The sequence below is a fragment of the Labrus mixtus genome, chromosome 4 (genome assembly GCF_963584025.1).
Source record: "Labrus mixtus chromosome 4, fLabMix1.1, whole genome shotgun sequence".
NCBI classification, from domain to species: domain Eukaryota; kingdom Metazoa; phylum Chordata; class Actinopteri; order Labriformes; family Labridae; genus Labrus; species Labrus mixtus.
In genome coordinates, this window is record NC_083615.1 from 11,532,004 (window position 1) to 11,676,182 (window position 144,179).

At 40.4% G+C, this 144,179-nt stretch overlaps 1 protein-coding gene and 1 long non-coding RNA gene across 3 annotated transcripts in view; both read left to right on the plus strand.

The window, feature by feature from the left end:
• The window catches only part of LOC132972802 (uncharacterized), a 6,550-nt gene extending 4,053 nt beyond the window's left edge, over positions 1-2,497 (plus strand). The window contains exon 2 of the long non-coding RNA XR_009672942.1: positions 2,208-2,497. This is a non-coding gene — a long non-coding RNA (uncharacterized LOC132972802). The remainder of the gene's footprint in view (positions 1-2,207) is intronic.
• A 44,351-nt stretch (positions 2,498-46,848) lies between these two features.
• On the plus strand, positions 46,849-79,333 carry wnt7bb (wingless-type MMTV integration site family, member 7Bb). 2 transcript variants are annotated; one of them, XM_061035853.1, is made up of 4 exons: positions 46,849-47,478; positions 55,452-55,678; positions 74,212-74,483; positions 77,679-79,333. In XM_061035853.1, the coding sequence occupies exons 1-4, from the start codon at positions 47,408-47,410 to the stop codon at positions 78,156-78,158; spliced, it is 1,050 nt and encodes a 349-aa protein (XP_060891836.1). In that variant the 5' UTR covers positions 46,849-47,407; the 3' UTR covers positions 78,159-79,333. The 2 variants fall into 2 exon arrangements, with proteins under 2 accessions (XP_060891836.1, XP_060891835.1); XM_061035852.1 differs by lacking the exon at positions 46,849-47,478 and adding an exon at positions 49,494-49,990.
• The last annotated feature ends 64,846 nt before the right edge of the window (positions 79,334-144,179 follow it).

Consider the following 144,179-nt stretch of genomic DNA (forward strand, 5'->3'; position numbering starts at 1 on the left):
TCTATTACACCCGAGACCTTTGAGGGCACTCCCCATCGAGCAGGGAACAAAGGCCATGACCCCTGGGTCAAAAGCGTTACACGGTAGGCCAAGCGGGCCCATTGACTGCTCCGCTGCTGTTTGCTTTAAGAAGGTAAAGATTACTAACACATTAACTAACGGCGATTAGGGGGTTATCCCTCATGGGACTGAGGTCCCAGGGCAGCACATCACGTCTTATTAACACAAGCTGACCTCTGACCCCAGCAGTCACCTCAGGCAGCCGACTGTGACCAACACTTTCTGCTCGCTGTTTCACACACTCGAGAGAGGGGAGACTATCGGAGCAAGGTGCAGCACGGCTGAAAAAAAAAAAAAGGTTTTCTCTGAATAAAAAAAAAGAAAAAGAAATGAAGAACCAATATTATCAGTGCACAGGAGGTGATGCAGCTATTAGCAGTCTGTGCACCGTGTGTGTAATACTTCTGATTAGTATCCTTTCATGATTAAGTACATTTGATTAAAATTAATAAATTTTTCGGCCTCTGACTTTGAAGCACATGTTCTACCTCGGTTCATGAAATGGAAGCGTGTGTTACATTCACATCACAAAATGGCGGACACGAGACATGCGCAGAAACGGCGTTCAAGACGAACGAATGATGAAAAACAGGAAAGGGACGATTTCTTCACAAACTCATTCTGCCTAACTGTCCAACAGTCACTTGAGCTTCTGCAGAGAAGTGAAATGTAAGATGTGATCATTTGTGCTTGTCTCGCTTGAATAAAAACACCGGGAGGATATTAAATTATTTTAAACAGAAGAGTTATCACCAGAGGGTTTTTTTTTTTTGAAAGGTCGGGTTCATTTTGTGTAAGGCCGATTCATTTACAATGTTTGTCCAAAGTTTTCTTCACGTGTTAAACTTTTTTAAAGTAACACATTAAAGTATCAAATGAATTCTTAACCCAAAAAATAAATGTATTAAATAACGAATAAATTGGGATTATTAAAAAAATAAAATACCTCTTATTTTGAAAAGCCATTAATAATCCGATAAAGAAAACAAACTGCTCTTTCACGTTTTTCTTTATTTATAGGCAGGTTAAAAAAACCTGATTAAAGCCACTGTGAATAAAAAACAATAACGAGTATATAACGGAGATTAAATATGCAAAATGTGAGTTTTTGAATTTAATTAATAACTGCAAAATTATTTGTATTTATTTTGTCACTTAAGCAAAATAAAATACATAATGTATAAATACCATTCATACTTTAAAAACAAATACGTAGAAACCGATGTTTTTGACACTTATGTGTTTAATAATGTAGGAAATGTTTTTTGCTAAATGTAGAAATCTCTTTCGTTCTCATTATATTTGATCATTTTTACTTTCTACAGAAAAATCCATCACAGCCCTCACTGCACATACATGCACACTTCTATTAAGGCTTCATTTTTCATGGATAAACTGTAAATCTGTGGAGAAATGTGGAAATTAAAGTTCACAAAAGGGAGATGATTTTGACTTTGTAAAATTCTCTGTGACTCCGATGCTAAAGAAAACTATTATTTATCAGAGGAAACTGAATGAACACACACTCCTTTTTGAAGTTAAACTTCTCAGTAATTGACATGTTTGCATCTATAATTAACGCAGCATAATTTAGATTTCTCTTTACATTTAATAAAAGTTCCATGAAGACTAATCATAGATCCTAAATCAAAGTAATATTATTATTTAGTAATATTATAATTGAAGTTTTTTTTAAAACTCTTTATACATCAAGTTCCTCTCCCACTGTGGCATATTTCAAACCCATGAATGGCTATAAAATGCATGAATTATTTTATCTGTTGAGTTTTAAAAAAAATCAGAATTTAGTCTTATTAACTTTCCCTGAATTTTCTTTTTTAAAATATGTCTTGCTTTAAACTTTTTCATCGAAATCCCCAAAGCAGAGCACTCATTTCTCCATGTGTCAAACGCCCTTCAGTTTGCTTCTGATCTGCCTCCTTCACATAACAAACCAGAAACACAAAATCACAAGTAAAGCAGAACGTTGCTGTGTTTGTGATGATTTTAAAGGCATATTCTAAAGTAACTACACTTTAAGAAACGTCATGCACACTCCTTCGATTCATGTGAAGAAAAAAAAAAAAACAGACATACAAAGAGTTTCTTTTAGCAGCATTGCACTCACCTCGCTGTCTCTCTTGCAGATTTGTAAAGAAGAAGAGGAGGAAAAGAGCAGGAGGAGAGTTTCTCCTGGGATCAGACTGGAAATTATGGACCTATTTGATATCAGAGCTCCGAGTGGACAACCTATCCAAAGAGGGACGCGCCCTAACTGTAACTAACAACTACTTCTGGCAGCCCTTCAACAGCCAAACATATTGTGCTCCATGAGAGCAGCTTTCTGCATGGCAGCATCGACCTGGAGCAACTCAGGAAAGAAACACAGAATGAGGATTATAATGCTAATAAGAATAAATAAATATACATAAATACATGTCTTTTTGATGAGAGCTTAACTGACCCCTTAATGATTTTACTGATGAAACCTCTAACATGGTGATGACGATGCAGACTAGAAAAATCACAATGATAAAAAAAAAAGTGTCTCCTTACAGTTCAAAAAGGTTTTTTTTTTACATTTAAAATATTTTCAGATTTTACAAAAATTAGAACACACACTTTAAGCAGTCCTGTGAGGTCACAAGACCAAAGTTAAACCATTAAATACTGACATATCCTTCCTTTAATTAATTTAATAAATTCATGACAAAACCTACTCAGAAGCTCAGAGCTTCTCTAAGAGTTCCTATTTCTTTAATTTAAGTTCTCACAGGATACATTTATAAAACTAGTTTTATTTCAGCAACATAAATAATGTGTACCAAGTGTAGCTCACTAAACTCGACTGTTAAAAAAACTAAACGATCCAACGTTCTCAGTTAAAAGAGCACCAGAACAATTTCTCAAAGTCAATGCTGCGTATTAACGAAATAAGTCCGTCGACCAGGCTGCATACCTGAACTCACTTTCTGCACTTTTACCCCCGAGGCCTGCTAAAAGCTACTCCAAACAGCCTCGGCCATTTTGTTTTATTCTTCCTCCTCGCACTAAGCCAGGAGCATGCAGGCCTGGCATTTCAGGGGCCACGTCACATCGCCTGTTTCTGCACTGCAGGGCTGCAAGGTGTCCAACAGCTGAGTAATACACACACTGTGACACGCTGCCTTAACAAACACTCTGTGTGAGTGTGTGTGTTGCATTATTATCTCACAGACACTCTCTTTAGCCTCGTTCACTGATGGAAACAGCAAAAAAAAACATGCAGCTAATACACTTGATGTGTCTCATTAAACACACCTAAACGTTTCTCAGCTTCAGAGCCTTCAGTCCGAGATCCATTCACACTTTTCCTCTCCTCTGATTTACACGGTGAAGTTAGCTCAGACACAAAACACACAGACACACATTTCAAGATCAAGATTCTGACTTTCTGCACTGCAAAAAAAAATCTGTAGTCTCTTTTTTTTTAAAAAGAAAAGAAAACAGCACTGATATTCATTAGGAACTGACGAGGGTGAAAACACTGATTCGACTGATTCTTACAGATTATAATTGATGTGCAAAATGCTTTAAACAGAAGAGTATTTATCTATGTGCTAATAAAGCCACACTTTACAGGACAGCTGCATAAACATGTTTTATTACTCCATGGGCTGTTTCTGCTAATTTTTTAAATCCCAGACAAGACATGCTTCAAATGTTGGAGACAAAAAATACTTTGCCAACAGTGCACAACTTGTCGAATTATATTCATTTATTTGTCTTGCATGATGTGGCTGTTCATATTTTAAAGGTATTCACAGTAATGGTTATCTGAGGATTTAAGAGACACACTACCCTGTCGTAGAGTATATAGAGTTTTTTCCCCCCTGCTTTTTTCATCAAATAAATGGCTGCTGTCCTTCAAGGGGGCAAATCAGTTCATTCAGAGACAAAAACGTTTCAGTAAATCTGAATCTTTAGGGCACACGTGCATTGTAATGCATTCTTTTGTTTATAACTGTTGGTCAGTGTGTTTCGTTCTGAGGGGTCTTACAGCTCATTTTATGTCCTTGCAGGATACTACCACACATGTCGGGTATTCAGAGAATGAATATCGAAATGAATGGCATAAATATTTAATTTGTCTTTTTCCTCCTTATGAAATGTGCAAAGCTTTTCTTTTGAAAGGTCACCTGAGTTGCATTTCATGTGTTGTATGTGAATAAGGTTTATTATATTCAAACGTGCACTTAACCCTGACCCCATCACAAAAACACACCCACACCCATGGTTTGACGCAGCCCCCCCCCCCCCCCCCCCCTCCCCCATTCCCCTACTTCTCATTTTTGCAATTACTCACTTCAATAGCGCAACATATTTTTCTAACCGTGCAATACATATTTTTCATCGAATACATTATTTTAATTTTTTTCTGGTGCAAGTCATGTGCAATATGCATGATCTGCTGTGAAATATTTTTTGTTCTTTACCGTTCAATACACATTGCTCCTCTTTAACTTGGATGCATGGTGCTGATGCCTATATGATGGGCACTGTAAGGGGAAACATTTCTAACTTAGTTGTACAATTCTATAATGACAGTGAGGTTTTTCTACTGCTGCTTAAACTTTATCTTTCATCAATAATAATGTCCCTGTGTTTAAATTGTATACACTACTAATGCTAAACTGTGCTGGGTTGTAATCGTTCTCTGGAGTGCCATCCTGATCGTCGTCATCACCATCAGCTGAAAGGTGTGGACAATGTGCAGGAGACTGAGACATGATGACCCCTGACCCCTCACACCGGCACAGAGAGGCGGAGGGTCATGCAGAGGACATGTTGGTGGAGGGAGAAGTCGATCTTCTCCTTTCCGTTCTGACACAGGACTGTGTACAGCAACAGCTAGATGAGCAGGAGGGCTTTCCAAAATCCACACTCGTTTGGCTGCAAGCAAGACATCAGGGCCGTGTGTGTGTCAAAGGAAACGCTGAGGAAAGAGTTTTTTTTTTTTTTTTGTGGCAGCACCCATGCACTTGACAGTGTGTGTTAGTCCACCTCTGTGTCTCTGCTGCGTCCCCACCCTGAGTCAATATCCCTCCACACAAATATCTGTCATGTTTAGTAGCCAAAATGGCACGCAGCCCATTTGTTGGAGGATTCTACCTCGTCTCATCGTGATATGGTTCTCACGTGTCTAGTCAATTTTTTGTCATTACATCTGCACATTAGAAGTACCTCAAGCTCTGCAGAGCAGCGCAGGGCCGGGGGGTTAAAAGGCGCGAGGCACTGAAATGAGAGGGAGAGAAAAGCATCAGCTCTCAGGCTGCTGTCAATTGAGCCTGAGCCTCTGTAATGTGAGGGTGGTGGGGGGGGGGTCGTCAGGGTGGAGGTTAACCTGGCACAGAACCAACCACTAATGCCCCTTAAATGTCAGAGACTGCAGAAAGGAAGGGAGACAGCAAAAAACGAGAGCACATTCATATTTCAGTATGGCAGATGCTATTATGCGTTGCCGCCTCACACTGAGTGCACATGAGGACACCGGCAGAGAGAAAAAGACATGCAGACGTGCAAAACGGGAAATGAAAGAGAACAGGAAAAAAAGACTCTGCAGTGGTGATGGAGGCAGCTCCATCTGATGGTTGTCTTTATTCAACAAAGTTCAGAGTGGATCTCTCTCTCTCTCTCTCTCTCTCTCTCTCTCTCTCTCTCTGCAGACGAAAATCTGACGGGTGGGGGTCGTGGGGATGGGGTTGAGTCTGGTGTTGGGGGTGGGGTTGGTTGGACTGCTGGAGAGAGTGATCTTTTTTTCCAGTGGGGTGAAAGGCGGACGGTCATGTGTGCAGAGCTCATGACAAAAGGCCCTTTTATGTGCAGCGTATGCAGATAGAGGAGGCTCCTTTGTGCACAGATGGAGATCCCATGCCTGGGTCTGCCTGCGGCGGAGAGAGGGAAGGGAGGGAGGGAGCGAGGGAGGGAGGGAGGAAGGGAGGGAGGAGAGGGGGAGAAGAGTGTTGGTGAAGGGAAGGGAGGGGAGGGGTGTCTCTGGCACTGAGTGCCATCACTGTGTCTGGTGGGGGGAGGGGGCACAGAAAAGGAGAACCAAGCCGTCCTGGACCTGCCAGGTTCATCCATTAGGGAGGAGGGGCCACGAGGCTTGTTAAGAGGATACACAGACTGGTAACCCCACAGTGCGATCACAGAGAGAGCCCCATCTACTGTCTAACAAGTGGATCAGAGTCAAATATTATGTTGTACATAGTTTTTTCTTTGTTCATATTTTGTTTAGTGTTTTTTATTCTACTTGAGTTCTCTGACAGTAAGAGTACTTTTGTTACATAGATTTCTGTTTTTCATTTTATTTATATGTTCATTGTTTTGTACCAGAACATGAAGACAAATACCTTGAATGTGTAAACCTACTTGGCAATAAACCGACTTCTGATTCTGATATTTACCAGAATTCTCTGCTGTTGTTTGTAACACCTTGTGGTGCCTCAGTCAGCAGTTTTTACAAACAAGAACTGGATTATAAAAAGGTAAAAACCCTTTCACCTACTTTTTGATGCCAACCTTTACCTCCTCCTAAGAGCTTAAACATGAAAATATAAGCGACGAATACGCTCAAGATGGAACTGAAGACGAGCTACAGAGACATTAGTTCAGCTGTGTGCACTCTATGAGGCGAAAATAACCTGAATACAATCAGGTTTAAATCTGTATCCTGTGTATGTTCAGTTTATGTAAATTACATCAAATCTGGGTTTTAAAAAAATCTAGATAAAACCATTATCCTGGTTTTAAGAAACGAGGATATCTTAGATGCACTCAACTAGACATCAGAATGATCTGAACCCCAGAAATGACAGTAATCATTTAAACAAGTGTATTATTAACCAGATTCTTCAAATCAGAATGAAACTCAAAACTGGGAAACTGTTCATATATGTCCATATTAAAACAGTCATAGATAAATCTATCGATGTGGACTACACTATTACTTCTGATGTTATTTTGCCTGTTATCTATCAATCTCTGGATAACACTTTTGGCTTCATTTTGAAAGTATCGACGTTATGATGGTGCCACCTCTCCTGTCAGAGGCGAGGTGACTCCCACTGACATCCCGTCTGCTGAGGAGACGTCACATCCTGTCATGGCCTCCTCCCACTGACATCGGGACATCTCCAATGTCCACTCCTGCCAGAGCACAGAGCGATACGACCCCTTTCACCAGGAGACAGATGGAGCCCCCCCCCACACACACACACACACTGACAGTCAGGTAAACCCCTGAACGTGAGGCTGGAGCTGCTCGTACACTGATCTGAGACTTGTAAGCACTTAAATGAATGAAACCGGAAGTCTTTGGAGGTGTAGAGTTTTCTTACAGAGATCTGTCTGGGGATGCATTAACGAGATTATAATATCCTTTCTAGCAATAGCGAGGGTATGAACTGATTCTTTCTCAATTGCTGCCTTCATATGCTCTAGTTTATGGGTTTTGACATCGGAATTCAAGTCAAAGGTGATCAAGGATAAACATATGAGATCACCTTAGACCAGTAAAAGAAGCTACAAGTCTTGACCTTTACAAAGAAGATGTAAACTACAATAATTAAAAAAAAAAAAGTTAGTTACCGTATATGCTCTGGTATTAAAATGTATGTGGGATCAACATATTCATTTAATGACTAATAGATTTAGCAGATTTATTTTACATTCAAAATAAACACTTCTAGTCTAGTCTGAATCTATCACAATGATTACATTTATTTTATATAAGCTAGCATTGCTTTCTCTCACTTAACGTGCACATTTCACTGACTGGATGGACGCCTTAGTGCGTGCTTTCACGCCATTTTGATGCAGTCAGATGAAGCTCAAGATAGCTTTTAGCTTCCCTCAGGTTAATCGGTGCCACTTTTTGGATTCAGGAGGGACATGCTGCAAACATGAGTATTGTGGAAAATATGAAAATCAGCAGATAGACAAAGAAACTGTGAGTTATTGCTTATATACACTCTTTATCATGATCACATATTTTTCTCCTATCAGACAGGCTTAAAAAAACACCTGTAAAACTTACAGAATATACCTGTTATTCATGTCAGGGAAAAGCCATTTTGTTAAATCAGATTGTAGCTTGATAACCAGGGACTGGACTTGGATGTGTATTTCCTGACTCAAAGATAACTCTGTGTCATTTCTCTCTCTCTTTCTTCTAACACACAAACAAGAGAGCAACAAGGTAGGTTAAGGATCCTTTAAGTGATGGTTGTTGTTGTTTTTTTGTTTTATCTCTGCATTGTTGTGTTTTGCCGCCTTTGGCCGGACTGCATTCTGCCAACCAGGAAAGAAAAACGGACACTGACCCTTGCTCTATCTCAGCCCCTGTAGCTGCCCGAGATGCTAACAAATGTATTTCTGCTCCTCGTCAACATACAGGAAGGAAGAGAGAAAGATCGAGAGATATGGAAACATGCTCGTCTATCATAGAAATGAACCCAAAAGGGCTTAAAATTTTAAAATAATGAAGAAATAGGAGCACTTCTTTTCAATAAAGTTGTACCTTGTTGCAGAATCAGTTCTCTGATATCTTTAATTAAACTATCTTCTTTCTGAAATCTCTTGACTTAAGTGCATAGTTGATTTAACACGTTTAAATCTGGTCTTGGCTCTATTTGGTCGAAGACTTCAAACGTCAGTGTCTCATCATTTTGAGAACAGAGACAGAGATTGGGGAGACCCAGACAAAGACGAGAGGATGATGAAGATGACGATGAAGACGAAAACCCTCTTTAGCATGTTCCATATCCACCTCTCAATTTCTAAATTTACCTGGAAAATTTTCGAGACTAGAACAAATGCAAATAATGCTGACCTGCTTGCAAAAAAATACAAAAAAAAAGTCCTGAAGGTTTTGAGGCGAACTCACTCTCACGATGGTGTGGTGCCCGGAGCGGTGTGAATATACGGTCTGGACTCTGAATGGCATGATGAGTGAGAGCCAAGCAGGACGCTGTGAAGTGAAGCCTCAGGACCCTCCAGGCTGCCTGCTGCTGTTCAGCTGAGCCTCTGCTGCTTCCACAGCACAACACTGACCAGCAGCGCTGCAGAGCTCTGCCATGGTAACACTGCACTACAAACCTCAGTGTTAGTGCAAGACATCCATTCTAAATGGATATATTCATATCAGAAATAAATAGTACTTAAAATGTGAACATAAAGAACTAATATAAGAGAGGTTTATGACCCCTTACAATCTGAATGGAGTGAATAGAGTGTAGTTGTAACGTAAGAACTTATTTTATAACAAGGCACTGTGCAAGTGTCCGTGCTGGACGAATTAAGAATTAAGTCACTTTCAGGACTTAAACAATTGATCAAACGAACCGAATATTAATTACAAAGCAGGTCTTTAAACTATAAATGTTTAATTTTTCCTCATATGTGCAGCAAATATGACTCGTATTAGAGCTTTAATGCAACAGTGGAAGTCAAACACGTATCTTTAGCTCTTTTCCAAAAGCAAAGCATTGATACTTCTCCTGCTCACTCATTGGAGGGAAAGTAAAAAGACAGGGAATTGTAATGCGTCGAAGAGGTTTTTTTTTAGGTTTCACCAAATATTCATAGTTGGATCTCTTTCTCTATATTCGATCAAGGCACCTGTTGCCCTTTCCCTATATATATTTTTTTATTCTCTTAGCAACCAGATATTTTCAGCTGCATCACATAACAAGGATTCAATTGGATTATCTTGGAAGAAAAATCCTCAAATCAAACAATTTAAGTATCGGTTGTAGCAAAGGTGTTGTGAAATATCTAAATGTCTTGCTAGTATTTTAAATGTTGTAGTCTTTTTGTATGATTGTACCTTTTTATACCTTATGTCCTCTGGGTTATGTTTAATACAAGACATTGAAGGCTTTTAGATTAAAAAATATTAAATATTTCTGTGACTCTAATCTCATAAAGTCAAATGTATTAAAAACTCTAGTAATAAAGCTCTAAGTATTTTTTATTACTTAATTTTTTGATAAGTCAGCAATTTTTATTTATAAAAATATTATTTATATATATATATATATATATATATATATATATATATATATACTGTATATGTCAAAGAAACGAATCATGACATACAATCAGTTAAAGCTTTTCCAAAAATCTAAATCTTGCTATAACTAAATTCAGTGCGGATGTACAGTAGGTTCAAGGTTCTCTTCACTGTACAGTCTCATTCCCTGTCTGTGCCTGAAGAATGTCTCTATCTCTTTAAGAGCCGGCTGAGCCTGCAGCTGCGAGAGCTCTCTGATTTGCAGCTCTTCCTATTTCTACATTCATTTTCAGCCCGTGCAAAGATTTTTCAGAGCCGCTCTCTGGACATTTGCAGGCGCTTTCACCAGCAGTCAAACTTCCCAGCATGCCTTGTGCCGGGCTGGCTTTGTTCAAAAAGTTAACTGTGAAGTTGCTCTCCTTCCTCAACAGAGGACACAAACCCTGCTTCAAGTTCACACAAGACTAATCTACTGTCAGAAAAGTTTGGTTTTTGCATGCAAACTGTATTTACAGCTTTTAATGTTGTGCTGTCTTTCATTAAACTAATATTGAATATTCGTTCAGGAATCTCTTACAACTTTTGATGCATGGCTGTAATTTGAAATCTGTGGCTCAGAAAACCCCACAGTTTTCCAAATAGTGGTTATAACTGACATATTATGATGTTTTATATCAATGTCTGCTTTCATCATTTCTCCAAATATTCAAATTCAACCACTGGAATAAAAAGTCCTGTCTTTAGTCAGAGTCCCCTCAGTCCACTTTCTCTCACAGATGCATCATCAAAGCTACTTAATAACCCCAAAATGGGACTGATTTTTTTTTATGATGCGCAACTAAATTACATTTAATCCAAACACCATGGAGACAGCTCCAATTCACAAAGTGGATATTACATCTCCACTGGCAATGACATGCAAGGGACAGTATGAGCTGCCTGCAGCATCTGGTGGACACCTGTACGACTGCAAATCACTGGAGTGAATAAGAGAGGCCTTTGTGATTCTGCTAAGACACCAAAAACCTGGGCCAGAGTGTACTGACCCTCAGTGCTCCAGCGGGCTCCAAAGCCTTCAGCACGCCAGCAGTGTGTGGTGTTTAACTTCAGCGTTTGATCATTAAATCAAGGGCAACATAAATAACAATGATCAGTCAGGGGGAAGGCAATAAAAAAATCAACACCAATCTGGTCAGCCGGACACGACCAGGTTCACTGGGTGGGCAGCAAATCATGTTCTGCCAACATTTTCAGTTGTTCCCAAGATCACTGACGTGGAAGGAATACGTCCGGTGCACTTTGTTTTTTAATCTTTTCCAAGTAGGTAGGGCACGATGTGAAACTTCTTGGAATCCTCTAAAAAGGGAGAAAGATTCAGAACTGCTTCTGTGTATTACTCAGGTCTCAGTCAACCCCTCACTAATTTGCACACAGTTTCTCACACCTGTACAGTTCAAGCGTTGTTACACAGCAGATTAGCAATATTAAACCTATAGAAAGAGTGGACCTGAATACATTAACAGTTTGTAGATATAATGCAGTCAACAGAATATCTCTATACAACGTTGAATGTATATTAATAATTTTTAGACTCATGGCAAGTTTGTTTGTTTTTGCCTGTATTTGTATTATATGATAAAAAAAATAGCTTGGTTATTTTGTCCTCAAAGATGATAAAATGGTTCTCAAACACACTCCACAAAACCTGGTATGGATTGCATGACTATGATATCTTACAGATGTTCAGGTCACTGTGTTCACCGTACCGTATACTGTGTACATAAATTACTCAAAATGTTTCAGGCTTTTTTTTTTTTTCATTCAATGACCTGCCGGGTAAACAGAAAGAAAAACATTTTCAGTATGATAAAGAAAATTTAAAAGTTATGTCTGATGACAAAATCTTTGCCCTTAAGGACACAAAATGGTCCGACATGTGTTTCAGCTCAACCACTTCAGATCAGAATCCAGTGCGCGCTGTGAGCTTGTTCATTTATGGGAGCTAATCACTACAAGTGAACCGGATCACAAAGGGACAGTCACTGACACCAGAGCAATTACGTTGTACAGGTCTAATCCCTTACACAGCACTTAGGACAGTTTTTAAAGGCCACCGGGGCACACTGCAGAGCTCCCCAAACTGTTAGGGTGCAGTTTGGTCCATTTTACAGCCACCGGGGCACAGGCCTGATTGTTAAGACCAGGGAAAGAAATCCCTGGAGTCAGGCCACTAAACCTGCTCTATCCCTGTAACCATGGCAGCAGACAGGTACTGTCTGGGTCACAGGGCAAACATGGCTGGGCTTCAGCACTGGCCTCCGGTTAATAAGAAATAGCCTGGTGTGAACACTAACACGCATGTGCAGGCAAATGCACATGTGCATCCGCATAAATGTGAATGCATGCTCATAAACCAATACACACATGATAACACACACACACACATGCTCGGGCGAAATTTGCCAGCTGACCCAAAAACCGGTACAACCAGAGCAGTCCTGGGTTCAGTTAATGAACAGTTTCAATGGAAATTCAAGGAGCTAAAGCAGCATTAACACATGCTAAGCACAGTAACAAAATAAGATACAAAGTGGAAAAAAATCCCAAATTTTAAGACATCAAGAAATAAGTCATCTAGATAGTTACACGTCACCAGAAAAGATGAGGAAGGTGGTGTTAACTTTGACCCACCACTCACGGTATGAACTTCAAATATACTACTGTGTTTAAGGTTACAGGTCGGGCAAATGTAGTGATTTTTTGGGGCACTTTAGCTTCTGTCAAACAGCCTATACTAAGATTAGCAAAGTACTTGCTAAATAGTTTTTTATGATACAATAGGAGTGGAGTAAATTCCTAGCTAACAGTAATGCTAGAAGATTGAATAGTTATTTTTTTATTAGCTACTGTTAGATGACAACTAATGTTAGCATTTAGCCACTGTCGCTAAAATGCCATTAAGGTGATTTCTGAATGCCTTAATAACTATTTGACAGATATACATGATATGGAAAGAGAAATTACTAGCTAGTGGATTTTCCAGGGTAAGGGTCATCTGAATGTTTGATTTTTGTTTTAACCCATTTTAACCCTTCCTAGCTAATATTTTCACAAGCTAGATTTTTATCTGAATGCTAGCATTACCGTATAAAGGTGTTACACATCACATTAGGAAAGGGGGAGATTCCTGTCTTAACAGCAATGTTAGCAAGAAAGAGGTGGAATGCTAACATTAACTGTTGCTAATCGTAGCTGAAGGGATTTCAAACGTGTTGTTTTTCCACAATATATGGCCTGATGTTTCTCTACTTTTTCAATATCTATTGTCTTTTCAGTTGCCCTTCAATTGTTAAGTGACAATAAATCCGCTTCCCTACCTTTGTATGATTTATAAACCTGTTACATAGCAGTCAAACATCAAACAGCATTTGGCCACGATGTGAATGTAGTAAATTGGTTATTACTTTACTTCCCAATCAGTTTAGTCATAAAATACACATTTTAAAAAATGGAAAATTTTAGAGAAGACATGCTGCTTTCCAAGGCCCCAAACCCCTTCCATTTGAAATAAAGGTAATAAATAATTATGAACCGGGTACAAGCAGGTTTCCAGTTTGATATTTCCTCTTTCCAAAATGCCTTAACATTTGTCTGGTCTGTCTTGCACTTTGGAAAGAAACACATGATCTACCCTGGCCTTTTCTCCATTTACCAGCTCTCCCTCTCTCTTTTTAGTTGCTATGAGACACTCCAGCTGAAGCCAAGGCTTCCACAATTCATTACCAAAGGAACAAAAGCCAAAGCATTGGACAAAGCAGGGCAGACCAACTCAAACCAGCTCCCACTTAACACACACATCACACCTCTGAGTAGTCTGCTGACATACAAATGGCCAATTCAGGACCTCTCTTTTTTTATTTATTGTTTACAATGCGTGTGGGATAGATGAAGAAAACGATCAGGATTCCCAGTAAGAAGTCAACAGGTCGATGATTTGCAACATATAGATTATGTCGATATTCTTCACAAGACATGGAACATGTCGGGATCAAAACATCAAAAATTTGTTTGAGGGATTTCAGATTTTTAAGTATTTCTATTTGAGAGTAAAAGTAATTTTCAATGTGTCTTTTATGCTGTAACCCACTGCTTTTTTAAGGATTTGGTGCCATAGACTAATAGGCTACAATGCACCATCACTGCAACATCACCTGTCTCCAGCTTTCCACCAGCTCTGCCTCGCCAAATCATGAAACATCTCTTTTTGCTCCAACCAATCAGATCTAACTATTGCTGTTCTCATGCAAAGAAAGAAAAGGGAAGGCCAATGGGAAATGGCCCTCCTCCTTCCCTTCATATCCTACACACACACGACAATCACCGTCTGAGAAATGCCAAAGGACGGGCAATCAGTCATTGTAATTAGGCTGGCTGCCATTACCCAGCCTTCATAATTCAGGCTGGAGCTGGAGGACATAGGTAGTCAGAGCCCAGCTGCCGGCTGCCACGGCCCACCCCTGGCTCACCCAAACCTCAACACAGGCCACTCCCTCGCCCCCTCTCTGCACCCTCTGATGGGGGGGGTTTGACTGCAAAATTAAAAACTCCCCCTCATCTCCCTCCCTCCCTCCTTGTCTACATCCCAAAGCCGCTCCCACTCACACTTTCTTTTCACCGTTTCTTTCACTGCAGTTTTATTCTCAAAACTGCATCAGTGCGAAAACAGATCCCTTGTGTTGAGAAAATGGCTTTTAAAAAAAAAAGAGTAAGAGTCTTAATCGAAACATATAAAACACGTCCATAAAAAGAGGGCTAGTGTCGTTTTCCCTGTGGAGTATTATTTGAAGGTGTAAAGGCAGCAGACGTTATTGTCCACGCTGTCTCTATGTGAAGGGAACGCTGAATTTACAGTACAGACATGGCTCGCTCTTTTCTCTCTGGAATTCACAGCTAAACAGGAAGCTGTGGAAGTATTCTGCCGAGGTTCATTTTATTTGCTTAAAGGCCGCGGCGTAGTCATGAACTGGCTTTGCCTGTTGTATAGGACCTGAAGTTTCTTGGCAGTGTAATGAAGAGCTGCAAGTTCAGCCAAAATAGACAATAAAGCAGAATGAAGAAACATGCCAAATTGCCGGGGCAATTCGGTCCAGAGGCTCATTTTTCCAAAATGATTCACACTGGAAAGAAAAGCATTTCCCTGTCCTCAGATGAACTTAGTGCGCTCTCTGTCAGCTTTTACAAGGAAGCGATAGGGGGAGGGAGGAAATCGCATGCACACTCAATCACACACACACACACACACACAAGTGCGAGCGTGCACACGTACACATTACCACAAAGCCATCAGTGCAGATTCTTTGCTCACTGTGGAATTAGGTCATGCACATAAAAGCCCCAAACACAGACACACATATAAACACGCACTACTTTACAAAGACATTTTCAAAGTCACAGGGGAAAACCACATACAAGGAACCTTTGCGAGAAAAACCCAGAAAACAGTCACTCAGGGTAAGTGCCATGTACTGTACATGTACTGTACTTTGTAGTTTACACTCACAGTTTGTGCCGTAACGAACAGCATGCACTCAGATCTCAGCAGCAACAGCATCAGCACAGTTAAGGAATGAAGGAGGACTAAAGGCACGTTTTGCATCAGTCAGCAGTGTCCAGAGGCTGCTTTATTTGCTTGTCTTGCTCAGCTGGCTGACACTGTTCACCTGTTAATGCGCCCCACTGCAGGGTGACAGTCAACAGTCTGCTGCAGTGCAGCAAGAACAAGAAGCACATACATTATCGCATCAAGCCGGCCTTTGAAAAACAGATGTGAAGATATTCTGATACTAATTTTCTTCCTTAGTTAATAAGCTCGATATTGGCCGATGTGAGCCAAACTGATGTTCATTAAAATATATTTTTATTTTTCAAAAACACTGGTTACTCACATTGTGCTAGCTTTCACTAACGTTACATTTTCTTAAAGCACCACACTGTTGAAATACGTTCTCCTTTGCGGCTCTGACTCAGGCAGTTATATTATTTGAAGAAGATGAAAAAAGGTTGAATTGTTTTGGTGGCTTATAATTCGTGGTACTTGATCTGTGCACTGAGTACTCGTCAATAGAAAATAAAGCGTTTTAGGCTATATCAGACACATTTCCCATACTGGTATCTGTTCTGGAACAATGTTAATAACCGAATACACTGAATAAAATAAGAACAGCAGAGTCCTCACGTCGATAAAAGTGTCAAAAGAATACATTCCCTACACAACCAAAAAAAACAAAACAAAAACATTGAGAAATAATGCTCCCTGTCTCTGCATGTCAGCATAACATGATATCTGCATCTTGTGGTGGAGGGGTGCAGCTCACTTTGTAAATATCCACTCATTAAGTCTCACAGTTCAAATTATATCTTGCTCTAAGCAAACATGAAGCATTAGGTAACAGAGAGAAGATAAAAGCCTTCTGTATGATTTGGCCGGGAGCTTAAGTGCACTCATAACTTTGTTTCTTCTAATGACAGCAAACATTTGTGCCGCAGTTTTGCAACCCCAAAAAAAATTAAAATGTGACAATGTAATGCAAGATCAAAAGTGAAAAATAAAGAGGTCGATGCATGTACAGTAATAATTCGGAATCAAAGGTTCTGCTTGACTAATTTAGTTAATCTTTTTTAAAAGAGAGTTTCTAGTATTTTGTTTCAGGACTTTTTTTTATATAACAACTCTAAGTAAAGAATAAAACGTATTTCTCCTTTGGAAACAGCAAGAAGGACCGCTAAACTGTTGGGCTGAAAAAGAGTGACTCCATTTGAGGCCGCCGACCCCCATGGACGAAGAAGAGAATAAGCAAAGCTACATTAAAAACAGGATTGTCAGTGTAATTATGGTCAGTTCAAATGTGCATTTTGAGATGTACAGCAGCATACATTTGGAGTTTGACTTCCAGTTCTGCTTATAATGAAAACGACTGACAAAACTTTTCCTCAACTGACTTTAAATCGATAAACATAAAGAGATGCTGCCGTGCTTAAAATGAAAGAGTTGTTTGTGTTCTGTGCAGTGTGGCTGGGCACAGGGGTCAGCAGCAGGTCATTACATTAGATTGAGTTCAGTGCTGGGGGATTACAGCCACACACAAAAAACAAACATCTAAAATGTTCAATGTAGAACCATTCAAGCTGCAGAGATGAAATGCATTTGATATTTTAACTCCACTACTTCTGAATGTGTTTTTTGACCCCATGACATCTTGTAAATATACAAGCTGTTATAATTTTACCACAGGAGACGCTGCATCTTGAGTGTTATTTAGACGGGAATTAAAAAGCAATTTCAGTGCGCATGGTGAAATACTTTGACAATATCACCTTGATGTTTTATGTTTTTAATAACAACTTTCTAAATGCTATTCGTCTAACGGTAGACTTGACCTGAATATTTCATTTGGGAGATTTTGTTTTTATTTCTCTGATGCTAAAATTTCAGAGGGAGTTGTAAACTTTAAAAAAAAATGCTCCTGTGATCCATGTCTTCATGCTGCGTAATCATTTTTGCATACTGAAACGTTGGACTGAAATGTCCTCGACACAGCAGCCCCCTCATCATAGGGTCACAAAAAAACATGTGCATATATGTTCTGTTGAAAAACAGAAATCAGACAGCAGGAATATCATTTACTCTGTGTCTCAATTCTGTAATGTTTGCTCCAAACTGCTGCATATAACCTGAACTGAACCTGAACACTGTTTGAGTCTGACAGGGTTAACCAAAACTAGACCTTATCTTTGTTTTTACTCTTCTCATGACAGTGACCCTGAATGACATCTGACAAAGAGTGACACTGGAGACAGATACAGGACATAAACTAAAACGAGAAGAACCACAACAGGACAAAACTCCACAGGCACCACTGTTTGATCTAGAAAATAAAACTACAACTGTAAAATCCAAAGTAAGTGTTATTATTATAAAGATGTTGCCATTAAATATGATCATTTGACTTTTTTTTAGGAGTATAACAAAAGCTTTCATTGGAAGTAGCCTAACTATGACAACAGAAATAACTACAATACATACAGGCAAAGTCGATATACAGGGTAGGCTACTGCAAGTCCAGCAAAAATAAGCAAATATAAGGCTCTACAATTTTCTCTAGAATAACCCAAATATTGTGTAAAAACGGTCCAATAAAATCTATGTGAAGCTCGCGGGGGATAAAAGTCCCAACATGTTAAAGCATATGTGGACAAAGAAAAGTTTGCTGAGGACTCACCATAATAAAACAACCATGTGCTCGGTGTCTGTCAGCTGAAAGTCTCCTCCTCGCGCGTCCTCGCAGCAACAGGCATGTGTTGATTTAAACCGCGAGAAAAAGACGACATATCCCGGTGTCCTCTCCGGCTGCAGCTGCTGCAGTGTTTGGGTGCTTTCAGGTCAGAGCAAGAGGAGGTCAGTTTAAGGACTTTGCGTGTCATGTCCGCGCTTAATTTAATTCTAAATAGCCTCGAAAGTGATCCTCTGTCGAGTTGTAATCTACGAGGTGGTCTGACTGCTACTGTCGTGAGGACGGGATTATACACAATCCGCAGAAAGCTTCTCATCTGGCTCATCTGCGGGCAGGCAGGCAGGCTGTCCCCAAGTGTGTGCCCGCGCGGCTGCATGGCGTATCTGACTCACTTAGCTAGGAGCTAAAGCTATTATAACAGCCAACAAGGTTTGTGGAGAAACTGAATCTTTGCTCGGCCCCATGTCGTTTTTTTTTATTTTTTTATAACTGTTTCGTTAGAGGTACAGGTCATGCAGTGCACGAGGGCTGCTGGAAAAACCATGACTGCAGGTTTTCCATTCATATCATGGACTTGTGATGCCCTCATGTCTGCAGGGCCAATGAAAGTTAATATTTACTGCTTGAGCACTGATCAATAACTAACATCTGCTCCAGACAGTGAGGGACTGATCTACAGTAAATGTGACCTCATAAAAGAATTTTCCAGAATAATTATTAGCATGAAGTCAGTTTCCTTTCCTGTTACGGTAAAATACAAATAAATAACCTCTAGTGTAAGAAGACTGAATACATTTATTTCACCTTCATGTTGATGAGTACATCATATCTTAATACAGGCTTTAGATGATAAATGATTAGACTTCAAATGGGGTTTAAGAAATGGAAATTTAGAAGTGAGTCTTCATGCAAAATTACCAGATGAACCACAACGCCTGTGATAAAGGCAAACTATTACAACAGATGCTCCCCCACCCTGAGATCTGAGATCAATGCTGTCTTTTTTTTTATTAACAAGAGTAAGGAAATGGAATAATAAATATAAAAAAAAACACCAAATATTATCTTTAAATCCTTTTATTTTCTTTGTAAAATCTGTAGTCCACAGGTTTGATGACCTACTTTGTTAGATATTTTGCAGGGAGAACACTTTTTAAATCTGTATTTTATGATTCATATACCAGAACACACTGGAAGAAATCCAAAGAAAGTTTTGGGTTTCTTTTCCATCAAATTTGATAAGCATCCAAAGTTTTTCCTCAAGAATTGTTTCGGAGTACACTTCCCTGGTTGTAACTATGTCAAACAGCAGACATCCTCTGCGCTGTGTGCACTTGAGCAAGTCAAGTCTCTCACTCTGCCATCTCGCAGACATCCTGAGTGGCCTCGGGGATGTTTTAATGGTGACTTGAGCTATCACTCAGAATAACTCTTTCTGTATCTTAACTTGCACCTGTTGCATGAAGTGCTCTAAAATACCAGACCTGACAGACACTAAACACACTCGGCGCTTACTTTTCACCCTGAGAACACAAACGACTTCTACCCAGCAACATGTTTTCCTCTAAAGCCCGACCTCTCAGGCCTCCTGATAGCCTCTATTAATACGAGCCCACCTTTCACATTAATGTGACTCATGGTTCTGTGAAACCTCATTGGTATTTATGATCATTTTGATCTGCGTGCGCTGCGGTGGCACAAGCAATGCAACCCTGCTGACCCCCCTGCTGCATGGAGACAAGGGTAATAAGATTAGCCGTGCATGTGTGTGAGTGTCGTTTGTGACGTGTCCTCTCCAGATTGTGCGTGCTTGGCTCTCAGGCTCTGCAGTTCAAGTGACTAAATCACTGCAGTTAGGAGATTGAGGATTACTGGGAGGGGTGAACGGGTTCATGAAGCGACGAGTTCAGAAAAAGAGTTTGGCTCCACGTGCTTGTGCCAGAGGAAATGACACGGATGTGTGACTGTTTCCAGTACAAACTTTCTTATTCTCTTAATGATATTAAGAGTAAGTTCTATTTGAATGAAGTGGTACCAATGTTTTGACTTGTATGCCATGTCTTAACTCCAAGTGATACTGGCAGATTTGCTTCCTTTGCTGGTTGTATAAATTTGTAAATTGTGTCTGAAGTATCCATATGAACCACTGATGACTTTGTTTTGATGTTTGTCTAATCTGTTTATTCTTCTGTAGGATTTCCTGGAAAGGCAGATAAAGGACATACACTTGTCTCTGTCAGTGAAGTTTGAGGAAATGGATAAAGAAATAAAGCCAGATACAAATGCCAGCAGAGCCAATTTGTCATGAGCAGTGGGCTGTTTCAACCACTCACTCAAAATGCAATGCATTCTGGACTATTGGAGCTTTTCAAGACTGGTCTTCTCTATAGTATGAATCAGATGGCAGTATGAAAATGGTAGCTGGTTTAGAAAAAAAGTCTCTTATCCTTAAATAATGCAAAACTTAAATGAAGTCTTCTTTTCAATAGTTGAAAACTCTGGTGACAAAATGTATGATCCAAACTGAGAAATAATTAGTTGGTAAGTCAAAGAAAAGTACTCTAAAAATGTTTAAGATATTTAATTACTGTTCAAACAAAAAGGAAACATCAATTCTACTTCCTGCTTCTCAATTGGGAATGTTTTAATTTTTTTCTGAACTCATGGATAATTCACTTTATATCTCTTTGCTTTGGAGAGTCGATTTCAAAATAAAAGCCAATTTGCAGATTATAGAAGAGACATTTCAGAATTAAATGTCAGTTTTTAGACAATTTATATAAATCATTTTTCAAGGATATCATCTAAGACCTAAAACAATAAAATGCCTTCACTATGCTTCTAAAAATGAAATGTTTCACATCTGATCTTCTGTTATTTTTTTTTATCTTACTATAATCGGTTTGAAAATCACTGTTGTCCACTTAAACTACGCCAATCATCCGACAATGAACTATTTTAAATCCAGTGTTGTTTTAAAGTTGGACAAACGTTATTGATCTCTTGAAACTATCTGAACTTTGATCTCAGGAGGTGGTCAGGCCTGTAAGTTTTTGTGTTTACTGCAGTTTTGAGGGAACACGTATACTACCCACTGACTCTGGCTCCACACAGAAAGTCTTAAAAAGCACCACAAGGTTTCGCCCTCTGTACACCCACCCGTCTGGTTCGCTGTAGACACAGATGCAGAGACAAAGACACAACTGTGATTCTGTACGTCTAATCCAATCACTTCAGTCTACTTTTGATGTTGTCGTTTTCTTTTTCTCAGCCTCAATACTTTAGTTACATGTTGAACACTGGATGCGAGTTGTATGACCAGATATAACTTGCTTTGTTTCCTCTATGTTCTACACAGACATTTCATACGGCATCTTATTGGCATAGAAAGATAAAGAAGTCAAAAGTCCACAGAATGCAACTTAGAAATCATTGGATGGTTTTGTGTTTGGGTAAGTAGGACCCCGTGCCTCATATCATGTTCTAATGTTTTTAAGCACTTGTAAATGCAGATACATTTGGTCATTTTATGTCCTTATTTCTCCTACTTGCATGAATATGTATTTTTTATTCAGGAGTAAAGAATCCAACATTCATACATTTGATGTATTATTTGTTTTGTGCACACAACAACATGCCAAACATACACATCTTCCCTGACTTTGAAATAAAGGGGAGTTTGTTCGCCACAGTACTGCTGCTCTTGCCTCCTCCAGTCACAAGATTAAATGCTCCATTTTTATTTTTGATTCAAAGTCACTCTACTTTTTTGTGTGGCTGAACATGAATGCACAGATCTTTACGCTGTTTCTATACTTTTCCCCCCACACAATGACTCTCTTATGCTGCTCGATCAGGAGTCCAGACACAAAATGCTTGCAAATGCAAAAACCACTTGATATTTAGATTAAGGATTACGACTTACTTGTCTCATTGCCTCTCCTAGAATTCAATGGAGGTTTCCCGTCATCCATAGGCATGTGAAATCCTGCTTTGCCGTACAGCGTCGAGGTCGCCTCTGACTGTGCTCAGATGTTTTGCTTGAATGCTCCTTGACCTCAGACTGTCTGGAGGCTCTATGCGCACTAAGCCATGCTTATTTGTAAACAGAATGCTTTGCTGAAGCTCTCCACGCTCGCCCTCCTGCCTCTGAATAAGGCACCTTTGCACAAAGAGACCATTCTCACTCCCATTTCTATACTTTATATTTGTATTAGAGGCCTCCATTTGCTTTGGATTCAGAGAATGGGACTTTTTGTTTAAAGCATGCTTTAATCAGTAAATTAGGCATGAGTATGTGAGTGAATGACTTGAAGGTGAAGCTTGATCTCTGTAGTCTTAAATAGTGCCCAGACCACCAACTACACTGACAATACACCTCTTTAAATGCTGCATGAAATCAAACAAGATTATAAACCAAAACTGGCACAGGACCTGAAACTCTTGGCTGCCGCTAACTTTCTCACATTTCTCCCTTGTGCTAGCCTGTTAACTTTCCAAGCTACCTCCTCAAGAAAACATGTTCATTAAATTCCCAGCAGGGGTCCCTACGTGGGCTTCACCCTGTCATTGACAGATGCATGAATGACTCAATATGCGTCTGGATTTGGAACCTGCCAGAGCTTAAGAAAGAGCCTGGGAGACAATAGCAACAGAGGCAAAGCTGCACAGCCTTCAGTCCAAACAAAATCTCATTGTTCCTGTTTTTCACAGTTAAGGGGGGGGGGGGGGGTTAGGCCTTACCCTCGCCCACCTCCCCTCAACTCCAAAAAGACTCCCAGAACCTCAGTCCGCTGTCCCACCTCAGTCTCTGTGATCCAGCAGCTCTGAGTGCTGTTAGTGGGGCCAGTAATTAACCAGGGTTGCCTCTCAGTTTCTGCAGCTCCGTGGGGGGAGTCCCTTCATGAAATGCACTCCTCGTCCTGGGTCCAGACGGCAGTTGATGAGGGATTATCTGCTGGCAGAGGCACGGCATTCTCCCCACCGTAATCTTCAATTAGTTCAGTTCGCGCTGATGTGTTCGGTGGACCTGCCTCCGCCTTTCCCAAGACTTCCCAACATATGACATTTTGTTTTGTTTTAGAAAGTGTCAGGTTCATAGAAAGTTTTGTGCATGGTGCGCCTGGAGCTTGGCGGCGGCTATTCACGTCTTAACACTTGAGTTACTTGGCCGGCGGGACAGGTAACTCAAGTGTACAACCGAGGTTCTTGAATGTCAGCCACAGTTGACTTCTCTCAATTGCAGGCTTGAGTTGTTGCTGGGAGGGTTAAGCTCCATTATAACACAAGCTAACACTGAAGAGCCATCATGTGACCAGGACCCCAACGTAAAGCAGAAGGGGCCTTGTCCTGACGGGGTTCCTCTGGGATAACAATCTGCTAACTATACATTGTCCCGCTTTATAGGGTGTGGCCCCACTACAAATTTCCAAGACCCATACTGACGCACTGTCCAGCTCCACCAAGCGCTGCCTCTAACTTGTGTCTGTGGAGTCTTTCTCAATAATAACTTCAGACTTCTAATGTACTTCCATAGCCTTTCCATCACAAGCATAAATATACTGTTGACCCAGACTCGGTTACATCTGCAAATATCGGATGAAAATCTTGTTAGCTGTGACAGTATCAATGACAGTTATGGTCAGGGGAATTTTAGAACTGTTGCCTTGAAGTAGACAAAAATGAAACACTATAGACAGAAAAAAGTCAGAAAGAACCCCAACTTGAATATCTAATCAAGAACAATAAAGAACAGGCGCATGGAAAAGTCATAACCAGTCGACTAATCTCAGCTAATACGACTCACATTACCTTGAAGGGGCTACCTTAGACTCTCTGAGGTTAAACCTTCTAACAGGCATGATTTACAGTCATCATCAACAGTTCCTTTATGTCTTGGCTCATTAACAATCTGAATAACAGGATTCAGAGGTTGTGTATCGGGTTGCAAAAAAGACAATTACTTTCAGTGAAAGTTTTTCCAAAAGCTCAGGTTGTAGTTTTTCAGCCACTTTATGAAATACAACACTTATGTGAATACCTATTGCAGCCCCTTCAAGCTGTTCAAATACATTGGTATTACACCCTCAAAAGCCACGCACCTCACTTACATGCATGAGCACCGTTGCTCCAGAAGCGGACCTCAGCTCATCACTTACATTGAGTAGAAACTACGTCGTCTCATGTCTCATTCTGCGGTAAGTAAACATTTAACTTTATCATAATTCATGTAAAAAAAAAAACTAAAAAAACATGTCTATGTTACTACTCACACTGGGAGACAGGGAGGTGTGATTGGTTTATCAGATTGGAACCTCGAGGCAGACATTGGTCAACGTTTTTACAGGCTTACAACTGCTACAGATGACGGATTTTCTTTGTTTCTTTTTCAGAGCACATGAATTATTCATTTCTGTCAGGACCTAAAGACAATTTCGACCAAAATCTTAAAAAGTCCATCTGGAAAAAATACCAACCCTTCCTTTAAGAGCATACAGTATGGGCAAAATCTGTTACAGCTAGACTCTGTATTAAGAGCATATGATTACAATGGCAACATCAGTTACAGCTGCAATGTATTCATTGAATTTAGTTGTACTTATAAGTAATAGCAGTATCTCCCTAATAATCCGATTGTTATATTATCATTCATGCGAGTAGATTTTATTGAGAGTATACTGAAAAGCCATCATCTCTAAAACCTTTCCATCTGAATTATTTATCTTTCATCAAGAATCAAAAGTTTCTGTGGGCTTGAATGTCAAAGAGAAACTGGGTCTGTATTAAATGAACTGCAGTGTTTTGAGAGGAACACAATATTCTGCTGAACCAGTTCTCCCTGCTTTAACATTTCACAAGCTTATGTTTGAAAAAAAGTATTGGCTCTGATACTGTACGTCACTTAAAACGGTCCACTGCCAACAGACTGTTCAACAGTGAGGAGATATGATGACGGGGATTTATAACTCACCCTTGTCAGTTTGAAGGTTACTCGTTCCACTCATCAAACAGCAAAGTGACAGGCAGATAGGTTGGACAAGGAGAGTGTGAAATGAATATCTCAGCAACGTCAGCTCTCTCTCTCTCTCTCTCTCTCTCCTGTTGGCCAGCTTGTTTTTCGTGGGAAGTCACCAACAAAATGTCCGAGCAACCCTGGGAAACATTTCACATGTGAAAATACAAATCTCCAGTCTGACAGTCATTGGCAGTCATTGTTTTCACTGCATGAAAACAATGACTTAGGCCTTTAATATCATTGGTCAAGTTTACCATGATTCTTATTTCAATATTCCAACATGTTGAATTATTAACACTGACAGAGATTTTACAGACCTTAACACATGTTTCTTTCTGGCAAGGCTTTACTGAAATGGAACTTACCTTTTCATATTTTTTACACAAACAGAATTCAGTTTGATAGAATTACTCTGCTGTGAATCAATGAGCAAATACTTTTATTCTGTGGGTAAGTCTTCTCCTATCTATCTAATATCATATGAGACTGTAATCTTGCGTTATTGTTTTCCTCTATGCTAAGTATATGCTACCCAAATATTTGTGCTTTAAGGTTTTTTTTGTGTTTTTTGTGCCTTCAAAAATTAGAGTTGCAGATTCATACATTTTAGGCAGCCCTCTTAAAGTTGACAATTCAAACAATCAGTCGAGAAGACACCACATCTGCTCACAGTTTCTTAATCTGCATTTCTTTCTTGCTACATGTAAGGGCAACAGCATGGCAGAGTGTAAACTTCACAAACAGAGACCTGAAGTTACCTTTTGGTGTCACTTGCCGTCACTCCGACTATAGACTATAACAACCATGGCATTATGGTGGGACTTTATGATCCTGGGCCCACTAGCTTGTGCAGCTGGCCGACCCTAAATGATTGGAGAAGAAAATATACTTTCTTTACTCATACTTTATTCATTCATATTTGATATTTAAATGCAATATAACCCCTTAAATATTTTTTGCTATATATCGTGTAAAAGTCTTGACTAATTAAATTAGGCCACCTAACGCTACCTCACTATATAGCGCCTTTATGCTGGCATGTACTTCATGTTACTTTGCCCAGCAGCCGATGGATCAATGAGGGATGAAGGGTTCAGAGAGAGGGCTACATGTGAAGGACAGGAACTCAACTTTCACCCAGGTAAAAGAGTGTTTGTCTAACTTTCCTTCATGACTGCCACTGCTTCTGGTGTGAGAGTCCCTTCTACTTTCATAACTGTAAAAACATTTTCCTACAGAGTCTAGAACAAACAGAAAAGAACAAAAATCAGTCGAATCTGGAGGCTTTCAGTTGTTTCAGATGGGACGGAGTGACAAGAGGGTCAAGAACCTACTCTTATAGATTTATATAATTTACAAAGAACCAACATTAATCCACCATGAGCACATGGCAGTATTTAGCAATTTTACAGTGGCAAGGAAAAACGGCCTTTTTACAGGCAGAAACCTCAAGCAGAACCAGACTCATGTGGCTGTTGCTAACATTAGCTCACTAGCCAAATACGTTCCTTCATCAGGTAAAATAATATAGTAAAAATGAGATTGTATGCCCTTAAACGCTAATAAAATAGTAAACTGGACATTTTTACGATTAGTTGACAGCCAGCATTAATGGTTAAAACATGAGACTTGCGTGGGCTGGGGTATTTGGTACAGTGCTGAGCCATGACAAAAATGAAAGGAGTAGCTGAAGCTCCACAAAGAACATCCAAAAAAGTTCCCTCAAATATTTCTTCAACTATAAGTATTCTTGATAGTGCGCTGACAGTGAGGACTGGTGTTTGTGCGAGTATTAAAAACGAGTGGCGGGCACCGGCTGGCCAAGCTTTCCACGCGATCCATGTGCATAGGCTGTTGTTCTCCAAGAGGGCAGCCTGGGATTGACACTGACCCTCAGCTCCTGGAGCTCTCCCTCCCTGGTTTCTTATTCTATCCACTGTCTGGTCTGAGGAAAAGCATTCAAATTTAAGATTAAACTAATCCCCAAAATATTTATTAAAAATATTTCAATACAAAAAGAAGCAAAAGGAAATTAAAAAAAAAAAGAAAATGTACTGCTATGCTGATACAGATAAACAGCTTTCAGAGCATACCCTCCAAGTATTTTCAAATTAAATTCACAGCTTTTTTCTTAATACAAAAGGCACCATCTTATCTCAGGTAACAAACCCACTGAAACGTCAGTTTTGTCCTGACAAGTTCAAAACAAATACAGCGCAGCTCTTTACCATCTTTACAAACCGGTGCTTTAGTCTAAAGTGCACAGCAGGTCGTGTTACATTATAATAGAAGGTAGAAGGAAAACAAATGCAGAACACCCATAAGGTGAGTCACATTCATGTGGCAAAGGGTCATGTCAGGTAAAGTTATCACGTGGATTTCCACTGGCACTACATGGCTCTTCATCCTATTATTGAATTGAAAAGATTGTCCCATATGCTCTGTTTTGCAAGAAAGTCAGCCTGACACTGACACGAGTTCAGTTCAGTTCAGTTCTGTGACACAAACAAGACATGAGACTCCTTGGTGTACCTGTGACCTGTTCCTGAGGACAAGTCAGAGAGGATGCTGCCAAGTGTTTTTGTGGAGTGTGTGTATGTGGGTCTTGTTTGTTTTCCCTGGGAGCGCAGTGATAGGCTTAGATAGGCTGGCAGACGTGCCTTAACAAGATGTGGGGCAGGCCTTTGATAACACACTCAGATGAGTTGTGTATTTTTGGTCATGGGACTGCATGGACTCATTCACCCCAGCCAGTGCAAATGAAAAACATTTGGCTGCAGATTCAAATACCAAAATAAAGCAGGAAATTTGTTTTGTTGCTTTATTCATATGAATGACGCATGAATAACACGAGGGCTCAAGCACATATTCTGTACATTTTTGCATTCTCTATTATGGGCATATATTTCCCTTGGAGGCATGTTTGCATGTTTTAGAGCACTATTGCCATTTTTGCATGTGGCATCTAATGTTTGCCTCATGTGACCTGGCCCTGTTGTTTGTCTCAGCGTTACCACATCTGATCCCTGCCAGCGCTTCTTGGGTTGTCTCCACTCGAGGGTTTTCTCCCTCCAGCTGACCCAGAGGTATCTTTGCAGTTTCAGACCGTCTGTTGGGCCTTCCCCACAGCTCTGCTGCGGTTCTCTTACTCAACACAGCATGTGTTATTCATCACCGGTTGTCATGAGCTGTCAGAACCAGCCATGACAAATACTGCCTTTTTGTTTATGAAACGATCATCTTGGGCCCAAATTTCAAACCACCATTATCTTCCACGGTTGACTGCTCTGCACTTGTGAAAATCTGTTATGTGGGCATGCGGTGCCGTAAATCAAGGGTAGGAGGACGTTTAATTTGCAAAAACAATGAAATACAACATTCTTTACTACATGCAAAGAATCAGGGCGTTACATTTGTTCAGGAAATGTCCTTCTCTCTTGAAATGAAATTCCAAGTACTGCTTTTTTTCACCTTCATTACATTGCAAAAATCAGACTCATTCTGTCTTTAAATGATGCCGCAAAACTCATCTTTGCATTTACAAGCTCTAACAATAGGGAATGGCAGTAATTGAGCCTATTAATTTTTCTGCCAATATGTTTGATTCTGCTCGAGATTTCTGGCTCTTTAAAGCAACGTTGTGTTTGCTCTTTACTAAATTAAGTTTGGACTTCTGTAAACAATATTTCTACAGTAAAGTCTCGACATGCTCTTAATGTAAAGTGTCATTAGATAACATGCTGGGATCAGAGCAAAATGAATTGAACTTCATTGACGCCAGTGCAGAGGTGTAAAGAGTACTGATATATCCTACTCAAGTAGAAGTACTGTTACTTGATTGAAATTGTACTCAAGTAAAAGTACAAGTAAGTCATACATGAAATACTCAAGTACAAGTAAAAAGTAGCTCAATTAAATAGTACTCAAAGTAAAAGTTACTAGTTACTTTCACCCCCCACGTTGATTTTTGGTAATAAATCTTGCCACGGTTCCCTTGCATACAGTAAACAACTTAAAAAGGAAGAGACGAAATCTTGCACAACTGGAACTTAATTTATTTTCCACAAAGGCATCTGTATAAAATAAAAGGGTTTGTCAAAATGTACAATTCTTTTTTAAATAAAATAACACCAATGAATTCAATTCAAAATAAAAAAATTCTCAGGCTCTAAGTATAGCTAAATTTATGAACTCTAAAACAGTGCCATGCCAAATGTGCCATGTGGGTAACAACATAATAGGTAGAAACACCAACCTGAACCGAAGAAGTGGCTAGGCGTTAATCAGAAATGGCACGACTAAGAACATATGGATTATATTTATACTGTCCCTTGTGTTGTTCAATGTGCCTTCATAAACCGCTGACCTGAAATCAGTACTGTGGTTTAAGGTACCTTTTTGACAATAACAAACTCTTACAACAACTCACTGATGAACATTCTGTCTCATCTTCCAATACTTTTATATCATTTTTAACCTGAGCAAGGACAGTCCACAGGAAGCTTTGGATTTTTAGTGCTGAAGATAATGTTATATAAAAATAAAAACTGTACATAAAATTGAAAACTGTACAAAACTTGAAAACAATACAAAATAAAGTGCAGAATCAATAAATCAAGAAATCATCTACTCATTTGTCATTTATCTAAATAAATCTGCAGCATCTTCACTTCTCTCTAAACCTGGCGGCCAGTGCGCATAAAAAAGCTAAAAAAATAAGTAAAGGAGAGGCATATATTTAATGGTCAGACATAAGGATTCATCACAAAACGTTCCCCCTGACAGGCAGTGATCTTAAAGAACTTAAAGCATGAACTCATCAACACTGATCACTGCACAAGACTTTACTGTATATCTCTTACACCCGTCACTACTGCCAGAGATGACAAACATGTATTGTCCTTCTCCAGGGCCTGAACAATCACTTCCTTTGTGGAGGGAGGCTCGAAGTTCAGGCAAGGTCGAGTCGAGGATTTTCTTTTGGTACGGGAGGACTGTAAAACAAGGCACATACGGCAATGTGTGGAAGGGAAAACTAATTCACCAAAAACGCTATTTATAATATAAAAGAAGAATATTCAATTCTGCTTATATTAGCACTTCAAGCATCTTTTCCTATAAAAACCCTTTATCAGCAGTTCAAATCAAGTTGCATACATGTGTATTTCTTTTTTTATTTTGGATCAAGAATGCTCACACGTCTGGTAAAGCTCTTCCTAGGTCACAAAGCCTTCCTGAAGATATTTCTGCTGCATGGAGACAATATTATCCCTCTCTGCATCAGTCCTTTTTTCCCTAACCCCTCCTCTTTCTCCACACAGGCTGAATCAGCACGCTCGGCCTCCCGGTACCGCTTTGCTATGGCATCACCACAAATTTGCTTTGGTGATCCGGTCCATGCATCATTGACAGAGAGCGGTCTCCTCCAATGACAGAGCCAGAAGGAGCCGAGGGGGCGGGAAATACGTTTGAAATAGTAAGAAATAAACCAATGAGAGAAAAAAAGTTTTCCTGAAGTGAGATTTAAGGGGAAACAGGCATAATAAATCAAAGAGAGCTCATGGAGCTTCTCTGTAATGTTGTTTTGGCTCATGTTCTCATTTTGACATTTAAAAGACATCTGTATTCACTTATTGGTGTATAAAGACCACAGCGTATTTGTCATGATGAAATACATGTCGAAAGAGTAAAATCTAACGCTGCGTGATAACTAAACACGAAGAAAAGGAAGGAGATCAGTGCAAAATTGGCACATGTAAATATTACTCGCTGACTTTGTACATGACCCATATGATTAGAAAGAAACTTAGGGCTCACACGTGCAGCAAATGGAGAAGTCGAGCAGTTTATTGCTGTGGGCTCTGCTCTGTTCGAAGGTGAAAATTGGTCTGGACGCAGCAAAGATTGATTGTATACGGGCAGGAAATGTGCTGCACACTCAGTCAGTCTAATTTACTGGGTCACTGCAGCTTGATTTTTTATCTTTCTGCAAATCTTTGGAGCATTTTAGGGAAAGATAATCAAATTAGTAACAGTATATTTTATGGTAGTTTGCGTGAGGATGCCTGCTGACCAAGGCTGACAGTTTCTGACAATTGAAAAAAACTGATTAAGAGATCCTGAGTAAACTTTGTCAAGAAGAGATTAGAAAATTAATATAGGGAAAGCAAATGTTCCACTATGTATAGGGACATTTGCAGTTTCCTTCATCTTTGGTAGTATTTTTGTTCATTTGGACTCAATTTCCATTTGCAATGAATGGAATGAATGGTAGTCATCAGCATATGAGTTAACATTTTTAAACATTGTGACTTTGGCCTAGTCCACATGTAGGCGGGTATTTTTTTAAACTGAGGGTTTCCTCCTCACACACTCAGTTCTGAAAAACATCTTTGTCCACATAGAAACAAAAACACTCTGTTATGGCTGTCCTGAGCATTCCAAGTCAACAACGAACATTTTCTCTGCAATGGTCATTTATTTTCAAGGTTGTCCCACCAACCTTACATTGGCGGCGGGCAGGGTTTGTGTCATCAGAGTGTTGTATGAAGCAGCAGTGACCTCCATAGTCCATCTAGGTGCCTCTGCTTGTCAACATATTGCGAGAGCATCTGTGTATGTATGTGTAAGCATGTAAATAGTCCAGTTAGCAATGTTAACACCAGCACTAGTTTCGTTAAGTCTACTATTGCACTAATCTCATGTTAACAAAAGTGACAGGGTCGCATGATGACATCAAACAGAGGAGAAACCGGCACACAGTGTGACATTACAAGCCCAGAACTCAGTTTTCCCAATATTACAACTGACTGGGTTGCACTTCTCTACCAAAATGTCTTCAAAGCAACTCTTTTAAAACTGATTTTCTGACATACTTTTGCAGATCACATTGGGTGAGTTAAATAATAAAATTAACTTTGGCCTGAGAAAATTTGTTTCAACTGAAACAAAACTTTTTAATACTGGTTTTAGAAACCATTACATAACCAGTTCCCATGAACATGGAAAAGGGCAAAATACTTCACTAAAAAAGCTGGGCTTGGTATCTTTAAGCAAAATCTGTTAAACAGGAATAAATTTACATTTGAAGGAACTACTTTCAGCTGCAGATTCATCTGTGTGAAACATTTTCACATGGGATGAAGTCAGTTGCGGTGTGGAATAAGAAGTACCAGACTTTTGCTTCACACATTACTTGTAAAAGAAAAAAACTCTTTGTAAGTTTTCAATGGAATTGTTGACAATGAAATCAAAGAATAAAATGTAGCATCACAATACGTATCCTTTTACAATGGACTGAAGAATTCTGACATAGAAGTAAACTCTCTTTGGGGCTACAGGTGGAGTTGCTCCAAAGCAAAGTCCTCAAAGTTGATTTTAATGGACTGTAGTGGCAAAAAGACTGTGGTCATACTGGGGAGGCCCCTTATGTTATGCTGGATTTTGATGAAAAAATGCTGCTCTGGAAGCAAGGTTTAAAACGTTTTCTCCACACAACCCTGGACATGAGTGACATTTCCTCACAGGGGAATAATCACATCGCTCAGTGCATCAGTGATTATTATTCAGCTTGTGTAAGTGGCATACACCTCTATGTATTCCAGACTTTTACTTTCACTCCGCACACTATGAGAGGAGACAGTTTTGATGATTAATTCCGGTCCAGATCAGCCTCTGATTGTGCAATTAAACAGAGTATTTACATACGATTGATGTTCAAGTGCTTTGTGTTACATGCTCAAACAGACCTCGGCCACTGTAATGCACTTTGACTCGGAGCGGCGGGCACAACGTCTATCTTTGATCAGGCTCTTTTTGAATCTTAATAGGGGTACTGTTACTGTACAGTGATACGCCTGGTGGGACCGGGAGCGTGGGGTGTCTGAGCCAGACACTGTTTCAATCACACGGCAGGGCTGGAATTGGAGGAGATGTGTTCCTCTGAATCTAGAAAGTGGTGTGCAATCAAGAGTCAAGAGCCCCACACACCCCCTCCTCCTCCTTTACACTCTGACTTACACACATACACACAACCCAGTCAGCAATCCAACCCAGTGTAGTGTTGGCTGTAGTCAGGAAGTGCTAATGAAGTTATTAATGATATTCATGTGTGCAGTGGCGTGCAAGCAGAGCCTGGGCCTCCATTAGCCAGCTGGTAGATCTGTCTCAGCTTTAGTCCATGGTGATTAATAAAGTGGGGAAGAAAAGAAAGAGAGACTTTCATTCTGGTTTTTCAAGTAAAAACCAGCAGAGAGATACTACAGATGAAGCAGGAAAAGCCCTGTAAGAGGAATGCTTCTTATGAATTAGAGCTTCGAGTCTCCTCACACATATTTTTAATCGTGGTGAATTGCTTTGTGAGAGGTTTTTATTATTTCATGCAGTTTGGTTGGCCGTAGGATTTTTGAATAGTAAATATCTTGGCAGTCAAACTTTTTAAATGTATTTAGGATTCTGTGATTACACCATGTGCATCTTATCTCCGAAAACGTTTCGTCGCCACAGTGATCATTTTTAACCCTGAGTCGCTCCTGTAAAAGATGGCAGCAATTAAGATGGCGGTGGGTCTGGGGAGGACAGGCAGACCCCAGCTCCACGCCGGCCGGATCCACTACCAGGGGCTGCTGAAAGTAACCACCTCCCTCACACTGCTGCCTCAATGCTTGTGCAACAACTCCCTCTGCTGGGTGTCCATGTTTGTCAGATTCAAGCACCACCTCTGTTTAATCAGACTTCTGAACCGTTTTATGGGTATAAAGAGCTGGTCCATGATCACTTTCTCTTTTAGCTGCTTTCCTCTCCTGTTTTCTGCATTTGTCTGTCTTAGAGTCGAAGTCTATGTTTAAGATTTGACATCACAATAAAGCTTTTAACTAAACTTTTTTTTTAATGCAAATTTCTTCGATGGTCAAATAAGAGAGACAGAAAATTGATGCCACACTCATTGTGTAGCATTTTGTTCTGCATACTTTGTCTCCATCTACTGGGAGGACTCAGCTGTCACTTTGATTTACTTAGTATATTCAGATGGCATTTAAGGCATCAAAATGTTGATATTGAAAAGTAGGAGGGCACAAACTATTGAAGACTTTGATCACTTTAGGTTTTGCTCAATCATGTTGGCAGTATTCATGAATATTGCACTCAGACGCACATTTCATGTCAAACAAAAAAAGTGATCTGTGTATGACTGCTGCTGTTCCCACAGGAAGGTAGAGTCCTGTATAAATCACTGCACCAAACACACGTTTCTTTGAACAGACGGTTTCAGACAAATCACACATAGATAATAACACACTGGGCCGATCCTTTGACATATTACTCTGATTTATCATACCACACACAGGCGGGCAAAGATCCCTACAGACATCATCATTAGAATGGATTCCTGATGACAGCGGTCAAGTTGGAGTATCATACAGGAGTGCCAGGATCCAACCACCCCTTTACCACCAATATATCCCTCAATATATCTAACCGCTTGGTTATGAATGATTTATCTGTCCGCCTGTGTGCGGCGCCAGCACGGTGCACGTTTGGGAGTCATTATTCTGTTCAGGCCAAGTGATGATAAAGGAAAGACAAATTTATTGCCCTCATGCACCATTGGTAGAAAAAGAGGGAATTACATTGTCTACATTTGCTATGTGCCACTTTCTGACTTTTCTGTATGTCTCCTCCAGCAAGCGTTTGCTACGAATTCCACTAGATTCCAGTAAGTGGTGTCAGACAGCTTTCCTGGGCTTAACGGGAAATCTGTCTTTGGGGTGCAAGATTATAACCTCTGTAAACCGCTGGTCAATGGAAAAGTCCTAATCCACTCAAAAAGGCCAACCACTCCTGAGTGTAATATTGGCTACAGAAGATACGGAGGTGGCCGATTTGACCAAAAACAAATAAATTCTGTGAAGAATAAAATAAATAGTCAGAAGAACAGCATGTGGGGAACGGAAGAATATTACGGTTGCTGTTTTCTTACAGTCACTTTTGGTTATGTTACGACTTCATTCGGAGACCAGAAAATGCTGAAGATGTGGGTTTTCTGTGTCCCCTCTGAGAAGCTTAAATCACTGCAAACTCCTTGACACCGAAGCATTCACACAAGAACATTAGCTTGTTACAAATTACAATTACAGAGTCAAGCGAACATCTTCCACATAAATGTCTTTTATAAGAAGATTCCCACTTACAGCAGCCTCTCATCAAAGCCAATAATGACTTTTACTCCCGCACTTGGCCGAAATTTTACAAGACAGTCCAAACAAAGGATATGTCTTTGAATCCTCAGAGAGAATGCATGCAGTAAAAAAAAGTGTTGCACCGCAGCAAAATAAAACCAAATGTTAGCCCTTTCATGTCTTTGCAGTTTTGGTTTATGACCGGGTTTACGCTTCAACTGAAAATATCATTGACATGCTGGTGGAGGATGAGGTAATGGCTCTTCTTCTGTGTCCGCCAGCCGTTGTTGTCAACTTTACCCAAAGTTCTGACACCAAACAGAGGGAGGAACAGATGAGGTTATGAAGAAGACAAGCAGAGGAAGAAGAAGAAGAAGAATAAGGAGGAACCTGAGAAGCTACAGTCCGAGAGCAATGGGTCAGTCAAATGCCCTTTCACCTCTGCCTTCTAACAACCCAGAATGCTCTCTGTTTGGCCTTCTAGTTGTGCTGATCCTGCCAGCAGGGAGCTCTCGGTTAGGCGGCTCTAGCTGTCACTCTTCTTTTCTCCAAGGAAATGTCTTCTTCCTCTTTGCGCTGAGGGGAAGCTCGAGGGCAGACACCCAGACCGACAGACAGACAGAGAAACCGCAGGCAACCCAAGCAGCGCTCGCCCTGGAGTTGAAATAGCAGTCACTTCTCACAGGAAGTCATTGCTCACTGGGATGCTTCACCGCTCAGACACAACAAAGTGGGCTTTTACAGACCCAAATGCACAGGGAGGAGAGTGCGGGGTTAACCGGAGGCCAGGAGCAGGATGAGAGTTGAAATAGAGTGTGTGTGTGTTTACTGTGCATGCTAATTGTGTGGGATTCATGTCCTTAAAACAGCCTTGAAAGAGTGTTCATTCACCATTTTCAGAAGGCTGCACTTTTTGTTTGACGTCATGCTCACGGAAGCTAAAATGCGGATAGCACGCTATAGGCTACTGCTGTATTCCAGGTTGTAAGTCGTATAAACTTAAGGATAGCCAAAAATCATTATAATTACACAGCTTCCTGATGTATGTAAAAAAAAAAGTAGAATTGTGTGAACACATCAGGCAATATTTAAAGTATAAACCATCCTTGACAACCTGTTAGCTACCATTAAATAACAGCTAACGTAAACATTCAACAACTGTCTAGCTAACGTTATGTTAAATAGAATTATCTATACTTCCTGCTTTATCATGTTCCACTACCAAACACTGACATAAGGCTGCAACCTTTTCCTAGCTACAAATATCAAACCAAAAGGCGCTCAAGTCCACTTGTCTGTTTCCAGGCTTACTAAGCTAGCTAGGCGCTGAATGCTAACATTAGCTGTAGCCTGCATGACTGTAGCTTTCAGACATGATCAAATATGTTGTTTCAACTTGGAATACCCTGTTTCTCCTTCATATATTATCTTTTCAGTTGCTGAGTGAAACGGTAATTTTTCCAAAGCACCTTAAATATATGCAGCTTACAACCAGGAAGGCAGCAATATGATATGATAGCAACATTTGAGCTTCCCACCCTGAGCGTGAAATCTGAGGAAAACGACAGCTTTATGAATGTGTTCAATAAGGAGCTCATTTCTGTTCTGAAAAAAGGTCAACATGAGTCCATGCAGTCTGGTTTCCCTTTGCAACCTGTGTTGTTATTTAAACTGATATGCTGTCTGTGTCTTTTCAGCAACGTCACCACCAAACACCTTGTACTTTTATTGTTCTTGACAGTTTAAGCTAGTCTGACTTCAACCCAGAACAATTTCAGTCCTTCTAGCATTTCCTTTTCTCTGTCTGCCTTCGTATCCACTGTCCGACCTCTAAGCCCTACAAGAACCTCCCGGACCCAATTTAGATGTCAGATTACTGTTGTGGAGTCAAACAGGCAAACAAGCAGTGTGTGGCTGTGTAATGGATCCATCCAAACATTCCTTTGTGTACATGAGGCCCCTGCGAGGTTCAGTGTGTGGCTGACACAAACAAAGAGAACCTGTGTTTTATGCCAGGCCCAACCTGAGGCTGAGAGAAGCTCAGGACTCTCTGAACCTACCTGAGGCCGTCGGTCCAGCCCAGAGACTCCACACAGACACACAAACACAGATTACAAATTCAGAATGTGCTCACAATCTCAGGAAGCAGTAACTATCATTCATTTGCTCTGAGTTTGTGACACTTGTGTTATATATAGGGGTATTTAGTTGGTTTATCCTAATTACCAGATGAATCATAGAAACTATGACGTTTTTTTAACTAGATTTTGCCCTGTGAGAATTTTTTTTAACAATGAAAAGATGCAAATAAAAGGATGCCAACAGGACTGGGGATTAACCTGTATTCTCTCCTCATTGTAAAACTGGATAATAAGCCTGGAAACAGACAAGTGGACTTAAGTGCCTTTTGATTTGCTACTTAATATTTATCTTGTAGGCCCTGCATTATTTTCATGGGTGAGATACTAAAAAAGATAGTTAGCATTTCAGTTTGTACCTACAGTAAGTTAGTCAAATAAAGCATCCCTCTTTACTTTAATAAACTGGCTTCTAAGAAACCTTTATTTCTTCAACTCCTACACAGTGCACAATTCTTTCAAAGTTTGGGATGATAAAATGCTACTTTTACCTGCACTGTAGATGGAAATACAAGTCAGTATATAATTGATTAGCGTGACCTCTCAAAGTTTTCTTACTGTAACGTTAAGTCACTTGTGGACAGAAGCTTTAATGCCATTGATGCCACTGATGATGATGAGGAATTGAGGACTTTGTTGATGTTGATTAAAATATTGGTGATGATGCTATTGTTGTGAAAGCTGTTGAAGCTGTTGATGATGATGGGCCTGTTGGCACCTGTGCCACTATATGTCTGATTTGAAGCTGTTTTGCAGCACTTACTCCTGTTGTTTCTTCCCGTCTGGATCCTTTACTTACTTGCACTGCTTTCACTATCCAATAAGCCCATTTATAGCAGACATTTACAAAAAATGCAGCGCGCAATACAGCAACCACGGCCATAACTGATGTCGCTAATATACAAAATTATATTATACAAAAGGGTTTTTAGCTCATTATCTTCTTCAGTTGAAATAAAGTTGGTCTCATGATTTCATTAGGATTAAAATCTCTCTGACACAACACCTGTTATCACTAACGCTTGATATCTTAGTGATAGATTCCACCTGCTGAGGAAGACTGAGAAATTGTTAAAAGCTTAGGAAGTGGTACTTGAGTATGAGTCAAATTGACCAACGTCTTGTCAGTCCTCATTAGTACTGTTTTTCTCTTGGTTTTGTAGCATTAGTGACAGTTACTTCATCCCTGCAAAAAAAAACGTTTTTAAGGAGAAAGTCACCATTTCTTCAGCTGTGTTGTGTAACTGTAAAGGTTGCAAGAAAATAACAAAATGTACCAGCTACTTCATGTGTTTGAAACCTTCAGGGAGAAATATAATCATTGCATAACCCAAAAAACTTGGAAGCGCCACAATATGATGTGAAGGATGATTGGTCGGGCTAATTGCTCCCTTATATCAACAGCGAATCTAGCTTGAATATCAGCTGTACTGAAAAAGGCTGCATTGTAAGAAAATAGTTTTTATACCGCAGTGTATCAGCCCGGTGTTATTAGGCCTCACCATACAGCTGCCAAACCATCAGAGAGCAGGAGTGAACGCCACAGATGGCCTTTACATATTACATACTCAGTGATTGATGTCAGGATGGTATATGAAAAGATACTGTGACAGTGCCAAAACAGGAAAACCGCGTTCTTATATCCAAACATATCAGACCATTGGTATAGAAACCTCAATCTGCCAAACGCAATGCTGAAGATAAACAGCACAGCTGGATGGAGGGGAATGGCAAATGCAGAGGCCGAGTGGATCGAGGGTAGAAAAACACTTTTGAAAAATCTCAGACATGAAGCTGATGCAACCATGCATAGCATTTTATGCTGGGAAATTAGCAGAATAACACGTGTGAAAAATTCAAAACCTCTCATTAAAGCTGATCTGTATTGGGGCCAACAAGGGCAAACACATCTCAACAGGCCCAAAATATGCTCATCAGGAGAAACTGCAAAAATCAGAAACACACACAAAAGCCCAAAACAAATACAACAGTTAAAACATGTTCTGAATGACAAAACATGCTATAAAACCCCAACGAAATACTTTGACAGAAGATTCTTTGCAAACATTGGAAACTAGTAGCAACTGGGGAAAAATATGCAAATGCAGCATCTTTATGTTGGTATATTTTTTGCATCACATATTTATTTGCACTGCATTCACTGTAAGATATTTTTTGGGGTGCTTTTTCCAACATGTTGAGGCATGTTTCTCCTCATAGAGCTAGTCTGGGCTGTTGCAGAGTGTTTGCCCTTGTTGAACATCGTATTTGTGACTTTAAAAAAATAAAAAATAAATGTAAAGCTTGATGTAATGTATGACGGATAGATCTTTTTTTAAAGACCCTTCTTTCTTTTAGAAAGAGTCTAGAGTTCGTTGTCTCTTATTAACCTCTCTATGACTAAGCAAAAAGTTTAACTTTGTGTACCAACCTCTTCCCAAAAGTGGATTTGTCTTTGTGACCACAATTGTTACAGAAATGAAACATTGCCCAACTATAATCTCTGTGACCCTCATAGGAATGCTAAAAGAATATATCAATTTGCCATGGCAAAATGTATCAGGTGCATATCTGACATTCTACTTGATTTCTCAATGAACTTGTCCTCTGTTGTCTCAGTGCGACCTGAGGACAAACCTTCCTGTTTTGTGTGTGTGCGTGTGTGTGTGTCTTCACAAAAGCGAGCGTCAGAGTGTTGCTCGAGTGGCTAGGGGACGGAAACGCGCGTTGTTTGAGCTGGGTGCAGTGCAAACACAGACAGTGCACAGGTCAATGTGAGAGACAGAGTGGAGAACCAACGAGCCGCTCGCACTGCAAACACTCCCAGCTGTTCAGAGAGCGGTCTGCATGCACGTTGGTGTGTGTGTGCGCACGTCTGTGCACTTGTGGCTGTCCATAGCTGCGGCCACATACAAATATGGTGGCCACACCTTGAGTCAATGCTCTCTGTTTAACTTTCACAGGTATGTAAACTCCCAACGCCAAAGCACGCATTTGATGTGTCCGCAAAGTTTACCCAAAATGGAGAGCAAAGTTAATGCCTAATTCGGTTTTGCAATGTTTTCTCATTCATATTCCTGCCTATTGAGGCAAAAAAGCTCCCAACATTCACTAACAGAGCTCAGCCAATGAGGTCAGTGATGCAAGTTGGTTATTTAAAGAACCATAGGCCTTGTTGGAGGGCTAAGAGCACTCAAAATGTCATAAAATTAACCTCAAACTTACTGTTTTATGTCATTTATGCTTTATTAATGCTCCTTTTAAATAGCCTTTTTGAAAACAAAACAGCAATTATCCAGTTGAATTGTTGCTCCTGGACAAAAGGAACATTCATGATATTAGTATTTCAGACGAAATCTCATCCAAAGTGCCAAACTGACGTGGACTCTGTGTGTTCTCAGACCTTTTCCTCATATCCTCGGGCTTATTAGAGGCCAGCAGAGAGTCTTGCTTGTGTTCGCTCCACTGCACACGAGGTCCGGGGCCTTTGCTGCAGACACAAGCCATATGTCTGTCAGATTTTATTGTGAATGTAAATGCCTTGGTCTCAGAGCGAGGAGACTGAATGTGGTTTGTGCATTTCTTTATTGTAACATCAGTCTTTTTTGTTGTTTGTTTTCTGGTGATGAAATTCATTGTTCATTGTTTGCTCTTAGCTTCGCAAACTTGGCTGTATCCACAAGGAGTAAAAAAAAACAACAACAGCACCATTAAAACGCACCCTAAAACAGAAAATTTACACATACATCCTTATCCATGATATCCCTTCCTTATTCCAGCTCACAAGCCGTTTGGAAACTGATGCTTGATTTCAATTCAAGCCTCTGCATACAAATCATTTCTGAAGAACTGGCAGGCCAGTCACATAGTCATGCATGTGCAGCATGGTACATCATGCTATGTCATAAGTGTGCATTAGCAGGGTGCTGGTGGTGCACTGGTTAGTGCACGCGCCCCATGTACTGAGGCTATAGTCCTCCAAGTTGGCGGCCCAGGTTGGAATCTGACCTGTGGCTCCTTTCCCACATGTCATGCCCCCCCCCCCCCGATTTCCGACTCTATCTGATGTCCTATCTCTACAATAAAAGGAACAAAAAGCCTAAAATAAATCTAAAATTAAAAAAATAAAGTGTGTATTAGCTTGTGTTTGGCATATTCAAGTCTGGCTGTGGGTAAAAACCAGACTCAATTATGATTTCTGGAGGTAATAATATAACTTCCTTTTGTGTCCCTCAACCCCGCTCTACACTGAATATTTGACCTAGGGAAATCATCAGAACATAAATCTTGAAAAAGAAAATCTGGCAAATTGGCAGAATACGAATATTGTCTACTGTATAGGCAAATATTAGTGTGTACTGGATGTGTGTCTGTGTGAAACTAAGTGTTTGAACTGAAGACATGAAGTAGAAAATAACTGTTATGTCTTTTTTTTTTTGTTTAAATGAGCTGATGGTGGCAATGATTTCTTTTCTAGCAGGATTTATTCTTGATACTGAGCATTTATTATGTTACGTCTGTGGAAATAAACAGACCCAACTACAGTCACATATAGTCACGGGCCAGCTCTAGACACATGGCACAGTAGCAACGACTCCTAATCTCACTCATTCTCCGGCCCTCTCCAACTTGAAACTGGATTCTTTTCTTTCCTTTAAGCCATTTCTGTAACTTTACAGAGCGGGCTCTTGAATCAACCCTACAGCTTTGGCTTGGTGTCCAAGTCTGTCAGATTTAGGTAAATTGATCCTGCCTCCCTGTTCTGTTTCAGAGCCCTGGTCCGATCAGGAAAACACCCATGACAGTTTGGCTAGCGGCCTTGCTAAGAAAGGAGCCCCCTTTTTGAAAATGGCAACGTTGCAAATGAGTGTTTGAAGGTTTTAAACATGAGGGGGGAAAAAAACTGCTTGTCCTTTGATTTTCTGTTCAACATCCAAGCGAGCTCAACAAGTGGTAAAAGCGGACACTGGTGAGGCCAACCCTTTGAAAACAAGTGATTTCCATTGAGAGGGCATTACGCAGAATTTCAGCCTGGGCTAATCAGCTGCTAAGAAGCAGACGGGGACATACGCGGACCGAAACACACACACACACACACACACACACACACACACACACACACACATGCACATAAATGAGCAACCAAGGACCTGATATATCAGCGAGCATGGTGGGGAATTAATCAGATCACACCCTGTTTCCTTTTCCACAGCTGTGACCGAAGAGGACAGAGGGAAAAAAAAAGGTCAAACTCATTGGCCGGGATGGGAGAGCAGGGAGAGTTGGTTTAACATCTGACCCCTTGGTTAGATGTACGAGGAGACGTCTGACATCTAGGTCTAAAAGGTCACTTTTCTCTCTCTGCAGATCCTCTTCCTCTGGGGCTGCTTCCTTTTACTGTGTCATGTTCTCTAACTAATCTGAGCTTGGTCAGTTGAAGGAAGAAGAACAGAAAGTTCCATCAACCTTTATTTATACTCTGAAGATCAAAGAGAGGTGACTCTCATTTACTAAATGGAGCCAACTACAAAAAGCCATTAAAAGACAGAAAACATGGCGATATAAGCACCACAAAGTAGATTTAGAAAAGGCCATTAAAATCAAAGAAAAGTAGAAATATTTAAGAGGTTAAGACGAGGAAAAGGTCAAACAAAACACAGGTCCCCCAGAAAGAGTGGCTTAAAAGCTCCTGCAAGGAACTTTCAGTTTGTGACGATTTTAGCGCCCCCTTAAATTCATATTATTCTTTCCCGAGGTTGGTGGGGATGGAGATGTAAAGGGGGACTTTTTCGAGCGTTATAGCCGTTTTCCCCCCTCTCGCCTGGGGCCCAGTGTAGATGTGGTGGACCCAGCCCCAGACGCCACTCCATGGTTTGGCACACTCTGCACTTCAGGCCTCTCACTGTTTCCAGCTGAACCGGCTCCCATGCAAACACATGGGCAGCCGGTGGGTTTTCTTATTTAGTTGTCGGTCAAGAGTACTTAATAATATTCAAAAAGACAGTGCGACATATCATCCCCTGCTTGCCAAAAATACTATCCCACTTCTTTTTTTTTTCTTCTTCTTCTTCCCAACATTTTCCCCTCTTGCAGATGAAAAGGAACAGATACACAATGGTGCAATCTTGGGGAAAAAAAAAAAAGTCTGGCTGACAGTTTTTAAAGTAATGGAGCAGACTGAGCGGAGGGTAAGAGGACATTGACCGCCTTTCAGGAGGAGATATTTCAAATACAATGGCCTGTAATGCAGCGTAAAGCTCGAGCGCTGATGTGGCGTATGACTTACTCAGATTGATACGTCCTCGCTGACCCACATGCTCTCATCCCTTCCTCAGCTTTTTGAAGTTAAATAAACAGTGTGTCACAAGATCCTCCGCATACCACCCAAGTGCTACAGTGTGTGTGTGAGAGCCTCTGTGTGTGTCCGCAGCGCTTGTGTCTACACTTTGATTTGTGAGTCTGCATGTGTGCTTACTGTAAGTGTGGACGCAGGGAGACAGATTTGGTGTGTTAGCGCTCGCAGGAATGTGTGCGAGTGTGGATGTGTGTGACATGTCTGTAATGACAATGGCGGGTGACGAATAACGCTGACGCACGCTGTCCCCAGTCTCGATCCTGCTTTAATAAAAACGATGTAGCCTCTTTGAACATTTTAATTAAACTAAAACAGGACCATCCCCGCCCAGGCCTCCACGATGAGCTCTGTACATTTGAAGACAAACAAGACCATCTGTTGCAGGGTAGACATCAAATACATGTCTCTTTTTATGTCACCCTGCGCCTGCATGTTGACTTTCATTATTCCTTAAAATCCATCTGGAATTTTGATGGGCATGTTTTGCAGGAAAAGGCCTTGAAACCACAACGCAGGGATCGTCTTGAAACAAAAGGTCTCTGCGGTTTTGTCTGTTTCTCGTGGTCAACAACAACCCGGCAGCCTTTGTGTGTGTGTGTGTGTGTGTGTGTGTGTGTGTGCTCAGATAGCACAAGTTTGTAATTTTAGTTTATGCCATCATTATTACAACACGTGAGCCGCTTTTCATGCAGTTTCTTGGAAATGCGTGCGCTTCTTTTAAGAAATTGATTTAAGGCTGTAAGATTTGAAGAGAAGAAGAAGGAGTTCTTTAGATATTCAGACGCACAGGGGACACAAGTGTTGAGTGTTTTTTTTGATGCAGGGAGATTTTTTTCTGATGCAAATTTGGGAAATATGAAAATGGGTGAAAATATTAACAAAGGCCTTGTCAAACTAAAATCACTTAAATTACAATCTACACACAGCATGAGACTTATGTTTATCAGCTGTGATTATAAAACAGGGCTTAAGTAGATGGTATTTGATTATTTATGCATTAAATGTGGCACTATTTTAGGCACTGTTTCTTTGCATCTAACCTAACACTCTAAATAACTATTTTGTATGTATATTTGATGCTTATTAGGTTGCTCTTATTTTGTACTGTAATGTTAGAGCAATCTGGCATCACTATTTCCTTCAGGGTTAATAAAGCTTTTCCATATCGTGTTGAGTCGGTATCAGGGCTGGGGAAGCTACTTTTTAAATTTTTTTTTAAAGATTTTTTTGTTTTTGTGCCTTTATTGTAGAGATAGGATAGTGTATAGAATCAGAAATCAGGGAGAGAGAGAGTGGGGATTGACATGCAGGAAAGGAGCCACAGGTCGGACTCAAACCCGGGCTGCCCGCTTAGAGGACTATGGCCTCTGTACATGGGGCGTGCTCACTAACCACTGCGCCACCAGCGCCCCTGGGGAAGCAAGTCTAAAAGCAGTATTGCAAGTAACCAATGATTTCACAACATCAAAGCTACCTGAGGAAGACTCGAGTTGGACTTAATTAATCAAGCTACGAGAATTTTTGAAATAATGTCCATATTGAGAGTATTGATCTAATACAAAATTTGAACAAAATAAAATTCAAACAAATGTCACATGCCTCAGTTAGGATTAGTTTAAAACATATCTAATGGTTCACAAGCAATCAAAACCCCCTATATTGTTTCTTCTCGTCGTAATGAGAAAAGAATGAGCGTTAAGAACCAAGCAGCAGTACTACTCAGTGAATCATTTATGAAAACCTGTGACAAACTGAAATCCATTTCATTCAAGTTTGATTTTAGAAATATAAAAGTAAACCTACAGGTTCCAAAGTGTTGCTGATCATCCAGCTTCTTTGATACACCTGAGACCTTAATCCTGAAACAGTGTAGAAATAAGCATTTCATTTGTCCCATCCATTCCTTTAACAAACCCAGATACTGAAAATATGACTGGACTTGATGAATGTATCGGCTAGATTCTGCGTACTAGTCAAATGCTAGTTTAATTAAATGAAGTTCACCTCACCCCAGTGATTTATTAAACTAAGGTGTACTTCCTGGAAAAGCTTCACAGAAGCCATTGCACAAATCTGCTTTGTGTTACAACATATCAGGTGGTTGGTTTTAATTGATAGTGTCTGGATGAGAAAACTCCCTTAATTCCATTGTGATATCTATTTCTGCAGACCCCTATTAATTTAATATCATAATACCACATATTAATGCATTTTTATCTCTGTTCAGATTAAATCTTAAAGTGTGGTGTTTCACACAGGATTGTGAAAGGTCTGTCATTAAGGGGGGTTGTCTCTGTGTATTGCCACCAGAGGGAGTCTTCTCAGTCAGATAATGGCACCCAAAGGGGTTGACTGTATTCTGAACATCTGCACAAAATTCACATCACTCTGACTCAAGCCCAAGTTATGGGACTATTACTGTTTTGTTTATGTTGTTTTGTTCATGCATTGCTCTGTTAATCAAAGTGACTGACAGAATCCCACTGACAGATATTTATCATGACGCCAGTTCAGTATTATTAGTCATTATTAGTCATGCGATGGTAATTTTTATCCATGCAGCTGGAAAGCCATTCCTCGTCTGTTTGGCTTTATGGGGCTCACTGTTGTGGTAAAGCACATCACTGGTGGGGCAATGCCCAGTGTTGCAAGCGACAGAAACCAGTCTAGTCCGGGCTGCAGGCCTATAAAAGGCCATTTCACTTGGTTCCTTTTAGTTTTCTGCACAACAACTACACATGTTGCGCTCAGAGTTGAAGCCCGACCCATTCCCTGCAGATCAATGCTGCAGGAGGAGGAGGAGGAGGCGTGGAGCCCTTTTGTTACCTGTGTTAGTGTACCTGGCTGTTGTAAGTTAGTAACAAGAACTGAGTTTATGATGCCTTTAGAGAAAAGGAACAGCGTTATGATAAAACTTTAAACGAAACAAGGTTGGCTGGTCACTATACAGTGCAACTGTTTCTACCTGCATGGCGCAGCGAATGGGAATGTTAATTAGGCTCCACCGTGAGCGTAAGGACGAATAGGAGGCACTTCCTCCAAGAACCCATTCACCTTCCAAGTCCGACCCTCTCTCAAGTTTCGTTTTGGACTCCTCAGCCACCTTTCAGCTCGTCCTCATCATCTCACCTGTATACGTAGAGATCATGGATTTCACACGGTCGAAGATTTCAAAGGCGCTCCAGCTTCACGTCACGGAAAAAGGGCGCTATACGTGCATCTGGAAGGGTTAGAAAAGGCTGCCAATGTGAAAGGAAAACGCGTGACCACTACTTCATGTTACAGTGCATGGCCTCCGGACAAAGTGGACACGAACATGCACAAACCCCTCCGAAAGCGGAGTCTCTACGTGTTGCTGTGTTTTGGCATCATATACCTCAGACTTGGGTGAGTTTTTGTTACCTGTGTTTACCTGCCTGTACTGTTTTATTCACATGCGCACACCTGAATATCTAATTTCGACACTATGGTTTTTTTTTTATTGGACTTCAAACTCTTTGTAGAAAATCACTGGCCCTTTGACACCAGCCTATATCACAATGTGAAATTTCGGGTTCAAAAGGTGTAATGAAAACAATACGTTTATTATTACATCCAAACCCCTGTACCTGGGCAACGTGCGGTGCGTAAAAGTGTCAGATCAGGTCTCATGTCAGCAGACACTATAATTGATTCAAGTTCGCTGACAGAGGAGTTTTTTAGTTCACCTCATGAGACTCCTGATCCTCTGTGGCACAAGATAATTTGAGCCGCTGTCTGCGCTGCAGATCCAGCTCAGCCCTGCATACCTTCATTAATAGCGGCAGACTGAGTTGTATTTCCACATTCCATCGCCCCAGACGGAGTTTTTACCTGTTTTGCAATAGCTCACCTTGATGCATACACACACACACACACACACATACACACACACACACACACACAAGGACTTCTCTCCATTATGTACCACAGTGTCTCTCACCTATGATCCCAAGATGTACACAAATAAGAATAACCCTAGTCAGTTTTTTCTTTTTGTATTTTTTCCCCCACACACTCTCCCTTTATTCTCTACAAATGTATAATATGAAATACTCCTTCAGTAAGCCCAAGAGGCCTGCAGGTGGGCATGCAACTATGCAGACCTGCAGAATGAAGATGGAATGATTTTTTCCTTAACAATTAAAATATTAATCATCATCAATGGTAAAATCTATATTTCATGCGAATTACATTTGTGCCACTACATGACCTTTTTGAATAACTGTAGCCAATTACGCACGAAATATTTGAAGATTATTAGTTTAACCTAATTTCCCCCGGGAATAATAAAGTATGTCTGATTCTGATTTTAAAAGCTGCATATCAGACTGCCAGATTATTATTTTTTTTAAAATTGAAACACATCAAACACTTCAATTGAGTTGCTAGTATTTTCGGAGATTTTTGCAAGCCACAAAAAATCAAGAACAAGCGACTTGTGAGCCCTCCCTGCGCGGACCTCATGTGGATTGAAGCGTGGAACTGACAGATGCTCATATCACATGACAGTAGCTCCAGTATGGGGGTGAAAGTCCCCCCCCCCCCCCCCCCCACCTCAGTGTGTTTACTGAGCGCGAGACAGTTTGCTCATTCCTTCCATCCTTTGACTGTGTGCTTCATCTTTCATGGTACCCTCTTCATTTACACAGACTGCAGCCTGCAGGTGTTGAGTGAGAGTCACGATGCTGAGGCGATAAGAGCTCCTCCACTCTCTGAGCTCTGTGACAAAATCTCTCAAAGTATTTGATTCCTCTGTTCACATCACGGGTAACAGGAGAGCGATTCTTTTTTTTCTGCCTTCACCTTTAAAAAAAAATCCCTCTGAGGGGGAATATTGCCCAAAGTAACAACAGGGTCACAAAATGAATATTTGGATATTTCAGGATGATTGCCCTGAGATTTTATCAGAGCGCAGCAGACAGGCAGACTGAGCAGAAACATTATAGACGCCTATAGGAATATTATAGTGCTACCACAGGAAATAATAAGGCCACTGAAACTCATATCTGAATACCACAAACATACTTTATGTCTCATAGGAAATATTATAGGAAACTTGTTTCCAGAGGACATAATATTGTAAAGATCCCAAGAATTTTATAGGATTATCACAGGAGATAATAATAATACATTATGCTCTCTCTCCAGTGCAGAAATATTATTAGAGATTCGTATCCGCCTTAATATGAAGACTTTTGTGCGTAAATTTGACACCAACTTGTTGATCCAGACTGACGCATCCTGCCAGAGAAATGTGCTGATTTTTTGCACATGGATGGAGCTGTGATGATGGTGTGAGGCTCGAGCAGCCAGCGTCTCTGTTTGTTTATTTTTGGCTCGGTGGATGGTGCGGATGGGGTGGTAGTGGTGGAGAGGGGCTGAGTGGGTGATAATGAATGAAAACCTCCCGCACGTCCAACGGGGATCAGATCAGTGTCACCCTATTGTCCCGCTGTGGCAAAGTGGGCGGATAGCAGTGTCTCTCTCTGCCCAATGGCAGGCACGACTCTCATGAGAGTGGAGAGAGGCACTTTTCTGCCATGCGAAATCCCTAAAACCATCATCATTCCGGCTCGGGAGCCCACAGTACTGTGCAACAGCCTCCGCCGCTCAGAGATGTCAGAGCCAATCTCAGCGCACACACGGCCCTGGGAGCTTGGAGCAGCGTAGAGACGAGGAGACTCGCGGCACATCTTTAATGATTTTGTGCGAAAACGGACTTAAAACAAGGAATTAAGGGATTTTTTTTTCATCCTGTCTGCGCCATCGATCGTGGCCATTTGCTCAATGTCATCATGATCATCTTCTCGTCGCGCAGTGTACTGCTGTCAGTCTACTATCCACAGATCTTCCTCATCCTGACAAGTGGCAGCTACCTGTAAGTTTGAGCCAATTAACGGGCTCCTTAATTAACTTCAGCGAGCGCGCGCGCTTATCCTCTACAGCAAATAGACGCACGGGTTTCGGTTTTACTTGCGCGCAGATTTCCTCCGGACAAACGATCTTAATTTCTCCTTTCCTCATCATTGTGAGACAACTTCTTCATTTCTACAGATTGAGGGTGAAAACAAAAGTTCTTATGTTGGCGTATTAAAGAAGGAGCAGGCGCAGCGAAAGTAGGGTACAACTCCCGGAGAACATGTGATTAAAATCTAGGATTCATTTTCAAAAAACTTCTCAATGTAATAAACGCAGAGAAAACTCATCAGCGGACACCACGGCTGGGAATAATCCACACGGGAATATATGAATTAATTAGCTAAAAACCTGAACAGGTTGGCGGGCTAACGGGGATGTCTTGTGAGTAAGCAGTGATGGTTTGTATCGAGCTCCCGTACCGCACATTTCTTGAAGAAAATATTTAGGTATGAGCTACAGAGATTCATTTTGGCCACAGAGTGGCAGAGATGTTCAAGACAATCGGATGCTTAGACTCCTGAGAGGAGAATTTAACACTTCACTGTGGGCACTTTTTTACGCATGTCAGCACCGTTAACCTGTCAGAGCGTGTGAGAGATCATCTCTGCGCATTACCTCATCTCTGGTCCACTCTGAGTATTTCGATGTTATCATTTGAACCCACATCTTTAAATATCTGCCTGCCCTGCAACATGCACGTGATTGACGCTCTAATGCGCTGCGGCTTTGAAATCAAACGAGAATTTCTCTTGCAGGAGAATACTGGCTTTCTGAACGTTTCCAAAATAATTACTCACCCATGCTGCCTCGCTCCTTCCTCTGCTGCCCGGAGACCCCAAACCTGATGCTGAAATAGATGTGGTTTCTGGTTTTCTGTTAAAAGTGGCCTACACTGCTAAGTATAGTGATGGCGTGCAGATTAAAACATACCATTGTTTGTTTGGATTATTTAAGTATGTTTTCTGTTGAGCATTAACCACAAAATACGTTTCATGGAGCACATTTAGATGTGGAAAGGATGCAATAATGCCTAAAAGCTGCAGGACTCGTGTTTGTGATGTTGAACTCTAACATTTGTATAGCTGTGGGTGGCAAATGAGCCGTCAGCAAAGGGATCTGACCATGTAGAGATTTTAAGGCCATTGCACACCTCAAAATTGAGGAATTTTACACTTAATGCTCCAAAGGCAATAACCTCCCCATCCTCCGTCTGTGTTGTTGTTTTCACACAGGTCTGTAGGACTTTGTTGTGAGTCAAATATCTCTAAAGTTCTTGTATTTGTAAATGAGCAACAAAAGAGGAAAAATCATATTCGGCACTTTGATAACTTAATTTTCTGCTCCTGGAAAAACAGGCACATTTACTCACTTGACTAAGTAAAGTTGTGTCTCAGACATTTTTGTGAGTGCATTCCTGGGTAGAGGATGCATGCCTGGGAGCTTAACAGTGTGTCAGTTAGGTTCAAAGTGTTCCATGTGATGGAGTAGGTGGCTGTCAGCGCTCTTCTTCCCTGTATGCCGTAACTGACTATGGTCGCTTAAAGGGCCAAAATACCATGTGATAGAGAATGTTTTCAATTTTATTTATTTTTTGGAACAATGTTTTTTGTCAAAGCAATTACTTTATTGTCATGTTAAACTTGCAGAGTCCTCTGTTACTCACTGACATCTAGTTTTGACGCTGCTGAGATTTGTTTTTCTGTAAGAACAAATAATGGATATATAATGTGACAGCTCATTTTAGAAGTGAAGCTGTAGTTGTCAGAGCAGCGCTCACATGCAAACTGATTTACTAATGTTTGATATATGCAACATCAGACAATTGGTCTCTAAATGTCCGAGGTTTACTTAATCTTGTAGTCTGTGCAAGGCATCTCGGTGGTTCTCATGCCACATGTTGCTTTGTAATTAACAAAGATTCTCCCCTATCTGTCATCACAGCCTCATTTTTTATCATGGACAGAGATCAATTAAACACAGCACATTTTGCGTTTGTGTGAATGAATCGATTACTTTAATATCTGATTCCCAAATCCTACTCGATGTGTTGCATGAACTTATAAAAATTGATAGCGATACTGCACCATCTGCTCAGACGAATCCTGTGACATTTTCAAGTGTTGTTAGAGTTTCTGTGGCGGGTCTATCTGATGGTCTGTCTGTGATGGTGGGTGAGCTGCACACAGACACACAGAGCACATGCTAAGCAAACAGAATCGCATTTGTGCACTTTGATGATTTCAGGGATTTGAAAGCTTAGCTGTGGAATTCTCTGTTTGGTGTTGTCTCAGGTTTTTTTGTTGCACACAGTAGACTGTGTTTCTATTAATAAGCAGGTGAATGACATGAGAAAGTGCCAAGAAAGGAAGTCTTTGTCAGACTTGAAAACAACATTGTGCTGGTGTGTAAGCTTTAAAGCAGTGCATTAAAATATCAGAGATATAAATAACTCCAGTGCATTTTATTGCCTTTGGATTTATACACACAAACCCGTTTTTCTCCCTCTTAGCATTCATTGTGCAAGACTGAATATGTCTCCAGTTGCACATTACTCGTCTTAATGAGCCTGACCTTTTTGTTGGTACAGACTTCATGTCATTGTTGCCATGAACAACCGCATATACAGCAGAGGGTCACAGAGGGTCAGAGGAGTTCAAGCTTGTTTAACAGCAGAGAGAGCAAAGAGGGTTTCAGAGCTGCAACAACAGCAGCAGGCCGAGTGTTTACTGCAGACACTGAATGCACCTGATCGAATTCTGGTTGTCTTTGTTGTTTAAGATTTGGAAGTAAACATATCAGTTATATGCACATATTTTTTAAGAACAAGATGAATTATGTTTTTTTAAATCTCAGTTCATGATTCTCTCGTTTTAGGAATGCAATTGCAGGATCACATTTCTTGCATTTGAAAAACAATCTTCCTTCAACTAGCTCTTGTAGTAATTTCTAGAGCTGGGTTCACAAAACTGGGAACATCAAGAGAATGTGTGCGGTCTTCAGTCTGGAGACAGACACTGGTCTCGCTGACGTTAGGATTTATTTGAACTTGTTTATTTGAAACTAAGGTTTGTTCTTCTGTCTTTGTTGAGAAAGTTAAAAGACTGCCTGAAAATGGAACATGATTCTCTAGCGCTATTTGTAATCAAAGATCACATCTTTGTTCTTTGTTGGGGTCTTATCAAGAACCCTGTGAAATCATTGTTTCAGTGTATCTTCCTCTGTGTCTCTACATCCTCATCAATTTGTCCTTTTTCTCTTTTTTATTGCCATTGCTTTTAAGCTGACACATAACTCCCAGCCGTTAGTTTGCCTCGTTTGCGGTGAAGCCTTTGGAGGTCGACGTCATACTTCAAAGCTGGCGCTCATTTCTGGCTCCCTATCCCTGACATGTTTGAAAAGTATGTATCTACATGGTTTCCAGGCCTATAAACAGAGTCGTGGAGAAACCCAGCGTTTTGTTTAGCCGTAATCTGTTTTGGCTTTCTCAGTGGTTGCAAAGTCATCTTTAACATATGTTTTGATATTATCACATGGAGTGATCAAATATGATCAAGTCTCCATGAAGGGGACGGAGAAAGATATAAGTCACTGACTGTACAGCACATTAATACACTACAAATGAAGGAAGCCAAGATTGGAAAACGTAGATACTTTCCATGCAAACCAATCCTAGGATGTGGTTGAAAAAATGTAGTCCCTCATGAAATTTACAGGCAGCACTTAACACTATGAATTACTATGAACACAGTTACACAAATTATATGAAATAATATTTTGTGTCACACTTGGTTAAAAAGTGAACTCTGCAGCTTAAATCCCAAGAAACCGAAGAAGAGTCTGACAGCTTTTCATGACTCTCACATTAACGGCTTCTAATTAGTCAAACTCCCCATTGTCAGCTGTCAAATTAGCATAATGTTTCTCTCTCTGGGCTGATGTAGCAGGTTTTCCCCGCAATGAAAGTTTATTTAGAAATGTAATAATCAAAGCGATATGAACGTGCGCAATAAACACATTATAATCCAAAACCAGAATGGGTTTTTATTGACAAGTAGGTTTACACATACATGGATTTACTGTTGGTGATTGTGTTGCACAAAGTAAAATTAAAGTTATAATATAAAAAAGTGAAACAAGTACATCCACTGCTTAAAAACTATAGAATAACTATAGTGGGAAAAGAACAGCGCACCACCAATTCATCCATTCAGATAATTGGTGTCAATTTAGTAGAAACGGCAATGTTGTACAGTTTTAAAAATGTCGTGGTGGAATGCCATCGCACACTTTCCGAGTGAAAGAAGTTTACGACGCACAACCAAAGCTCACGAATGATTTGCTCACACCGTACGCTCCAATCTTCAGGCACAACCTGACAGCTCACACTGTACCTGTTGAATCCGGATTGAGCATTTACATTTCATTTGAAAACTCCCACAGACTGAAGTCAAAGTCAGACCTATGTGTATTTCAGTTGTCTCATATGCACAACAAATATAAACATCGTCTCGCCATCTAACATGCATATACACTCAGCATTATCAAAACAAAAAAAAAAACACAACCCAGCAAGCTAAATCATAACAATATCCCCCGTTTCTCGCGTTCATATCTTTCGTGATAATAGGGGAAGGCACATCATCCCTGCTGTTGCCATGGTCCTTTCAGATGCCATCTGCCAATTTTGCGCAGGCACAATCAGGAAAACAAGCCCTGAAGTCGGAGAATGGGTTTGAGTCTCTCCTTTCGCTGTGCAAGAGTATGTAGTGGTATGACCAAAATTTAAAACATGTTAGAAATGTATCCAACCGGCAGCAGATTGGGCTGTGATCTGAACTTACACTGGAAATGGAATTTCAAATGGGAATTTTTTTTTCTTCTGAAAAATCAGTCGTGCAACTCAATAATTGGGTCAGAAACTGCTTGACAATCCCACAGTGAATGGCAGCCTTAGCTAGCATGTTGGCCGGGAAAGGGTTGCAAATGAAATGTACGGTGTATAACAAGCTGAAAAGTAAGAAGACGTCGGAGCTGTAAATAACATGAAATTCTAACTTCAATGTTCATTTACTGCACGTCAAATCATCATCGCAATATTGGACAATTTTATCGAACATATCAGCTTTTCCTCATACGCTTAGCATAAAGTATTGATGTTTTGGATTTACTTCTTACCCATTTTATAGTAAAACTTCAGGGCAGAGCAGCTTTTTCTTCATTACATAATGTGCATCAATCACTGTTGAATGTAATCCAATTCTGGAACGTCTCACACGGTGAGTCAGTCTGACCATGCAGAGGAGGATCTGATCCGAGTCTATGTTTGTGTGTTTGTCAGTGTGTGCAACCATGCATACATGTGTGTTGTGTTGTAAGCATATGTCGATTGATGTTTGCCTGTGTTTGTGTTACCTTGACAGGGCCCTGTCCTCGGTAGTGGCTCTGGGTGCCAACATCATCTGCAACAAGATTCCTGGGCTGGCACCTCGCCAGCGGGCCATCTGCCAGAGCCGCCCGGACGCCATCATTGTAGTAGGTGAAGGCGCTCAGATGGGCATCAATGAGTGTCAATACCAGTTTCGATACGGACGCTGGAACTGTTCGGCGCTGGGAGAGAGGACAGTCTTCGGTCAGGAGCTGCGAGTAGGTCAGTCTGGGTTCTACTAAAAATGGGAAAGACCACAGTATGTGTGGTTTATGTGTGTGTGTTTGGGTATGCACCTGTATGGCTGTGTTTGTAAGAATGTTTTGTTTTGCATCAAAGATATTTGGGGTTTTAACAAAGGAGTGTATGAGGTTTATGTCAGGCAGATTTGGTTGAACACTTTGAGCTAGGGTTACATCCTTGATAAAATATGATAAAATGTTGCTTTTTTTTAGAAAAAGATCTAAATATAATGAAGAACTGGGGAAAAAGGAAAAGGAAAGGATTGCAAAAAAGGACTTGATACAGTTCCAGTATAAACTGATATTTAACTCTGGTGGAGCAAATGTTCAGACTAATTTGCAGTCAACAAAAGCACCAAAGCTCAATGTACATGCAGCAAGTATTATGACCACAAATCTTCCAAGAATCCCCTTAATCTCCTGCTTTTGTGTTCGTTGCTGGAGTTTAAACATTTTAATATTTATTGAAGCTGGACGAACAGTTTGACAAGCATTAAAAAAAACAAACAAGGAATCATATTTGTGTTACTCTGAAGCCAGTAAGGTGATATTTAAGAGGAATGACAAGGTTCTCGAGATCAATAATTGAAAAGTTGGCCTTTAAAGTTTTAATATCATCAGTAATAGATCTGCACTAGCGTGTGTTTTTCTAGTTGATCTTTTAATGCGCAAATGATCCCAGAATATTTGATGGATGCAAAACAGAGGATGTTTCTGATTGTCATTTAGTCTAAAAGGCATAGTTCACAATTTTTATACCAGTGAATTTCCGATTGAAGAGGGAACAGCGGTTACATAAGGAGTGTTTGGAGCCATGCTATTGTCTTAGTTTTAAGTAACAGTGCAATAGAGGATCGAAAATGTGGTACCAGCACCCGGCCCTCTGAGCCCCATGAAATATGGCTCTTTACAAGCCAAACCCGAGCTGCACACATCACACAGTCAAAACTCAAACCAGCAACACAGTCTATTTGACTCTCTATTGTATAATCATTTTTGTTGGCAATGATCGAGAGAACTTTATATACTGATGATTCCAGCCCGTCTTAGTTGTACTCTTTTCAATTGACATGTTGTATGTCTTCAGCTTGCTCTGGTTTGTGTTGATGTATGTTCAGCAGTGACCCTGTTGGTTAGCCTTGTTGGCTAGGCTAAAGTTATGGAAAATCTATGGAAGCCCCAAAGGGAAAGACGTAAGGTTGAAAAATGATATCGCAAATGTGGAGACAACTAGTTATTGTGTTGAACATTGTCGAACACAAAAAAGGGAAACATCTGTTGTTCATCGGGCAAAATTGGTTGTGTCCATGGCTGGCTGTCTCCTAAGAGTGTGCTCATACATGCAAAAACAGCAGACAAACATTTACATTTATGATGCTTTTGTATGAGAGACTTGACATTCCACAAACCTCTTTTGCCTCACTTTAGTTTTACTGGGACTTTTATGTATTTCCTTTCATTAAGAAGATGCTTTGTTGCCATTACTTGCCATTACGTGAATGGGCTGCGCAAATAATCCAGTGGCTCTGTTAACAATCACCCCTCTTAAGGAGTAGCCGAATTAGCTCCAGCTCCCTCTCCATCTCCCTCTTCATGTTCTCTCTTCGTTGTGAATGTGGTGCTTTCTTTTGTAATGGAGCTCATGTTGTTTTCCCCAACACTCAACATGTCCTTTCCCTCTTCGTTTTGGTCAGTTCTTTGAAATTGGGGGTTTGAAATTAGGTTCTTGTTCACAAGAGGTATGTTTGTCTATTTTTGTCGGCCTGATGCTTGTGGTTATATGTATTTCACTGTTTACCCAAAGTAAAATCATAGACTAAAACAAACAAAAAAGAAAATTCAAACACTCATTGTCCTTTAATAGAGGTCTGGAAACTCATCTCTGTCTATTTAATGTACATGCCAAGTGACTGAGGCCATTCAACCCATTGGTGGCGCAAAAACGTTTCTTTAGAAGTCTTCTTCCCATAATGGAGTCATCTAAATTTCACGCTCGCCTTTCATCCTCTTCTTTGGTTTCCATAGTGGATCTGCACAACTAAATGCGTTATGTGCCCACACTGAGTACATGACTGCTGGTGTCCAGTTCTGGTTGGTCAGAGATGGATGACTATATGGGCGGCCTTGATTGTCCAATAATGATGGGACTTGGTGGCCTTCTTCACTAAGTATTCCAATGATGACGTCTCCCTTTAGACCAACTTGGAACTCAATTTTGCTCATTTCCCATGACAAATTTAACAAGACATCATTGATTTGGGTTTTTGATGAACACAGTACATATAACCAGGGGATAAGAAGTATATTAGTTTTGCCCAACATCTTATATTGTCTACATGATCACAACCACAAATTTGCCCCACTTTTACAATATTTAAATCACACAAGAAGGTATAGTTATTAGAAAACTAAATTATTTCAGATTCATGGGAAATCTGTCTATGTTCATTTGATAAATGGCAAGAAAAAATGTGGTAAAGTTTCCCAAATACAGTTTTGGACTACAAATTGTGACAATTGTTAAACCCCTTGACTGTTCCATTGGAAATCTGTAGCTTTTTTTGTGAAGTTTTGTGAAATGTGCAAGAATGGGCAAATTTGTGCTCTAACAGGGGGGTGCTGAAATACCAGTTACTTCCTGCCTCCTTCAATTCAATAGATTTTTTCCTCCATGAGAAAATGTCGCATCATCTGTGACTCTTTGACAGTGTTGGCATATTTTGTGGAACCCCTGGCTGCATACAGCAATTCTTTGTCTGCTTGATTGGTGAACTGTCTAAACAGAAGCTTGTGCATTGGTTTTGTGATTGCAGTGTAGCTTCATGGAAATACCGAAAGGTTAAAGATAGTTTAAAAAAAAATCAAGAAATCTGTTGTGCTTAAAGCATCAATATGCAAAAAGCAACTTGAGTTCAAGTATTCAGATTTTAGCAAGATCTCTATTAATGAATGCACTGGCAAAGGACAGTTTTAAAAAAGAACACACCCATTCAAACACAAGTAATATTGTGATGTAAATGTGTTATTGATAAACTGTGGTTAAAGTCAAGCCAAAAGTTCAAAGATGAACAATAAATTCACTTACTGACTGGAGCACGAGTTGGGCAGATAATAAAGATGTAATGAATTTAATTGATGAACTAAGAAATATTCTCCTCCTCATTCTGGACACTTACTCTAAACTTTCTGCAACATGACTTATCTCTTCTCAACTGCTTTCAGCTCAAATTAATGTCTAATTTGATGATTAATTACGACTTTGGAGGGACAACACACAGAATAAGAAACTTAAAAGTTCTTACAAGCTCTATATTATCACACCTGATACAACTTCAATCATTTTTGTGATTAAACAAAGGTTTTCATTTTCGATGTTTTGGTGATCAGTACGATAGATAACTAGAACTTAAGGGGGGAAAAGGAGTGCAACAAGGCAAATATGATCTATTAATATTAATAAAATATCAGATGAAAGAAAGCTCCTTCGGCTCAACCTCAAAGACTGAGCTTCTTGTCCTTCCAGCCAGTCCCCCTACGCAACCATAGAATATCCAGCTTGGACCAACTGAACTTATTCTCACACAGTCTGCCTGGAACCTGGGTCTTATCTCAATTGCTTGGTTGTGTTGATATAACTTGTACAACATCAGGAAGATCAGACCCTATACCTGTCAGAGCCTCTTGGTACAAGGCTCTTGTTATATCACGCATTGACTACTGCAGCTCATCACTGGCAGGCCCCTCTGCATATTCACTCAAACCTGTGCAGATGATCGCGAGAACAGCTGCCTGAATGGTCATAATCCTACCCAAAACAGCACGTCCATCCACCCAAGCTCTGCCGATGTAAGGCGCCTGGTCCTACCTTTACAATGGGGAACTAAGTCCCTACAGTAGTCCCCTAAGTCCCTAAAGTAGTCTTCTCTGTAGTCACCCAGAGGTGGAATGAACTGGTTCAGATATAACTGATTCTACCCAACCTATGAAAGCATCTGCTTATTTCTAATAAGTTTCACGACCAGAAATGCTTGGAGATGCTTTGGTAAAAAGGAGAGAGGTTAGAGCGCATAAAGGTTTCATGATGTAGAGCTGGCTAAACACTGAAGCTTCTGTGTCTGCTAAATGGCAACCCGCCTGCGCATCGACTCTAGGGAGGAAGGGGGGAGACAGGGCTCAACAATGTTTTGAATTTGAACTGCAGAATAATTTTAAACTCTATGTGTCAGAGTAACATATTGCTCCTCAAATACCTTTTAAAGGTGAAAGCACCTGAAATGTTCTTTACAATCATTGACAATTATCTCTCAAATTGTTTACAAAAACATAGGTAATACAGCAGGACATTTATATTGGATAATGTGGTTATCATTACTGTACTGTGATTTATTCTAAAATAATGGTTAACTTGTTTAATACTAGAGATTGCTTGTGTTTGCCTGGTGATGTGTTCAGGTTTCTCTTCAGGTCTCATTGAGATCTGTCAAGGACTGCTAAACTATGAAGAACAGCCTTGTGTTAGCGGTACACCACCTTTATATTTTTGCCTACCAAAAATAAAATGATTCTCTAAAGTAAATAAAGTTTGTTTGAAAAAGTGCAGAGTATTCCCTATAAACATTCTGCTTATGTGGATAGTGGCTAGAGGACTTAATTTATGTGATAGTTTTACAACCAGGATGTTCAAGGATGCAGTTTTCCTCTTGGAGGACGAATACTGTGTAAATAGAACATTGTTTTTTATAACTCTAGGCCACAATCACAGCTTCCCTGATCTTTCATTATACTTAAACGCTTAAAGGTGAGGGCTTGGTGGGACAGATCGGGTAGGTTGAACTGATGCTTCTGTAGAAACGTGTGTGACCAGCTTTTGCATCTTGAGGCAGTGGGGTCACAATCCTAAACTCTGGTGCTGTTGATTTGGAACTGACATGACTTGTATTTTAAAGCAGTGTCCCACCAGTTACTCATGAGACCACAGACACCACAGCTACTGCAGAACTCCCATGGCAGTTAGAAACTGCGGAAAAATGGGCAATTTATCGTTTTCTCTTAACACCTTATTGTCAGAGTGCCAATACTTCACAGTTGTGATAGTTTTCCAGCGTCTGTTGCTCATGATTGAAGATGTATCCATGTTTTGTTTTCTGACCATGTCTCAGTGTATTATGGAATTCTTTAGAATGGCATATGAAATCATGGAATACACTCCTTCAGCAAAATGTTCCAATCCCTTCTCCCAATCTGCAAATTCCCACATCATCATAATCAAGTAGTGGGGAAAAGCTATTCCCGTTCCGCTCCCATTTAAGTTTTTTATTCAAATCCCCCAAATTATGAACACTAAACCTTTCCCCCCTCGCTCTCTGATCCAGTCTTACTTTTGGACTGGAGGGAGGAGATGTCGGCATTTTTTCAAGAGCTAAAGATCAGCCGACCGCAAGTCTAATGCATTCTCTCTGTGCTGCCTGAGCTTGGAGGCAGTCTTTCTGTTCTGGAGCTGCTCCATGGTATTACATTTGCTTTCCAAGAGAGCACACATTAATAGTTGGGTTATTGAGCATTACCAAGCACGAGATATCTTCATTCAGCAGAGGTTATTCTTTTTCAAAGGCTGGTCATTTGATATTTAATTCAGACTCTTCTGTGAACAGAAAGTGTTTTCAGTTCAGACGATGGCTTCTGCTGGGACTGCCCCCGTTGCCTGAACACAAGACTTGAGGAAAGATGGATTGATGGAAACATTTAAGTATCCCCATTCTTGTTTCAGCTCGATCCCTCAACAGTTTCTCTGTTCTGCTAAGAGTGTTGGCTTCCTTGTTATGCTCTAACTGACAAATTGGAGAACAACTCCATAAACTCGCAGTGAGATTTGAAACTGGTAATTTAAGCACGTCTCTGTTTCCTCTGCAGAAGCAGATTTAGCAGTCCTCCCCCTGTGCCTTGCTCTGGTGTTGGCATGACTTGGTACCTCCAGCCTGTGAAAATGTGGAATGAATTATCCTGTGCTAACAGAAACGGGTGTTAGTGAATGGCTTGTTGCAGTCTATTAAGAAGTAATAATAAAATTAGAGACAGATCCATCAGTGAGGCAGGAGGGAAGGAGGGGTTTGCAGGATGAGAATGGCAAAAGTGGTCAATCCTCCAATCATAATACTTGGCCTGGATTTACAGATGAAACATTCAATTTGACATATTTCTGCTGAGACTGATTCCATGACTGCAAAATTGTTTGTGTATATTCAAGTGTGTTCATCCGTGTGTGAAGTGCATCAAAAGCCCCATGTGGTTTCTATTCCAAATCTCGAATCATAAGATGGTGCATTTTAGCTCAAGCTATTGATCTTTGTCCTATACCTCAACTTTAACAAACATGCACTATTACATGAACACATTTTTTTTCCTGTGGCATATATACTATTAAATCAAATTGGGTTGTCATCACAGACAGTGAACTTGGTTTTATTCATACATTTTAAAACAAATGCATTCAGTTACCACAAAAAATTACATTGTTCACTACTCACATCACTTATGGTGTACCTCAAGGTTCAATCTTAGGTCGACCTGACCAAATTGATTTCTACGCAGATGATGCACAGATATATATCTTAGCAGGGGAGACAGTGGGCTCCATGACACAACATTTTCTTCAACTCAATCAATCTTAATGAGAGCGGCCTAGGTGAGTTGTATGCAAAACATATACTCAATAACCAGAATATTAAGATATTGTTGGTTTGTTTCTTATCTTAGCTTTGAGCACATATAGAAAATGTTGTCTAGTTATCTTTCCACCCAGAGTATGTAACATCTCCAGAGTAAAACCAATACTTTTAGCACTGAAAGTTGTTCTTTCAAAATGATCCCTTGCCTACAGAACTCAGCTTCTAACTTGTTTTTATAGATTACATCAGATAACCCCAATCTTGGCATCTCTACATTGATTTCATGTTAGATAAATTGATTTCAATATATTACTGATGACCTTGAAAGCCTGTACTTAATTCTTACCAACCTGATTTGGCATTTGCAAAGCACTTTATGAACTCTTGTTTTAAAAAGGGCTGTATAAGTTATTAAAGGATATTAGCATTAGTTATCAGACACACTTTTTTTCTTCTTAATGACACATCTTGACTAGAAAAAGATTAGTCTTGTATACTATCTGACATTCCTTTGCTTAACCACCTGCGATAGAGATGCCCTTCTCTTAAAAGACCTGCTCAGGAACACCTTACAGCTCTGATCAGTTTGCAGTGCACTTGATGTTGGCGATTAGAGCTTGAAAATGGACACCTTTCAACAGCTACACTCAGCATCAAAGGCCCAACACTGGCCCCCTTGTCATGAAACAGCCTGCTCTGGTTACTTTCTGTTTGACTTTCCAGCCAGTTTGTCACCGCCCAGATTCATGCTTTCATCTGAAAGAGGTTTCTTGTTGGGCCAGCAGTGAAATATTACAAAAGTTCAATCATGTTGCCTCTGGCTCATTGCACAAGAATAGATGCAGCACTTGAGCAGGTAAGCCTTTTGCTGCAGAAGGAGTACTGTTGTTTATTGTTTTAGGTGTGCCAAAATAAAGGATTTAATATGTCTATGGTTTAAAGGTGACTGGATCGTCATGCTTAGATAGAATTGTACAAAATACATTTTATGATCATGTATGACACAAAAACTCAGAAAAGCGGTAAGAGAAATTCAGTTTTGCTCTGTGACCTACATCATACCTTCTGCTTTCTTTTCAGTTTTCTCTCTCTCTCTCTCGCTCTCTCTCTCTCTCATTTTTACGTCAGACACTGAGTGTTTGCCCCAAGCTGTGTTTTATGACTACAAACAACAAACTTTTAGGATGAGAGCAGGATAACAGGATATGTACAAGGTATAAGAGATGTCTGTCTGAATAGTCAGTCAGTTCTCCCTTCAAAGTCTTCAGAAAGAGCAGCGTTGTCAGGGGCGAGTGATTAGTTACATCATTTACAGTTTGTTAGAGACAAAACATACATAAGTTATTGAACTAGCATACATTTGTTGGAACACAGTTGGTTTGGGCCATGGTCTTTTTTCTTAACCTAACCAGAACTTGATGTTGACTAAAACATTACTAACAGTAGCCATTTTCCAACATGAACCATGTGTTCAAGATTTTTGCCCATTCAGAAGACAGAAGATGTTACATTTGTAGGCAAGGTTTACTTTGGACAATAAGACAATGCTTATAACTGCTAGCTTGACTAATCTTTGAAGGTTTAATCCAGACATTGTATAATTATTATAACTGACTTGAATGTGGAGCCATGCACTAGTCAAACTGACACTAGAGTGGTACCTAGACTCATATTTGGAAGTTTTGGTTCTCAGACAATGCTGCTGCATTTGATGAGGGAGTTAAAAAGTGTTGCAGCAATACATAGACCAAGTAAGAAAAGCATGTTTTGTAATTGTGAAAGCTGGGGGGGAAGGGAGATTGGCAAATAAAGGGAGTGTATTTTCTCATTCCAATTGAAGTATCACATCCCTTCCTCCCTTATTCACCAATCCACCCTAAGAAGCGTAGTGAAGGCATTGGGTGATCCACCTGCCAGGAGAACATGACTGCAGGGGCCAAACTAGAGTCTAGTCAGACAAAGGATGTTAAAATCAGCAGGTTCATTGAGAACCACTAGTGTGGAAAGAACTCCCGGACAGGCAGGCACGTATTTGATAGGGAGCTGGAGATGCTGGAGTCCTTTGAGCAAAGCTCCCTCATGGAGGAGGGGAAAGGTCACAGTGAGAGATAGAGTCAGACATAACTCAGAACTCTTGTATCCACAGGTGAAACATAGTTGGGGGATGAGTTCATAAAGGATTTGGTTCACACAAGTTTTGGGGAGTTGCGGCTTGGGGTTTTATATTCCATACCATTTCTAAACAAGCTGATTTTTTTAAGGAGGGAGGACTTCAGTTTGGATGGAAAGAGTTGCAGAACATATTTACACTAGTTTTGGTCTTAAGCTATTATTACATACTGTTGTACTTACTGTTACAAGTCATATAACAAAATATTCTTAAATGTCCTTGGCTCTTATTTGAAAATAATTTTGGTGTCAGTCAATTTTCTTGAGTAGGTACAAATTAAAGGTCATTATTTTACATTTCAGATCACTTTAGCAGACGACAGTGGCTTTACATTTATTCTCTCGGGCAAACGTTCATGAGTCAATGCAAATTAATACATTATCAGGTGACCAAAAAAAGATTGGCAGCCATAAATTATGATCATGATCCTGACATTGAATTTTATAACTTATGACTTCAATAAGAAATGTATTTGCTTTTCCCCACTTATCGTTTCTCTTCTCCCACAACAAGCTTCTCGTTGGAGGATAACAAAATCCTTGCAGATTATAAATTTGCTGGCTGAGCTCCTTCCCCTTTCTCGGAATCAGTTGATGGTCATTTGTGGTGAAATCATATCCCCGAAGTATGCGAGTACAACATCACAGTCCAACCTAAGGCTAATAATGAACGGACAGGAAAATCTATTCTAATAACCGTGTGGTTACACTTCAGCTTTGTTTCCTCATTTTGACAAACGTAACGTAAATGCAAGTTGAAATATTAATTAAGGAAAACATTATTTTCTTAGAAACACATATGTCAGCTGTACAATGTAACTCTAGCACCAGCATTATAAAGATGAGGATTTATTAATTGTTTAGAAGAGAAATTAGCTTCACATAATTAAAAAGCTATCATCATTAGAGTGAAGCTTCAATGTTAAATGTTTGATAGGAAAAATGACTGTGTTAAACTATTTGACATGTGAACTTAGTCAGTTCTTCATGAGTGTTTATGATTAATAGAGACAGACAAATTTTCATCTTTCAAAACTTGGGTTTTTCAATTGGATACTATGACACGGGTGAACTCTAACAGAATACCATCAATCATCTCACTGCCGCCAAGGTCTTTCCCTTTGTGGGATTAATTGCTTTTTGGTTGTACACCCTACACGCAAATTGTGGTTTTCAACTAACATAAGTAATAATTGGCTACATTCTGTTATCCCAAATAGATAAAAACATATTTGTCTGAATCCTCATCATTCTAACAAAAAGATGAAATATCTCTCATGTGTTATAGTGCCAAGATACCAGCAAATCTGCAGATTCACATCCAGTACTTTATACCATTGGATAACAGAGTGGAAATGATGCATGCTTTGTGTTATGGTGGAACGACGGCGGATAAAAGGCCTGTTTTACAGCCCATCGAGATGTGGGTTGCAGTAATCCTCTCTGCCCACCTCTGTGTGAGTCCAGAGGAAACAGAGCAGTCGTGTATGTGTGTGTCCAAACATGTAGGATCATTCCCCAAACTTTATCTGATAGGGGATTCTGATGTGTTGTTGTTCTGCAGTGTGTGGGCTGTGGTCATCACGGCTGAGTAAAGGTCATCTCTTACTCTCTTTCTCCCAATGTTTCGCCTCACTTCCCCTGCCCACAACATGTGCCGGTATCTAGGGTGAGGCCTCTCTTCCTACGCAACCAAATAGCACTATCATCACCAGATCCCCTTCGCTTGTTCATTCATCAGTTCGGACTCTGTCTCAGACTGTGGGTGTGTCGGGTGCTGGGGTCCCTGTCAATTCATCTCTCTCTCACCCCTCTCTCTCTCTCTCTCTAGCCCATTTTACACATGAATTCCAGACAATTCCAGGACACTTAGGCTCTGATATTTCCCAGAATTTCCTCCACATGTCCATCACAGCAGGATATTTTAAGGGTTGGATGGGCTCTTAAAACTCTGTTTGGTTTTGGTGAAATGGAGCGATTTTGGTGAAACAGGGTGGCATGTGTAGAAGAAGTAGGCTTCAGGAATCATGACAGTTTCCAGGACAACAACAGTACAACATGTATGATGAAGTTTTCACAGAAAAAACACAACGGGATAGTAGAAAACATAATACTTGCAACAAAACCAGCAGTAAGAGTTTCAGGCAGCAAAACTGCTCAACGAGCAACCCAACCCACCTGCTCCAGGTGTTTGTTTCAAACTACGTCCTGCTGTATTTACCCTACAGTTCATCCCCATTTTATGCACTCTTTTCAGAAAGAGGCCTTCAGGAAACAATATTGGTTATATTTAGTGTTGAGTTGAGAGTTGAGTGAGCAGATTCAGAGTTATGTATTTACACATGCAAACTTCCAGGACAATGTTGGGAAGTTTTCCGTACATAAGTGAAAGGGGTTTCTCTCCCCCTCTCTCTCTCTCTCTCTCTCTCTCTCTCTCTCTCTCTCTCTCTCTCTCTCTCTCTCTCTCCTGCCCACCCACCGTCTGTCTGCTGACGTGGCCTGGGGTCGTCCTGGACTCTGGCCCTCAGGCCCCAATTTTTCACCCCTCCCCCTCCCGATCGACGCTGTGTTATCGGTGGGATCTGCGTCTGTCTGTGTCTGCTAGTGCTGCTAGACGCAGGAGGAAACAGGATGCGAGAGGATCAACTGTAATCTCACAGTGCGCTTTGTTCCACACAATCCCAGGCCGATCACTGTATTCTCTACACGCAGGGCCGCCACTGGACATTTACATGTGCCAACAATCACACCGCTGCTGGCCCGCGTAGGTGAGAGCGCACAGAGAGGGAGAGCTAGTGGTTTAGAGACACTGGTAGGAGGGAGAGGATATTAAGAGACCCGGGGTTTTAGTTGAGGGTTTGGTGAATATCAACTAAAATGGAAATGTTTGGTCTAGAGGTTTCTTTTGTAATGAGAGCTAAAACATATCATCAGTGGCATATTTGACTTGCTGATTATAGTCATGATGGTAATGATAAGTTGAATGATATGATGTGGGATTGATATGTATCTCAGTAACTATGTTCCCATTGAAGATGAAAGAAAGTCAAATGAGATTGAAATTGAGGAAAATCCTCAACATTGTCCTCAAATGAACTTGATGAAAAGCAAGTAGAGCACATACAGGCCCAGTTTTTCCAGATCTGAGCAGGTGAGGTCCGGATTCGGTCTCATTATTAGGATGAAAGAGTGGGAGGAAGGATTTGTGCTTGTTTTAGCAAGTCTCGGCATTCAACAAAATGCTTCATCTCCACCTCGGGGAGATCAGGGAAGAGAAAGCTTTTGAGATGTTTCCGTCAGACCAATTTTCTTTGCCTGGGAGGCAGCCTATTTAGACTCTCAGCATTTGCTACCAGCAAGGTTAAACACCCTCATAATTGTTTTAGCTTTACTGCTCAAAGCCCTCCTGATTATATGAATCAAACGTTGGGACCCTACAGTGAGCCGTTGTGCCAAAGCATGTAACTTCCCCTGCTTCATGATGTGAGTACACTGACAATGTGGAGCCTAGTTCTGGTAAAACAATATTATTTTATTGTACAGGAACATGGCTGTGCTAATTCCTCAAGCTGCAAACCTCACGGACCACAACTTTGTCTATAATTTGCCGGGAGCATATGTTCATAGCAACAGTACATAAAGCGGAACGGAAAACAGTAGTAGAGCGCACATTAGTCAGTTCAGTGATTGGTATACAAAGCGAGGGGTTTTCCTCCAACTTTCTTCCCCTTTCAAGGGGCCCTGGAGTCACAGATCCAGCACCAGCCAGCACACATTGGTTGGAGCTTGTTTTCAGTATTTTGGGTGTCAAAACTTCGTTCTACAAGTGAAGAGTGAGAGGAAATGCATTGTATTTAACTTTGTATGTACATTCAGTGCTTCATGCGATATCAGATACCTATTTGAGTCACTGTTTTGAGGATTGTCTTTGGTGGACAGTTTCATATTTTTCAGCAAAAAGTTCACGATTTCTTTTTTTTCATGGAATATTATGGACATCCTTATCTTTATATATAACACTTTGTTTGGGTGAGTGGAAGTGCAAGAAGGTAGAGGGAGTAGGGGGAATGTGAAGGAAAATCCTTCAACTTAAATATGACAAAAGTCAGTGAGTAGGGCTCCGGAAAGAAGAATTCTCTAACTTTCCATCTGACCACTTCTCATTGTAGTTGGCTGGTGATTTAGAAAAAATGAGTTTCAGGACTTGTTAACTGACGTAAAACTTTCTTGTTGTGTGTATGCCATCCTGTCACTACAAGTGTAAAGGCTCCTGGCCACCAGCAGGTGACACTTTCCCCTTTGTTCACCGCGGTGCCATTTACCCCATGACAGGATGTCCTTGTGCTTAATGGATATGAAGCTCTAAAACTGCTGTGTGTCGTAGCGCTGGTGAGATGTAATTCTTATGCAATCCAATCCTCCTCTGTCCCCGGGGTGTGAGTGCATGTCCGGGGATGGGGGGGGGGCCTTTAAAAAGCTTTCCCCTTCACTGCTCCAATGACAGGCTCGTCTTGCGTAGAGAGGCCATTCATCTGCACTGCTGGGCTCTGCCGGTCTGTGTGTGTTTGTGCATGTGTGTTTTTTTCCTCTTGTTGGGCCCTGACAGAACTACAGCCTAAACTACATCTTTCCAGCCACTCTGTTATCTGCTGCCTTTCATCTCTTATCTTCTTAGACATACATGATGATGATTATTGTTGTAACTGCCAATTATAGTCATATTTCCACCATTATTATTGGCAATGCTATTTTGAGTCTGTATTATGGATTATTTTTGTTTCTGTGTGTCACTGTCTCTGTACCTATTCTTCTCTCTTTCTTGGCAGCAGATGACTTTCCACCAATGGAATGGTTCTGCTCCGGGTTTTCTGTCTGAAGTTTTTTTTTTACTTCCGACTGTTGTCAAATGCTTCCTTATGGGAGATTAATGTTATTATCTTTAAATAATATAACAAAATGGTGAGGTCTAGTTAGATCTACAGTCAAGTGTCATAATTATTGTTATTTTGAGATCCTTTCTCACCTCTGTTGGAAAGGACTAACATCTTGTATAGCTATAAATCTGCAGGTTTCACTGCAGTTTGCTCAGGCAGCTAAGGGGATTGTGCAACTTTTAAGGGTAAGAATCAGAATCAAGATTGGTGGCTTAGTGTGCTGACACTAAAAAATAATTCAACCCTAGTTTTCAGAAGCTTCTTCTGTGCCAAATACAAAACATACAGCTAACAAGCTAAAAGCTAAGTATGGTGTCAGAGAAATACAAAAATGGGTATAAGATGCAAGATGACACCATGATGTTTGGTTACAGAAACAGACTCAGCAGCCTCTTGACCATGGTATATATTTTCCTTTTCCTACCTTGTCAGCATCGTAGCCTGACATTTCTTGTGAAAGGTGAAGAAAGCGAGGCTTGTTGAGGTCAGCAGCCATGTTACTACATCAGCTTTTGCCCAGACTACATCAATGCAGCCTGTACAGTGTCGTCAGTTGTAAATCTCCCTTGCTGTGTCATGTGAAATTTGTCCAGTGGTGTGCCTGCCTCCGGCTCTAAACAAAGATTGTCGTCTTAGCGGCGAGCCACTACATCCAGAGATTTCTTTTTGCGTCCCAGCTTTCAGCAGATGGTCAAAAGACACGCTGGGCGCTGCAGCAGGGGCCGCTGTCCAAAGCGGTGTGGTCAGAGAATGTGAAGGCCGAGGCACCCTGAGTCAGAAGCCTGTGATACATCTTTGGTTTGAGTCTCTGACGCAGGGATACAATAGGATATTTTCTGCTTGTTTTATGACGTTGGTACCTGTTTTAAAAGAAGCCAGCCTGATCTTCTTCCTCCCTACTTTCTTGGATAGTGCAGCAGACACTTGCCACTAAACTCCATTAGACATCTGGTTTAATATTCCCCCATTCTTCTCTCCTGGATGTTTCCAAGTTCATTGAGGTTTTTCTGGTCACTCCAATTTTCCACTGGCAGCTAGCGAGGCTATCCCAGGGTGGTTCCTCCTGGAGGGCTGTCAGGACTCTGGGGCCAGCCTCTGCTGCTGTTATGGGTGCTTTTTCCCCTCCGCATTTCATCAACTGCACGGCTGTTAAGCAAAGCAGGGCTTTCCTGAGGGAACGGTGATGAAACGATGTTCCACGCACGACATGCAACACAAGACAGCAGAGTATTGTAGTTAAAAAGGGATTGTCCTCCCGGTAATATTGCCACATTTGTTTTATACAGTGCAATCAACCTTTGGTCCTTTGATTTCCGTCTTTTTATTGCGACACAATATATTTTCTATTTCTACATTGCATTTTTACAAGCTGGAAATAAGTCTAACTACAGTTCAAGTACAACTCTGCATGTGTATGGAGTGGATTTTTGGTTTTATGTTTCTGCTTACAGAATTGTCTTATATAATATGACTTTATTTGGATTAGAGGGGCAGGAGGAACACTGAATGCTCCATACACGACGCATTTAAGTGCTAAAAAATCTGATTTCCAATGTTTTCTTTGGCTCAATGCACAAAGAAAAAAGGGTCTTTATCGTTGCAGCTCCATTGCTTGTGTAATTGTCCTCATCATGGCCAGGCTGAGCCTTGGCAGTGCCAGACCCACCAGGGGGTGACAACCAGTACAAGCCCCATCATCATCATCATTTTCCTCATGAGCAGCCCAACTCAATGGGCCCAGAAATGGGTATGCCTCTATGGCCCAGGGAACCACCCTTTCTCTGGATACTGCCTTTATCCTGTTTTAAACATTACAGTGACGCTCTGTTTGTGCGTCTTAGTGCAAATGTGCTTTTTACAGCGTGTGTGAGTGAGGGCGGAGGGAAGTGAGAGTGTGTTGTGTATTTTTATTATGTGGCGGGTCCGAGCATCTGCGTCCACATGTATGCGTGTGAATGTACATGCATCACGGTTGTGCGTCGACATTGTGTGAGGTGGGGGTAGCAGAACGTTACCACAAGCTGGTGGGGCACAGCTCTGCAGCTTACCAAAGAGGCAAGTGGTTGTGAGTCAGTCCCCACCGGGCAAACTTGTGGCCGTGGAATTAGCTCTGCAGCACCAGTGCCAAGATGGGAAATTAACGGTGGCTTTGGGTGAAAACGTCTTAGGGAGTTCAGAGACGAGAATAAGAGGTGCAAAAACTCCCTCTGAGGTAGAAAGAGGAAATGAGTTTCAAAAACAGCTGCGTTGACTGCAAGTAAGCAGTTCAGAGGAAGCTTAAAATAAGGCAATAGGTAAATACCCCAACACATAAGTATATTTTATTATTCTGCTTTATTCTTTAAACAAGGCCAGCTTAGGCTAGGTAGCTGATGTTGGTATATTTGATTGCTCTGTCTGATACACTTAAATACAGTTACAAAAAAAAACAAGCAGATTGAGCATTTATTCATTTTTAAAATTCTAAAAAGTTTATTAAGTCAGGCAAAATGACGTCGTCCCCAGTCTATTCCATTTGTTGATCTTTGTTATTTCATCCTTATTGTTGTACCGTGCTGCTTCAAAAGTCAATGTTGCTCATTATTAGCATTTGGGTAAAGAGCGACAGTCTCTGTAGTGTAGGTACTAAATATTTCCAAACATGAATTCTTCCAAACATGTATGTTTCAGCTGATTCAGAACTGTTGTAGCTCACTTTTCACAGAGCATTTTGTGTATTTCTGCAGCCTTTGGAGAACATTTGTTAAACCTGCCCCATGTGACATGTATAGGAAATCCAATAAAGTGAAATCTGATTTAACTGGTGGGATGATGGTACACCACTCACTCGTCACAACAAGAGAATAATTATAACCATATATAAGCCTCTATGAATTGTCTGACCTCATTTGGTCCTTTAAATCTTTTGCTTTTCTTCTGCAGCGAGAAGTGACATCAAGTCACATGTCCAGACTCCTGGAGTTGTTCTTTGGATCAGGAGAAATACAGTGAAGTTTGTTGCCAAAGTAATCGTACAGGCTTCTTGGCTGTTTCTTTAAAAGCCTTTGCCAAATGATACATCAACAAGGGAGCTTTCTGCTCTTGAAAGTACAAATAAAGGAGCATATTACCTATAGAAATTCCCAAAAATGTAACCGAGTACATTACACAACGTAGATCAAAAGACTTACAAAACATTGCTCAGTGCATTGTGGTTAGCCTTGTTTCTGCTGCTCGGCCTCTTACAGATTACTGCCAGTTGAAGGGAGATCGTGGTAGTAATAGCCCACAGTCTGTTTTGAAGCAGGGGAAGGCTTTTTAAGGCAGCCCTCTGCAGCCATTAGGAGGGTAGTACTGGATGACTCTTAACATTTTAGGAAGAGCTAGGAATGGTATGGCATGGAGGTTTGTCAGCAACCTTTTGGCTACACAAGTAAGACTTGTCACTTGTATCAATATTGATCTCAAATACCACACCAATTCTGATTAAGTTATTTAGTGACATTATTCCATAAATACAAACACATTATTGTTTGATGTGCAACAAAACTTTAAGTAAAAAAAAAAATGAACATGTGTCAGTAACAGTTCATCTTTTGATCACTATTTTAACAAAGAATCTATGAAAAAGCACAGGTTTTAGCCTTTTGATGTAAGGTTTGGGTTTTATTCTCTTTTTTTTATTCATTATGAATTACATTTGTTGGGGTATTTTGACTGTTGTCAAAAACACCAGACTCGTTTAAGACATCCCTTTGGTTTCTTTGTTTTTCTGGAAAAATATATATATTTTTATATCTGACATTTATACACTAAATAATTAATTATTTTATGGGCAAGTATGGTTGTATCAACTTACCCAACAATAAAATATCAGTTGCAGCAGTGTGAATTAGTTGGGACAGACTTTGTTGATAAAAGAAAATATTAATTTGAATCATAAATGTAATATCTAGCTTTTCTAGAAGCCTGAAACTGTGTCTTATTTTTACTTAAATATTCTTGACTTGTAGCAGTTTTTCAACTTGAGGATGACACGGTTAGTTGGAGGTACATATGCAGTCTGAATAAGATGGTTATACTTTATCTCAGCAGTACACTGTAGATCAGAACAGGTAAAAGACATCTCTTGTTCAGGAGATAAAATCTTACCTTGTGGCGTCTCTGTACTTTCTGGCTCCAAGAGTGTCTCCTTTCTTGTGTGCAAGTGCCTCAGAGCGACCTGCAGACCCCAGCTGTTTTCAGTGTGGGCAGCAGCACAAGGTGCTCCTGTAGAGGAATTCAGCACTTTGGACAGCACCTAGACCAGCTCTCCTCACTCTGGAATTCCAACACTGCACTCTCGCAGCCTGAGTCCAAGGACTTTGCGGTTTGTAAATGTGACCGCATTTCTTCCAAGGTGCATGAGGGAAGCTGTTAGAGAAAGGGAAAGGAAAAACACAAAGCTTATCAACGAGATGCAGCAGACTTAGAAATGTTGTGCTTTTTTATCAACGTCAGAACCTTTGTTGCAGAAGCTACCTTTGTTCAGTTATGGGAGGATGTAGGAAAGGTACAAATGAATGGATGGATCACTTTTGCCAGATTTTTCTCACATTTTTTTGGGGGGTTAAATGATTGGAATGGATTCTACACTTGACTTTTAATTAGCAATCTTAAAAGTGAAAGATGTACAAAATCTTCTGAGTGCTAGTTATCCAAAAGAAAAGCTTATATGCCATCTCATCTAAGTATCCCTCAAGACCAATCTCTTTTTTTTCTTTCAGGCAGTCGGGAAGCAGCGTTCACCTACGCCATCACAGCGGCAGGGGTGGCCCACGCCATCACCGCAGCGTGCAGTCAGGGCAACCTGAGTCAATGCGGCTGCGACCGAGAGAAGCAGGGCTACTACAATCAGGAGGAAGGCTGGAAGTGGGGAGGCTGCTCGGCTGATATAAAGTACGGAATTGAGTTCTCTCGACGCTTCGTGGATGCCCGCGAGATTAAAAAGACTCCACGTCGCCTGATGAACTTACATAACAATGAGGCCGGGAGAAAGGTAAACAGAACTTCCAAGTGTTATCCAGGAGTAATAACAACTTTGGTCTATTTCTTTTAGTTTAGGTAGATTTGTGTATTGATTTGTTTTCATTGATTAAAGCTTGCTTCATGTCATAAATCACTTGAATACAATGTGTTAATAATCAGTAAAAATAAGGGCCAAAATGATGGAAATATTTCTTTGTATTCAACCAAATATAATTCTCCAATTTAGTCTTTGAAAATTACACGACTTGAAATCTTCCATTTAAAACTCAAAACGTGCTTGAGATACACGTATGCTTTGAAACATGGATTCACAAACACGTGTTAATGTGTTCCCTTTGCAGAGAAGCAAACAGTCCCAAATAAGGAGCTAATAGTCACACACTGTCATGTGACAAAGGCCTGTGATTGACCAAGTTTACAAGTGATTGATCACCCAGCCTTCCTTTCAGCAGCTTGTTTTGCTCCAGCCAATTATTGACATTTCTTTCCACTCTAAGAGGCCGCCTCTTATATCTGAGAGATTGTGTTGGCAAACGTCATTATGGGCATGTGTGTTTGCTATTTGACATTCACGAACAGTCATGGAGGAAAGAAAAGGAGAAAGAGAAAGAGTGTGAGAGGTAAATAACAGAGAAAAAATGATGTTATGTTGACAAATGGATCTAATTAATAACGTTGGCTTTTTTTGTCCACTGGGGAAATGGGGCCTTGTCAATGGTTGCCACATGGACAACTGCCATTTCGCCCTCCAAATCCTTTCATGGAATTATAAAGTGTTAAGTCAGGAACAGGATATTATTGCAGTTCTCTGCACAATACCAAAACATGTCACTGCCATTTGGCTGCGTCTATTCAGTGTGGGAAAGCAGGGCGACAATGTGGGTGTTAACACAGCAGGCTGATAGGGTCTGATCTGTATGCCAGGGTGCTGGCATGTTTGACTCTTAGAGTTGGAGTTAGTTTGCACTGTTGCTGTTGTCATGCTGAGGCTTAAAAACTTTGGAGTCTACAGGGATGTGCAGAAGTCAGACCTCCTCTTTGCTGAAATCACAAGTTGCAAAATATCTCTTAAAATTGGAAAGTATTTATAGGATTTTGGCCAGGCTTACTGTTGCTTATTTCACCCAACTAACAATAAGTCTCTTTGAGGTACCTAAATAGATAGCTATTGGAAATGAACATATTACATCCATCAAGGAATCCGAGATTGGATTAACAAGGATAGGGTAAAGACTGATTGTTGAAAACATGTTGGTTGATAAGCTGAAGCTAAACTGTTGCCATGCAGAAGTTACTGATTTTAATGCATTCTTAGCTTGCCTGGCTGATTGGTTAAAGTATTTGTTTGTAACTTATACGTTTTGTATCTGTTTGTTTTTGTTGTCTAAGCAGCATTCTAAATAGGAACAGGTTAATCTGTCGCTGACTTCTGTAACCAATCGAGCAACAACATTTGTATAATGTTGAGTTTGGCTGCTAGGCTCCACCCATCAAGCATTTTCATATGGCTTATAGTTCAACATAAATCACAACTGTTTGACTTGACATGAGTTGTTATCCAACACAGGCCATCTGTTTGGAACTTTTGAATACTCTTGAAAAGATATGCCATGTGTAAATGGGACCTTTGTTGGCTTTTCAGAATACACAGTTTTTATGCAGATGATTATCTTCTTTTTGGAGCTTTTTTAGAAAGCCACTGTTTCCCTGTTTATTTAAGGTTGATCAAATGCCATGACATTTTGTCTAGGAAAAGCAGACCACAACAATTTATGAGCTGATAACAATTATCCTGATTGTGATATTGGAGGAAGCTGTGCCACCAATGAGATTTTGGTTGTTTTGTTTTCTAATGACTGATAATAAGAGTAATGTATATATATATATTTTTTAAAACGGCCAAAAACAGTCAAATCCATGACTAAATTGTATGTAAAAAAACAGAGTCACCAGATCTCTTTCATCTTGCTTCGGGGCTTCATCTTGATGAGTGATCTTTGGATGGGAGGCTTGTCATATTGAATTAATTAGTATCAGATCAGATTGCTTTGATCGACACAGTTTAAGTAAATGTTTCCATGCATCCGTCAGACCCCTTATGCCAGGAATTCCTTGTGGTTTTGTGCTATACATTTTTGGAAATCCTCAATCTGAATCAACATCAGAGGCAAGATTGACAGCTGACCCCACTTTTAAGAAGTCGCAGAGCTCATGTTTTTTCAATCAGATGTCCTCAAATCAGGAAAGCGGGACCACATGAGTGCATGGACAAGTAAGACATTGATATTGAACAACTTTGGTGTACATTTGGTGAGTGTCTGATAGAAATGATGACTTGTGCTGCTAGCAAGGCAAGCTGCCAGGAAAAAGCTGCACTGGAAAAATGCCCTGCCAACCTAACTCAGATCTTATACAATGACACATGCTTCGTTCAAGCAATTCTGGGGTTCTTAAGTTTTGCAGTGTTTTAGTCCCACGTTGCAGTGTACCAGCAATTCAATGTTGCTGACAGTACACAACATTTCCCACATGCCCCAGTATTAGGAAGCAAAGAGAAGACTTTCTGCCGGGTGTACCATACTGTATGTTAGAGATAAGCAAAAAGATACATTTAATCAGATTCTAAGTAAGGGCATTACCTAAACCCATTTAGCTTCAATGAGTCTTTGACTTAAAGCATGAGCATGAGTCTATAACTGTGATCCACATTCAAGCATGAGGCAACATTTGCTTTTTTACTAGTCAGCACAATAGTGTTAAAGCAGTCAAATGAATCTTAAATCCAGCTGTGTGCTGCTTAAAATTACCCCATGATGATTGCTAGCTGTATGAGATCCATGTTTGTTTTTCTGCCTTTGATGTGGTTAAAGGAAGGTTGAAAAGAACATAATGGAATATTACCAGTAAGAGTTTTTTCCCCTCCATCAGGACATGCAATTGCCTGCCCTTCTTTACCAAAAAACACGTGATATGCTTCTATTCTTCAAAGAGTTGTGTCACCCAGAACTCCAGCCAGATTTCAAATTTCTGGATGCCAAATTTAAATATCTGTGACATAAATGCACTGACTTTGAAGAATTAATCATCAGCACAATGATTAATTACCAGGATTATAGTTCCAGATAAAAAAGGCCCCATTGCTATCATTCACTTCCATATTTGTGACAGTTCTACATTTGTTTTGTTTTTCTCTACTGCTCTCCAGGTACTAGAAGAAAGGATGAAGCTAGAGTGCAAGTGCCATGGTGTCTCGGGCTCCTGCACCACCAAGACCTGTTGGACTACACTTCCCAAATTCCGTGAGATTGGCTACATACTCAAAGACAAGTACAACGAAGCAGTTCATGTGGAGGTGGTCCGGGCTAGCCGACTCCGTCAGCCCACACACCTTAAGGTGAAGCAGACTCAGGGCTACCGCAAGCCCATGGAGACTGACCTTGTCTACATTGAGAGGTCGCCCAATTACTGTGAGGAGGACGCTGCAACGGGGAGCGTGGGCACCCAGGGACGCTTGTGCAACCGCACCTCGCCACATACAGATGGCTGTGACCTGATGTGCTGTGGGCGGGGATACAATACACACCAGTACACCAAAGTGTGGCAGTGCAATTGTAAGTTCCAATGGTGCTGCTTTGTCAAGTGCAACACATGCAGTGAGAGGACGGAGGTGTTTACCTGCAAATAAAGGACGCCAAAAACTCAGTGCCAGGAAGTGAGGCGCCAAGGACTAGCTAAACGAGGAAGACTCAAGCAAGGGAGATTATAGTGTGACATGGACCAGTGAACGATTTTGAAACAAAAGAATGGAATTTACACTATCAGCTCTTCATGGCAATGTTTTGCACAGCAGAATCTATCTAATTTCTTTTCAGAAAATAAATGCTAGGTATCAGTAGATAATTCCTCAGAACTTTACTGTTACATAGAGATTGTGCTCATGTACTGATCTTTCCACAGTGAAGATGGGACTACAGATAATGAATGAAATCCTTGGTGGGAACTGTGCATTGCACTGTTGGATTTACAGCTAAAATTCTCAAGCGACTTGTGCATGGAAAGGAAATGCAGTAACCTGGGAGTTGATCGAAATGTCTGGGAGAGATTGGTCAAGTCTTTGATTGAAAACCTTTCAAATTTTTTGTTGTATTTTCACTAAAGGGGAGCAAAGGTGAATCTTTACATTGAATGACTCCCAAACTGACTGGGACTCATGTCGGATGTTTGTAGAAATGAAGAACATTTTGTAATATTGGTGCGTTGGGGTGCGCCAAAATATGAGTGGAGAACTGTTAAACCCTCTGCTGCCAACTGGAATAGAGTGGAGTTTGTTAGTTTTCCAGTCACACTGGAACTGTCTGTTCTGAACACTGAAAATAAATTGTTTATTTATGTTATAGTATCTTAAAACAAAGCACTAACGGGTAGAGATGTCTTTTTTTGTACTAAGTGTAAAGAAAATTACTTTTTAGAAACTCTGACTGAAAATTTGTCTTTTAGAAAAATTACCCCTCATTCCTTCAAACATCTTTTTTTTTCTTAAAAAGAAAAAAAAGCTTCAATGCTGGTGTGTTGACAACAAAAAACATCATAACAGTGTGTTTCACATTAAAACACCTTGGTTCTATTTCACTGTAGCATAGATTGTTTCCACTCCCTTACCTTCAAGCAGTATCATCTATCCAGATGCTTTTGCAATTCCGTTAACAGACAGTAGCACGGAAACACATTTTAACTGCAAAGATCCTTCCTCAATTCATTTAACATTAAACTGATATGTTGCTGGATATGTTGTCGAGTGCTGCACTGATATTTCTACTCAGCTACAACTCATGAGAACTAATAAACTCCCATTTGACTCAGTGTGGAAGTTTATTGCTAAAATTTTATATTGGAATATGGTTTTAGTTTTGAAAGAGATACTGTACTTGTGAATTAATCTCAAGATAATTGTATAGTTGTGCATGTTCAATGTTGTAATCAGAGGTTAGAGCTACACACATACATACTGGGTCTGAAGAGGTATCAAATTTGTTTATTTATCTTTAAACTTGAAATGCTGTTGGAAAAGAGTTTTAAAGTACACACATTTCACGTTTAAGAATGGATGTAATCATCAGGGCTATGGTTGAATTTGTTCCTTCCTAGGTTCACTCTCTTCTACCACAAAATTAATGAAAAACCAACAACTGAAATTCAGAAGTATGAAAATATTGGATTCACAAAAGTAATTGCTGAGATCTGGGAACAGTGTTATGATAAGCAAGCCAACTGTTTGCCCATATTATCTAAACTACTTTGTTGGTAAAGACAATATTAAGCAACCATAATTGTAGGTTATTTTGAGTATACAACCACAGCAAGAACAGTTGGAGAAAGATGAACCAGCCTGTCAATTGTGATTGATAGTCTGTGATCTACTAACAGTTTACCATTTGCCTTTTTCATTTCCAAAAACCTTAGCACACCTCATTTAAAGCAGATCCCCAGATTAAAGCTATTGACTTGGCAAATACAAATGTTATCATAATTCATAGGACTTGTGACCAAAACTATAAAAATTAGGTGTAACTGTATTTTTCTATTTGTATTTAATGGGCTTTATTGGATAAGACAACTTTAGAGAGACAGGAAATTTGTGGAGAGAGAGTGGGAGAGGACATACACCAAACAGCATCAGGATCGGGAGTCCAACCAGCAACCAGTGGGACTAGAACTGTAGCTTCTGTTCAAAGGGTGCCTGCTTTGAATAAAATATTATACGATATTACTTTAACTTAAACCACAGATCAACACACATTTGAGAATTGATTAGACAAAGTAAGCAGTTTAAGATACATTGAGTTAGCTTTAGTAATGGTAGGTGTAAATTGTATCATTGGAGAGCAAAAAAGCCGAGTAGACAAGTTTATCCTGCTAAGATATTCCAAGGTAATTCCATTCTGGCTCGAGGGACAAACTTACCACTCAAACTTTGGAGTGGTAATGATCTTATCCTCCAACAGGCAGCAAGACATTTATAAACATAACTAATAATGTTGGATGATGTCTTTTATTCATACAGTTTAAAACAGGCTAAATTAACCACAGGCTATACAGGCATTATGGTACAACCACTTGTAGTTGTGTTGGCACATTGCTGTTTCTGCAGTCTAATCAGCGCTAATCTATTTTAACATTTTTCAATGTCTTTTGGGGATTCCCAACTAGAAAGGACTTTGTGTTTTAGTTGACAAAATAACAAATCATTTTTGAGTGTTTGGACATAAATCATAACCACAGCTTGCCAAGCTAACCACACTTTAGTCTTTTAAAGGCTAATGCACTTTGCATAATAAGTCATCTAGTCGAGTTTGCATGTTGGGTGTGCAACCATCTTTAACTTATTTTATCTCTGGAAAGTTGTTAATCAAATCGATTCGACATAATGGTTATTTGAATAGGATGCATTGGCTCAGATAAAGTATACAATTTATCTAAATCATGGTTCACTCTGGCATTTATATTTTCTAAGTTAAAATAGCTCCAAACTTGAGACATTTCATAAATATGTTTCCGTTGACAGGCAGGGATGCAAATCTTTTAGACACATTAAAAGCTGATGTATCTTACATAAAATGAGGAATGGTATGAAACATAGAAGAAGGCAAACCCCTTTAACCCTGAGTAAGGCATCCACATTTTTCATTTTATTGTGCAATGCATGTTGGTACAAGAATGTTCCTGTTCAGTGTGCAGTTGCCCGTGTCCACCGTTCCAGCAAATATCCAAAGCTATTATTTTCATAAATTCTCTCCCTTTGAAGGAAAACACACACATTAAATCTGGTCATTGTGTGTTTTCAGGTCTGAAGCCAAACTTTATGTGGAAGTCTGTTATTCAAACATTCCAACCACGCTTAATTTAGAAACTGGCAAATGTGTTGGAGAGCATAAATCATTAAAAATCAAAAATAAATAAACTGAGCAGTATGCTGACTTTGACGTTATTTTGTACACAGCAGATTTTGGTAATATGCTGTGGTCTTCTTTCTTGATTGTGGCACGCACGGAACAGAAGTCAATAATCTCTCCCAGCATGGAAAGGAGCTTCTTCTCCATGTGTGTGTCAAAGCAGAGACGTGATCAGGAACACAGAGAGAGAAGGAAAATGCAAGAAGCAACAAGGTTTATGGAAAACACTTACTTTCCATTAAAATGCAAAGCAAAGCCCCCACAAAATCAATCCATAGTTACCGTGCAAAATGTGATTATTCATGAAGATGGAAATGGTTTTGTTTGAGAGAGAAAAGCAGCCATGCTGCTCTTTGGGGATAATTGGGGCTGTCTGACTTGGGTGGTCAAAGCCACCTGTGACACCCACACTAACTCTTTACCTCATCATTTTGCCTGTTTATTTAATGTTGTATTTGGAGCATTAGACAGCATTATGAGGTACAATACATGAAGCTCAGAATAAACTGAAGAAGGATTATGGACGCAGGATGGCAGAATGAGTGGCTCCCCATTCGAGCCTCTCCTCATGCCTTCGAGGGTTGGCAGAGCTGCTCGGAGTCACTAAATTGGAAGAGGACCGTCATGCAAATGTCCTGATGTGAATGGGAAGTGGGCTCAGTGTGCCTCTTGTCTCTGGACACACAAACAAGAGTGTAGTTCTTTTATGCGGGTGTTTTTGAGATGGATGGGATGGCTTGATGAAACAAGGAGGTGCATGTGTAGCCGGAAACTGCGAGTGAAAAGAGTGGTTATTTAGGAGAGGAGCTAATTGAGAGTGGTTTGGAGAAAGGGTTGGTATATATAAGTAGGAGCAGCTGAACCGTTTTACAGACTAAGCCTTGTAAAAGTTATTTAGGAATAATTTGATCATCATCATATTCACTTTACATAGCTGTCAAAGTGAAGTACTCTCCAAGTTCACTTGAATTAGTTGTAAACTTTGCTGATCACAGAAGAAGAAGAAAAAGATAGACTAGGGATCTGTGATACTTAAAATTGTTTCCGTCTTTCATAAATGACCATTTTGGACGCGGGCCCTCATAGTCTTTCAATCCAGCATCTTTTTTTTTTTTTTATGAAGTTGCTCTGTGAAAGAGAGCCACGTTATTTCATTCATTTGGTGGACGCTCCCTCTCGTCCTCCTGTATGTGTAAAGCATTGTAGGCGAGCAGCAGAGCAGAAGTAAGAAGTGTTTTGTTAGTAGTCTGAAGCCCTGGGGACCGGAACCACATAAGCTCCCCATACTATACTCTGAGTTGAGAAAAATAAATGTGTTTGTTTCTGACAAACATTTTATCATTAAACTATGAAATGGAAAAACAGACTTGGTTATGTCTGCCTTATTCTAAAGCAGCTATTGTTTGGGTGTCAGGATCATTTGATCCGTATACTGCTTCTGGTCTGATTCACAACTTGTCCAATTCAGGTGCAAGTTTTGGGAGAAAGACAGTTGTGAGGCAACATGACCTCTAAGATTACTTCAGAGCATAGAGCTTTAGTGTACAAAAGTGGTGCATTAACTTAAAAATAAATTGTCATGCAATAAAGAGTTTTAAGGCTCTTCAGTGTTTTTGGAAACCAAAGCATCTTCAACGTTAAATAAGTATGTTAAGGAGTCATGAGAGTTTTCATTTAAGCAGAAAGTTTGTGTAGACAGGTGTAATTTATGATTGCCTCTACCTCTCAAATCTTAAAATCATTGAACCAATGAAGTGGCAAAGAACAGGTTGTTAACCCTGAGTGGTTTTCTCATTAAGCTGACAAAACTTTTTATTATTTGCTATGAAGAGAATTTACAACACCTTAGGTAATTGAATGGCTCTCAGCCAAAGGCATATTAAATCAATTTAGAAATTAGAAACATTTCGTCATGCCAAGTATTTTTTCTCTAATTTTCGTCCCAGTTTTGTGATGGGACCCTTCCAAATTCCTTTGAATTAGCTCCAACAATCTGCCTCCTCTCCTAATTTGTAACACAGAACATTTAGAAGCTCAACCTCTAAGAGATAAGGCACATCTGCATGAGGGGGAAGAGAGCAATGGTGCAGAAGGAAGCGAAGAAAGGAAATTACCTAAATAAAGAAACGAAATAATAAATCAAGGAGTCAGAGGTCTCCTGAGCTGACGCTTGAGATTATCCAGATACCTAGAGAGAAGAAAAGAACAGTTGTCTTCCAGACACCGCACCTCAATTACAGACTTCTCCTCAGTTGAGTAAAGAGATGTTAAACAGTCCCAGAGGTGATGGATTATTCTGGGGCAATCCTTTAAGTTTTGTTTGTTATTTCAGGATGTGAAGGGCTTTGGCAAAGGTGACAGAAAAACATGGAGGAACTACTGTGCTGGCAACATGTCATAGCAAACCCCTGAGGACTTACTGCAGTCTGTTGCAGCAATGATGCAGGTTTGAAAAGTTTAAATTCGCAACGCAGAAGAGCACACGATACAGTTGAATGCTGCCCGCAACACAGCCTGCAACACAGCCTGCACCAATTAAGAACGTATAGTTTTCTTTTTCATGTGATCACTTGGCGTTTTTCTGTGTTCCTTTAACTTTGTTTTGACTGCTTGTCTTAGTGAAAGACCGTCATTTGGAGGTTTTTACTCATCATCTGTTTGATATTAGTGGTGAGGAACATATGGCCATTCAAAGGCAAAACCCTGTGTGACATCATAGACCACAAGGCAAAGTGGGGTTCGTCAAGACCCCAAACTGAGGACTGAACGCTACCTGACTGCCTCCATCCATCTGCAACTGTATTGTCCCAATAATGGGCCGGCGTAGGTCTCTGTTTCAGATGCGTGCTTGAGGTTTTTGCAGAACTCTATGTTGTTGCTGCTTTTTTTTTACAGAAGGAAGAGATCCCAGAGGCCTTTTTCTCCGTAACTACAGTGTGATATAAACAACACGCAGAATGCAAAAAACGCAGTGTGAGTAAACGGTCAAACTTAATAGCAAAGGCTTTGTATAATGATTGAAAGGAATGCTTAAAATCAATGTTTTAACTTAATGTTTAGCTGGTTATGACACAGACTGAAATTAATATTGATGTCGCTTTATGGCCAAATGGGACCATCAGCATTGAGACTGGATATTTTTAAAGTTATTTTTAGTGTCTGAAACTGTTGTCAGCAGGTAGGTGTCAATTAAAGTTATCAACTGAATCAGTCTTTTTTCTCTTCATGCATGGCAAAGGTTCTCATTGAGTTACACATTTAACTGTTCAAACAAAGCTGGGGGTGATTTCATTGTTAAAAAATACTTTAAAAAAATCAGCAACAGAAATGGAACCGCTTTGTCCACAGGGGGCGCCACAATAGACACAAACCAAAAGTTCCTCACAGGATCTTTAAAGGTATAATATGCAACTTTCAAAGTAGTCGTCTAGTAAAATGTTGCACTTTAGCTCCAGTCTCAAAGCAAAACAAAGCTGTCTCTTCAGCACACCTTATCCCCCCACCCCTCCTTTAGTGTTCCAACTGTGCACAACCGTTTTTTTCATCTGATCTCCATTCAGACAGGCTGCCAAAAGTTGATTTGTTTCTCACTTCTTTGAAGTATTTATTCCCCAAAAATATTTTCTTCTGTTTGGAAAGTCTTCTCCTTTAATTGTACTACTCTTGTGAGTCATCAGTAACAGCCTTTACCAACTGCATCCCTCAGTGGGCGGAGCACTCTCTCTTCTCCCACGTGGTGGCGGGGCTAAAGGTTGGACAGAGAGGCCTTCACATGAATGAAACATGTTTGAGCCTCTGAGTGAAACATAAAGATGTCATCCTGTTCCATTTAAACATAGAGCTGAGAACAACAAGCTCAGAGGGAGTTTCAATTCACTCCTTTTTATTACACACCGATACTTAGTTATATTTGATATCTGCTATAGCAATGTTTAAAATGTCACATATCATACCTTCAAGAGTTTTAGTCTGAATACCTAACCCAAACCAATACACAATGACAAAAACAATTTATTTCTCTATACAGTTCTGACTTAACAGGGTAACAAATGTCTGCAACCAACTTTAGATTAACAGATAGTGAAGTTAAGTTACTCAACTAAAGTAACTACTGACTATATATATATATATATATATATATATATATATATATATATATATATATATATGCAGGAAGACAAGACATTAGCCTGGGGAGTACTGAATTTGGCATGCACACCTGTTTATGTTGGACTGGGGCACTAAGCAGTGCTTGTAAAATATGAGTGAGGTTAATACTTATGTGGTGACGCCCTTAGGCCTCACAGCTACAATAAGGACAGCATCAGCAGTCTGAGATGATTGGATGGATTAACCCCAGGCGCTGCTTTATTTGGGTCTGTGTTCATGTGTGTGCCATTCTAAAGAGCATTATCTTTTATATGTCTGCTCACCTTAACTTCATGCCACTTATATTTTTGCTAATGTGTTTATCCGCGTCTGCCACTACGTGTTACATGGACAAATCTCTATGGGAATTGGGTTTCTGTGGGGAGACATTTGGTGGAGGAAGTTCGAGGACAGCCCACACGCGCTTTTGTGCTGCTCAGTGTCCAGTGGTTGGCTAGGCCACGGCTTCTCCTTGAGGTTATTTTTCTCCTCACATTTTGTTTTCATGAAGCGAGGTCGGGGTTCTAAAAGCAGACTCCACCTAGGGAAAAACTACAAGACCCTTAAGGGCCTTTTTCTTAGCACTTCACCCCTCACCCCACTGTGGGGTGAAGCAGAAGACAAATGTTCTGGATGAAGCAAATTGTAATTTTCACAAAGATGATGCATGAAAAATTATATCTTGGAATTACACTTTTCACGGCCTGTTGATTTTAACATACACTGAGGTAGAGTATTTCCAAGGACTCAGCATGAATTTTTACAGCTAATTGCTCAGCAGTTTATACTTCTTAACCATGATTCATATTTTTTAGCAAATTGAATTTGGCATTTCATTTTTAATGCAGCAAATGATAAACTTAACTTGTTTGAAATTGCAAAGAATTAAGTCTGTCCAAACCAAAGATATTCAGAAAGACTCAAAGTGCTGTTTTCTACATGATCTGTTCTGATGAAAAAACACCGATATGCTACACAGCTGAAACCACTGAACTAGACCCTCTACAGCTGCCAATTGGAAAATACAACCGTTTTTAATGTTTTGGATAACTGACACTGCACGCAGATGTTGTCAACAAGTGCGAAAGAATCCATCTTCAAATCCTCAGTCACCTTGAGCAACATCAGCTTCATCTCTAAGCACTCTTAAGGAGTCTTAGCATGTGCTTGATTTGATTTATATTGTACATTAACAAAATGCAGCACTAGTAACAAGTCCATTACTCTTTTCTACGCTTACTGTAATAGGGACACTTTTAAGTCAGGTCCAGGGAGTGGTCCAGGAACAGCAAATCGCAGTACACAGCCAGCGCCAGTTAGTTTCAATGCCAGTTTATCATCATTCCCTGTCTAGCCTGTGGAAAGACAAGTGATGAAGGTGAAGAGGTTCCATGAAGTGGATATCATGTAAATGGAAAGTTCTGGTGTATCCCCTGCTTTCCATGGGAATGGAAGGTCACAAGAACATAGCACAAACAGCTACAACTCAACATGTAACAAGAAACATTGAGCCTGTTGATCAAACAAATTACAACTCTACTTTTCACAGCTTTCAGTTGAGTAAAATTTAAACTGTTTGTGACAGGTAATGATAAGCAACATGGTGACAACCTTGGCCTAACACAAGAAAACGTGTCCATCTCCAGCTCAGAGAGATGATGGTTAACTCAGTCTGTCAGCAGAGTGCACCGCATGGAAAGCAACATCAGAGGAACTGGTTGCCCAGCGCTTGTATATTTCTGTCTCCATCTGTGTCACCGGCTGGAAGTGAGCTCGTGTACATGCCTTTGAATATGTAGGGCATTGGACACCAGCTCCATGTGGTTTGGGAGAAGTTAAAGGCTGGTTGGGGCTTTAATCCGCCAACCCTCCTCCCAGTTTTTCCCCTCTTTTTCTTGTCTCTGTGGGTCCTGTCCCCCCTTCCCCACCAACCAGTTCCCCATCCACCGCACAGGCCCGTCAGCACCCCTGCTCTAAAAGACCCTCATCCCCCCTCTGTTGCCTCCAAACCAACTGGGCCTTGCCTCGCCGCAGTCCTGACGTCCTAATGGCTGATGGATGCACCGAGGTCACACTGATGATCTAGAGAGGTCCTTTGGTCCGTCATTGGGCCTTTGATCAACATACTTAACCCTTACTTCCCAAGAACCCCCCTCAGTGGATGAGAATGTGGGGAGATTGAGTTACACAGTGCCGGGGAGCAGGCAGGCTGACATCCCTTTGGTAACACATGTCTTTGTTTAAGGCAAAGCTCTGGCACTGACAGTTCTCTTCCAAGCTCCTCTTCTTTAGTTAATACCCTGCCAGAGTTACCAAGAAAAATATCTGGAGAGGGGATCCAGCTGCTAGTGCAAAAGAAAAATGCATTTTTTTCCTAAATCATTTTTTGTTTTTTCATCCAACAATACTGTTAAACCATTGGATAGCAATAGCTGGATATTCCGAGACACATATTGGTTACAGCCAATGGCAAGTAAGTTTATCACCTACCAGAAACCCAAAGCACACTTACTCATTCTGTGATGTTTGATAAATGTGTGGAAAATAACAAACAAAAAGTCTCAGAATGACAACTTGTGTCTTTTTGTTTCTTTGATTGACAGGAGCTTCAGTTGTTTATCAGATCTCTTGATTTATTTCTTATGAATTTAAAAATAAATATAGTTTTTAATAAGAAGCTTTGGACTATGTTGTAACTTTTGGCTATCTGTTTCTCCCAGTTTCATGCCTTTGGCTAAGGCAAGCTGACCAGCTGAATGATGTAGGTGGATAATAACCAGAAGGAAATGATAGAGGCATTGACCTTCACATCTAACTCTGAGTACGAAAGTGAAATAGCATACTGTATTTCTTAAAACATGAATCTATTGCTTAACCAATAATAGCGAGTGGCTCCATCCATCAACAAAGAACATGCCCATCATTTTTGCAATGCAGACAGTGTAAACGTTGGACGTTTAATTATTTTTCCAGGCTCACCATTTCATCAATCATTTAGAATATACATTCTACATTTGCTTTTACATTTTAAAACATTTTTCAATTACATATGTTACCAATAACGCTTAAGTGATGACTATTAAGTGCATTGAACAGAAACACTGGAGGTTTGTCTTATTTGTCAGTTTCTTTCGGCAAAGTGAGTAATCGTTGTATGTGCAATTGTCAACTTGTTGAGCACCAACCACACTGGCACCGACCAACACCATATTTCCCGGTGCAGAAATCTGTGTGCTACCACACTGTAATTGAATTCACTGTTGCTTCAGAAGAAGAAACAGAAAATATGTTTTTTTTTAAAGCCAGATTTTGGTGGTTATAATAATTTATGATTAATATGAAATACATGCAGTGACTAGCTCTTGATTTTTTTTTTTGTCTTACCCCCGGCCTGTGGGTATGAGACTGTAAAACGACTATAAAGTACCATATGTGTTATAAATCTCATTAGAGGATAAAAGAGCAAATGGCTCATTTATGGAAATCAGATCTTTTGCTTTGAGTTTGGTAAACAAAACAAATCAAATTTATGTTCGCACATTAGGAAACAAAGCATTTGTTTTCAGTTTTGAAGTAATAATTTCTTTGATTTTGCTCTTTGATGATTTTTATTGGTCATTTACAACATATGTGGTTTGAAAGAATAGTTGCTCAGTATGTTCATTTTTAAATCATTTGACCAGTTTTCGGATATGTTGTATCAATTAGCGGGCTAGGGCAGACAGCAGAGGAAAAATGAATATGTTTCTAATTCTGAGTATCATGGTTCCTGCAAATGGACCTATGTATCATCCTTCCAAAGAAAACACCTACCCTTATATTTCTCTGTTTTATTGAGCTGAATTGCAATAAAATGTAATCCACAAATACATAAACACATTAGACCTCAATTGGGAAGTGCTATTAGGTCTGTCATGGAGCAGCAGTAAAATCCATTTTTAACTCCTGGCAATTTGCTGGTTTCCGACCTGCAGTTACACCTCTCATCACTCAGGCCATTTAAGAGTACTGCCAGCTCCACGCGGAGTCAACGCAGACACTCCTGTCCTGTCATGTCCCATCTGTCTGCTTGGCATTCAGTGGACTTTTCCCATGCGCACAGGTTGGTGAGGCAACAGCAGCTGTCAGACGGTGGTTGTTGGCGGGGCGTGGTGCCTGACCATCGGGTCTGACCAGACACTTGCGCTGCTGCGCTGAAATCCAGGCAGAGACTTGACCCCAAAACCTGCCTCAAACTTCTGGATGAAGTGCTGTGGTTGCCGGAGATCATGACAACATGGATGAAACTTGATGGTGTGGACGACCTGGATTTCCTGGGTGTGCATGGACGCATTAGGATTGTCTAATTCTGACAGTAACTTCACAGCTAAAAAAACAGTTATTTGTGGCCTGCAGTGATCCTGTTCTTTGGTCACATACCGTCTTTCTTCTGTTTCTTAAAATATGCTACTTGAAGTTCCCTCAGAGGGATCTTAAGATCTGGCATGAAGAATAAATAGAGGACACAGCTTGAAGCCGAGTTGGTTTTAGAGGAGTATGAGTGATGACTGTCACCATGGCAACCTCCTCATGTTTTCGGTTTGAAGCTGACATCTCAATAAGCCCTGTTGTGTGCTGATATGTGGGGATAATAAATGTTGCACATGTATGAGGTGAGTTATTAGTAAGTCTGTTAATTACAGGGGTGGGCAGAGGTATAAATCTTGAAGATTACAGGCTGGATGTAAAAATAAAACAATCCACAAGCTCAACACTTGGTACTTTAGAGGCCCCGTGAAGTAAGTGCTGAATAGCTGCAAAGTCAAGACATGGTTGAAAGACCCAATCTTCATGAAATTAAAGCTGATGACTGCTGATACAAAGCGTAGGTAAGAAGTGGTTGTTATATCCACCGAAACAATTGCCATGTTCTCAATGGTAAATGGAATACCTGCTTTACAAATATAGTGTGACTTACAAGGCTTTTTACAACTTTGTTCTCATTCTATCTAGCCTTCTTGCTACAATTAGGGTATGATTAAAACTTTCCTTTTTGATAAGTCTGGACTAATAGGGATAGTTTGGTATCTTGAAGTGGGGTTGAATGAGGTACTTCTCAGTAGACTTGACTTGGACATGCCCCTCAAGACTCAACTCAGATTCTAGTTTGGCACTAGTGCCCAATCTTTTTATTTTGTATTTTTGGCCTATTCATTACGCGCTGATATCTATCCTTCATATTAATCTACTACATATGGTGTGTGAGCGTCCACACTCAACAGATGACACCATGGTGAGTTTGTCTTTGCCACTGTGCCCAGTGCTTGCTAATAAGTGGATTAATGTTGGTTCTCTACAAATAATATATTGTAAGTGTAAAGGCATAAACATAATGTGATTTGGTGCGATATAAAAAAATTGTTACAGAGCAGAAGTGTGTGCTTTAGAGCAAAACATGCATACTATTCAATTTTTTCGTTAGTACAATGCTTATAATATTGATAGAATGAAGATCAAAATGATGAAAGTAAAACCCAAGATGAGATAAACTAGAGGTAACTATCTTCATTATCTTTTCTCAATATGAAGTGTCATATGGTAAGTTAGGTTTTGCAGATACTATACAGTATAGGTCTAAAAGTCTAAAAAAAGTCAAATTGGTAAAAGGGTCAATGACGTGACGCTCATTTTTTTGTGTCCATAAGGTTAAGTTAAATTTTAAAGGTTTAAAATTTTAAAATAAATGCTTTTTTTTGAGGACCTAGTCTAAAATGTATATTCATTATACATTTTTAGAGAATATTTGGGGTATGTAGGCAAAAAATGTCTAAGTGGTGTAACCGTTGAAACTTCGTACCAAAGAATTAAACTTGCTTTAAAAAGGTTAAATTTTCAATATAACACCCTATCAACTAGCCTGGCATAATCTTACAATAGAACTGTTCAATAGTAAATAAAAGTGATGGAACATCATTGTTCTTATTATTATTATAATTACTTTAGGGAAATCATGTCACCAAGTCAAGTACCAAATTGTCAACATGGTGTAACCACCATTGAAGGAGCCATTTTGTCTATATATTCATCATATCATGTGACAAGAAATTATATCACAAAGAAGAACCCCTGATGGTCCTAACTGCTGCAGGCCAAGTTTAGCAATTCTCTTTAAAACATGAGATAATTTGACATTTTAAGGGCGTGGTCAAGTATGTCAAATGGTATGACCTCAGAAAAACATTAACAATTTATGATAATTATAAAAATTTGTATTCACTTTGAAAATTATATTTGAAATGTTCACATTCAAATTCAATCATAAATCCATACACACACTGTCCTTAGAGAAACAGTTGGTCCCTGTAACACTGTTTGAAGATAAAATGCTACGCGAGAAGTTATGGTGGGGGGCCCGCAACGTGAAACCATAACTCTCCTGGTAGCTTTTTAGCTCCAAACAGTGTTCCAGGGAGCCATTTTTTAGTTTGAGTAAAGTTTGTGTATTCAGTGTAGAAAATATATTAAAGAATTGTTTCACTTCTCCAACTTTCAAATTTCACCACCAAATCTATAGTGCACCTTTAAACATGTATAATCTAATATATGTATGTATCCTGTAATATTGGCACCAGTAGTTGCATTTTAGATGTGTCTGCTATCAGGGGCCATGTGGTAGGGTAGGTAGTATCAGCGTGTCACTACCTGGAGCTTGCTTGCCAAAGTCTGGTACTATGTGGCAATGCTGTTTGGGCTGTGATGGCCATGATGTAAAGAAGGAGAGATGTAAAGTGTTGCCTGTTGTTATGGTGGGCGTTGAGAGCTACCATGGAGGGGTGCTGTCTCTAGGACGCCAAAGCTGAATGTCTAGTCTTCCGGGGAAGTTGTGGACCTAATTGGACGAACATCTGGTGAAGGGAGGGTCCCACTTCTAACCCCGGCGATGACCTGGTTCTTGCTACCCTTCGGTCTACAAGTTTGAATTGTGAATGCCAATGTGGTAGGGTGGTCAGTATTAGCGTTGTCAAAACATGGCTAACTCACATACTGTAAACAGAGCCTGGGTCTGTTGAAGGTGGCAATGCTGTTTTGGTTGCAGGGGCAACTAGGGCCGTAGGCTAGGATAGCCAAATCATCAATAGGGCATAGGGGTATAATTGATGCAGGGGTTTCTTCACTAATCTCTTATCCTTTCATTAGGGCACAAGTACCTCGAGTTTATTCCAAATACTGAAGAAATGAATTCCCCCTGAAGATTTTGGTCAGATGTTGTAATTTACTTAAGATATGAATTAATTAAGGATGCACCGATCCAATCCTGGTATTGGATGTCAGTCCCACCTTGACTAAGACAGCTAGATCAGGTATCAGTAAGAATTTGCCTTCACTTCAGTTTTATGCTATTCTGTGTTTAAGGCAAAGTGTGCTACATTACTGTCATCAGTGCACTGGTATTCTGTGCACTTTGGTAGGTGGAGCAAACATAAAATGGAGGAAGCCAACAATTTCTTCAAGAAACAATGGCCTTTGACTGTAGAAGCAGCATGGTCAGTTGGTGTAACTGGTTTGCGTCAATTGGTGTAACCAGTATTTCTCATAAAAATATAATAATAGACAGGAAAATTAAAGTGGAATAAAAGCAGTCCCCTATTGCAGTGAAATAACATGTGTTTTTTAACAATTTTTACATAATTTGTCAAAAGTTAATTAGAAAACAGAGGTGTTTTCAGCTTTGTGTCCCGCTCAGTATTGAAAAAGGGCATAACTTGTAAATTTAGGGATAATCCTAATAAAATCTATTTTCTTGTGCTATTTTAAAATGAAGTAATTACAATCATGAGTACACTTACATATACTCTAGATGTATAAAATATAAAATATTCTTAACTTTTCAGTGGTTCCACCACTTGACATTTTTAGGTCCATTTAGTCTTACCTTGTGAAAAAAATAGTGTAAATGTAATTTTAAATAACACAAAACCAACATGAATACAAATCTGATGCATGCTTTCAAATTGTGTTTTTTGAAGATTTTTGAATTGGTCATCTGAACAACCCTTATTTGTCACTGACCCAAAAACAGGGGTGAATGAAGGTGAACAAGGTACATAAAAAAACCAAAACATCCAAGAATAATAATAATGGGGTGGAGGGGCTCAGGAGGGATGAATGGAGGCGGAGAAATAGGTCTGAAAATGCACAATGGGGCATGAGAGGCTTCTTTCTCCCCTATGGCAAGTCCTTTCACATGCTACCCCTCCCCAGGCCTGAAAAGGACCCCACATGTGTCCCTTTCCCCTTCGCTGACAGTCAGTCCACTCTCCTTTACCATCATTCCCCAACAGCTGTTTTTTGGTGGCATTGTGTCATTATTTGAACTCATTTACAGACCCATGCCAATGAAGAGCTTGGTTTTGTTAGGGGTTGTTGTGGTAGCTCGCTCACATTTGGTTTCAGATATGTTGCCTGTTAGTTATTTGATGGTTTGGCTGATGACAAGTTCTGGTTAAACTAATTGGATGCTCTCAGAAAAAAAAGAAAACACACAGGCCTCAATTGTGAAGGAACACTTGAGTACATTTTTCAAAAGTGACATATTTTTTAAAGACTGCTGTTTCGGCATTTCAGGAATGGTTTCCTTAACCATAATATAATGTTTCTGGCACAAAACGTTTAAAAGAGATATTTCCTAATTATGACTGGGGAACATAATCTGTGATCAGATATCAAATGAAACCAACAGGGCATGTTTTCGTGTGGAGAGTAAAACTCCACTCTGCAATTTTGGCGAAGCAATGAGATGTCTCTGACACTCACTAACACTCACTCTGACTCAAGAAGACAAGGCACCTTCTACCACAGTAGCTCTGACATTTTCTGGGCTGTGGATAAACAGGTGCACAACTGCAACCCTCATGGAAAGAGACTTATGTCTAGAACTAACCCAGTATCACTCCCAATACACATTAAGACTTTGTGGATTACACAGAAAGACAGTGGTGGATATTCTATCACGTGAAAACGACACATGGGGTACTGTTATGTCTCTGTGCCAGACGAGCTATAGGGGAGCCACATGCGGTCAAAGTGGTGGAGAGAGGACTCACAGTATTGGCAGCCATGTGTGCTATGCAATACCAGATGCTGCCTCTACTATAATTTGTTTGAGGCAAAGCAGATTGAGGACCTACCTGCTTCCACTTTGACCAGACTGATACCTGTGGCACGCATCGTCAAGGTTCAACATTTATTTCAGTTCAACTATAGTTCACTTTAAACTTATGATAGCTACATTAAAGTAACAAATATCCTGTGTGCTGTAACATTGCAGAGGAAAGTTACAGAGTTTAAGTTTATTAAGACATAAAGGTGAAAATAATACTGGAAAGCAGGGAGCATACTGATTGGGTGAGTGAAGAACTGGATTATGTTGTGGGAGTGATTTTGGAAATTGGTACGGATGTTTTCTTTGACAGTGAAATGTTGCCAGTAATGGAATCCATTATAACAGACATAAACTTAAACTATGGAAGAGAACAAGGACCACTGATGTCTTACCCTTTGATATTAGAAAAAGTTAAATGTAAGAAGCAATGACCTAGTCCAAGGGAACGGTAAAGGAACTTATCAATACAGTGTCTGGCATCAGTTACATGAAATCAGTCATAGTCACATGCCCCTGAGTCAGACAACAGTGACTTAACAAGCTTTAACGTATCAGTGTTTGGTAATGGTGCTGAGGTATCAGAAGCAACATTTAGAAAACGTAGGGTTGGTGGTTCTAGATTCAAATGTCCACTGGACTTGGTTGTAATTCTTGAAAGTTTAGTTCTAAATAAGTCTTTTGGATGAAAAATAAAATAACCATGACCTTGATGAATGAAAACAGGTTGGTGCTATCTAGTTACTAAGTTAACACAAAGTAGAATGCATAGTAAATGAATGTGTTTGTTTCAGTGTATACCAGACCTACTAATGACAGAGTTGTCCAATTGCAACAAACACTTTTTAATCGTCACACCAGGAGCCAACTGATCATTACCATGGTGATAACTCATTCATTCAGTAGCAGCTGACAACTGAAACAAAATACCCCCCAAGCTTCCTTCCCAACATTGCAGTGGGAAGGTCATGGCTAATGCTGGAATCAGGTCCATAAGATTTCCCTGCCTGTGTATGTGAGTGGCCATGCCAGTCATGAGGCCTGGTTCACAACAGCCATTCTAGTCAGCGGTCACCATGGTCCAGTTGTTAATGATTGAGTGTGTTCCTTGTGTTGACACTAAGTGGCGAGTCAGGTCAAACGGCCATTCAGAGGAATTCCATCTCAAACATTCCAATGCTGCCGTTCCCTCAGGTTCACATCACGGAGGGTGTGAGGGAAAAAAGGTCAAACAATGTGATCTGGAATCTGGGAGGGAGTTTGCCTCCGCTTGTTCACAGCTCCTGAGATATGAGTTAAACATGCGGAATGTTAATCTGTCAATGTGTGGTCATGGTGCGTTTTTGTAAGCAGTTCTGATTTGAATCACGAGGCCCTGCCGTTGTGCACTGGTCCTCTCTGCCTATCAGGCGCGATTAGAGGTAACCAGTCCTGACACCCTGTTGGCCATGAGAGGCATCCCTCCCTTACCAACAAAGCCACATGTCACACACACGGCCATCTTGTTTTCTGCCAGCAGGTCTCTGGAATGTTCGTCCATCCCATCGGCCTCCTCAATAAGGCCTTTCTACAAATTCAGGGTCAGAGGCTATTGAATCCTAACTCGTCAGGGGGATGCAGAGTAGTCTTCAGCATGTGAAACTATGTAGAACGAATGCATTTTCGCACCCTTTATGTGCCCCTCAATGGACCGTCTTCATTGATTTAAGCATTCTGATGCCTGTCTTGGTAAACTAGTCTTGAAAATGAAACTGTGAAAAAGCTAAGAAGACATATGTGATCATCAACTAAAGCTCCAGCAATGGAAATGGAAATCTCAGGATTCTACGGTTCTAATAAAAAAGCCATACCGTTGGAGTGTTTGCATGAAGGGCATCTGAGACAACCAAACTGAATGTTTCAGTAATAACGTTATTTCGTTTCTAGTTTGAAGGAAGTGAAAAATGCATTTTTTTAAATCGGAGTATGCAGGGATAGATCCATGCCATGTTGGAAAAACATTTGCACCACAGCTCTGGTTTGTGGCTGGCTATTGTACAGGGAGTGGTATTTCACTTATGAAGTGATTCCGTTACAGCTGTCCCCTCAACTATCCCCCCTCTGCACGCACACACTTACTCACATTCAACCGCACACACACACACACACACACACACACACACACACACACACACACACACACACACACACACACACACACACACACACACACACACACACACACACACTTAAATACAGTTCTGCATAAACACGTACAAATCAGTTTCAACGGGTGCTCCAGCAAAACTCAGACATGGACCCAGACCCATACGCTCAAAAACAGGTTATTTTAAAAATGACATGATATGCCAAGTTGCACATCTGCAGTCAGATCCTGCCAAGCTGCCATGTGAAATGTGATCTAATACTGGTTTGCTTGATTCCAATGAATGACATCCTTACACTTCTATCTGTTGAATAATGCATTTGACTTAAGGCCTCATATGGGGGGGGGGGGGGGGGGGGGGCTCTCTGGCTGGATGGAGGGAAACAAATCTTGAAAGGATTACTGTATTTACTTTCTTTGGCGAGGTTTTGAACTAGTATGGGAGGTAGTTGTGGCTTTTGTGGTCACGTGTTTATTGTTTATGCTTTGTATTTATCCTTAATTAATGCGGCGCTGATGAGTGCTGTCACGGACACCAGCGAACAACGGTCGCGTCTCACGCAATGTGTGGATGATTTCCTCCCCACATTCAAGGCCCCAGATAGGAGCAAAACGCTTCCTCCGGCGTGTCTCTTTGAGCTGGAGCAGGAAGACAGATGCTCTAGAAAAACACACCAAACCAAAGACTGTCAATCTGCTTTCCCAATACTCCTCGAGTGCACCTCTGTTTATGGAAGCCCTCTTCTTGCTTTCAGCGAGGAGCTAGAAGAAGTTCAAAGTCATGTTTTTCAGCATCACAATAGTTACACAGGTTTTTCCCAGTCAGAGTCTCATGATCCAGATTCATATCAGTCATTGGGGTCAATGCAAGGTCTTTCTGACCCCCCTCTATGCAACTACTCCATCCAACCAATCTCTGTCATAGGATTATTGTTTTCAAATGATCTGCCCACTGACAAATGATGTGTGACCAATTTTATAATAATGCAACATGTCTTCAATGAGGAATGGAATCCTGCTTTTTCAGACAGTTGAATGTTGAATGAACATGCTGTGCAGAATTAAAAGCGACTGACAATGATATTGATTTATGTTTAGCTTTATAATTATTCTTTTTTTTAATCAAACTTTTGACTTACATCAACACTTCCAATTGATGATATCTATAATATCCCATCTTGTGGGGGAATACAACAAATTACATTTAGGTTTTATGGTTTTATTCTAAACTCAAGTATTAAAGCATTGTTAACCCTACTGTTTTTCATCTTTCATGAGGGAAGTGGAAGTTGCTCAGGTGTTAGTAGATCCTAAGGACAATTATTATACATGGGTTAGGGCGCAGTCACACTGGCAATCCGTACCATGCCGTACTCAAGCATGATTGGCCCCCCACTGCCCCATCCCCCCCGCTGGCCGGCATGGCCCGCAGACACACTGCACCAGGACTAACTGTGCTTAAGCACGATTACCTCTTGTACATAACGTCGTAATATAGCACATGCATGCTTCATGTTATTTTGAAGTTTGACAAACAGGCGTACTCGAGAGAGAAAAAAAAAAGAAGAAGGGACGCGCAGTGAGTCCACGTCTGCACATCGGCGAAGAACACAGAGAGCATGACAGCTACTTTATTGAATTTTCGGCTTATTTTAAGTCATTAGGAGCGGCACGGAGCGGTCACACTGGCCAAACGAACTGGACTTTAGGGTTGAGGCGTGCTTGGGCACAGTGAGGATTGCCAGTGTGACCGCGCCCTTAATAAACAGTTCAACAAAGCTGTTATTTGAAGAAGCAAACAGATACTAGGGACACGCGTGTTTAGTTGACTATAGTAGACTAGAACTGTTTTATATCCTTACCCTTGTTCGTTAGCACCAGAATTACTAGTGAGTTAAACTATAATTGATTATTTTGGCCCTCGATACCATCCAAATGTTATGCTTAAACTGTAACGCTGCCACCTGCTTCTAGTAGGGCCGTAGCCATTAACTGGCTGAAACTATAGTTGATAAGCCTGCTCTCTATGCCCTCCTTCCCGCCTAAAGACCGTTCTAAAATATATTTGAGAAACATACAATCAATAGAAAACTAACATTTTTGATATTTTCAGATGCCTAAAGGTGGCCAAAAATGCCAGCCAAATATGACAAAAATGTATTTAACAACACTGATGATAAAATTAATAAGCCTGTCAACAAATGTGACCAATGGACAACAAAAAATGAGGCCTGACAAATTACTGTGAAAATCATTAACGGGGTTATAAACAAAAACTTTATCTAGAAGAAACAATATTGTCCACAGTAGTAGTAGTGGTCCACAGTAGTAGTAGTGGTAGTAAAAAATGAGACAGTTCTAACAGTTAAAAATCTACACGTATTTAACTCTATAAACCCACTACTGGGAACAGTCCTGTGCACCACATATTTAATTCCCCATCTTTGTTTCCTTTAGGATTTTCCAGAATAAGATTTCTTCTATATAGTTAACAATACAGATGTTAAAGACCCTTGTGGCTAACGCTAGCATGAGGCACTGTTTTCTGGATATGTTGACTCACCCTAAATATACTCTTCTCTATTTTGGTTGAAACACTTAACATGTCACGGCTGCTCTACCCTATAGAGGAAAACACGGCTACGCTTCATCTTACCCTGGGTTCAGGATCTCCCCAAGGGACTGAGCGTATGGCTTTCTCAACCCGCCATATCAGTAGGGCCATCCCAAAATGTATAATCTGTAATGCACAGCTGCCTTTTACTGCACACTACTGTTCTGCCACTGAGGCCTGACAGTGCCAAGGCCTGTGGTGGCCAGGGCAGTGCAGGACTCAGAAGTTTGTTTTTGTCTCGTGGGCTCCAAAATCATATCTCACCACCTGAGGAAAGGAGCGCCTGGCTCCATGATTCACTAGTATGCGGTGGGAGAGTTGAAGAAAGAGGGCGGATAACTTTACTTTGGATGACATGGAGCGTGGTACTTTTGTATGGAGGTTCTTTGTTTCACTTGTATTGTGTCAAAGGAAGCACTTCATCTAAAACTACCTTTTCAGTTATTTTTCATGATCTAAAATGGTTGCAGGCCATTAAAAGTTTACTGTAAAGTTGAAGCCAATACAGGGCGATCCAACGCCAACTAATTTAAGGGATACAAAGTAAGCAAGCACATGTTGAAGTCATAACATCCATGAAATCATGTGAGAGAGAAAGAACAAATATACAGTTTGGACTCAAAACTGCAAAAGAGAAGGTTTCTATCCAGACTCAACAATAAAATATGGTTTCTTTTACTCCGTTGAGAGATCAGAGCCTTGAGCACTGTGTCGTTGTCGACCCATTTGGTCAACCAGGTCTACTTTAAGATGTGATTGGTCTTTGCTTGGGCATGTTAAAAGACTCATTATTTATTGACAAGTGGTGATGAAAAAGAGCTTGGACCAGGCCAGTCCAAACCAGGCCAAAGTAGATTGATCCAATCAAGAGGAAAGAAGCAAAATGTAGTTCCAATTCCAACACACATCAGCCTTAAAAGCTATAGGGGGGTTAAAACCAATGTGAATAAAACTATTTTGGCATCTTGCTTATGCATCATGCTTACTTTAAGAAACTATCATAATCATAGTATCCAAAGAAGATATAGCTGCAAAGCATTTTGTTGAGACAATAGCAGTTTTTAGTTTCATGAGGAGGAAAGTGCGTCTTTCATCACTTCTTCCATCTTGCCCAAGGCTGCTTCCTTCCCCGTGGTGCGGCTTGCACCCGTCCAGCCACACAGGAAGCATCTTCCACTGCTCCCCGCTCTCTCCCTCCTTTCCTCCTCTTTTCCCTCCTTTTTTCTCGGTCTTTTCCTCACTGGCCCATGGTGGAAACTATTAACAGGGCAGGGTTCCATGGAGCAGTGTGGCGAGGTTATCGTTCACACAGCTTTCCCTCTCCCTTTGCTTCTCTCTCTCTCTCCCTCTCTATGTACAGTGAATCTGAACAACACAGCCCAATATAGCGGGGGAGACTCACTGCCCTCTGTTTTTAAACCTCCACAGCCGCAGGGTAACGATTTTTCCTGATACGCACGTGGTAAAAATGCGTAAGACTTGACCTTTTTTCATGAACCTCGTGTGTCACAGGCAGGGGTGACATGGGAAGGAAAATGTGACGGCTGGCTGACTGTAAAACAGTTTTTTAAAAGTGTCAACAAATAAGTAATGTGAAGATGTAAAGATGAAATGCTTTTAATTTAGCTAAGAGTTTAAGGAGCAGTTCAGTCTTTTATGAACTGCTTGTTTCTTTTTCTCTCAGGCACTGAAATGAGTATTTTGAGATAATTAAGTAATGAATAAAATGCCAGAAATTGTAAAAAGTTGGAATTGAAAGTAGCATAAAAAAGAGTTGGCAAAAACTGGTGAAGACACCAATGTATGAAACTATAGGAACGTAACCTACATATAATATCTTCAATGAAATGTATGGGGGGGGGGGGGGGGGGGGGGGTCCTGCTGATTTAAGTTACTGTATGTTTAACACGAATAGACCTGCCCGAGGAGATCAGTTCAGTCAGGTCAATAATCTCTTTTAAAACCCTTCTTAAGAGACACTTTAACCAGCAAGCATTTCCTGATTTGAGTTGAATTGTAATCTTTATTTGAATTTTACTTTTTAAAATTACCTTTGAAATATCCAAAAGAATTGTATGTCTTGAAATGTGTGTTATCTCTTGATCTTTGCATTGCTTATTATTCTATGACATGCCTGTATTTACCTTTGCTTTATTATTGCTGTCTTTGTAAAGCACTTTGTAACTTGATTTTGAAAAGTGCTCTATAAATAAAGGTTATGTATGTATGAGTATTTATTCAGCCATTATACAATATTTTTTAAACAATACAGACAGTTCAAACATAGTCAACAGTCATGTTTTATGTAGTGACTGAAAAGGAATAGGCAGAAGCAAAAAGCTTAGAAATGCCTATCCTGTTATTGTATTATCATAAACATGGATCTCAATGCCGGTGTTGTCAATAAAGAGGAGAAAATATGAATTTAATATTAATTCATGTGCTTATGAAGCTGTATTAGCAGGCTGCATGCTGTGTATTTCTACTGCTGCCATACAACATGAAGTCAGCCTCCCTGACTTTAAAGTACCTGCTGACACACTGTGATCTGTACTACAGTCTCTTCTCTCACTCCTAATCTCTCAGCCAGCTTACTCGTCCTCCTTTCCTCCTCCTACCCTGGCTGCTGAAAAGCTGTCATTGAGGAGAACGTTGTGAGGGGGTGAGAGGTGCTCAGGGCACATGGGCTCATGTAGCAGCTCCTCTGAAAGACTCCCATTTAAACACACACCTGTTAACAAACAGCAACAATGGGCTGCATGGCTGCCAGTTCAGTGAGTTCCTTACCCTGACCCAACTCCCACCCCTCAGCCCCCTGACGGATATTAAAGGCCCTCTATTTACCAATACTGGCAAACAGCTCACAGGCCCCACAGAAGCTGGCCTGACCAGGGTATCTGCAGTTCACCATTGTCCAGTGATGGAGGGCTGGGCAGATGGATGGCAAGGAATGCTGAGGTAAAAAAGGAGTTCAGTCTTTATTCAGGTTTGTCTGAAATCTTGTACAAAGACTTAAGTACTCTAATTAATCTTAAATTTAATTAAACTGACTTATGCCCTTCTTGTCACTATAGACAATTGTTGGTATGAAGAATGAACTTAGTGGATTGTGTATAAACTGGTTATCAGAGTAAGTAACTTATTGTCACATTTTGTTAAAGTCCCCATGGAACAGAACCTCCAACTGACCTCCAAGATAGAAGGCGGGACATAATGTTGAGATGAATTTAATTGGATTTTTAGCTTCGACAAAGCTTTTTAATTGGTAAAAATCTCCACTTTTAAAACAAACAAGCTCTATTGAGTGATAAAAGCGAAAGAAAATTTAAAGAAAAGTAGCCAGTGCCTTGTAGGGCCCCCTCCTTCCTTGTTATTTACGAGCAAAAGGAAAATAGGAAACAATGGAATCAAGCTGAATTTGACGCTGATGCTTGCTTCTGTCGCAAGCGGTTAGGACAAGGACTTAGATTCTTCTTATTGTAGGTCCTAAATCGAGGTTCAAACCGCCTATTTGGGAATTAAATCAGTATGACAATGTGGAAAAAGTGAGATCTACTTGTGGCTTACATTGTGGCTGTTTTGTCCCAAAAAGTGTTCAAAATTGAAAAATAACAATTAACAGAAATATTTTAAACTGTTACAAGCAATACAAAAATGCTTAGAGTATTCCCACATTTCCAAACTCTTCCAGAAAAGTGTCCCTATAGCTCCCTTCCTCTTCCCCCACCTGACCTTTTACAGTCTTATTATAACATTTTAAGGCTAGAGAAATATGTCATTATTAAGACCAAATGTTATTTCAGCGTAAACACCCTTGGATGTAAAGCCAGTGGGGACCTGGGCTGATGATGGCCACCATTCTTCAAAAGGGGCCGCTCTCTGGTTGGGCTGTGACCACTCCTTTTGTCTTCTCTGAAGGGGGCCAGCCATTCAACCCTACAGGACTGATAATAGCCTTGCTGGCATGCCCCCCCCTCCAATCCCCATCACTGCTCCATCCTCAGAAAAAAAATTCCCCACTTTAATTGCGTTCCCTGGAAGCCAGTAGGAGAAGAGGAGGAAAAAGTTAGAGGGTGGAGGGAATAGAAAGAGCTCTATAGTGAGGAGCCTGCATTCATCCCTCGCCTATGCATTGTAAACAACAAACTGCGAACCACAGTCTAAGAAGAAAGCGGCACAACGGTCAAAAGCAGTGGAGGACTGGCCCACCAGACTCCAATTCAGCAGGCCCTACCTTCTTTAATAACTGATCGAGTTCACAATTAAACCCTGTTCGCTGGTAATACAAGTCTCCTTAGAGGCTCAATTGCTATTGGTGAGAGACAGGGCCACTGTTGTGTCCCAAGGATTAAAGCAGGCAGGGGAAATCAAAAGCTATTTTACAATACAGTAATCAGCATGTTTTCCCTCTGAAAGGCCCTCTGCTCCCCCATTTAGAAAACACAGAGTATTACCTCCTTTCTGCTCTCCACAAAACCCATTCAACCCCCTGCTTTATTATATGGATTAATCCTATGTGTTGTTTGGAGTCCTGGAGCTCCACGAAGCAGGGGGGTGGAGGTGAAGAAGTGTCCACTCCAGACAGGTTGGTAACAGCGAGGAAAAACTCATGACCGGTCGAAGGACAATTTCTCTTGGTCCACATAGGGAAGAGTTTACGATGGATGTCTGGATGGATGTCTGGATGGATGGATGGATGGATAAACAAACAATGGGAATTCACTCAGTAGACCCCGTTGTGAAACAAAGAGTATTCTGTTTTCGTGGTTGCCCAAAAGCAGGCCAACAGCTATTTAATATGTTTAGTTTTTAATCACACTGCAATCAGATCGGTAATATCCACCAACCTTGAGTTCAGTAGTTTGAAATTGGTTTTCAGAGGCAAAATCATTTACTGTAACATCTAGATTGGGAATTTGTTGGAACTGGTTTGCTAAGAATATAGAAGTAGAATACAGGAAGTCTTGGTGATAATAATATGAAAAAGTAAATGGATCACTGGGGACTATCTATGCAAGTGCATTGAAAGAAGTGACATAACAATGGTAGTGCAAGGGAACCCTTGTTTTACATCTACTAATGCAGCACTTCCAATTGTGTTTGGCAGTCTTTGGACATCTCCTGTAGAATGCAGCCGTTTTCATACAACTTGGCCAAAACTCGGTTCCTGTCATTAACCTAAAACAACAACCTTTCAGGTATCGGAATAAGGACCAGAAGCAAAACTGGGGAAACGAGGTAAGCAAAGCCTTAGACAAACTCCAACTATCTGTATCAAAAATAACACTTCAGCTGCCACCCTGCGACATGATTGGCTGTTTGTTGTGTTTTTCTTCTTCTCTTTAATGTCAGGTGGCAACTAGCGTTCAAGGCGCATTAGCACCCCCTCCCTTTTCCCAGTGTATGGGAGGTGTAATTACAGGTTTAAATGTATAGGACTTATTCCCTATAGAATGTTCTTATTGAACATTTTTTACATTTAGATTGAGAAAAATTAAATCGAGATAATTTATCCCCCGGATCTAAAATGGATAAGTTATTGCGATGGACAAAACTGTCTGATTAAGAAACTCAATGATGTTTAAAATAAGAAACATCTGCAGAGGACATGATGTAAACAGATGTGTTGAAGCACAAAAAACAGCACCATTTGTCCTAATAATGAAATCAAAGGGTCTATTATATGACCGGTTTTTCCATTGTGTCTGGGCATAATGTATTGTGAAAGGCAAGATCAATGTATCACAATGGAGAGAGGAAATGTTCAATATCCCTGTCCTTCAACTTCCTGATCAAAACCACACACATCTGATTCAGTTTATCCTGCATAATCCAAAACCATTCACTTCATTGATCTCCATAAAAAACGTAATTCTTTCTGCAATGCAAATCATAAAACAAAAAGGATTGATTGTAAGGAATGGGGTGTTTGAAAGTGCACGCTAAAGATGGAAAAATCTTTAAGTGACAAACAAGCTCACATCTGTCATCTAATACAATGCTGTTCCCAATGACTAATGTAGTGTTACAGCACTGAACTTTTGTTTGCTTTAGCTTTGTCAATGAGTTACAGCAGGTCCAAAAAAGTGACTGTTGAAAGCGGTAAAATAGTGGTGTCGGCATGACCTGAAACGCTTTCTGGCTGTTGCGAACAGTGACAACTGAATGGCTGTCAACAAGATGTCTGGATGGCAGAACAGTTGGGATCTTTTCATGTGTTCACACAAGGATTGGTTGGTCTTGGATATGACATTTGTGGTAAAGCCTACACAAAATAATACTTGAAATTTACTCAAGTAAGGCAACAGTCATGAGGTTTTCCAGTAAAGTAACTTAATAGTGCACATCTACTTTGACTTAGCAGCCTCCATATATAATATACAGATCAGGGTCTGTGCAAAATCTTTAGAAAGAATGAAATGAAACTTCAAGAATTCTTGAAGCAAATTGTTTCAAGTTTCTCTATTTGGCCGTCAGAGGTGAGTGATGAGGGCTTTTGATGGAGCTTCCAAGAAAATTTAAAACCACTACAACCCAAATCATTAGTAGCCTTCTTAGAATGTGATTTAGGTTCCTATGTACAGCAAGCATAGCCATGGCAACTGTCCGACACCACAGTGTTTCCAGAATGGAGTTGGGAGAAACAGTGCACAAGTTTGTGTTAAGGCAACTTACACAAAACGTACTGCTGCTAAGAATTGTCAAATAATCACACAAACAGGTATAGAGTCAAGGGAGGAGGTGGGGCAGTACACGATGTGTGTATTAAGAGGGGGAGGTACATGTGTGTGTGTGTGTGTGAGTGTGAATAATAGAAATAAAGGGAAGCAAGGTGAGCAGATTAATGTTTGTGTTTTTTATTTATTGAATGGCTATGTACTTTGGTGGAAAAAAAGGCTTAAATATTAATAACAAACTTCATACTTAATACTGATGTATAATACAATATAATTCCTAAAGCTGATCCTAATAATGCCTGATATATCCGTTGGACCTTAGAAACATCTCTGAGGTGTGGCGTTAAAAAGACAGTATCAGGCTGACCGGATCAGAAATGACTGTCACATACAGCGTCGAGAATATCTGATGCTAGTTTCCAGAAGAGAGAAAAAAATCTATTGAAGGTCAAATTTAGAGATTATACAAAAGCTACTGTGCGAAACTTTTTGTTTATCTATCCCTGTAAATAAAATGACGTGTTGTAATGCGTGCATGCACTGTTGATGCATGAGTAGTGTTCTCAAACTGAAAGAATAACTTCCTGGAGACTTTTTATAATCAATCATGTTGCTCACTCTGAATCTTTTCCATGGAAAAGTATTCCAAACCCAATTCTGGTCTGTTTCCTGACAAAAACTTGTGACAGTATGTTTAAGTGTCCTAAAACAATCCCTCTCTAAGTCTAAAAATCCCCCTTATGTGAAGAATTTAGGGTTCATTATAATTATTATATCACATTTTTTTAGAGATTATAGTTGGCATTAAACTATAAAATGGCACAAACACTTCTTAAACTCCATGCATGAGATTCAAACATGCTGCTCAACATTTGTCAACAATTCTTTTCAGCTAATTAACACGATAGTGTAACTGGCTTTTCTTTTTGCATTAAGGACCTGTTTTCATTCCATGATACCGCAATTGACATTGATAATGAAAACTTACAGGTGTTCTTTGTTACATTATCCTATTCTATTAAACTATAGACCAAGGCTTTAAAGTAGTAAAGCTGTACGCACTGACACAAATTCTTGTGCTTATTCTGGTATTTACACTAAGGCGTTATGCACTTATCTGCACCAGAGTGCTAAAACAACCCATTAAAGGCATTGAGATGACATCAGTCTTACCCACCACCACTCTCTGCATCTCTGTTATCTTCTGCATCTTAAAACATCACTTTGCAGTATGGAGATTGTAGCACAGTAAAGTAAAAGTCCATCCAATGCGTGGGCAGAATGGCCTAAAACAAACTTTTATCAATTTGCTCCTCCACATTCCTTGCCAGCCCCCTCATTGCTTTCAGTTTTTAAGCCTGTTGCAATAACCTTAGCCACGACCTCTGTGTTTAAATCAAAAATGAAAAATTCTAAAGAATAAAACGGAGGACTCCTTGAAGTGCTTTTAGGCAGCGGGGAAGATGTTAGTTCTGTGTCTGCCGGCCTGTTCTGTGTGTGGCACACCATGTATCATGACCGATTGTTACATCTAAGACATCTCACGGCTCTTTTCTCTATGTCTGGTTGTTTCTGTCAGAAGGGGGTTAAGAGCATATGGTGTTCCAGAGAGAGGAAGAGGGCAGAGAGAGATTGTCAAAGGGGAGACGCAAAATGAAGAGAAATTGAGAGGGATGGAAGGAATAAGGAGGAGGAGAAGAGAAAGATCTTCAGTGAGTTTGGCAGCTTTCCACAGAAACCATTACAAATGATGTCCATGGATGTGTTTGTGTGGTGTGTGAGTGTATGCAGGTGTGTGTGTCTGTGTTTGTGTGGTCCACTCTTCTCTCTCCCAGGTAACCACTCTATTCGCCTGGCTGGAGGTACAACACACTAGAAGAGTGGAAGCTGACTCTCATAAGTCTTCCTCCCTTGGGCTGGCTGTATTCCCAAAGACGTCAGCACTGGCTTCTACCTGCTCTTAACGGTGACACAACAGCCTTGTCCTGCATTGATCTTCCTTTAATGATTTTATGTAACAGCCCTGATGAGAAAGTTGGCGAAGATACGCTGCTGATAAATTGCAAGTTGCCATTTTTATAAGGTTTACAAGGTGAATGATACACTATGTACTACATTTCTGTAATAAAAAAATCTCTGGCTAGCAATAGGATCCATTTTAAAAGATGGATCCTCAGCCACTAAAGGGAAATTCCAGTATTTGTAAATCCATGTGTTGTCTCGAATTTTGGGGAATTTTAAATATTCACTTTATCAACATCTTACTCACCACTTGTGTTTTAGATGACTTGCTGTCGACTTTTGGGGAATTTGATCCCCTTAAAAAAAAACAATTGAACATTTAACCCCTTGCCACAGGTTAAGTGACAAGGGGTTAAATGTGTTCAAAACACTGATTTTTATTTCTTCACTGTTTTATTTGAACAATCTTTTGAAACACTGAAAATCCAGGCAGCCGCAGTATATAACAAAAAGACAAAGAATAGTCAGAACATTACCCTTAGGTTGAGAACCACCGCTGCAGATATTAGGGAACGTCTCGCTCTGAGAAAGCCCACTGAGAAACTCAAACGTTCCACATCTAAAACAAGAAAAATCCTTGCTAGGCCTTACAGTATTGCATTTTTTTTTACATTTTAGTAATCTCTCAACTCAACCCACAAATCAAATTTCAAATTTAGGACCAATTTACCAAACAATTCTGTCCTTTCTCACATTGCCTGTCAATAAAAAATGATTTTTTTTGTACCTTATGTTGCAGTGTGGAAACCACCATGACATGAGCCATCTGCATATTTGCTGTTTGAGTCACACGTAAGTTTACTTGATGATATCCAAGTATTTCAAATACATTGGCAGACTACACTTGTCGCCCGGCATTACAAGACCATTTAGCAAATGGCTATTAGTCTAGATTTTCTTAATATAATTTTGACTCCGATTACAATGCCACTGAATGCTACGATCAATCACAGCAACAAAATGTGTGAACCAAACGGTGGTCAGACTGTGTAACTACTTCAAACATCACATACATATGGCTTCTAGTTCAAGCTTTTAAACTGACATTTGGTATGATATGACTGAGGAGCTAAAACTTACCAATAGTATGCATTATATGTTTAATACTATTGCATAGCAGATTCAGCGTGGTCAGTATCACTGAAAGCCATCTTGGCTGTTTACAAAAATGCCTCAACTGTGCTTAATCCCGCCCCAATGGTTGTAACTGGTCTGAACTAATTTTCTGATTCCCATAGTAAAATCAACTGAAGGTTGACTGGTAGTACATCTGTTTTTCTATAGAGTTAACAAGAGTGGTAGGTATTCCCGGGCTGTTTACCGTAAATTGATGTTATTCTTGAGTCCACTTTAAACAACTTCTACAAAAGGAGGAGAATATGACCAATTCACACAACAGACATATAAGGATAACATTCACGTTGACAAATAGTGGAATTTCCCATAAAGAGAATAAACCCACAAGAAAAACTTTGTCGGGATAGCATTTTCCATCTTGAAAACATACACACTAATGAGGTGAGTTCAAGCAGAAGGTTTTGTGTTGCTGTTCAAGTGTCCCCATGTCATGAATGCTGATATGCTCCTCAGCCAAAGCACGGGTGAAACTAAGGAGTCTGTGATTAATATTCTGTGGCTGCACTTGTTAGCATGCATCATCTGGCCCTTACTCGCTCTCATACAAATACACACTCAAACACACTCACGTCCAAACCAACAGAAATACACACTACCCTCCCACTCTGCTGCTTGCCCTCAAGTGCTGAACGGAGATTAGCTGCTGGGAGAGACAACGCTCCCCATTACTCTCTTGTTCGGTGGCCCAAAGGTGAAATGAAAAATCGCCCTGTGGTCCTAATCCTGCAGACACTCAACACTTTCATATTGCATTCCCAGGGTGCACCTCTTTTGGCTTGCAGCGCTGTCCTGGCGACTGGCGGCTAGAAAACCATTAGTGCATTTGTTGTGAAAGCAGCATCAGAAAATACAGAACACACAATTTACAACCGCAACTAGACAAACATGTGGTCCCCTCTTGAACTCGTCTTGTGTTTTCCCGTGATTACAATGATCACTCTTCTTTTAACATGTGCTGTCAAGATGAAAACGTACGAGTTTAGTGCAAGAAAAACACAGAGAGGTGAAGTGAAAATCCCCTCGATATGGGATCCCAACGATGAGTGGTGCTAGAAACCAGGCTCGCTGCCAAGAAACCATTACTAATCCCTCGGGGCTGTTAGAGTAAGGAGTGTGTGTGTGTGCATGCTATATGAGTGCTGGTATCATCCAGCATGCATGTGACTGTGTCAATGGGTGTGTGTGTGTGTGTGTGTGTGTGTGTGTGTTTCCCAGCTCGCAAATTCGTGCCCCCACCCTTATGACCACCCTCACATCTAAAAGAGTCACAACAGTTGGTTAAACATTATAAGAGCGCTGAAGGAGCTTCAAACACCTGGCAGGAGGGGAGCAAAACAGTGTGTGTTATTAAGCAGGGACAACATTTCCATTCAGATATCAATGTGCATTTTCTGTGTGTGGAACCAAGTTTGAGGGCGGAAACCACCTTGATTGAAAGCAAAATCAAAACGAAAGCTCATTTAAAGCATGAGTAACTAATCAAATTGTTTATACAAAGTTAATATCATTTATGAGCTCCTCTAAAACTGCTGGCACATTTACAGCCAGCACAAAACATGCTGTGACAGCTAATGTGCGAATAAATACATACTTTTCCATTTTTTTCCCCCCTTACAGCCCCATTGACGGCCATAAAATTTGTTATTGAAAACTTTTATTTAATCGGTGTTTACCAATTAAATGTTGGCTGCAGGTCCATGAACTCTATCCTGCGACTGAGAAAAACCCAAATAACAACAGGCCAACATTGTGTTTCCAATGCACAAGGCCACAACAAACCTTTCCCATGAAGATCTGCATGACAGTTTCCAAAACTCTCACAGAAACCGCAGGAAAGATGAATGAACACACACGTACAGGCGGTGCGGAAGAAAAGGGAGTGCCAACATCAAGCTGGTGGGTAAAGTCAAGCTCAAAGGTCAACACTGGACTAAGCTTGTGGTTCAATTTGGCATTCGGGCACTAATTCACAACATGTTTAGTTGAAAGGGTTCTGGAGTCTCTTCAGAAGTACATGAGTCCATTTTAGGTTGGAGTTTTTAACTAAATACAGATTGCACATTAAGATCATCTGTTCCTGATTAGCTAACCATGTTTTGATCATCTTCAAGTCAAATGAAGAGCAGGTGGTCACGTTGTCTTTTGTCTTCTTATTTCCTGAAATTCATCTTCACCAGTTTACAAGTTTATTTTCTCCTGAAATGTATCTGCCTCCTCAGAAAGCATAATATCGCTTTAATGTTTGCCAAGTACACAACATTTGCTTATTGGCTAATCATGTTCAAAACAAAATAAAGAGTGCATGTTGAGCTCACGAGCTCGACCACAGGCACGACAAATACATGAAGTCAGCCACCATCATAAAAACGTGCCTCACAAGAAGCCAAGGCAAAAGCAAACACAAATAAAATGGCGTGCAAGTCCTTTTTCTACCCCCCTATTTGGAGGAACCCAATGCTCTGTGGATGAACCGGCTATATAAAAAAACATCCTCCGAGAGTCTGCCAATAAAAACTTAAAGAACAAAATCACAAGGACACCTCTTGTATCTGTAGAGTTCAACACATTTAGCTTAATTGAATGAGTTGGGCTGAAATGCTCTGTTGGCATCAGTTCACTCTGCAGACTCATGCCTCATAATTGATTACCATCCATCCACAGAGCCAGAACTATTTCACACACCCAACCTGCCCTAAAGATCTCATTTAGCATGCTGCTTCACTTAACTGTCCAAAACCTTTTAGATGGACCTATTTGTCAAGGTGTCCTAATGTTCAGGTCACATCGTGAGTTATTAATCAAAGCAGGTAGATGGAAGCCAAGAACACTGTGTGGTCAAATGCCTTTAATGTTGATTACTTTAAACTTTTCAGGTTTTCTCACAGAGTACGTGCAGGGTCATATTATGAATCATATTTTCTATTTTTAATCTATCTTAATCAGGGCAATGGTGAATAAGTGTGCCGGCCAGAGTGGAAGAATTTTGTGACCATTATTGACGGGGGAGTCTTTTAATAAATAGTAGCCAATACAGCAATATATCACTGACTCGTGATATATTTATCCAATCGCTGTTGCTGAATTCAGATATTTGAAAATGGAAAAAAAAATACAGTGCTCTAAACTAAATGACTCCGTCGCCTTTTCTTTTATTCTATGAATGAGGGTAACATGAACTGGAGTAAATTGGCCAAAGAAGAAGTTGAAAGTGGGATAAAAGAAGAAGACCAAGGCAGGATAGTGTCGGGTGGGCAGCAGCTAAAGAAGTTAAAAGATGAAGTGTGATAAGAGGTGAAATTGTTAACAAATTGCAGTGAATAAATACATTGATCTTTCCATTTCCTTTTATATGGTTTGATTTTTGGGCTTCTTATGCCTTCACTCCAGAGACAGGACAGTGGACAGAGCTAGAGAGAGAGTGGGGAATGGTCGTCGGGGAAGGAGCCACAGATCAGACCCAAACCTGAGCTGTCTGCCCTGGAGGACCTAAGCCTCTGCACATGAGGAGCGTGCACCAAACACCAGGCCACCGTCGCCATATCCATTTATGAGATATCTAGATGTCATTACATGACTGTTTAATAATAATTTAATGATCGCAGAGTTGATTTATCATGAAATTATCCTTATGGTGGGCCATATATCACGTGTCATATTGTGAGATGCCCTCTTATTCTCACCCCTTATAAACAAACAGTTCATATATGTATAAAACATAAAGAAAGAAAAGTGACAGCTAATGTTTTAAGAAGTTAATTCAATTATTAGATCTATCTATTTTATTTGCATAGTGCCAATTCATAACAACTGTTATCTCAAGACTCTTTAGAAAAAGAGAAGGTTAGACCGTACTTGTTATCTTGAAAGATGATGGAAAATGATGACTCTTAAGGTGGGACTTCTACCCCTTTATTACACCTTGTCATCCTCCAGTCTGTGCTCTAGTCACCTTTAATGCCCTGTTATTACACATTGAATCACTTGCAAAACACAAATAAATATACAACAACAACAACAAACACAATCATATCTAACAACATCAAAAATAGTGGTCAGTTTATGTAAGCTAGACATCTCTCAGGCTTCGAGCATTCTACCTGTACCAGGAGCCCTGTGACTGTTACAAAAGTTTACTAAATTTCAACAGTGCATTAGTCCAGTCTTGAATGGATAGAGGGGCACTTTTTCGTTTTATAACAGAAAACCTCTTTTCTGTTTGATAACAGCATTAAGGGAGTTACCCGAGGATGGCACTATGTTATCTAACAGATACAATTTTGAAATACTACTTCCAATAATGAAACTGAAACACACAAACAAAAATATTCTGAAGCAGAGCTAAAGGTAAATACAGTGAAATGGAGACCAAGTTATCCCAAAGATACAAAAACATTGTCAATGGCAAACTTTCTTCAGACCATGACAGAATAAAAAAAGTGTTTCAGTCTTGGTACAGATTTCTGTAGTATGAGACAATTTCATTATAGCAAAACAGAGGGGGGGAAATATGAAAATGTTACTTAACCTGTTGCTACATGTGCACACATGCACACACACACACACACACACACACACACACACACACACACACACACACACACACACACACACACACACACACACACACACACACACACACACACACACACACACACACACACAGAATGTGTAGGAAGAGTGTTTCCCTCCCTATGAATGACAATGAGTGGACGTGATGAGAGAGAAATATGGCACGACTGCAGGTGTGCCTCCTTCTCGTCCAGTGAGAGTGGATGCGGCTGACTGCCATCCAGTCCAACAACACTCCTGTCTGGGACACACACTGCTATTCTCATCAGTCATTTCCACAATCTGTTGATAGATCTTTATTGTAACAGTAGAGCTTTCTTCATGAGAGCTTAAAACAGAGTGAAACTGTGCTGTTGTTTGACTTGCAATTGATTGAATGAACTACACTTTGTCAGTCAAAGTATGGAGTCATGTTTCTTTGAATTGTAAATACATTCGATAAGTATAGTTTCATTATGTGAATTAATACAGTTGAATAAAGTTGATATTGAGAATGACCCTGATTTAGACCTCATTTGAGGCAGCTGTGGTTCAGTGGTAGAGTCGATCATCTCTCAACCGAAAGGTCAGGGGTTCAATCCCCAGCTCCTGCAGCCACATGTCCCATTTGTCCTTGGGCAAGACACTTCACCCCAGGTTGCTTCTGCTGCTTTGGAGGCGTATAAATATATATGAATGGAATTAGTTACTTCTGATGGTCACTTTACACAGTATCCTCTGCCATCAGTGTGTGAATGGGTGTGACCTGCAGTGTAAAAGCACTTTGAGTAGTCAGAAGACTAGAAAAGCACTATACAAGCTCAAGTCCATTTACCATTTGGTCCGAAAAATTTGGGTATTCAAACACATCCATAAATTAAAACATTAAAAAGTTTCCAAAAGTTGTATTTCCTTGGACATTTTTAAAAAAGGAGACTTTAATTTGATTGAGGCTACATTCTACCCATACATTAAGCCATTCAAACATATTTATAGATAAATAACAATTATATTGTTTGATCATAATAAGTGGATACCGGCTCATTTAATTTTACATTCAGGGTATGTCATTTATGATACTTGTCCTTAAAAACAATAACTTTTTCTTATTTTGCAGTTATAAATATTGCTGCCTTGATTCAAGTTGCATCCATTATCCAAATGGTTTACATCTTGTTTTATTTACTTATGTGCAAGTCAATGTCACAAGATTTTCTTAACATGCTTATCGCATGTCAAAGATTTGAATATAATTCCCAGAGCATTGCCTGTATGTAAGAATCTGTATGGGCTCTGTGTTCCAACTTTTGATTGGACATAAAAGAATCTAAATGAGACATGTGCAGGTACACCGAGTGAGAGCGCAGCAGTCTGTATTAAATCAAACAAAATAGGCAGACTTGACAGAATATGAAACAGTTCATGCTGTCAGATGTTTGTAAATGCACAATAACATCATTTATTGTACGTAGTAATGACAGTAATCATGTATGCACATTTTCCTTCTACCAAACTTGTCATTCACAGAGGCTGCAGGCTCATTACAGTGGGTTCTTAATCCTTCTTCAGTGGTAACGGGTGGTCTACTATTTGCATAAGCCAACTGGCCTCAGAGGGAATTACAAACTGAAGCCGGCAGCCCTTTATTGCCTGATTCATGTCAATACCTCCATCTTGTCAGCTTAGCTTCAGACATGCAGACCATTTAAGTGGAAGAGTGAGCCAGCATTAAGAGAGGATTATAGAATCTCAGAGGTTAAACATTGCCTGACCCGGTCCTTTTCAGGAGGTGGACGGATGGGATGTTTGCTTTTTGTTTTGATATCTTGTAAGTCCAGAAACTTCAACAAGTGTGTTAACTAAACAGTGAATAATGTTGCCGACTGAGATAATATCAATACATCTATTCCCACTTATGAAAAATGATTTTAAAAGCATCCCATTGGACCTTTCTGTGGACTATTAAACTGTCTTTCCAACAGGGAGCTCCTCTTACAAGTCATGGTATCAACCCCCCCCCCCCTCCCCCCCCCCCCAAATAGTAGAACGTTTGTGATTGGACAGATCCAGGCCAGCTTAGTTAAAAATGTTTTTGGGTGAGAGCACACACAAACACATCTACTAGATCAAATAAAACATGAGATTAAAGACTTGGCTACTCCATCATGACAATTATGGGAAAAGTACAAAAAGTACACAGTGTGTCATCGCATATCAAGTGGTTAGAACTTGATTAGACAGCATTGTTGGTACAAGAATGGATATATGGATAAGAAATCTCCACCAGGATTTCAAGAGTAATCGAAGAGTCCCTAGATTACTCTGCTTCCAATCCAAGAACCTCATTTCACTTCATATCTCAATAACATCCACTGTACTTTATCTCACCCTTAATTCCACCTTTTCTCCTAAACCACATACCCCCTTCATCCCTACATGTGTCAATCAGTCAGTCAAGCAGTTGGACGGGCAGGCAGGTCTGTGCACTGTCTCCCAGCATGCATAGAGCCAAGGACTGGGCCCAGCGGGGTTGAGTCATGCTGCAGGAGCATGCTACTAGATGTTAAACAGAACAGTTGCTTCCTGCTGAGTCAAACCCGCAGCTCTCATTAAGTCATTATGCCGTAATTAGCCTGCGTGTTAGCGGATAGGTGGCTTAGCAGGGGCCCTGTAGTACAATTCAACAGAAGAAATGTAACCTTCCTGGGTCCTTCAACAACAGGCCGTGGCCTGATTATGAAGGCTGATTATTGTTTTTTGATCAGTTTATTGATGCATTTTTTGCTGACTTTGACATGCTGCACTCACACTGGCTAATGCTTGAGTTTTATTTTTCCATTGTGGCAGGTTTAGGTTACAGTTACTGCAGGTCATTTTGTGCACACATTAGTGTTTGGCTCTGAGTCCAGATAAGGTTCTGGCAGTGCAACACGTCTACTCAGAGTGATGAAGAACCCCTGTGCGTGTCCGTATCCTGGCAACAGGCAAGCCTATAAATCAGTACCAAGGGAAGGAAAAAGAGGACAGGCTAAGGACAAACGAGACGGTCTTTTAAAAGAGAGCACTTTTTAAACCATACACTACACTCTCATCTCTTGTAACCAAAGGTCTTGTTAGACCACTGACTTGCACTGGCTCACTAATATAGATGAGGCCATGACCATGGGGTTATTACACCATCTTAACAATGTGATATATTTGAATTGATAAGAGCCAGGTCAGAGCAAATGATACAGGGCTTTACATTGGCAACTGCTCAAATGGGGCGCAGCAACAAATTGGTTTTGTCAATCAGTATTTGGTGCGTACAGAATGCATTTAGCAGTCTAACTTCCTCAGTTGTTTTCAGGTTGAATTCCAGAAAACTGGATTTAAAAGCAAACAGTGAATTAAGGTGCGGTTACTGACTTTTAACATCTGCGGTGTCTGAAGATTTTCACATCAGAATGACCTCTACTGTAAGTTTCTTCAATGAATGCATGATATGTTTGGGACAAGCTATGTCTTTTTTTGCAACTCATATCAGAAAGGTGTGGGAATCAAAAAGAACATCTTTTAATCCTCTCCCTTTAATTCCGGAATTGTTTCGACCTAATGCCCTTACCTGTCTGCCTGGGAAATCCCTAATTGCAACATCAGCAGATGCAACCAACATTTAGCCTCTATTTGTGGTAAGGCTGGCATGCTTCAAAGACCTGACTGGAACGAGATGTTCTGAGCTGTCAGGAACTACTGTGAGGTGTTGTCATGCGGTTTTATGATGAGCCATGACCTCAGGGGTCATTTTTCACCAACCTTAATGCAATTGCTCTGACTAAGTGTTGATGGTAAGAGGCTTCAGGGCCTGGAACTGAACCAGCGATGTGCCAGCCAAAGCAGCAGCTGCACACAGCACATGAGGAGCTGATGGCAGGTAGAGCAGGTGCTCTCCACCGAACCAAGGCTTTTATCAACCATTGCTTTTATCAAGCCTTAATGACACAACGATTATGATTGGCTGGTAATTTAGAACTTTTTATTCAGTAATGATTTCATTGAAACTTTCATCCTGATGTGGAAACGGTGCCAATCAAAAAGGTGACGAAAGCCAGACAAAGAAAGAGCCAAAAAAATATGAACGATTAATTAAACTGTGCCAGTTATCTTCATAGATCAAAGGTGAGACTGTATAAAGGGTATTTTAGAGCCCAGTGGCTATTTCTGAACAGCTTGATTTTGTTCAAAGTTTGTAAAATTTTATTATTACTAGTCTATGTAGTTCCTTCCATCCGATGAGACATGGGAGTCAACACTGCAATTATCAAACTGATGACTATCAGTTCATCCAAAAGCCTCAGAATAAACTGTGCATTATTGCGCAAATGTGCTAAAGTATGTAATGTACATCAGCACATGTATTTATAATCTGCCAATTTTAAAAGTATAGCTCTCTACTTTTCTCATTCCATAATTCAAATCATAAATCCAAGCTTTTTATATCTTTTAAGGTGAAGTGTGAAGTACTTCATACGCATGTAATTTGCCACAAACTACCTTTACTGAAGAGTAAAAAAATATGTGCAACAATGCCATCCTGGCTTCTTCACAATCACAGTAATGCTCACACACATAACAGAACAACCGCAGATTATAGACCACTTCTGCAGTAATTACTACTGGCCAGGCCTAAGGCATAATCTTGCAATTTCCTCTATGATGCCCAAAGCATGCAAGTCCAGATGGGCACTCAACTCCACATGGATCCCCATGTTCTTTTATAAACTTGGAGTGCATACTTGTGATTCTTCCGATAAGAGATTAGCCATTACTTCACGTATGCGTGTTTCAATAACAAACTCTGTTTATGTGGGTACATTTCCTTGTGACCATGACAACCTATCTTTAGTCTTTCTCCCAGGCATACATCATACACCTTGCTGCATTACCATGGAGTGCTGGATGAACCACATGACCTACAAGGTTTCTTTTTCTGGCATTCAAGATATTAAATGTATTTAATTCAAAAGTTAATATTACCACGACCGCAAGGCTATTGCCTTGCTATTCTGCAACATGCTTACATTTTTCTTTCACAGTTTCAGTACTTTTCTGTTTGCCTGAGTTGGTTTTATAATGTTTTTAACTTTTGCATTACAGATACTTTCCAGCCTTTTCTAGAGATTGTCTAGAGGTCATCCAATCAATCAATAGGACAGCCAACAATCCACGACTGTGACAATTTTAACATTACTTTGACTGTGTGGAACGTTTCCTTTGGTAAAGATCCAAGCACAGCTGTGTCATCTCCGACAAAATACTTTTTCCAGATTCACAGGGTGAAGATTGGGAAGCCTTGGCATTTGACAGCTATGGCTGTCCCAGAGCCAAAAGTGGTGTGCTCAAGGCACCAAAGCACCAACGAGGGTTGATCCAGTCATCTTATGTGGGGAAAATCAGGAACAGAACAGGTGAAAACTCTTGATGTTGAAGAAAAAAGTTAATTGAGGGATAAATCTAACATTACCTTGTAAAAAAAATCCTTGAAGGTTGAACTACACACATGGAACTTCTGTTGTGCTCCCTTGCTAAAAATGTTACATGCATGAAAAAATCTACACCCACAAAACACCAGCTCAACACCTCTTTCATTAACAGAGGAAAGTGTTACATTGGATTAATGTGATTTTGCTGCATTGCCTTAATGCTGGTTCACTTTGCAAAACTGGGAAACACCAATCGTCTTCCTTGTTCCAGTAACAACAACCGGTCATCCAGAATGAACTAATTTGCATAATCATCATAAACTGAACTACCGGCAGACGCTGAGCCTAAAACAACTGTGCAGTGTTTCCAAACTAAAGATTATGATAAAATGATGAGGACTGAAAAGAAAGAGAAGGCTGTATTGGAATGAAGTGAAGGTATTAGAGATCAAAAAAGGAAAGTAAAGGGAGTCAGATATGAAAATATTCCCTTTAGGTGCAGGGCACTGCTACTCCAAGGGTCCCCTGTATAGCTGTTTTAGGACATGCTTAAAAATGTATATCCCCGACTGTATCCAGAATGTCCCCTTCCAGCAGACTAGTAATGTTACAGCGAGAAGTTTGGTAAGAGCCAATGTGATAAAAGTCCCAGGAAAATTCACCGTAAGTGGGCGAGCGGCGGTGATGACACTTAAATCTTGTGACCGAAGGGCGCGATATTATTGCATAATGAAGCTGATTCATACTCTTTTCTCCTGGCCAGTTCACTCAGTCATTGATACTGTGATGTCCAACAGCATCATGTAGCGCTGCAATCAGTATTACCGCCCCACCCTTTTCATTTCATGTCCTGCCTCCTGAGACCTGCCTCCGCTCTCATCTGACAGTAAAAGTCTCTCACTGTGAGGTGGGTATGTGAACAGGCAAGTCGGGAAGATTTTTGGGTCAGCCTGTCCTGAAATTATCTTTTCAGGAATGTGAACCAGCTGTATTATTCTATAAATGAGTTTTAATAGAGGAATTCTGCATTAAAGATGTGCTAAGCTTTTTACAGAGTGTTTCATAAAACTTAAGACAGGGGGGAGTCCAGACTTAATTAATGAATGAATTTGTAAACATGAAATTTCAAACACTTTATTACCAATATATATAGCGCTTTATTGCACGTCTTTTGTCGCATGAAGGATTCTCAATATGGTGGATTGAATAGCTGTGATATTTCCATGTCATTGGTTTATTTTTTCCTCCAACGAGCTCTGCACAAACTATTATTCAAAAGTGAGCATCTGTAATTATAATACTGTCTCTGTCATTTAATGAGCCACTTTGGTAGAGAATTTCAAAGTTAGTAATAAAGTGAGGATGGAAAGCCAGGCCTGCACAATGAGAGCTAGACACCATACTGACACCTAGTGGTAGTGCAGGCAACTAAAGAGATCACCTCAGTCTGCCCGCATCAAGTTTATTGTAATGGATGTATTAACAGCAACACAAGAAGGTGCCTGTCAGAGATACTTAAGAATACAAGAAGTTTCATGTAGGTATGAAAAACACAAACAAAGTAGCTGCTCACTGTATGTTTGTGTTTCCCACGCTGAATTGTCAAAACAAATAGAAGGGAGGCTTGAACCAAAATATAAATTAGAGAAGAGGTGAGTGATGCTGATACAACTGAACGTGACATTGTTCTCAAAAACCACACAAAGACAAATACACATGCCTTCCTAGACTTACTGTACACACTCACACTAACATGCACACGCACAGGGAGCCTCTCAAAGCGAGACAGCAGACACTGATAATTATGCGTGTAAATTCCAGGACCCCTCTCAGCAGCTCTGCTCTGCTGGCTGCTGTTGAGAGCTGCGTCCTCATGGCCCTGCTGATGATGGTAACCCACATACAGCCAGCTTCCAGCTGCTTCCAGTACCCCTATCATACACTTTCACTGCTACGCTCAAGTGTTGGCATAACTCACTATGCGCAACATGAAGACGTACATGTGCATTTGGGTCTGTGTTGTGCTTGGACTAGAAAATTATGAGGCATGATGAAATGATGGTGATGAGGCACACAGGCATAAAATTAAAACTGATGTGCATTTCCCTTTCAATTATTTTCCTTTGTCTAAAGTTATAACTTTATTTATTCTAATGTAACTTATCCCTATACATATTGCACATTTTGTGTGTTATACTTGATTTTACTTGTATCTGCCCTATTGTACCTCAGCACAATTGTAAATGATGGTTCTCCCTCAATGTCTTTTCCGAGGATTCAAATAAAGAAGTGATGATGATAATGAAATCAAAGTGGAGAAATAGTAATGGAAATCCAATCCAAAGGGAGATAAGAAGCTTAAATTACTTCTTCATTAGTTATCTCATCTTCTAAAATAGTCACACTCAAGGTCCATGCTACCTCTTTCTCGATATTTTAGGTCAATTTAAGTTAATGCAATTTCTTTGTTTTGCTATTTGTACAAACACATTAGGTAGATTGTGCTGCTGAGATTTAAATAACCCATATTAACAAATTTGTGAAAAGAACATGTTTTTTGTATAATTTAATTAAATCTACCATTTCCTTCAATTGTGCATCTCATTCTTAGGAGCCATGTTTTGATAGTAGATTGTGACTACTTACCAAGAGACATAGACACAGATAGATAAACAAAGCATTTCCTATCATCACTTCCTTGCATCACTAAGAAATTAATTAATATAAGAGACAGGTTTTTGGTGTACTCCCAAATATTTTCATCAGTAAGTCAGATTTGGTAAATTTTCATTATATGCTGAGAACTAAACATACAGGCTATATTCACCTACACCTTTGTGAAACCTGTTGGTCAAACTTAAAACATATATTGTCAAGTGTAAATGCAACAGCTGTCTCAGCCTGAGCCTCTTAAAGGTCAACCCCTCATGAGAAATTAAAGCACTGGTAAGCAGGCGATGAACATTCGTCCAGGCATTTTCTATCAGTATACACCCACAATAATGAGGTGCCATGAAGTGACCAAGTCGACCTCTTCCTTCAATGCACATCCCATGAAGTCCATGAGGTCAGCACGACCACCACAACCACAGAGAGTTTTTTTTCCTCCATCATTTCCTCCCAGGGGAATTACAACAACATGTTTTCCTTTCTCTTCTGTATGTTTATTCTGGTAGGCATGGTGGTGCTGTGATATCTGACGTGCACTGAGCCAAGACCTACAGTATGTGAACACTTTCCTTCCTATACCTGACTGATGAATGCTTAACATGACGGTCATACGAGTGCTAGTGAACCACACCAAAGCTACACCTCTGGGCTCCTGTGCAGCACACTTAGCTGTTTCCTAAATACATAGAGAAAATGGGGCGTGACATCGGGCTGAATTCACATCTGCATCTTAAGCAGCGTGTCTGGGATGCTGAAAGGAAGAATTTATTGAACACAGCCCATGTCTGGCTGCACAGATGGCAATCACATAATGCAACTATTTTAGCATCAGAGTGGCGAGCAGGAATCAGCTGGTTTAGTCTGGGAGGTGACTAAAAGGAACGGAAGAGAGGGAAAAGGGAGCTCTGTGGTGACTTGGACTGTACCAAGCTGTCAGCATAGAGCTGGATGACAAACACAGCAGAGCAGATGAGAGGGAAGAGGAGGGTGGTGGTGGTGGTGGTGGTGGTGTGGGGAGGGGGATCTGATTCCTGTTACATCATCTGTGGCTGACAGACAGTGTGGCAGACTTATCTGTCTGTGGTCTCGGGTGGCATTCGTCTGGACAAGCAGTGAGTCACACTTTCTGTTTACCCCAACGTGAACCCACCCCTGAAGCTCCTCATTCGCCATCCAAACAGCCTCCATTCAGCAGCCGCATGAGGGCCGGTAGCAGGGTGGCTTCAACCCGCGCGTTTGCATGCCATGCCAGGAATGTGCTGTGCCCACACCTTGCTAAACCATGACACCTCTCCTGTGGTGTAAGAGCTGGTTCCCTTCGAAAAGCTCTCAGATGGAACCAGGAGAGTAAATATAGCCCTTCTACTGTAGCCGCTCTTCCTCTGAAGCAGACGTAGGTCAAACAGTGTTGAAAATACAGTGCTGCTGTTTGCTTTTGCCTCGGTGCCAAGTTTATAGGATTCACCACAAAGGACAGTGAATGAATCTAATGATATTTGGACAAGCGCAGGAAAGTGCTTGGAAAGAAAGTTTTTTAGACTTTTCAATGAAGACTTAACTGACTTACTGTGTTCACCTGTTGTGGCAAACCCCAACCAGCTGGTGCTCTAAGTCTGCTCAAACAAAAACAAACTTGCTCATTTCTTGCCAGTCTGCTCTGTTGAGGCGATTAACAAAAGGTGATCTAATTCTAGCACTGCGGATGTCAAAGGAAGAGGGAGGCTCCCACACCTTAACTGTTTTATTGTTACCACTCATGCAGCTGGTTGGAGACGATTCAACTGAGATTTGTGCTGCAGTACGATCGCAGTGTTTCCCCTAGGTTTACAGCGTTGGGGGCGGTGGGGACATGCCGGACACAAACACTTGAAGGAATCTTGGTGTTCATGTGTTACTTTTAATGGCAGCTGTCCTTTTCTATCGGAAAGGTAACCTTAAATGACTTCTTTCCCTGATTTCCGACTCTATCCATTATCCTATCCCTACAATACAGGCACAAAAAGCCCAAAATATATTTGGGGGGCGGGCAGGCCGCCCCCCTAATATAATGGTAGGGGAAACACTGGATCGTGTCCTCCGGTCGAGTCTTACCATTGCAACCATGAGTAGATTCTACAGATTTTCAGAGCTTATGCTTGAAACTTAACATTAAAGTATTGTATGTGTAGAACTACATTAAATAAAGGCTGCTAGTGTTTTGCAATGTTATATTAGCTGTATCAAAGAAACAGGGGGATACCAAATCCCTTGCTTCCCCAGCATCCCCACCCGTCTTCAAATATGTTCACTTGCTGCTAAAGAAAAAACAAGCAATTCATCACATAAATAGTAAATTGTGGCTTTGAACATTAGTATACAAAACGATGAGCTACACCAACTTTGTCTATAATTGAATACAAAGAAACATTCCAATGGCTGGGCGACCAGAACCGAAAACGAACCGAAAACTGAGGCCAAAAAAATGAGTTACATACTGAACCGTAGGCTGACTGTATTGTTGTACCTCTAGAACAGATATGAGAGGTGTTTCTATCTTTTGATGGAACTATCCACAAGAGGAGCGGCAAGTATATATCCTCTAACTGTCAGTACAATAATGCAATGAAACAGTAGGGAAAGCATTTCATCAAAAAATAAGAAGTTAGCTGAACTTAAATGTTTCTATATGGTCCTCAGTGTTGCTTGCGTTGCTTTCTGCAGTAGCTACTTGGCAGGGGCTCAAGTGACCCCCCATGAGCAAGTTCAACATTAACCAATGATGACAACATCCTCAACTAGTCAGGAAGCCCCATCAGTGGGACACAAACTCAGATTAGTGGCTCATCCCCGGTGAAAAGAGCTCCTGGCATTTTGCCCTGGCTTCCAAATCTAAACCAGGAGCGCTCTCATGAGAATGATGGGGGCTTGACTGCCTTGTGTTTGCCCCCACTTCCACCACTCCCAGGCAACTGGTTCATCCATATCCTTATTTTATTCTCTTTCTCACTGTGTGTTTGTCTCTTTAATTAATCTAGATATCTAAATCGGTTTACAGTGACTTAAGGTTGCAGAAGGGATGGTGGAGGATCACATTGATTTTTTTTTTTTTAACTGCAGTTTGGAAATCTTCCAAGTACACCAAAAATGTCTCTTCATTGACTGGGATCCGAGATTTTAAAACAGAAATCTGTGCAACGGCATTATCTCAAATATCTGCTTCTTCACGTTTGAACGAGAAAAACCACAGAACAGCTAACACGAGAATGATAGAGCCAATCAAGGAAACCAGGCTTTGCATTTATTAAAGGAAGCCCAACAAAGGCCATGGACTCATGCCGTGGGGATGAGGCCACACTTCCAGTAGAGCAAGACTAATCATGAATGCAAATAAGCACAATGAAAGCAATGAGAGCAAGAGAGGTGCTGCGACATCCTTTGGTAAACCTCTGGGAAACAGCTCTTGGCACGTCTCAGGGGGTTCTACTTATCATTTAAAGAGAGACTGAAACACACTAACTGCTGAGACAATGATGTATTCCCACCATGCAGACAGAGAGGGAGAGGGTAATTGAAACCGAGAGAACAAGAGATTAGCAGATAACGCTTGCAAAAGGCAACGTAATCATCTCAGCTAATTTGTTCGCTGCAGTTTGAGGCAACCAGATCCACTCATTAGCAAAGAAAAGCAGAGCGTACTGTAGAGATGTACACACCATAAGGAAAGATGTTACTGGTCTTTAACAAAATGCTTTGGGGGGATGAGTATGCTGTGAGGAAGAAATCTTCATGCCCTATGTGACAGGTTTATTGGGATTGATCATGTTTGAGTTGTGTGGTGAAAGCTCTAGAGGGGTATCACTAACTCGAGTCTTGCTGGAAACTGATATTTCTACATCTCATGCTAAGCTGAACACGCCGAGCCGGCATTTCTCTTTACTACTTTAGATAGTTAAATGCCATTCTATGCAATAACTGTAAACTGCTTATACCACAGACAACAAACAGATACACAATAAAAAGTGTATAAATAGATGACAGAAGTAAACTGAGATCAAACTGAACATAGCTATTGACCAAAATTGTATAATTTAAATGTATAAACAAAATTATCTGTGTATCAAGTTGATTATGTATATATCCATAATTATCTGATTCAGATATTTGTTTACGTACATAGAGATCAGATACAGGTTTAAATGGCTCTACCAACCATAGTTGAAATTGTAAATCAATAGTTAGAGATTTCGAGAAGTACACAATGCCTTCCTGGCGCAGAGTTGAACCATTCAGAGCCACGGCTATGGAACGTGGAAGAGTGTGCCAGTTCACACTGAAACATAAGCAAATACTCAATGAATGAGCCAGCTTCCAGGAAAAGCCAGAGCCCAGTGGAGATAGCTGCTAATCTGAGCATGAAGCAGAAACCCAAACAGAGGGCAACCGCAGGGCAGGCCACCCGAGCACGACAGCCAAATGCATCAGACACCTTCGGGTGATACCAAACCGCAGGACGCACAAAAAGGCTGGGAGCCATGGCGCAAGCTGAGCAGCTGTAACCCACCGTTGAAATAACTGACCACATAGAAAACGTTGGTGATGAACACCCATTCCACCACTGACTTTAGGGAACTCTATACATTACACTTTAAACATGCAATGGAAGATGTGCACAGGAGTCAATGGCTCTCAACACAGCTGATTGACATTCAGGAAGATTTTCAATATACAAAATTTCAATGGTATTAAATAGTCTTGCAAAAACAGGGGAAAACAGAGGTTATTAAAGAATGTTTTGCCAAATGAAACAGAGCATTCAGAAAGGAAACCACATCATATTGAGTTGGAATTTGTGGTAATATAGTTAATCGTCAACATTTTGTCGCTGGATAAAACTTGTTGGGATTTGATGTTTAATGCCCAAAATATTCACTGTTAAAGTTATGGCTTAAAACGGTCAAGTCCACTACTTTGAGACCTTTTGACGAGGGATATATGCTACCATGACAAAAACTGCCATCCCTTTGTGCCAAGCAGGACTTGGTTTTTGCCTGTTCTCTCATCATGAAAACATGTGTCCTACGAAAGAAAAAACCCATGAACACTTCTGTTCTGCCAGCATTTAACCACCAGATATAGTAGGGTTAATGTTTTTGGGGTGTTTTGTTGGCAAACGACACCAGATTTCAAAAGCATAATTTACCCTTCTTTGCATAAAGGAAACATTTTTCAAATGGAATTCTTTGCCAATTTTCAAGTCTATATCTGTCTAGTTGTAGTATGACGTTATTTCAGATGTCATCTGTATCTCTAGACCGTTGATTAGTGTGGATGCTAAATCTTTGGATTTTCCAGCACCAGCATGAGCACCATAAGGAAAAAGTCTGTGAAAACTATTTTAGCTTGAATTACTTGTCTCTGTTTGAATTGCAAACTACCTACAGGACTATGGCATCCCAATATATGAATGCAGAAGGTTTTTGGTTGAGGATACTTTATGCTTAATGGATATGCAGCCACATTGAGTTCAGCTTGTAGATAAGGTCTTTTCTGTACTGTGTCAACTTCATCAAAAAGAGTAAAGTTGTTCAATGTGGCAGCTTGTTTTCCATTTCTCTCGAGTATATTACATGCATTAATGATACACTGTCCAATGGTTAACAGAACCTAGTGAAGGTGTATGACATACAGCAGGGGTCCCCAACCACCAGGTCTCGGGCTAGTACTGGGCCTTGGGTCATTTCAAACCAGGCCATGATCACCCAGTTGAAAGCAAGAGGGTGGATGTAATCGCTGTATAAGTACAGCTTTGTGTTTTGTTGTTTATTTTAATGAAATTTGTTATTACATATCACAAGGCAAATCATTTTTATTTATTTATTTTATAAAACAGCACAGCTGCAACGCGGACTCCTGTCCTGTGCTTGTTTTATGCTTTATGTGGTTTCTAATTCTCTTGTAACTGCAGGACAGTCCAAGACAAATTTCCCTTTGGGGACTATAAAGTATATCTTATCTTATCTTATGCAGCCCAGGCAGGGTGATCGGTCACTATAAGTTAGTATCTTGTCTGGAGGAAACACGGAAGAAGCAGACGATATAATCAAGTTCTTTTATTGTGGCTGCTGAAAAAAGGCTCACAGACAGGACAGTGGAGACACCCTCCACTCATTCAGCTCTGACGGCCACCAAAACAAGACTCTGCAGCAGACTGGATGTTAGAAACATAACACCACACTGAGAACACACTTTGATCTTCGTCTCAGGAAAACAGGCTCAGGGCTTACACTGATGGTGAGTTAAGCTTTGATTTTCAATGTTTAGTAGTTCAGGCTTCATTATGCTGTTACTTCACTTATATCTTAACATGACACTAGTAGATGATTGCTGTAAGTTGTGTAGGTCTTTGGGGTCCTGGTAGTTTCTCCCTGGTCAATGCAGTGGTAAATCAAGGGTCCCAAGGCAGAAGCCTTCACCATCTCCAGGCAAAACCAATATAACTTACTTAATAAAGAAAAAAACATGTACTGCATCCTATCTGAAGTCTGCTACTTCAAAGTCCATGAAACCTTACACAAGTTCAATCATTGGGGCTATTTTGCAGAAGAGCAATCATTTTAATCATGGAAAACTTGTAAACCACTTAGCAACATAAAAACTCACCCCATGAACAAAAACATAGCACTATTAGTTCACTACACTACCAATAAGCAGAACAAAAACAAAAGCTGAGTTGGAAACTTCTCCCAAAATACATTTTCTTCCTGTCTTAGAGAATATATGGACAAATGATGCAGCCTCTCTGGTGTTTTAATCAAAAATGTATCATCTCAAGGCAAATTATTACTGGAACTATGACCTATAGTGCCTTTTATAATATCTTTGCATGTTGCATTGCAACAAAACAAACAAAACTGCAAAAACATATTCTTCTTTAGAAACCAAAATGATTATGGACATTCATAAGTCACTCAGGGGAATACTCCCTTCAGCAAAGTCCAACAGTGTCTGGGGATTCCTTTCATAGGGAAACGGACGATTATTGAGGAGGCCAAAAAGTCCTCTCACACTACCGTAATTCAAATTGACAGGAAAACAATAACAGTGTGGTTCTTTCACAAACAAGCGGAAAACACGAATGTGGGCTTTCCCTATATTTTTGTTTGTGGAAAAGCCTGTTTGTCCTCAATATGTCACATTCTCAACCATCAGTGGCACAACACACCACATGGCCTTGACCTAATGTTGTGGGTTTCCTCTTCCGTGAAGCCAAGAATATTTCACCAGCTTATTTCACTCCACCATGTGCTGCATTGATAAGTTTCTGAGAGCAATTCTTGTGGAATGTTAAATTAAAAGAAGAATAGAATATCTTTTGGGTTGATTTCTTAAAATGATGCTTTCTAGCAAGCGCACACACCCACAACTACTACAAAAATTGCATCCAAAGATAACCCCGCCCACGTGAGCACCACATGAGAAAATAATATGGTAAACAGGAAACATGGGCGTAAGAATGCCAAATGCATTCTGTAGTTAAAGCTCCAATCTCTCCTCAGCACAGAAGCACTCTGGGAAAGATTGTTAAAACAGCCTGAAGAATATGGCTTTGGAAATAAACCAACACAAAGCTCAGTTGTCATTTTTACATTTAAGGTGGCTTGATCGATTCACGACATGAACTTATTCACGTATTCACTAACATGAAAGAAAACACTCCAACTTAAAGTTTCTGCTTTGATTGCGGCAGGGTGAATTGACTCTATCCTAGTCTAACAATTGAGAACAACAGATAGAACATGCCTGCAACTTTACTGACATTGTGGATTATTTGGGGTAATTTTGTTCATATGTTACAATCCTGGATTTTTCAATTATGCAAGGTGGGGATCAATTATGAGCCATTTCCGTTTTGCGTTCTCGTACTTGTGTTCATGAGCAATTGCACCGTGCCAAGACACAACTCTTCCCACCATGACAGGAACAAGAAAGTGTAGTCAAAAAACTGGACTGTACAGATCGCCTATAGTGAGAGTACTTAGTTTTGTTTGAATAAAAATACAGTCCTTGAACTTTCCTTCACCATGAATTTCTGCTTGAAATGCTGGATACCTTAGCGGTGATATTGTGGGCTCCATGTACAGAGGATATAGTCCTGTAGCAGCGTCTGTGGGTTCAAATCTGACCTCGGTATTTTTCAACACATCATCCCCCACTCTCTCCCCCCCAGCATTTCCTCTCTCTTCAGCTGTCCTATCCAATAAAGGTACCCTCCCCAACAACAACAAAAACATATATAAAAGAAAAAAAACCTGCTAAGCTGTATACTGTACCAACCTCAGGGCTGTTGATGTTTTAATTTAAATGTCAATGCACAATTCCATGTCACTAGCTAGCTCCCTTCTGTGCACATCTTGACTCAAAATTACATCAGAAGCAGGTCGTGTCAGCACACATTGCATGGATGTTTTGGTTCAACTTTTGTACAATGAAAGGAGATGGACACACATTGTCCATATTATAGTCCTATAAATGATGTGCCAATAATTGACAGTAGATACATAGATGTGGAGTTTGTGAGCTCAGTAAAGACCATAAAGAAGGCTAATTTTCCTCATTATTGTCTGCAGCTGTCTGATCGAGTCACTGGCTCTGTAGATTGGCAAGTGGGCAGCATTTCTAGCAGACCTTGGCACTCTGCCAGCTCTCAGTTCCTGTCATTATTTGTGCTTTGTGTCTTAGTGATGGCCACATACACAGAATGAATAGGCAACTCTTTTCTATGAAAGTAATACCCTCATCAAGTGGGCTCCTGTCAGCAATGTTGCCTCTGTGCCTGACTAAGCTTCATGCTTCAAGACAGCTCAGAGAGTGAGGGCCAAAGGCTGGAATTTTAATTGTGTCACAGGAATCAATTGGTTAGCCATCCAAACAAGCAGGCGTAGAACAGCTTTCCATTAAAGATGATGAGCAGATAGAAAGGAGGGATCCAGGAAATGTTGCCATAAATGAATCCTGGATACGTTTTTCAATGCTGAAATGGACTACAAAGGGTGGACTACAAAGAGGAGTGGACTTGAAAGGAGAGTTTAGACGACGGATGAAAGGGGATTGGCGGATACTTGTGAAAAGGAAAGATGCATCCTTTCTAGTCTCAGGGAGATTAGACGTTGCTTTAAAGTGACAAAACACCTTATTAACCTCCGCCTGACCTCTGGGGATTGGCCTTTGACTTGTGGCCCTGACACTGCTGCACCTCACTCCGGTTGGGAGTCACCAGCATGAGTCTTTTCATTATGACTACCGTGGGTTACAAAAAAAATGCCAAAAAGAAAGAGAGAATGCTAGGATTGTCTGGGTGCATGTGAGGCAGACGATGGAGGGACATAAGTATAAAGTGATGACCCAGAGAGGAGAGTTTAATTAGAGACACAGCACCTCTGGTAATCCACTCTCCCTATTCACAAAAAGAACAGGGGTGGGAGGCATGGGCAGGGTGAGATGAGACATTTTTAACACGAGGTCAGAGAAACTTTGGCTTAGAACACTGGCCTTTATCAAATCCACAGGCAAATCCGCAGATTAAGTCTATTCCATTGTTTTCAGGAAGTCCGCTCCCACCGACCCAGAATGCAGGAGGCGGATTTAGGAACTTTGCAAGAGCTCCAAGCCACTGAAATAGATGGCAGGGTGTGTTTGTGTGTTCACGTGTAACCGTGTGTGAGTGTGTGTGTGTCAGTGTGAGCATGGGGGGATGACACAGAGAGGAAGGGGTTTTCAGGAAGGCTTGGGCTCGAAAGTGAAGCTCTAACCAGAACATTCCAATGATCGCTCATGACTTTCTGGCCACCAAAAGCAGAGCAGATGGATGGCGGGCTGCTTTCCCGCTGTGACCTCTCCATTGATAATATGTACTTTGGAAACTGTCATCCTTCATGGTTTCATTAAACCTTTTGTGATATTTACACGGCCTGCTGAGCTGTTCTCTATACAGAGTCAATTTGGTCAAAATATGAAATTCTCCCCTTAAATAAACACTATGCTTTCTTCCGTGCAGGGTCACTTAACCACAACCAAAGTCACTGGCATTTGATATAGCGCTTTGGTCAAAACACTTGTGGACAGCAACAAACTTCAGCCCAGAACTATGTATCAAATATTCTTTCACAAAATTTCAACAAAACCCGACTCGTTTCTCCTTCTCTTTACCTGTTACTTGTCATACTGTGTCTCCAGCACTATGCTTCCTGTGCTATTCAACCTGGGGAAATGGGGCATTGGAGTGATGACATGAAGAAAGAATCACTTGCAGGCAGTGAATATGTCTCAGCACACTCCTGCAACTATTTAAAGTAAGCCTCTTTCAACTCCGAAACCAGGATGGAGGAGAGAAAACACATTAGCGAAATAGGCAGAAAGCCTAGACACAAAAGGCAAATGATTTATTATAGCTTTCAGCAGAAATACCTGCAGAGGAGTGCGTGCCCTCAGGTGCTTTTCTGGCAGAGTATAGATGAGGATAAGAGAGTCAGTGATGAAAGATGCTCTGGAATGAGGAGCCAGGGAGTCTTTGGCATGAGGTAGGCAGAGAAGATGTTGGTACCTCTTTATGCAGGCGGGGATTTCAGAGAGAGCTGAAGGAAGGGTGCTCAAGCTGCTGAAGGGTAGCTGGAAAGCATTACTTTCCAGAGGGGTCTCAGTTGGTTTCTAAATCATCAGGAGGCCCATTAAAACCATCAAAAGAGCATGTTCTAATAAGCAAAGTGTATGTAGACATTTCCAACCACCTTTGGCTAGTTTAGTGGCTCACAATATGGACGCCAACTGAAGAACAGGGCACACAGAGGTTTGATTAAGGCGCTTGATTGTGCATAGGTGTGTTTTGGACATAACATAATACATTCAAACACAGGTGCACTTGCCTATATTGCCATTACATGATGGTTTTAAAGAGCCCATATTATGCCCTTTTTGGGGTTCGTATATTTAATCTATGTACCTACTTTTGTACGTTCACAATAGCTAAAGTTCGAAAAAAGTGTCTGTTTTCATGTACTGCTCCTCCTTGCTCCCTCTACGCTCTGAGTCCGTCAGCTACGCTCTGCTGAGCCCCCACTGTTAGACCCCACGTGGGCCAAGTCTGCTCTGATTGGTCTGCCGATCCGCTCTGTCGTTATTGGTCAGTTGCTCAGCCCGCGTCTCGGACATTTCAATATGAGCTGCTGGACTTGCCAGCTGAACGAGCCAATGGGCTTAGATCAGTGATATCACACTGACAATGACGCCGCACTGACAAATTTTTATCGAGGGGGGCTAGAACTGAGCGTTACATGCAGCTAATGCTACAGCTAACAGGAGGACGTAGGAGAAGCCGCGTTTCCGCAGACTTTGAATTTTTGCCCATAGATGTGCCTAAACATGCACAGGACACTTGGAAAACACACTAAATGGCAAATAACACCAGAAAAAGCATAATATGGGACCTTTAAAGTCTTCATTCTTTGATTGACTGGGCTCTAGCTGGCTCATGTAACTTCTAACTTCCATTGTGCTGGTGAAACAACAGAGCATACACTGGAAAAAATGATGTTGGTCGTAGATTTAGGTTACTTCCACCCAAGCATTCCCACAGCATTGGAAATAATCAGCGCCATTCCAAATTAAGAGAAACGCTGTGTACATTTAGTCACAAAGAACAAAAGGGTAACTACATTAATGATCAAAATCTTAGGACAGCAACGTCTAAAGCACAGAGGTGTTAAAAGGGGAAGAAATTGTTCTGCCCTTGTCCGCCATTGGAGGTGGTAACAGAGACGTAACACTGGAAAGAAGAAGGCAGAGCCAGCAGGGTGGAACAGTGAGTCTTTAGCCGTTTTCACATATGCACTCCGGATAATATCTAGATATTTACAGGAGGACTTCTCCGGAGATTCTCCCGAACTAGCCGTTCACATATGCTCCTCACAGCGAGGGACTTTCCCTGTCAGAGGGGAGGGGGGGCGGGGAATTTCCCGACATAAGACGTGACGTACATAAACGGAAGTAGCGGCCAAAGCAACAGAGTCCGCTACACGACGCTATAATGAGAATATTTTCCTTTATATCAATGCTATGTGTAATCCAATGGAATGACAACATCCACAAAAGAGAGGAGAACAACATACTGACGAACAGAAAACATAATGCAGCCGTTTAATTACGTGCACGGAGATCGTAGTGGTCACGTGCAGACACTTTAGCCGGTCACTATATAAACGTCATTCTCTTTCCATTGGCTCGAATTGAAAATCTCCGGAGTATTTTCGGCCACGTTCAGACATCAGCTCACTCCGGATAAACTCCGGGTAAACTCCAGGTAAAGTCTGTGCAAAAAATGCGGCTGTTTGCGTTCACACATAGCCTAAAGATCCTCCGGGTAGCCAAACCTCCGGAGTTTTTCAGGAGATTTCCGTATGTGTGAGAAGGGTTTTTGAGTATGTGTAAGTGAAGCTCCGAATGAGTGTTTACATGTTATGCCTCTTGAGTTTCTGCAAAACAGGGACACCAATGTTATGCCATTGTGGACGCAATATGTAAGCCTGAGGGGTAATAACGATGGAACTCGGTTACAACGCTGTGGAAGAATCGCAATGTGTGAAGGGTTTGAGACTTGACTTTACTTATCATGATGCTATAACATCCCGGGCCCAAAGTTTTCTTTTGATTTCCGGTTGAAAATAAAAAGCTTGCTGGCTAGCTGAAGACACGTGAAGAGTCTTTCTAGCAACAACAAATGAATGACTGTCTTCCTGTGAAGTAATTGTTTTAATGATATTAGTCAACATATGTCTAAATCAAACTGATCAAAAAAAAAGAGCTTAGGTGGAGGAGACAAAAGAGCAAATGGTTATGTTCAAGCTAAGATGTGTCAAAAAATAATCTGTAAGACTTGTTGTAGTTAGCATTAGCTTTCTAGTCTTTCTATTCAGAACAAGCTGCAGTTTGATGATCCGATATGATCAATCCTGTTTGTTTATCAAAGAGCACTGGCGCCACTGTTCTGTTTGAATCAATGGACAAATACATATTTGCACACTGCTCTGTAAAGCAGATTTTGGCCACTGAGTAAACTGGATGAGATCAAACAGTTTTTATGAACCGCTGCCATCAGACATGCGTCAGAGCCGAAGCCGAATAGTCAGCCCACTGACGGCTTTGAGGACAGTTTTTACGTAATGGAGCCAGCCAAAAACCTAAGGAACCATTTTTAGACATATTGCACATTGTTCAGTTCACTGTAGCCTATGAAGATACCCACTGCTGAGTCAGATGTTCCCAGCGCTAGGTATCTTCATTTAGCTTGTGGACACTTGACAGATATCTTCCATGTTTATAGGATCTCTTTTGTTGTCCTTGGCAACATGTGGCCATCCTCCTCCATTCTAAATGATGTCAAATTTGAGACATTGCATGGTCTCTTTTATTCTTTGGAAATATGGGAACTCATTACCAGCCCCAGCCACTTCAGGATTTAGACAAAACAAAAACAAAACGAAAAAAAACAACACATTTTGGTGTTTCTCAGAAGAAGCAAATTTGTAACAGTTCAGTTGTCATCACAGGATCATTAAACGTCAAGTGGCAAAGCTAGTAAATGGGAATGAGTTTATTTTATTCTATTTTTGTCAAATTACTGTTTTCATGGTCATAATGACTTCCCCACTCCTCTTGATAACAGATTATTTTTTAACACTTTAGCTCCTCAAATTTTGTTGATAGTCATATAGAACATGTAATTCAACAGAGCAACAAAAAAAAACTGAAAAGCTTACAGTTAGAGATAGGGGAGGGATGCATTGGATGAATGAATATGTTTGACACGTAGATAATGTGGTGTTTTTTCACATATTCTCTTAGAAGTTGCAAACACAACATAAAAAGCCAGTTTTATGTAAATAATAAAAAAAATACACAACAAAGAAAAATTCTAAAACTACCTGCTTTTTCACCTTCACACACCTTACAAACACTGTTTAAAAGACAGTGAATGTTTGATGGTGTCAGTGTAACAAGTGTGAATAAGAGCTCTTGTATTTATCAAAAACACTTATCAACAGTGACACCAAAGGGAGCAGTAATAAAGAGAATATTGTTGTACGATTCAGTTTGTCCTGGTTTCCATTTAGACTTCACCCTGGATTTCTCCTCTGACTCTTCATGAATAATGTTATGCTTGTCTTGATCAGTGCACAGCATTTCATCCAAATGTTGCACACTGCTGCTTACATGATCAACACTAATTTTATTGATGGTTCTGTTTTGGTTCAGGCGCATGCAGGAATTCATGCTGTGGCTGGTTTTGGGGGGTTGCCTTGTGACACAGCTGCAATCATAAGCCTCATGTTGCTGTGGTTGGCTGTATTTACCAAGTTATTCAATACATTTTTTGCGTCTTTTCAAACATTCAGACAAAAAAATATATATATTTTTTGGTGGACATAACTTATGTGTGGTGTAGAGTACTTGTATGTGTTATTAATTTTCAGAAATGTTCCCATTTTTTTTCACTTGAAGCCTTTAGAAATTTAGTTTGAAATGGGGAAAAATGCATATCAGTCTATTATTCACCATCCACAGAAATTTAAGTGCAAATAAACATCCATAACTATTAGAAAAGCCACAAAACACTGTGTTGTTTTTACTCATCTGCACAGCAAGAGTGCATGAAACAATCAGTGTATTGAGCAATAAACAGTATGTTTATGTACAGTTCTCATAATCAGTTTTATTAAATGATCTTTTCAACAGGTCTGTGGTGAGTGATTAGTTACAGAATGCACCATCATTGTTAGCAGTTAGATTTCCGTGCAATGTCACCTTACATGACCCCTTTTGTGCTCAAAGCCATGCATGCAACGCCATAATACAGTTATGAGGTGTTATCTAGTGCTAAACTGCCCTTAACTTCAGCTGCTTAAACTCAACAGCCACGGGCAATAATAGATCATCTAAGAAAGACAATCAGGGTCATCACTCTCAACAGCACATCCATCAGTTATTACTGTAAATACTTGCCCAATAACAACACGGAGACAATGCTCGATTTATGCCCAATTCAAAATCCACTATCAGAAAAAATGACAAATGACAATAGCACAAATTTAGATTGAAACAAGTTTCATAAACTTCTCAGATGCTATTATGTATATGAGACCCTATATTATATCAGTCAAAGGCTTCTTAGAATCTTCTGACGGCTTTAATGGTTCATGAAGAAAGTGTGAGACTGGTAGAGAATTGTAACAGTGCAATATTGAATCATCAGAAATGGATTTCTGCAGGCCTAGCTTCGAGAACACTCTCTTTACAATTTAGGAAGATGGCATCAATTGTTGTATTGCAGTGAAACTTAGCCAAACAGAGCTGCCCACAACACAAAGTTTTTGGTCAGGTTGATTAAACAGACCTGGGTTTTTGTCTGGGTTTTGCCATCGTGTCATCGATGCCAAGTTAGTCATTTGTGATGTCTGCAGTTGTGTCTGTGTATTTTCACAATGTAAATCCTCGATGGAGAAAGGTTCAAACACTGCTGGGATGAAAATAAACAGGACTTTAATTGCTTGCAAAAATGTTCTCCTCTCATGTAGTAAATAAGCCTCAGTGTCTCCTTTCCTTTGTTCAATCTTTCAGCTCATTCACAAGATCCCACATTCAAATCCAAAATCACGTCTACCCAGTGTCAGCTGCTGCCTTAATTCTAAAAACGCCACTGAAGGAAAAGCAAATATTTAACCGAAACTTAAAAATAATTTTCCACCTCACTAAGAGGACCACACAGACACACACACACAACCAACACAAATGCATGCATGCGTGTTGAGTGCAAAGCTGTTCCTCTCTCCTTCATACACCTCTCTCACACACACACACACACACACACACACACACCACACACACACACACACTAAGTTCTGCTTTTCTTCAAAGCCACATCCTGAATCTCCTTCCTCGGGGAGAAGATTTACACTGTGGTTGTCCTTCAGGTACACCATAAGAGCTCAGTGTTAAACCCTCTACACTTACAACCCCCTGATTTTGGACTATAGGTTTACAGCCAAATTGAAACCATGGAAAGTAAGGAAAAAGTGGAAGTATAAAATCATATCAGTGCATTCACAGAAATGTGAAACTTCCATCTACAGTGGAGAGACATATTTCTTTAAGACACAAAAAACATGACACATGGGCTAAAAAAGCATTTAAAAAGTTCCTAAGCCTCTATAGTATTTTTACAATTTGTACATTCCTGGGCTTAGCTCCACTTAGGGTCTCAGGCGCAGGTTAATGGGATCTTGAAGAGGACAGTCAAGGCCAGGGTGCTGGAGGAAGCAGTGGGAGGAAGAGGGGTTAATCCAAGTGCTGCACATGATCCAGGTTAACTATATTGTCTTGGCCTCTCTCATTGTGGCTTAAGTCAGCTGTGTAAGCAAAATTTATAGAGTGAAAAAAGGGCCATAGCCTTGGTTGGTACACATGTCCAATGAATGTCTGGTAATGTGAAGCGTTTACTGACTATATTCAAACCATAATAACTTCCTGCAACACTTACTTGTTTGTAGTAGTATGATTTTAAAGTTAATGTGAACTTGCGAGAACCAAAATAGTAACTTTATAGAATCCACAGATGTTTGCTGTTGAAACATGGTAAATTACAAGACTAACATATAATTATCCCTTAATTTAATGATGTTTATAGGTTTTCAATGTGGTGAGTCCTCTGGACCCACAGGTGGTAATTTGAGTGAGTCAGGTGGAAACCAAATGAGGCCCTGAATAATTTTGTATTTATTAAGAAATTAACAATTTGAATAATTGTACAACTGAAAAAAGTACAATTCTCAATTTTAAGCCTGTATTGTTGTAAAAATAAATGTGAACTGTTCAATTAAATTCGGTAGAACACAAAACTCTAAAGCCGTTTTCACATATTCACTACGGAAAATATCTCCGGAAAAATAGCACCGGAGATTCTCCCGACCTGGCTGTTCACGTATGCACCTCACAGCGGGAGACTATCCCTGTCAGAGGGAGGGGGGGTCTCCTGAGGTAAGACGTGACGTAAAAAAACAACGCAGAAGTAGCGGATGAAGCAACAGAGACACAACGCTATAATGACAATATTTGCCTTTATAACAATGCTACGTGTAGTCCAACGGAATGACAATATCAACAAAAGAGCGGAGAACAACATACTGACAAACAGAAAACGTAATGCAGCCGTTTACTTGCAGGGAGATCGTAGTGGTCGCGTGCAGACACTTTATGCACCGTGCGTCAGTCACAGTATAGAAACTGTTGAATAGGCCTGCACGATACTGTATGAGGAAAATATGCCATGTGCAATAACAGTGTTCAACATTGCAATGATGACATTAATGCGATAAATAAACCCTGGTCTATCCTGGATTTTTCCCTTCTGTTTTACCCGACTGGGAACCTTGGATCCATGAAGGATTCAGTGTCCAGAAGTTCTTGTGTTGCTGGTCCATCATACTTTGATGCGTTGTCACTACCTGGAGCTTGCATATACGGAGCCTTGGTCTGTTGAAGGTGGCAATGCTGTTTGGGCTGGGATGGTCATGTGGTCTGGTCAATTAGTTATGATATAACAAGTTCAACCCCTGTGATGTCCTGGTTCTTGTTGCCCAACAGTCTACATGGTTGGATTGTGGGGACCAATAGTAGGGTAGGTAGGGCATGTAGTATTGGCGTCGCACTACCTTGCTAGCTAGCATAAACAAAGCCTTGATCTGTTGAAGTTGCGTTGGCAACTAAGGGCCATATTGTAGGTTATGTAACTTATCAGTAGGATATAAGGGCATAATCGGGATGAGGGGTATCTTCACTGAGCGCTTATCCTTCCATTGGGGCACAAGTATCTTGTGTTTATTTCAAATACTGTAATCTTCCTATTTAGCTAGAAGCGATGTCCTCAAGAGATGAAGGACTGGTATCAAATAGGAAATACTCAAATAGATTTTCCCAGAAAGAACATCAGTTAATTCTTGTAAGGGATGTAATGTCAGATTTACAGACTCCGGCATATCCAGGTCATCTTTTGCCTCAAACCTCACCTGGTTGGGCAATCTGTAATGGATGAGTGCTCTGGAAGGCTGTGCACCGTCTGTGCTTGTTTTAGTGCCGTCTTCCTGCTGTGCGAGATAAGTCCAACCAACTTTCTGCAAACACCAGCAGCATGTGCAATGACTTCTTAAAAGACAAGGAGTTGTAAGTAACTGCATTATAGCAATTTTGTTATGACAATAAGTGATAATCCTGATGCTTTATAATTTAATAAATATTACAAGGTAATAATCTAAGGACATAGTAAACTGGATCTAAAATAAAGTAACTCATGACACTTCTAGAAAGACTACCAATATGACATTTGTTAGATTATCTTTTATGCACAATTTCAATAAACCAAACCACAAGACAAGGGTTTTCAGGCTTCCCCTGAGACCTTGGCGCCCCTCTGTGGACGCACGGAAAAATGCAAGAAAGCAGCGTCATGTACAATTGTTTCCTAACCCTAACCCAAACTGAGAGCCATTAAATTAGATTACTCAATTGTCAATTTGACAGTAAGATTGCACATTCTAAATATTTCAGAATTAGCTTAAAATCTTGTTTCAGAGATAACCAAACAGTGGGGAAATGCTAAGATTATTATTCTCATTTCATCATGATCGCATTGTGTTTTTTTACGTTACAGCTCCACATCAGTTATATTCAGACAGTTGCATAAAAGCTACAACATGCTTTCCATCATAAAATAACTTAATATGATGTTACAGCCCGAATGAATTCATGGTTTGATACAAATCAAATAAAAATAACAAGCAAGATCATTAATTCATGCTTACCAATTGCAAGATTCAGCCTACGGCCAAAACACTGCAGTCTGACCTTGCACTTCAGTGCGGTGGCCTTCACAGTGTTCGACCCGTTGTCAGTGGTGATGAAAACCAGCTGGCCCTCCCATTAATGCCGAGAAAGAACGAGAGAGTGTACAGTGAGGCTAATGTATGGGTCTGAGGTCTGAATAGACCAAAGGTGCTATAGCATAGTTGTCAACTGGCCCAGTTCCGATTCCACTGTCTCCCGTCATGTGTCATACATTTTTGGAAGAGTGACTTAAGAAAAACTGCTTCACGATGGGATCCGATATCTAGACTCACAAAACTATCTTTGATAACTGTTTATCGGCATCATGTCCTCAGACAAACGGCCCACGAAATGGATCTCTGTTGATGTACGCTAGGTTCTTTTTTCTGTTAATGGGTGTGCGTTTTCTCCGGGTGAGATCCATTTCAAGCAGAACTTAAGCCCTGCTGTGTGTTAAATTATGGTCTAGTTTTTGGTAAGCATGCCAGAGTCGCTATGCAAGCTTACTCCATCTGTGATGTAAACAAATACCAAGATGTTGATCCTCCATTCCCCCTCGCTGTGCAACAGATTTCATTCTTCCCCTCTTTCAAGTCTGTGGCTTTAGATGTCTGTTTTTAATTGTACCATTTTCTTACTTTTGTCTTCTTCTATTGCACAGAATTGCCCTGCAATTGATAAACGGTGAGAGTGCTGGTCTGCAGTAGGAGACCTTCAGATGTGCGCAGTTGAAGAGAGAGGCAGAGATACTCTGTGAGAAAAAGTTTTACCCCAACCAGGAAGTCTTTCCGAATTATCCGGATCAGATTAGTCCCTTCCAATCTGATCAGGCTTTATTTCGATTATTTTGGTCCATGTAAAAATAGCTAGTGTTAAATTAATTTGGATTGTACAGTACTCTGAACCTGGCCAGTCCCAATATAATGGTAGGGGAAACACTGAATAGTGTTCTTACACAATATGAACTAAGTATTAATGTTATTCTAAAAAAAGTGTGCATGTAATTGTAACCAAACATAAATACATTATACATTGTAAATAAAAGTTTTTGGACAATTGGTGTTGCTTTTAACAAAGTACTGTTCATATTTGCAATTCCAAACTGGTAATCTCATTCAATTCATGTTGAAAATGATACATCTAAACCTGTCATTCAATGGTTGCCTATGCAGATGATTGGTTGACAATAAACACCACCCACATATCACAGGGGCCACCAGTTTACAATAAATGATGCTTTAGCTTCCTGCGGTCAGCATAGTGTCGGCTAACACATCATCAGCATTCCTGATGACTTGCCCAGTGCAAACGTCTATTTACACTGCCATAAAAACAATAGTTCAAGTGGGCTGTAGAAAATATGAAATGAAATTGGAGAGGAATGGAATCCAGTCTGATATGCTTGGTTTCACAGAGGAAGGAATCGTCTGTCTCGTCTTGTTTACTAAACCCAGGCAAAATAAATCATAAAGCTGACAAGTGTACATTTCTTTCCAAACTATGAGCATATAATGTCTTTGTGTGGTTTCTTGTCACAGGGCACCTTGTCAGATACAATTACGTAGAGCAAACCTTTTCCTTAGAAATAAACAATTGAAAACAGAGGTAGCAATACACTTGGTTAAATTGTTGCCCAAGGGCTGCAGTTAGGGTTGTTTACTTTGCAATGCAGTGAGTGCATGTACATTATATTACAATATTGTGTGAGAATTGCAGTTTTCTCTGACCTTGGACATAACACATGGCCTGAGGAGCCAGATACCAGCATTTCTCTGTTTCATGCTCAATATTGTGGGCAGTGAAAAAAAGTAAAAGGCATGGAGCAAAAGAACATAACAATGATTGAAGTGTAATACAGTTAGTTTAGTTAGTTACAGTTAATTAACAAATCTCCTCTTTCAGGTTTGTAATAGTCATTTCACTGTATTTCTTTAGTACAGGTCTCAATAAAACATGACAAGACCAACAGGTGGTCTTCAATTGTTTTCAATGATGAGAGAGCATTCGCAGCAGCAGGCAGGCACTTGGAGAAAAAGTGCTGCGCCCAGCATCTTTTCCGAGTGCTCCACCTCATTTGTGTGGCCGCTCCAAGCGCACAAGTTGACTTTTCAGAAAGGCACTTTTGACGTCAACAACGCTCTTTTCCAAATGTATGATATTTGTCCCTTAGTTTTGCTGCCTATAGCTCGTGTCTTGTACCCACATCCTCTCTGCTCCGTGTCTAATCGGTAAGTAAAAAAATCTAAAATAAAATACGTACAGGAAAAAAAATGAACGGAGCAGCGTCTGTCATACAGCCGCCGTTGTCAACAGACTGTTGTCATAGAGAGAGGACGGACATGTAGCGCTTCTCTTGTCAGCCCATGAATGCTTCATGCAAGCGCTCCCGAGTGCGCAGCCAAAAAAGGCTAGGTGGACACGGGGCCTTATGATGTCAACTCTAGGCGTGGTTCTCATTTAAATTCCATGTGTTTACCTGCATTTTTCCTACAGTATTTCAATATCCAGAAATACTTCCGAATATCGTCCCTATACTTCCCATTATCACTCAACATCTCCCCATGATGTTAAATGACAGGATAGTTTAACAATAGGTCACGCTAAGCCAAGCAATAGGTCACATTATACACAAAGCACAAATGGCCGCCAAGGAAACCATGTTATTGTCCATCAGTGGTTAGAGCCTCGGCTTCCCATGAAACAAGGCTCCAGAGGCCAAATGTTGCTGCATTTGTGGCTGGGCCACACTACAGTTTGCCCATCACATGTGTCATAGACCTTGTTGGTCCCCTCATGGTGGAACAATGTGTCCAGAGCTGGACTGAAAGGGAAAGCTTCCTGAGGTCAGGAGAGTATAATACACTAGCTGGCTCTCAAATAAAACTCGTTTGTTTTTCTTAAAAGGAGGTTGAGGTTTTTGGGTTTCAGTCCATCACCCCCTATACCACACCACCTCCACTCCTCTCCATTTGTTACAATGGAAGCCTTATGGTGTGTGTATTTTGACCTTTTTGATTTTAAAACAAGGTGGTGATTGGCAGAAAACTTGTTTCATCATGACTGGAGCTCTGGTTTGGCCCACCTAAATGTCAGCTGTGTATAAATAAGGTAGAAGGACTGTGGATATAGTGCCTCAGTCTGAGTGCCTTTTGGCTTTAAAAGTATTACACAGAATTTACAGCATTTTTAGTTGGACAACCTTAGGATATCAGCCAATTTATGAGGATCATGGTTAAACTTTATTTGCAAGGAAATCGGCCGGCCATTTCAAAAAATGTTTTTCTTTACC

What these genes read in the sequence shown, in the direction of transcription:
- wnt7bb (XM_061035852.1), top strand. Translation starts at nt 49,908, where the DNA reads ATGATCATCTTCTCGTCGCGCAGTGTACTGCTGTCAGTCTACTATCCA. An exon ending in CGGTCAGGAGCTGCGAGTAG is followed by an intron (nt 55,679 to 74,211) that starts GTCAGTCTGGGT and finishes TTTTTCTTTCAG; the next exon opens with GCAGTCGGGAAGCAGCGTTC. An exon ending in ACAATGAGGCCGGGAGAAAG is followed by an intron (nt 74,484 to 77,678) that starts GTAAACAGAACT and finishes ACTGCTCTCCAG; the next exon opens with GTACTAGAAGAAAGGATGAA.